The following is a 144,179-nucleotide window of genomic DNA, read 5'->3' as shown; positions in this document are numbered from 1 at the left end:
TTTGGATGCTTGATATGTTGCTTGAATAGGAAAACTGATGCTTTTATTTCTTTGACTTTTGCAGTGGCATGTTCTTGGAAATATCAGCAGGTGACCAAGAGCAGCATGAAACTATTAATTACATATGAGAAATAATAAAATTACATGAAATTTACAAATAATATACCAATGCTCTGTTTTCACCTCAAACTGGTTTTGAGGTGAAAAATTTATTAAGTTTACAAATTAAGAGATTAAAACTTTTCTGATGATTATTGTCATCCTCATGTGTCTGCTAACCATTATTAATCAATAGTTACTGAAAATTTGACCATGGTAAAACCCTAATACCTAATGAGACTGAAACCCTAAGACCTAAGACCAAATTGATGAAATGAACTGAAAATAAACATGAACCATTGACTGAACAGTATGAAAGGAGGTCAGCAGATATGTGTCATGAGGGAGAAAACTGAAATGTACCCTACCATCAATTGATCCATGAACTAAAGGAATGCAACTCATCAGAATGGGACACCTAGTATGAAATGCAAAAGAGTGAATTTTGATCACTGATGGCAGTGTGGAGACACTGACACTAACATGTCCGATGTAAAGACTCCGCGAAGTATGGGCGTGGAGCACGATGTTGTAATTGAGTCACAGGATTGTCTGCCCTTACTTTTTGTAATGTAATGTCAGCTTGAGAGTTCTACCCATGGTCTACGGACCATGGGATTGTATAAATAGAGCGAAGCTCTTACATGTAAAGATAGAGATCCAGGAAGATCTAATGATGATGAATTGAGTCTTGGTGGAAGAGTAAAGTCATGTTTTGGGTCATAGAATAGGAGAAGGCTCTGCAATTGAGTGCATAGAGGCCTAGTAGTCTGCAACTAAGTGCATGGACCCTTGCAGCTAAGTGCGCAGGGTGAGTCGAGTCTATAACCATGGAGAAATTAATAAAGAGAAGTTTCTTATCATTCTATGTGTCTTTTTCCTGTTTTATGCATTGAAGTATATTGGGTATGAATTACAAGTTTACTGTTTATATGCTGCGCGAACTTATATGAATATGTTGAATAAGCAAATATAAGATAAGTATCTATTTCCGTGAAGTTAATTAACAGTTATAAGAAGATAAGTAAGATCCGCAGTGTAACTTAGGAAAAGAGCACAGATCGTTGCCTTAGCAGCACGAAATCACCTCAACCCCTGATTATGGCTGCGAGAAGGCAAATATAACAGAGTGCGAAGGCCTTGCAGGCCAAGAAAGTGCACGAAGTAACTTGCACGAAGGTATTCACAGTTGTACTAAACCGAACCCCCAGACATCTCAAGGGTGCGGAAACTTGGTTCCAGCATCCCCCCATACTACTTCGGGTGAGACCTCAGTCCACGCTCCGCAGGCTGTTGTCGAAAGAGCCAGTAGTACAAGGATTTTTTTGGCTAATTAACTCCGAACCTGGGTCAGGCCCCATCAAGCCAACAAATGGTTTTGTTTCTGGGACCGGAATCTGCATAGAGATGTCTGATGTTGCATCATTGGAATCTAACTAAGAAGGAGATTGAAGGGTGGTTGGATAGAAAAATTCACGAATTCACGGCACAAGAGAACAAGAATCCATGACTATCGAAGGAAGAGTGGTTATATTGTTACTTGTACATATATATCCATGAAATTTTCTTCACATCTTTCCCTACTGAGTTGTACGAGTGGATCACGAAGCTAGCAGATAGCCAAGGAAGATGGAAGCTCGACGGACCTATTGTGTGGACCCCAAAGTTGGTGTGCATATTGGAAGCATTGGAGGATAAGATTACGTGCACTATTGATTACTGGCTTGATCGGATTATAGGAGGATTCATTACTAAGTTCGCAGTAGATACTTCAATCAACTATGTAGAATTCCTGCAGACATTCCGATAGATACAGAATTCTAGTTAATATAAACACAAGTAATTTACTAATATTCAAGAGAGAAGAGAAAGAATTTGCTCCATAAAATCAATGTATTAAATTAATGAAAAATATTAAAACATGAGCAGCCAAACCTCTAATCCCAAAGGGAGGTGGTCATATAGAAATTGCTGAATCTAGAAAACTAGGAAAAAACTAGTAAAAAACTAGAAAAGGCTAAGAAAAGCTAAAGGGAGGCCTAAATTAGCAAAAATGACTCAAGACAACCTATGCCAACTATCAGCCATGAGGAAATCATGAGGAGGGGCGCATTTCCCAAGGAAGGCAACTTTAAAACATGCTAAAATGGTCCGGGGGACCAAATCCCTTGATTTAAGGGGGAATCTTCATGTGGGGAACCAATCCTCAAATAACTCAAGTGGATGAGGTGTTGTTAGGTGTGAACATGCACTTAGATGTCTAAATGGTTTATGAAAGTGGTTGGACCAATATTTCCATAATATTAAGCCTCTAAAGCCAAAATACAAGGGAAAGTTGGTCCACCGAGCTAGTTTACCAAAAACCAAGTGTGAACATGATTTTTAGTGCATGTGGCTAAGTCAAGGACACTTAGGCTAAAAAATAAATGTAGATGTTAGGATTATATTCCAACACCCCTCCTTCATCCTAACTCACTTATCTAAGCTGAGTCCCAGCCAAGATGCCATGTTAGGTACTCAAGTACAATAGATAAAAGATCCTCATAAAATGAAGAAAGAGGGAAAACCTTGTGGGAAACCCCCCCCCCCCCCCCAAAAGATGAAAAAAGGGCTCCATGGACAAAAGGACCTACTCAGCTGTCTCCACCACTCCAAGCATAGCTCTCAGTTCTGAAAATTTCTTTTCAGTGAAAGACTTGGTGAAGATGTCTGCAACCTGCTACTCAATGGGCCAGTATTGCAGTGATATGACTCGGTCACGGATCAACTTGCAGATGTAATGCATGTAAATCTCGATGTGCTTGGTCCTATGACTCTAAACTGGATCAATCAATATCTGAATGGAACCCTAATTGTCACAAAATATGACAGTCGGAAGTGGATACTGAATACCAAACTCAAAGAGAAGCCCCTGCAACCAAACAGCCTATGTAGCTACATTCACTGCACCTCTATACTCTACCTCGGCTGTAGATAAAGCAATCGTGGATTGATTCTTGCTAGACTAGCAAAAAGGCCCTGAACCAAAGCTAAAAACATAACCAAAGGTGGACTTGCGGTCTGTACCATCGCCAGCCCAATCAGAATCTATGTACCCAATCAGTGAAAGTGGGCAATCTATAGCATAAAAGATACCAAAACTGGAAGTACCTTTCACATATCTAAGGATTCTCTTTGCAGCTTTCCAGTGAAGCTCATGGGGCTCCTGCATATATCTGGAACAAACTCCTACTGCAAAAGATATATCAGGTTGGGTGTGAGTAAGATACAACAAACTCCCAACCAACTGTCAATACAGTGTACTGTCCACCAAAGGTGTAGTACCCGCATCCTCAAATCTGATCCCCGAAAGAAAGGGAGATGCTGCTGGCTTGCATTTTTTCATATGAAAGTGGACAAGTATATCTGATGCATACTTAGACTATTCCATCTTGATCCCTGAAGTATATTGAGAAACTTCAAGACCAAGAAAGTAGTGCAACAGTCCCAAATCTGTCATGGAAAATCGATCGTGCAATGTTGATTTTTCTGAATCAATAGATGAGGTAAGGTTTCATGTCATCAGTAAATCATCTACATAAAGTACTATCAGAAAAAGGGAATCATCATGTTGCAGCAAATAAACATTTAGATCATATTTTCATCGAATGAATCCAATGGAAAGCAGGAAAGAATCCATCTTTGCATACCAGGCTCTGGGAGCCTGTTTTAGGCCATACAAAGATTTCTTTAATCTGCAAACGAGGGAACAGTCCTGAATGTATCCCTATGGCTGCTCCATATATATCTCTTCCTTGAGATCTCCATAAATAAATTCACTCTTCACATCCATGTGATGAACTTCCCATCTACGAGAAGCAACAATGGCTAAAACTAGTTGAATGGAGTCCATTTTTGCAACAGGTGCAAATGTCTCTGTGTAGTCTATGCCATGTACCTATGAGTATCCTTTTGCAACAAGTCGAGCTTTGTACTTTTTGATCTCACCATCTGCAGCAATCTTTGTTCGATAGATCCATCGGCATCGAACAAGCTTTCTTCCTTTCAGAAGTGGAACCAAGTCCCATGTGTTGTTTTCCATGAGAGCAGAGTACTCTTCATCCATGGAAGCCTCCCAAAGCAGGTTTCCAGCAGCCTCAGAGTGTGACTATGGATCTGAACCAAGTTTCATATAGCAATTTATGGGAAGCAATGGTTTGGTGGCAACCAGGGCTTGAGGAGCCCCAAAAAACTGTGATCTAGTCCTTCTCGCATTCACAAGATCACCGACTAGTTCACCCGCATCTTGCAGGGTTTTCTCTGCCCAAGTTGGCAGCTGAGTTGGAGCAGCCATGACCTGCTCCTCATCCTCTAAATCAAACCCAAGAGGCTTCTCTGATGTCTTCTCTGAAGTGCTCGAAGAATTTTCAGACTCCTCATCAGTGGCAACAAGCGGTTCCTCGGCAGGGTCTATTGAAAAATCATGCAATGATTCTTCTTCAAACTTCACACTTCGAGCTACAAGGAAATTTTCAGTGTGAGAGTCCAGCAATATATATCCTTTGACATTGTCAAGATATCCAACAAATATACATTCAACACTTTGAGGCTCCAAAGCCTTCCTCTTATCTGTCAGAATGTGAGCCCATGCTTGTGAACCAAAAATGCGAAAGTGTGACACTTTCGGTTTCTTACCGGTCCAACATTCAAATGGAGTGGTGCCTTTGAGTGCTTTTTGAGGAATGTGGTTCTGAATGTATGCTGCACAATTAATAGCTTCAGCCCATAGCTTAGGAGCTAATGATTGGACTGTAGCATACAATTGGCCACCTCTTTTAACGACCAGTTTTTCCTCTCTGTGACACCATTCTGTTGTGGTGTATATGGAACTGTGTGTTGTAGCTGTATACTTGCATCAATACAAATTTCCTCACATATTTGTTGACACACTCCCCCCCATTATCAGTATGGAATATCTTAATCTTACACCCAGACTCATTCTCATCAAGTGCTTTAAATTCTATAAGGCATTCAAATACTTCCGATTTTAATTTCAGAAAAAATACCCAAGTAAAGCGAGAGAAATCATCTATGAAGGTGAGTAAATATCGAGCCTTACTGATTGAATCAGCCCAAGAGGTGAAGAAGCTCTCTGTGCCTTCCCTTTGTCAAAATGTTTCTCCAGATGCTTGCCAAGAATGCATCCTTGACATACACCGCTTGTGAATTTAATAGCGGGCAATCCTTCTACAATGTTTTCCTTGCTGAGTTGATGCAAGTACTTATAGTTTAGATGGCCAAATATTTCATGCCATAACCTACTGATATCATTATATTGTGATAGAAATACAGTGCTAATAGATTTAGGAACAAAGTGGGAGAAGAAATAAAAACGAGAACCGTGATCTGCAATTCCATGTGTAAGCTTTGAGCCTGTGGAAATGTCGGTAATCACTGCGGAGTCCGGAGTGAACTCCACCTTCCTTTCAAATCTGGAATGAGTGATCTGATATATCGAGAGAAGATTTTCAGACAATAAGGGAACATGAAGCACATTTGTGAAGCAGCCCCCATCAAGGTCTACAATTCCTTCTCTGCATACCTTTGCGGTTGAGGCTTCTCCCAAGTAAATTGGGGATCTGGTGGTTTCTTCAATGGAGGAAAATTCATCTTTTGATATAGCCATATGGTTCATGCAATTGAATCAAGGATCCAAGCTGATGGAGTGGATGTGGCAGCCATTAAAGCATGACCATATCATGCTCTCCCTCTCCCATCTCCCGTTCTATTATCATCCTTCTTCTTTGCATTCTCGGGCACAGTGAGATTGTGCTGCTGCAATTGCTTAGCCATCTCATCAATTGTTTTCCTCATGCAATTTTCTTCAGGATGAAAGCCTTTGGAACAGTAGCTGCAAAGTGTTATTTCCTTGTTCTTCTTACCCTTAGGCAAAGAAGAGCTCTCTGAAGATTGTACAGGTCTCTCCTTCTTCGATTCATTAAATTTACCCTTCCCTTTTTGCTTGTCTCTTCCATTTCTCTTTGGAGCATCAGTAGCCACAAGTGCTTGGTTCTTTGAACACTTGATGGCACCCATTTGGAATAACTTAGCTTACTCTTGAGTCAATTCTGCAATGAATTCATTCAATGGAGGCATTTTCCATTTTTCCTGAGTCAATTTAGATGCTTGAAATGATGATACAAATACGGAATATTCAAGGCCTAATTTCATGAGAATCGAAAGGATGAGTTGATATTCCTCTTTCTTGACTCCACATGCATCAAGTTCAATGAGGAGGAATTTAAACTTGGTGAAGTATTCTTGCAGGTTGCTGAAATGAGTTGGACTGAGGGATATGAGTTCATTCTCTAGTTGATGCACTCTCATTTCATCCTACTTGCCAAATAGTCCTTCCAATGTGGTCTAGACCACATCGGGAGTAGTGGCTCCACTGACATGAAAGAGGATTTCTATGGAAATTGATAGGCATATCATCCCAATTGCTTCATCTAATTTATTGAAATACTTTATCTTCTCCGCTGCAAAAGTCGGTTCAGTCTCCGTTCCCATTGTTACCCTGTAAAGCCCTTTGCTTCGGAGGAGCAGAGTGATCTCTGTCTTCCATTCGAAGTAATTGAAAGGATTTAGAACGAGTTTTGTGGGATGAGAGAGATGATCCATTGCTGCTTGCTACACCTCCTGATGATCTATACCTGCAAATAAAACTGTGTACAATCCACTAGATTCGAACTAGCTCTGATACCATGTAGAATTCCTGTAGAAACTCCGATAGATCTAGAATTCTAGTTAAATTAAACACAAGTAATTTGCTGATATTCAAGAGAGGTGATCCGAATTGGATCCTCAAACACTCTTAAAAGTTTCTTGAACTTTGTAAAACTCATACCAAAGTTTCAAAGTGCTATGGATGTCGAGCTTATCAGAAATAACCTCTGGACAATGGCAATTTGTGGTCAGCACAGAGCAACGAGGACCCTCGGTCAAAGCGCGCAGACCGTTGGCCCATGGTAACTGTGTGCTGGCACAAATTGGCAAAACGGGAAGTCAAATCCAGAAACAGAGGCAGTTTCTGATACGTGATTAGGGCGTCCCCTCAGTGAAGGAAAGCCCCAAGTGCTTGGTAACGAGGAAAAGCATAGAACCGCATGGAAATCGCCAATTCCGTCAGAAGGTGGGCCCCGCGCTAAAACCAACAGGATATCGGAAGGCCCTCAAGTGGTAAGCGGATTCGGCCCAGTCCCGCGTGATTCCATACAATGGGTGACATGTGTCCAGTGGATGAGAGAGAAAACCGCTCTCATCGCGCGGGTAAAGGGCATGCTACTTACCCGCGCGATATGGACGGAGACCGTAGGATCTGGAGGCCCCAGATCAACAGTGGAGAAGCAATCCAATGGATGACCAGATTCGACAGGGAAATAGGCTGAGGCGGATAAGATTTGAGATCCGGCATGACCGATGAGTTGGCAGAGGGAACGGTTTCGCGGGTGATCTTGGAGCAACGGAAATAACGATCGTTCAAAGAGAACTGACACTCAGTTCGCGAGGGAAATAGGTGGCCACCTCTCTATGAAGCATTACAGAGATGATGACACAGAGCAGGGGAATTCCAGCAGACAGAGGTAGGAGATCCAGAGAGCCGGGAAGCAGAAATGAACAGTCAGGGAGTAGATTGGCTTTAAGCCACGAACAGACAAAGAAAGCAAAGAGGAGAAAGAAGCAGGAAAAGAGAGCAAAGAGAGGGAGAAGCAAAAATTGTAGAGAATAGAGAAGCCGAGCTGACCTGCAGAGCAAAGGCAGCATCGAGCAGACAAAGACAGAGAGAGTCTGAGAGTCTGTGAACTCTAGAGAAGGCTTGAGAGGTTCAAGCAACTCCTCTGTGTATACCTGTCAGGTATTGAGTACCAAATTGGACTCATACCACTGAGACCAGTTGAGGTCGAGATTCAGTAAGGGGAGTCTGTGTACTCTAGAGACTTGGGGAATCCAAGTACAGTCCTACTGATCATTATCTGTTAAGTGAGACTCAATTTGAGCTCACTGTTGTAAAAATCTGCTTTTTAAGACACAATAGAAAGGCCACCACTGAAGGCTAGACTAGGAGACGTAGCCCAGGAGGATTGGGTGAACTCCTTATTAAATTTGTTGTGTTTATGTGTTTGCTTACTGTGTTCTCTTACTGTTTCAGTGTTTGTGTATTTCGCAATCTTATCGATCTGTTGCATAAGATAACATAGGCACACCCCAGCACTTGAGTCTGTAATACCTTCATTAATTAACTGAGATCATTCACGAGTGATTTCAGATCAAGTGGTATCAAAGCTCCTAGGTTGTTAAGGTTAGACAAGCTTGTGTTGGATTTTGTTGTTGAATGCTAACTAGATCAAAGCTTAAATTAGGAGAAGGCGAGTTGGTCGAAACTAACCCGGAAATTGGAAGAGTCTGTCCTAAGAAGAAAATGTCAAAAGAAAGTCCCTTGGGACCAGACCCCCAATTCATAGATAGTTTCCTAGCCATGAGGTCCATGGTAGAGGAAATGTACAAGGAGTTTAAGAAAGGTAAAGATGAAGATTCATCACGCTCCAAAGAAAAAGGAGAAGAAGAATCTCTCCTCCATGACCACTCAAAAGGAAAAGGGAAAGAAGAAAAATTTCTCACACCTCCTAATAGCCCTAAACATAAAAAGAAGACATCTTTGATTAAATTATATGTTAAATTTGATTTACCAATATATGATGGAGAGTTGAATGCAGAGAAGCTGGATAATTGGATAAGACAAATTGATGTTTATTGCAGAGTGCAGAGTATCAACTCTGAAAATAGTAAGATTCAGCTGTCCAGCTTATGCCTCAGAGGCATTGCCTTGGTATGGTGGGAAGGCAAGACACAAGCTGACATGAAGAAACATGGTAAGATTCTTTCTGTCTAGAGTGAATTTGTTTCTGCAATCAAAAAGTAGTTATATCCACTAGCTTTCATGCAGCAAGCCATGATGAGCTGGAAAACTCTTTGCCAATTGAAAGGGCAAAGTGTACAAGGTTACACCCAAGAATTTAGGAAAAGAGCTTTGATTTTAGGAATTTCATTAGACTCACCTGAGACTCTGCTGAAGTACATAGGTGGTCTACACAACTATATGAGGCACACTGTTGAAAAGTGTGCAACAAGAAATGCTTGTTGAGAATGCAACAAGATGATGGAACTTAGTGGAAAGGAGTCGCCTTCACTAAGTGGGCTCGCAGGAAAATTATGGCGCAAGTTCTATTTTTGATCCCAGCAGGGATGATCACAGTGTGGGTGATCACAGTGTGGGTGACCACAGTGTGAGTGATCAAAGTCTATTTTTAGACTGGCTGTCAAAAATAGAAAAGTCAATATTATTGTCTCATAATAATATTTGGACTATAAACTTGATCTTATTCTCTTGGAGCACTTCAGGATGAGCTACGGATGTGGTACATGCAGATCCCAGAGGGAAATACGTGGTTACCTATGGGATGACTAATATTTGCATGCAGGACTTCAGTTAGAACTCAAGTGAGTTGAGTTTAGTGGACTGGAGGTGCAGTTGATGGAGTTGTGTTCAATTTAGCCTTGTTAAACTAGTTGTATTTAGTCTAACTGATCAATAGACTAAAGATGAGTTGGGTGAATTAGTTATTAATTAATTCAAAAGTTATTAACTCATAATGCAACTGTAGAATACATTAGTTAACTTAGTTGCATGTCAGTGCATGTTCAGTTCAGCAGGGACAGGTGTTAGAGGATCAGATTGCTATCAGTTGTGACTATAGTTGTGCATGATGATTTGCACAATCAGAGGGATTGAGTATGCCAATGAATTGGCCAATACCAAGAATTGTAGCTTGTGCTCACGTCCAACAGAGTGTGAGTGATTATTTGCAGGTCAAATACGAGTTTGGTAAGCCATTCTCATCAGTTCTTGAGCATGTATTGAGCTGTGGAGGCAGGCAAGCAGCGGGGGAGATTTGGAGATTATATCTTAGCTGTATTGTGTGTAACAGGTGGAGCTGGTATTGGATTGCTTGTGATAAGCATTGTACTTTGTAATGTTACATGATTCAATCAATATAATATACAGATAGTCTGGGGTTTTTAGCGAGATGCTTTCCCCGTGATACATACTGTGTTAATGAGTTTGATTGATGCTTCTATGTGTGCCTGTGAATGTTTCTGCTTCTGTAAATTGATGATCAATGTAGAGGAGGTTATGTATTATGCATGTTCCTCTTATAAGTGTATAATCATGATAATCTCTGTGAATATGTGTCATATTATTCAAAATTTATACACACACTATCCTCATGTTTAATCCCACTAGTATAGATGAGGTATCTGTTCAAGATACGCATCTAGAAGCTAGAGGAAAGAATGGGAACCCAGAAGTTGGAGGATCATCCAAGCCCATTGCAAGAAAGAATAAGAAGAATAGAAAATAGAAATGGAAAGAGAGGAAGGCCAACACTGCACAAAAAAGCAAGTCTTCATGCACTCACTGTAAGAAGGATGGGCATGATGATGAACACTATTGGATTCTGCATCTGGAGCTGAGACCTAAGAAGTTCGAGGGCAAGAAGAAGAAGATTGCTGCAGCTATTCAGAAAGATTTGGGGTCGGACTCAGGAGATGAAACAACCATTGCAGCCACAAGTATAAAAGGTAAAAATTCTGAAGCATCTACTAGTAATTCTGCACAATCCACTAATAATGAAGAAAATGAGAGAAAAAGACATGAGCTTTTCCATAATCGAGTTACTTCCAAACATCAACAGATTGATACTTTGTTTGATAGTGGCTCACCAGTAAATTTAATTTCTGAAGCAATTGTAAAGAAGTTGGGATTACTGACTACACCTCATAAGAAACCATACCCATTAGGTCGGTTAAGTGATAAAGCACAACTACAAGTGACTAGACAATGTAAACAAAAGTTTTCTTTTGGGTCAGCATTTGTAGATGAGATTGAGTTAGATATAGTTCCTCTGGATATATGTGGAATTGTTTTAGGAAGTCCTTACTTGTATGATAGAAAAACTATTTTCTATAGAGCTGAGAACAAGTATCTACTCGTTAAAGATGGAATCGAATACTTTGTAAGGGCTCATAAGCTCAAGAATAACTACACTCTCATAAACTTAGGGCAGATGAAACAAATTGTAAATTCATGCAAATAATTTTTACTGATGGTTGTAAAGAAAAAGAAACCTGATAAAACCAATGTATTTGAGGGCTGTGATGCTAAACAACAAGCTAATTTAGAAAAAGGTTGTTTCAGCATATGATATCTTGTTTCAAGAACCTAAAGGTCTGCCACCCAAAAAGGAAATAGTGCATGATATTAATTTGCAGCAAGATGCTCCATTGCCTAACATCAAAATGTACAGGTTTTCCGCTTTAGAGAATGCACAAATCAAGAAGCAGGTGCAAGAGTTGCTTGAGAAGGGGTTCATCAGACCTAGCACATCACCATGTTGGTCTCCAATCGTTTTGGTGAAGAAGAAAGATGGCTCATGGAGAATGTACATTGATTACCAAGCACTGAATAAGATAACAATAAAAAATCGTTATTCCCTCCCTCACATAGATGATCTATTAGATCAGTTAAAGGAAGCTGTTTATTTTTCCAAGTTAGACTTGCATAGTGGATATCATCAGGTCAGAGTTGCAGAACAAGATGCATGGAAGACTGCTTTCAAAACAAAGCAGGGATTGTATGAGTAGCTGGTTATGCCTTTTGGCTTAACTACTGCTCCTACTACTTTCATGAGAATAGTGAATGATGTACTCAGACCTTTTCTTAATGATTTTGTTATTGTATATCTGGATGACATTCTTATATTTAGCAAAATGTGGCAAGAACATTTAAAGCATGTTAAGAAGACACTAGATGTTTTGAAAAGAGAAAAACTTTATGTTAAACTCTCAAAATGTGAATTCGGCAAAACATCTTTGAATTATTTGGGACATATAGTAGGGGGTGGTGAATTGAAGATAGATCCTTCTAAGATGGCAGTCATTGTAAACTGGCCTAAACCCAAATCTGCTACAGAAGTTAGAAGCTTCTTAGGAGTAGCACAATATTGGAGAAAGATCATTTCTAACATTTCCTTAATTGCAGCTATCTTACATGCTTTAACAGGATTGAACAAGGTGTTTCAGTCGGGAGGCAAATAGCAGAAAGCCTTCGACACCTTGAAAGAAAATATTAGTACAACACCAGTACTAGCACTGCCTGATCTTCAAAGACGATTTAAGATCCAAACGAATGCCAGTGACTATGTCATGGGAGCAGTGCTGATATTGTTGAGTGATAAAAGGTGTCTTTTTAACTCCTAATTATCTTCACATTAATTGACAACCCAAGGACGATTTTTTATTTCAAGAGTGTACTCAGTCTGAGGCGGTCACTTGCTCAAGAGTAATGTTTTGCAATATAATGCTTTCAATGCAAAAGTAAATGAATGCTTGAATTAAAATCTAATCAAAACAGCAAGAAACTGAAATTTTCTATAACTAAATCATTCACTCAAAAAACCATCAATTGAGGACTCAGTAATGATAACTCTCTCCCCTGTAAACTGATGCAAATGAAAATCAATCATAGGCAAGATCTCCAATCTGAGAACTTAGACAGCTATAGTCAATGTTCTTTACAGTTGTTGATCTTTCAATCCACACTAAAGCAATTAATTGGAAATGATAAATCAATAATGTTGCTAATAGAAATGGAATAAACACGCTCACTGCAATAATACTTAAAAGCAAAACCAAATACTTGCAGGAAAGAAATGAACAGCAAAGCTTATTTAGTAGGAATGAACAACAAAGCTATTTCAATAGAAATGAACAACAATATGTAGTGAACATCAAAGTATGAATATGAACAGCGTAGCTTTATATTTGAAATGAACAGCATAACAATATAAGTTGAAAAGGATAATAATCTCTGTTATGATGGAAAGGAATGACCACGTGATTCAATCACAGCTTATGCAATAAAACAATTTCATAAAATATTAGAACAACATGCTGTAAAAACATGAAACTGTAAAGCAATACGATTCAAAGAAATAAGAATTAAATCAAACCATCACACGACTGGAACTGTAAAGATATAATACAGAGTAGCAGCTTAATCGACCAGAGGCTGGGCCCTTAGCCGCCAGTGAATGCTGTTGGGCTACTTCAGATAAGGTGAATGAACAACAACCCTTTTACTTATTAATCATCAAGCTGTGAAATCATTACAACAGCAAAAGCCTTGAGAATTACAATGGCAATGCAATAATCCCCATTTCCTCCTATCCTATCCTATCTCTAATAATCCCTGACTTAATCTGTCATAATTTATTCCATCATGAATAATCAATCATTCTGAATCCCCTTCTCTGATCTCTGTTTTCGTTTAAATAGAGAGAGCAGAGAGCAGTTACAACAGAGATGATTACAATATGATTCTCATTACAAAATTGGATTGCTCATAACAAATTGATAAGCAAGATCTTATCTAGAATATCTCTTCATCAATCATTCAACAGGAATAGGTCGAATTTGACATTGCAACTGGGATAATTTGGAAAATGGCCACACAACGAATCTGAGAAAAACGTCTTCAGAGAACCTTCCGTTTCTCTTAATACAGACCAAATTTGGGAAAACGGCTCATTGCAAAACTAATTTGGTCCGGTCTGGAAAAAACCCATGTTTCGGATTTTCCAGATTCTTCTCTATTAACCAAAACGTTCAATACAAAATCGTCACTTCTTATTCCAACAAATTTCTGAGTTGGCACATTTAATGATCAAATCTTCAATTTGGAAAATATCTTGGAGGCTAAAATGGTGAGTGATGTTATAACCAATTTATTAATAAACCATCATTGGTAAAAACATGCATAATAATCAATTTATTAAAAATAAAGGAGAATAAATAATATTTATCCATAAGAGCATAAATCATTATAAGATGGAAATATATGATAAACCATGATAAATGACATAATAAAGAAGAGTAGAAATGGGTGGAATAAACGTTTAAAAGTGATAATAATAATGACATATTAACAACCCAACATACCCCCAAACTGAATATATTGCATATCCTCATGCAACAAAAAACTAAATATATTGCATGTCCTCATGCAACCCAAAGACAAAACCCATGTGTTAACCAAGCAATAAAGAATTGTCAATCCTAGCTCATGAAATGGATGTAACAAATGAATTCTTCCTCAAATAATGAATATTCAATTTTATCAATCTTGATGTAGGCATAACAATTTTTACATTAACATTTAACTTATGTGTATATGAAGTTGCAGCAAAATATGATATAAGTAACAACAAACTTCATTAACCATTTTCTCAAAAACTATAAACTAGATTTTGTTGAAATTTTGCAAGTAGATTTCTACTATATTAATGCTTCTATGATCCAAAAATCAGATCATTTTGATGCACGGATCATGAGATATAAACAAAATGGCTGTAGGTGAGAGTGCATGATTTCCGAAATATTACGAACTAATTTAACTTGAAATTTTCTGGGTTTGTATATTTTAATGATACGTCTGTGTTTTTCAGAGATCACAAGAATTGAGTTCATAGTTTTAAAAATATTATGGAAATCAATTTCTGCACTGTATAAAAATGAAATTGTATGCCTTAAATGAGAAAGAAAGTAGAAAACATCCATCATGCGTAGCAATTCCTCCCCCACTCTGAAGAATTAGCATGCCCTCATGCGATGCTAGAAAACAAATTGAGGTGGTCGCTACCATCGGTGGAATGCTATGCTTGGTGTAAAACAACATGGAATAAGGGAGGTGTTGGGAATGAATAAGAATATCAATGGATGATAAAAAATATAAATGACATGGTCATAAGAAAGAAATGAATGAAAGCAACACTCCCCCAAACTTAAAGATGATATGTCTCTAAAAAATGGGAAGTGGTAAAGATGTGGAATGAAGGATGATAAATAATGCTCAAAATGGATTTTCATGAAATTCTCCTAAATTCGTAATAAATCAGAAAATTATGCTATTTTACCTCAAGTTTTACCTCCAAAAAGAAAAATGTGGAATGACATATATGGACCGGCATTTGTTAAAGCTGATGTAGGCAGAGTTGGTGTTGAAAATGATGTAAAAGGTGGAATCCAGGCAAGCACATCATGTATGAACAATTGTTCGCGTTCACGAGTTGCTTGAGCCTCTTTTGTTTATTGCAATAGTGTGGTCATGCTGTGAATAAAGTTTCCTTCCCATACTTGTTGTTCTCCTGTAAACAAATCACTATTTTGCATACAATGTTCTTGAATCCACAGTGTTAGTTTTGAATAGCAACAGATAAGATGCATGCAAAAATTTCAATCAGAAAAACTTTTGTATACATGCAATACTAATATTTTGTCAAATCAACAAGTTATGGCAGAGTTCAATAATTATATCACATGCTATCTCATAATGCATACATTCCCCCCTCTAATTGGAAAAGGGATTCCATGACCATAAAGCCTATGAAAGGTGTTATGTTGACGGCAAGGCAAGGGAATGAACAATACAACAGTAAATGAAGCAGAGTACACATATCAATGATAGGACGGCAAGAGTTATGGTTATAATGAGAGCAGAGTGTGTAAAGATAGTTATGAATAAGAGATAGGACGCTTTGGATTGATGATAAGTTATGCGAAAAAGAAAAATGACAACAATATGCCAAAAAGATGCTTTGCTGACGGTATTCTAGCTGAAAATGATGCGATTGATCTGAAAACAATTTCTCATGCGTAAAGGTTCAAAACAGGGAAAAAATTAAGGAAATAACTTCTCCGATAAAAAGAGAGAATAAGAAAAGGGTATTATAGTAATAATTGATGATAAGATATAACTTCAATACCATAAGCAGAGCCTCTGCTACCAGTAGGCGTCCATAGCCTCGGCAGGGTTGCTTTTTAACCCATATGAGCCAGGATCCTCAATTTATAACTAGAGAGTTCTAGTGTTGTTCTACAGAAGAGATTAGTGTGCTGGCGTGGTAACCAGATAACCACACTGCCATTCACTGGAATGTAGCAAAAGTGATTAGGTCGGCTCGTGATGAGACCTCCTGTTCCAAGGATAATTTGGCTATCCAATGGATCATAAGCCTGGTGTGGTGGCCATAATGGGAATGTCACTTTGTTACAACCTTATGAACATAGTAAGCTGGCTCGTAATGAGACCCCCTATCCTCCATCTATGAACAAAATTTTGTTGTTATTACACATTTTTATGATAAAAAGAGGGAGGCTCAGTACTCCTTAAGAGCATGGATGGTGGAAGAAGTTGAACATGTCAATAGAAAAAATTATACCCATAATCTCATTTATTACAGACAGAGAAGATTATAACCAGGAAGGGAGGAACCAACATGGTATTAAGATGATCAATCAGTATCATGTACAGTATAAAACAATGCAGTAAAGTAGTATATAAATAATTGTGTCCCTTTTAAAAATAATCTATCATCAAGGAGTTGTCTTGTTAAAGATCATAACGTGAATGATATTAACTCGCTTCAATAGAATCTATAATTCTTATCCTCATAAAAGTAGTGTACTTCATGCCATGAAAAGGAATCAGTAAAATGTGGTTGAGATGAACTAGGAATAATCCCACAAGAGGAAGGAAGGGTTGTTCTTGAAAATACTCCCAAAGTGTTGTTCCTTTGAAGAAACAACAAAAACACTCAAAAAGGTGTTGTTCCTTGTAGGGAACAGCAAAGGAAATGCACGCCAAAAAGCAAAAATACACATGAAAAAGTGTTGTTCCCTGTAGGGAACAACAAAAAATGCACATGAAAAAGTGTTGTTCCCTGTAGGGAACAACAAAAAAATACACCAAAAAAGGGTGATGTTCCTTAAAAGGAACAACAACAACAACAACAAAAAATGCGAAAAAGTGTTGTTCTTTAAGAGGAACAACAAAAAATGTGAAAATGTTGTTCCTTTGAAAGGAACAGCAGAAATGTGAAAGTGTTGTTCCTTTGAAAGGGACAGCAAAAATGCGAAAATTTTGTTCCTTTGAAAGGAATAGCAAAAATGCGAAAATGTTGTTCCTTCGGAAATGAATAGCAAAAATGCAGAAGTGTTGTTCTTTCGGAAAGGAACAACAAAAATGCGAAAGTGCAGAAGTGCTATTCCTTCGGAAAGGAACAACAAAAATGCAGAAGTGCAGAAGTGTTGTTCCTTCAGAAAGGAACAACAAAAATGCAGAAGTGTAAAAGTGTTGTTCCTTTCGAAAATGAACAACAAAAATGCGAAAGTGCAGAAGCGTTGTTCCTTCGGAAAGGAATAGAAAAAATGCAGAAGTGCAGAAGTGTTGTTCCTTCGGAAAGGAACAACAAAAATGCAAAAGTGCAGAAGTGTTGTTCCTTCGAAAAGGAACATCAAAAATGCAGAAGTGATGTTCCTTCGGAAAGGAACAGCAAAAATGCAGAAGTGTTCTTCCTTCGGAAAGGAACAACAAAAATGCGAAAGTGTTGTTCCTTCGGAAAGGAACAACAAAAATGCACAATCATAAAATGCAAGCACGCAAGAAAACGAATTAGTTGTTCACGACATTAATGCTGAGGATGGGTTACAATTTGAAGGAAGCAACACCTGAAACACAAAATATAAGAGAAATAAAAAAAGAAACAACATTTTATTTAAAAACGGTATGTAGATAAGTAAATTAAGTTACAATAGCTATGATGTTATGTAAAAAAATGATCTCTTTGAAAAATGTGTTGGCAGCGGTGACAAGAAATGAATCTTCAAATGGAAATCAATTCTTCATTTCTTCTATTATGAATCCGTTGGGTAATGAGTTGGATGAAATTTCCTTGTTTCATTAAAATTTCTTTCAAGAACCACTCGTCCATAAATTGACCTTCTTTATTCTCCTAGGACCTGCAAAAAACGAGTGTCTACCTGCAATAAAATATTAAATTGTGAAGAAAGAGAGGTGATTGAGCTCCCATAATCCAAGAATTATGCAAAAAAAACAACAAGTAGTTACTCTGTATAACAAATCCACTGAGAAAATAACAAAGTAAAATTTATTTGTCACCTGCGGGAGAGCAGTGGTCGACCATACTAACCAGCAGTGTTTTAATCACAACTTCTTTGTTTTTCGTCCAAATTGAGTGATTCCAAATCCAGATGAGAGATAATTAAAAGGTATATCTTCAATAGAAACATGTTTTAAAAATTCAATGATATGATATGTCAATTTTACTTAGAACAACCTGCATAACGAAGTCATTTTCGATTACCCCACTTAGAACAACAATGGATATTTTAAGCATAGATTCTTCATTTGATATCGGATTCGAATGATTCAAATTGGAAATGAAAGTAGATTCATTTATTTATCTCCAATAGAAATAGGTTTTGAAGACAAGAAGAATTGATAGGTCAAATACTCTAAGGAACAGCCGGAAAGACAGAGTTTTAAGAGTGTTGATTTACGATAGACAGTCAGTATTTTGATCATAACTTCCTCATACGATATCAAAAATGAGTGATTCCAATTGCCTTGTAAACTATATTCATAGGGGAATATAACATATAAACAGGGCTTAAAAATATGGTCATTTAGGCCTCCAAAACTGACTGTCCCAACTCTGTTCCTGAGCTGCCCGCTAGACACCCTGTCAATGTTTTGATTCTAACTTTTTCGTTTCAAATCCAAATTGAGTGATTCAAATTGGGTTGGAAAGTAGACATCAATGGATACTTAGTATAGAAACAGGTTTTAAAAATATTCCCTTTTGACCCCTCAAAACATGACTGTCCCCGCTGTGTTTTCAGAAATTTCATCAAGCCCACAAGCCAAAAAATATGATATTTAAGCATTTTTTCCAAATTGGTGATAAAAATGAAAACGAGTGTTTGTAGAACTATTATTTCCATTATAATTCATCTACATACACAAATGAATTAAAAAATTTACCACCAATGTTGATTTCCACAGCGTGTTGCAACAAAAACAACTATTTTTACATCAAACAAAATGTATTTATTTATATCCTTATTTATTTTATTTTTTACACTACCCTAATCTGATTTTAAAAAATGAATATGATTACGTATAAGAGTATTTTCAGTGGAACCATTTTTGAAATAAGGCTTCAAATATGCACATACCCAAATTTGAAAATTGCATGTTAATAAATATTAGGGTATGAGAAGCCAACTTCCCTTGAAAAGATGGTGTCAAAAATTGTTGAAGTATGGAGTGATGCTGCAAACAAATGATGGAGTGAAACTAATCTTCAATATAGCCTTGTCTTTCTTGATTTCCCATAGTCATCATATAACGAAGTTCTTGAGCTTTTGAAATGGCTTGTTGATGCAAACTAAAAGAAACTTCATTTTCTTCCATAACTTCTACAATTTTTGAATTTGAAACATTGTAAGTTTTTTCAAATGGCGCATGTGAGATAGAATGGGTGGGAACAGTGGGTAAATTTTGCAATTCAACACTGTAAGCATGTTGTATTGGTTTATTATGGTGAGAGTGTGGAATGAGTTGAGTAGGAAATTTTATACGGAATGGAGCATTTTGATGATGTAGATGATTGGGTTGAGTGGATGATTTTGATAGGCAAGCAAGATGTTGTGGAAGAGTTGGTGAAGAATATGGAGAATGTGTTTGTGCTACAAGATGAGGGAGAGTAGTCATGCAATCATAAGGTGAACCATGCCAAACTTGTAGACAAGATTGGTGGTAGTTATATTGAGATTGACATGGCTGTCCTAACACATTAGTATTCCATAATGGATTACGCAAGTAAGAGAATGAAGAAGAAGTGTTTTGAACCATACCTGTAGGCCATGATTTCCATGGTCTTGACCTTTTTGCAGCTTCCTCATCTCTTTGATATGATACTTCCATCCTAGATAAGGAAGAACAACTATCTATGGGATGCTCCTTTCGGTCATGAGGGAAAAACACTTCATCAAATTCTTGATTTTTATGAACCTGCAAAACATCCAATTTTGCATTTAGAGAGCTAATAAAATCAACTTTAAAATTTTCAAATAAAGCATTGATTTCAGCTCTTATGTCTCTTGTTCTTGTAGCAAATTCGGAAAAGAAATAACAAACATCTCTAGAATTCTTACCAGCCTTGGAGATTCCTCTTGAATACCTTATGCACAATTCACAAACATCATCATATGATAACTGAAAAACATCACCTTTTCCTACCAGATTTAAGAATTCTAAAAATTCATCTTTGATTCCTTTAAGAAGGAGTGTTTTTAAGATCTCTTTTTCCAAATACTTATGCTTTGATTTTTGAAGGTTATATTGAAATCGATCTACATAGTCCTCCAAGCTTTCATCTTCCCCTTGTATCATATTGAAAATATCTTCATCGGCCTTGCAATAGTCTTGGTACTTCTTCAAGAATATGTTCTTCATGTCCTCCCATGTTTGGATGCAGTTCCCGCCAAGGCTCATGAACCATCGGAGGGTTGCTCCTTTTAGAGTAAGAGGAAACACTTTCAACCTTTGATCATTAGTACAATAATCAAACCCTCTACAAAGTATTTCGAACTCAAATAAGAATGTATCTGGATCTTCATTTGTCAAACCATGAAAATTTGGTAGAGAAGATGGAGGAATTATGTGCATTTGTGTCACTCCTAGATCATTGATAGGAAATTCAAAAGTAGAAATGTGAGCCATTTCTTACCATAATAGAAGATGTTCTTCATGTGTTTATTTGAGGCTTCTTCTTCAAATGTTCCTGTCAATTGGTTAGTGAAATGGGTGGTGCCTACATCACCACTTGAGTGAAATCATGTGATTCGTTTTTCAAAATTTCTATTTTTTTCTTAGTCATTCACATAGAAATTCAAACATTTATTTCTACCCTAAGTTCTTTAACAATCCTATTGGAAAGTGGGTGGGAGAGCAGGGCTTTTACATGCTCCATACGCAGGTTCTTACCTTTTGTTTTTAATACCCAACTCTTTCCTAACAGGCACCCATCAGATGCACACTACTCTTTAGAAATGGCTACACTCTCCCCGGCAACGGCGCCAAAATGTTGAGTGATAAAAGGTGTCTTTTTAACTCCTAATTATCTTCACATTAATTGTCAACCCAGGGACGATTTTTTATTTCAAGAGTGTACTCAGTCTGAGGCGGTCACTTGCTCAAGAATAATGTTTTGTAGTATAGTGATTTAAATACAAAAGTAAATGAATGTTTGAATTAAAATCTAATCGGAACAACAAGAAACTGAAATGTTCTGTAACTAAATCATTCACTCAAAAAACCATCAGTCAAGGACCCAGTAATGATAACTCTCTCCCCTGTAAACTGATGCAAATGAAAATCAATCATAGGCAAGATCTCCAATCTGAGAACTTAGACAGCTATAGTCAATGTTCTTTACAGTTGTTGATCTTTCAATCCACACTAAAGCAATTAACTGGAAATGATAAATCAATAATGCTGCTAACAGAAATGGAATAAACATGCTCACTGCAATAATACTTAAAAGAAAAACCAAATACTTGCAGGAAAGAAATGAACAACAAAGCTTATTTAGTAGGAATGAACAACAAAGCTATTTCAATAGAAATGAACCGCAATATGTAGTGAACATCAAAGTCTGAATATGAACAGCGCAGCTTTATATTTGAAATGAACAGCATAACAATATAAGTTGAAAAGGATAATAATCTCTGTTATGATGGAAAGGAATGACCACGTGATTCAATCACAGCTTATGCAATAAAACAATTTCATAAAATATTAGAACAGCATGTTGTAAAAACATGAAATTGTAAAGCAATACGATTCAAAGAAATAAGAATTAAATCAAACCATCACATGACTGGAACTGTAAAGATATAATACAGAGCAGCAGCTTAATCCACCAGAGGCTGGGCCCTTAGCCACCAGCGAATGCTGCTGGGCTACTTCAGATAAGGCGAATGAACAACAACCCTTTTACTTATTAATCATCAAACTGTGAAATCATTACAACAACAAAAGCCTTGAGAATTACAATGGTAATGCAAAAATCCCCCTTTCCTCCTATCCTATCCTATCTCTAATAATCCCTGACTTAATCTCTCATAATCTATTCCATCATGAATAATCAATCATTTTGAATCCCCTTCTCTGATCTCTGTTTTCATTTAAATAGAGAGAGAGCAAAGAGCAGTTACAACAGAGATGATTACAATATGATTCTCATTACAAAATTGGATTGCTCACAACAAATTGATAAACAAGATCCTATCTAGAATATCTCTTCATCAATTATTCAATAGGAACAGGTCGAATTTAACATTGCAACTGAGATAATTTGGAAAACGGCCACACAACGAATCTAAGAAAAACGTCTTCATAGAACCTTCTGTTTCTCTTAATACGGACCGAATTTTGGAAAACGGCTCATTGGAATATTAATTTGGTCCGTTCTAGACAAAACCCATGTTTCATATTTTCTAGATTCTTCTCCATTTGCCCAAAACGTTCAATACAAAATCATCGCTTCTTATTCCAGCGAATTTCTGAGTTGGCACATTTAATGATCAAATCTTCAATCTGAAAAATATCTTCGAGGCTAAAATGGTGAGTGATGTTATAAATAATTTATTAATAAACCATCATTCATAAAAATATGCATAATAATCAATTTATTAAAAATAAAGGAGAAAAATAATATTTATCCATAAGAGCATAAATCATTATAAGATGGAATTATATGATAAACCATGATAAATGACATGATAAAGAAGAGTAGAAATGGGTGGAATAGGCGTTCAAAAGTGATAATAATAATGAAATATTAACGGCCCAACAGATACAGCACGGTAAACCCATATGTTATCATTCTGAGACATTTAATTATGCAGTAGTTAACTATCCCACATATGATAAAGAATTGTATGCATTAGTACAGAGTGTGAAAAAGTGGAAACATTACTTAATGGGCAAAGAGATAGTTATACATATTGATCATCAACCACTTCAATATCTACACTCCCAAACTAAGTTGCAGCAATCAAGACACTATAGATGGATGGGTTTTCTACAACAGTTTCATTTAGTCATCAGATATAAAAAGGGCATACACAATAAAGTTGCAGATATGTTATCTAGACCTATTATAAATGCATCCACTATACTTAAGCATAATTCAGTACTACATGAGAGCTACATTGAACAATATGCTCAAGATATAGATTTTAGAGATGTATATGCAACTTTAAGTCAAGGCAAACGAGTAGAAGAATTGGATTATCACATTAAGGACCAACTCTTGCATCATTGTGGGAAGCTATGCATTCCACAAACTGAAAGAGTAAAGATAATTTGAGAAGCACACAATTCTTTAATATCAGGTCACTTTGGTGTAAGTAAAACGGTTGCACAGCTGCAAAGATTTTGTTATTGGCCAAAAATGAATGAGACAGTTTATAGATATGTAAGAGGGTGTACCATGTGTGCTAAAAGCAAGCCCAATAATAGAAAACTAGGCTTGTACACTCCACTGCCAGTTCCTTTTCATCCTTGGGAAAGTGTTTCCATTGACTTTGTTGGAGGACTGCCTAAATCTAGGAAAGGTTATGACTATTTGTATGTTGTTGTGGATAGGTTTAGCAAAATGTGTATTTTGGTACCTTGTAATAAACAGATTACAGCTAAACAAACTACAAAGTTGTTCTTTCAGAATGTATGGTTTCATTTTGGATTACCCACTTCCATTGTATCTGATCGAAACACCCAATTTGTTGGGAAGTTTTGGTTGAGTCTGTGGGAAATGATGGAGACCAAACTGAAGAAAAGAACAACCTTTCATCCACAGACAGATGGCTAGACAGAAGTAGTCAACAGGATAGTGATCCAGTTGCTCAGAGGCTATTGCAGCAAGCATCCCAAACTTTGGGATGAACATTTGTGTTATGTGCAACATGCTTACAACCGAGCAAAACATTCTTCTACACAGAGATCTCCTTTTGAGACCTGTTTTGGTTTCACACCAAGGTCTCCCTTGGATTTTGTCTTTGGTAAAGACATAACAGTTGATGGACATAGTGATGTGGACAAGGAAACCAAGTTCATTGAACAAATCCAAGAGATTCACCAGGCAGTACAGGAACAGCTGGAAAAGAGCCAAGCCAAATACAAGGCAAGGCATGACAAGCATCAGATGGAGCATAGTTTCCAAGTTGGTGATCAAGTCTGGCTATATATCAGCAAAGACAGAATGCAAGGTGAAGGTAAAAAGCTAAAGCCAATAAGGTATGGACCTTTCAAGATACTTGAGAAAATTGGTGAGAATGCTTTTCACCTTAATTTACCAGCTTACATGCACATCTACTTAGTCGTTAATGCAGACAGCTTGAGACTATTTGAACCTTTATTAATTGAAGGTCCCGAAGAGTAGAGTCAATTACCTTCTATTGAAGATCTGTTACCTAAATATCTCAATGAATTGCAGGAAGATACAGTTTTGGATAGGAAGGTGGGGACGACGCGCAGTGGAGATGTTGAGTACCTCAGGATTGGACTCAAGGGTTCAAAGCCAAGCAGCGCAAAATGGTTAGAGATTGGACAAGTGAAACAACAATACCCTTACTTCGTCGATGCTTGAAAACCAACTTTTGGTGGTCCAAAAGCTTTTTTTAGTAGGAAGGCCGTGATCCGAATTGGATCCTCAAACACTCTTAAAAGTTTCCTGAACTCTGTAAAACTCATACCAAAGTTTCAAAGTGCTATGGATGTCAAGCTTATCAGAAATAACCTCTAGACAATGGCAATTTGTGGTCAACACGGAGCAACGAGGACCCTCAATCAAAGCGTGTAGACCGTTGGCCCATGGTAACCGCGTGCTGGCACAAACTGGAAAAATGGGAAGTCAGATCCAGAAACAGAGGCAGTTTCTGATATGCGATTAGGGCGTCCCCCTCAGTGAAGGAAAGCCCCGAGTGCTTGGTCATGGGGAAAAGCATAGAACCGCAAGGAAATCACCGATTTCATTAGAAAGCGAGCTCCGTGCTAAAACCGGCAGGATATTGGAAGGCCCTTAAGCGGTAAGCGGATTCGGCCTAGTCCCACACGATTCCACACAACGGGTGACACTCGTCCAGTGGATGAGAGAGAAAATCGCTCTCATCGCGCAGCTAAAGGGCATGCTATTTACCCGCGCGATATGGATGGAGACCATAGGATCTGGAGGCCCCAGGTCAACGACGGAGAAGCAATCTGATGGATGACCAGATTCGACAGGGAAATAGGCTGAGGCGGATAATATTTGAGATCCAGCATGACCGATGAGTTGGCAGAGGGAACTGTTTCGCAGGCGATCTTGGAGCAACAGAAATAACAACCGTTCAAAGAGAACTGACACTCAGTTCACGAGGGAAACATGTGGCCACCTCTCTGTGAAGCGTTATCGAGATGATGACGCAAATCAGGGGAATTCTAGTAGACGGAGGTAGGAGATCCAAAGAGTCGACAAGAAGAAACGAACAATCAGGGAGAAAATTGGCTTTAAGCCACAAACAGACAGAGAAAGAAAAGAGGAGAAAGAATCAAGAAAAGAGAGCAATGAGAGGGAGAAGCAAAAATTGCAGAGAACAAATAAGCCAAGTTGACCTGCAGAGCAAAGGCAGCATCAAGTAGATAGAGACAGGGGGAGTCAGAAAGTCTGTGAACTCTAGAGAAGGCTTGAGAGGTTCAAGCAGCTCCTCTGTGTATACCTGTTAGGTATTGAGTACCAAATTGGACTCATACCAGTGAGACCAGTTGAGGTCGAGATTTAGTAATGGGAGTCTATGTACTCTAGAGACTTGGGGAATCCAAGTACAATCCTACTAATCATTATCTGTTAAGTGAGACTCAATTTGAGCTCACTGTTGTAAAACTCTGCTTTTTAAGACACAATAGAAAGGCCACCACTAAAGGCTGGACCAGAACACATAGCCCAGGAGGATTGGGTGAACTACTTATTAAATTTTTTGTTTTTATGTGTTTGCTTACTGTTTCAGTGTCTGTGTATTTCATAATCTTATCGATCCGTTGCATAAGATAACATAGGCACACCCCAACACTTGAGTCTGTAATACCTTCATTAATTAACTAAAATCATTCACGAGTGATTTCAGATCAAGAGGAGAGAAAGAATTTGCTCCATAAAATAAATTTATTAAATTAATGAACAATAGTAATACATGATCAACCAAACCTCTAATCCCAAAGGGAGGTGGTTATATAGAAATTGTCGAATCTAGAAAACTAGTAAAAAACTAGAAAAGGCTAAGAAAAGCTAAAGGGAGGCCTAAAATAGAAACAATGACTCAAGACAACCTATGCCAACTATCAGCCATGAGGAAAGCATGAGGAGGGGTGCATTTCCCAAGGAAGGCAACTTTAAAACATGCTAAAATGGTCTGGGGGACCAAATCCCTTGATTTAAGGGGGAATCTTCATGTGGGGCACCAATCCTCAAATAACTCAAGTGGATGAGGTGTGGTTAGGTGTGAACATGCACTTAGATGTCTAAATGGTTTAGGAAAGTGGTTGGACCAATATTTCCATAATATTAAGCCTTTAAAGGCAAAAAACAAGGGAAATTTGGTCCACCGAGCTAGTTTACCAAAAACCAAGTGTGAACATGATTTTTAGTGCATGTGGCTAAGTCAAGGATACTTAGGCTAAAAAACAAATGTAGATGTTAGGATTATATTCCAACAAGCTACAGCGAGGCAGAGCGATGCTTTCTCAAGGGACCGCGAGGTAAGTACATAAAGTCTCTAAACACTTCGATTAAAATGATATTGTGCGAAAAGAGGATTATGCAGCTACATTGATGTTCGGGGCTACGCGAAGTGGGAGAATTTACAGAAATGAAGGAAGTGCAGGACTAGAGACTAGCCCCTTGATTTCACCTCTGCGAGGGGACGAGGAAGAGCTCGCAAAGGTATCTCCGCGAAGTGCGATCCATTTGATAAGGCAGAGGATTCCACGCATACCACCTCCACCCACACCACCGCCAGTTTCACCGTCATCACCTCCATCTTCACCTATACCACCTCCGCCACCACTGCATTTTAAGATGGCAAGCTCGATAAAGTTGCTTGTGTTCAAGGGAGTAGGAAATGAAGATCCGGACTAGTTTTGGTTTGTTGTAAAAGCCATATGGGAAGCGCAGGGAGTTACAGATGATAATATCAAGAAAGCAACATTGGTTAGTGCTCTGTAGGATTGCACGCTGACCTGGTACATCAAGCACTCAAGTGATAATCTGAATGTGGGAATCACGGTTATCCAAGCTGCGCTAACTAGGGAATTTAGCAGGTCGAAGTCAGAAGCATAGTCAATCATTGGGTTCAAAGAGATCATGATGCTACCAGGCGAGACTCCTTAGGAGTTGGATCAGAGGCTGAAGTGCATGATTCGCGAAGCTAACATGACTCTGACGGATGGATAGCACCGCGAATGGTTTGTAGCATCATTATCGCCACATTTGAGGAATTCGTTGTCACAGCAAAGGTTAACAACTCAGGTAGAGGCTTTAGATATTGCGATGAGGCTGCATGAGTGATCTGGAATTTATCCAGGATAAAGAATGAAAGGTAGTACAGACTCCTGTGCATGGATGTGCCTATGTTACTTTATCCAATGGATCGATAAGATTGCGAAATACATAGACACTGAGGCAATCAAAGAAAACATAATAGTGAAACATGTAAACAAAACAAGTTTAATAAGGAGTTCACCCAATGCTCCTGGGCTACGTCTCCTGGTCCAGCCTTTTAGTGGTGGCCTCTCTATTATGTTTCAAGCAGAGTTTTACAACAGTGAGCTCGATTCAAGTCTCACTAACATAATGGAGTCAGTAGGAATGGAGTGCACAGACTCTCCTTACTAAAACTCGACCTTTGAGGGTCACAGTAGTATGACAGGCCTATACCAAGGAGCTTTCTTGAACCTCTCAAGCCTTCAATGGAGTACACAGACTCTCTGACTCTCTCTGGCTCTGTCTGGCTTGATGCTACCTTTAGGTTAGCTCGGCTTCTACTCTCTGTTCTCTGCTATTAGCTTTCTGCGTCTCTGTGTGTTGCCTCTCTGTATGCTGCCTCCTTCTCTGCTTCTGTCAGTTCATGGCTTTAAAGCCAGTCTGCTCTTTGACTACTCATTTCCACTTCCTAGCCTTCTAGTTTCCTTTCCTCTATCCGTTCGAATTCCTCTGCTCTACATCATCATCACTGGGTAACGCCTTGCAGGGAGGTGGCCACCTGTTTGCTAATGAACTGGGTGTCAGATTCCTTGAATCATATTCGAATGGCCGTTAAATCTGTTTGCTTCAAGATCACCAACGAACACGAATCGTTTGCCAACTCATCATCCACGTCAGACGTCAAATCCCTGTCATCTTGCTTTTTGACCTGTCAAATCCGATCAGTCATCGGGACGCATCTCTGCCGTTGATCTGGAACCCCCCAGATCCCACGATCATCCTTCATATCGGGCAGACAATTCACACGATGTTTACCCATCTGATGTGGGTGATTTTATCTCTCTTCCATTGGACGCATGTCACTCGAAGTGTGGCATCGGGCGGGACTCAGTCAAAACTGCTTACTGCCTCGAAGCCTTCCAATATCCTGCCGGTTTTGGGGAATACCGCGCTATAGAACCGAAACAGTTACTTTTCCAAGTTTTATAGCATTTTTGGGTTTGAGCGTTTTGGGGCTTTCCTTCACTAAGGGGGATGCCCTACGATACGCGATTAGTGTTAGCGCTAATCACGTATCAGAATCCACTTCTATTTCCCGAATTAGCCTTTGGTTTTTCCAGTGTTGTGCTTTTGCACTTTACCATGGACCAACGGTCTGCACGCTTGACCGAGGGTCGTTGCTCTGCTCTGGTCACAACTGCAATTGTTATGAGGATTCCTTCTGATAGCTTCGATCTTTTCTAGGACTTGAATATTTTAGCATAATTTGAAATAGTCATGAAAACTTAGAGAGTTTTAGGATCCAATTTGGATCACGACCTTCCCAATGAAAAATCTTTTGGACCACCAAAAGTTGGTTTTCTTTCAAGCATCAATCAAGTGAGGGTATTGCTTCCTCGCTTGCTCAATTTATATCCATTTCACGCTGCTTGGCTTTGACCCTTTGACTCCGATCCTGAGGTACTCGATGTCACCTCTGCGTGTAGTTGTTACCTTCTTGTCCAGAACTGCATTTTCCTGCAACTCATTAAGATATTCAGGTAACAGATCATCAATAGAAGGCAATTGACTTTTCTCTTCGGGATCTTCATTTAATGAAGGTTCAAATAGTCTCAAGCTGTCTGCATTAACAACTAAGTATATGTGCATGTAAGCTGGTAGATTAAGGCAAAAAGCATTCTCACCAATTTTCTCAAGTATCTTGAAAGGTCCATATCTTATTGGCTTCAGCTTCTTACCTTCACCTTGCATCCTGTCTTTGCTGATATACAGCCAGAATTGGTCACCAACTTGGAAACTGTGCTCCATCCGATGCTTGTCATGCCTTGCCTTGTACTTGGCTTGGCTCTTTTCTAGCTGTTCCTGTACTGCCTGGTGAATCTCTTGGATTTGTTCAATGAACTTGGTTGCTTTGTCCACATCACTATGTCCATCAATTTTTATGTCTTTACCAAAGACAAAATCCAAGGGAGACCTTGGTGTGAAACCAAAACAGGTCTTAAAAGGAGATCTCTGTGTAGAAGAATGTTTAGCTCGGTTGTAAGCATGTTGCACATAGCATAAATGTTCATCCCAAAGTTTGAGATGCTTGCTACAATAGCCTCTGAGCAACTCGATCACTGTCCTGTTGACCACTTCTATTTGACCATATGTTTGCGGATGAAAAGTTGTGCTTTTCTTCAACCTGGTGTCCATCAATTCCCACAAGCTTGAAAAAAATTTCCCAACAAATCGGGTATCTTGATCAGATATTATGGAAGTGGGTAATCCAAAATGAATCCATACATGCTGAAAGAACAACTTCGTAGTTTTTTCAGCTGTTATCTGTTTGTTACAAGGTATTAAAATACACATTTTGCTAAACCTATCTACAACAACATATAAATAGTCATGACCTTTCCTAGAGTTAGGCAGCCCTCCAACAAAGTCCATGGAAACACTTTCCCAAGGATGAGAAGGAACTGGTAGTGGAGTGTACAAGCCTAGTTTTCTATTACTGGGCTTGATTTTAGCACACATGGTACACCCCCTTACATATCTAGAAATTGTCTCATTCATTTTCGGCCAATAACAAAATATTTGCAGCTGTGCAATCGTTTTACTTACACCAAAGTGACCTGATATTAGAGAAGTGTGTGCTTCTCGAATTATCTTTACTCTTTCAGTTTGTGGAATGCATAGCTTCCCACAATGATACAAGAGTTGGTCCTTAATATGATAATCCAATTCTTCTACTCGTTTGCCTTGACTCAAAGTTGCATATACATCTTTAAAATCTATATCTTGAGCATATTGTTCAATGTAGCTTTCATGCAATACTGAATTATGCTTAAGTATAGTAGATGCATTTATAATTGGTCTAGATAACATATCTGCAACTTTATTGTGTATGCCCTTTTTATATCTGATGACTAAATGAAACTGTTGTAGAAAACCCATCCATCTATAGTGTCTTGATTGTTGCAACTTAGTTTGGGAGTGTAGATATTGAAGTGGTTGATGATCAGTATGTATAACTGTCTCTTTGCCCATTAAGTAATGTTTCCACTTTTTCACACTCTGTACTAATGCATACAATTCTTTATCGTATGTGGGATAGTTAACTACTGCAGAATTAAATGTCTCAGAATGATAACATATGGGTTTACCGTGCTGCATCAACACTGCTCCCATGGCATAGTCACTGGCATCTGTTTCAATCTCAAATGGTCTTTGAAGATTGGGCAGTGCTAGTACTGGTGTTGTACTAATCTTTTCTTTCAAGGTGTTGAAGGCTTTCTGCTGTTTTCCTCCCCACTGAAACACCTTGTTCAATCCTGTTAAAGCATGTAAGGGAGTTGCAATTAAGGAAAAGTTAGAAATAAACTTTCTCCAATATTGTGCTGCTCCTAAGAAGCTTCTAACTTCTATAACATATTTGGGTTTAGGCCAGTTTACAATGACTGCAACCTTAGAGGGATCTATCTTCAATTCACCACCCCCTACTATATGTCCCAAATAATTCAAAGATGTTTTTCCAAATTCACATTTTGAGAGTTTAACATAGAGTTTATCTATTTTCAAAACATCAATGTCTGCTTAACATGCTTTAAATGTTCTTCCCACGTTTTGCTAAATATAAGAATGTCATCCACATATACAATAACAAAATCATCAAGAAAAGGTTTGAGTACATCATTCATTACTCTCATGAAAGTAGCAGGAGCATTACTTAAGCCAAAAGGTATAACCAGCCACTCATACAATCCCTGCTTTGTTTTGAAAGCAGTTTTCCATGCATCTTGTTATGCAACTCTGACTTGATGATAGCCACTATGCAAGTCTAACTTGGAAAAATAAACAGCTTCTTTTAACTGATCTAATAGATCATCTATGCGAGGAAGGGGATAACGATTTTTTATCATTATCTTATTCAGTGCTCAGTAATCAATGCACATTCTCCACGAGCCATTTTCTTTTTCACCAAAACGATTGGAGACCCACATGGTGATGTGCTATATCTGATGAACCCCTTCTCGACCAAGTCCTGTACCTGCTTCTTGATTTATGCATTCTCTAAAGCGGACAACCTGTACATTCCGATGTTAGGCAATGGAGCATCTTGCTGCAAATTAATATCATGCACTATTTCCTTTTTGGGTGGCAGACCTTTAGGTTCTTGAAACAATACATCATATTCTGAAACAACTTTTTCTAAATCAGCTTGTTGTTTAGCATCACAACCCTCAAATACATTGGTTTTATCAGGTTTCTTTTCCTTTACAACCATCAGTAAAAATTGTTTGCATGAATTTACAATTCGTTTCATCTGCCCTAAGTTTATGAGAGTATAATTATTCTTGAGCTTATGAGCTCTTACAATATATTTGATTCCATCTTTAACGAGTAGATACTTGTTCTTAGCTCTATAGAAAATAGCTTTTCTATCATACAAGTAAGGACTTCCTAAAACAATTCCACATATATCCAAAGGAACTATATCTAACTCAACCTCATCTACAAATGCAAACCCAAAAGAAAACTCAAGTTTACATTGTCTAGTCACTTATAGCTTTGCTTTATCACATAGCCAACCTAATGGATATGGTTTCTTGTGAGGTGTGGTTAGTAATCCCAACTTCTTTACAATTGCTTCAAAAATTAAATTTACTTGTGAGCCACTATCAAACAAAGTATCAATCTTTTGATGATTGGAAATGACTCGAATATCAAAAATCTCACGTCTTTTTCTCTCATTTTCTTCATTATCAGTAGATTGTGCAGAATTACTAGTAGATGCTTCAGAATTTTTACCTTTTATACATGTGGATACGATTGTTGCTTCACCTCCTAAGTCTGACCCCAAATATTTTTTAATAGATGCAGCAGTCTTCTTCTTCTTGCCTTTGAACTTCTTAGGTTTCAGCTCCGAATGCAGAATCCAGCAGTGTTCATCATCATGCCCATCGTTCTTACAGTGAGTGCTTGAGGACTTGCTCTTCTGTACAATGTTTTTATTCCTCTCTTTCCATTTCTGTTTTCTTTTCTCCTTATTTTTTCTTGCAGTGGGTTGGGATGATCCCCCAACTTCTGGGTTCCCATTCTTACCTCTAGCTTCGAGATGCATAGCCTGAATGAATACTTCATCTATACTAGTGGGATTAAACATGAGGATAGTGTGCCTCATGTAGCTGTGTAGATCACCTATATACTTCAACAGAGTCTCAGGTGAGTCTAGAGAAACTCCTAGAATCAAAGATCTTTTCCTAAATTCTTGGGTGTAACCTTATACACTTTGCCCTTTTATTTGTCGAAGAGTTTGCCAGCTCATCATGGCTTGCTGCATGTAGGCTAGTGGATAGAATTGCTTTTTAATTGCAGAAACAAATTCACTCTAGACAGAAAGAATCTTACCATGTTTCTTTATGTCAGCTTGTGTCCTACCTTCCCACCATACCAAGGCAGTGCCTCCAAGGCGTAGGTTGGCCAGCTAAATCTTACTCTTGTCTGAGTCAATACTCTACACTCAGCAATAAACATCAATATGTCTGATCCAATTATCCAGCTTCTCTGCATTAAACTCTCCATCATATATTGGTAAATCAAATTTAACGTCTAATTTAATCAAAGATGTCTTCTTTTTATTTTAACGTCTAATTTAATCAAAGATGTCTTCTTCTACTCCTTTGTCTTGTTTGGAGCTTGATGAATCTTCATCCCTATGTTTCTTATAGTCCCTATACATTTCCTCCACCATGGATTTCAGGGTCATAAAACTATCCATGAACTGGGGGTCTGATTCCAAGGGATTTTCTCCTGACATTTTCCTCTTAGAATAGACTCTTCCAATTTTTGGGTTAGTTTCAGCCAATTCTCCTTCTCCCAATTTAAGCTTTGATCTAGTTAGCATTCAACAACAAAATCCAGCACAAGCTTGTCTAACCTTAATAAACTTGAGCTCTGATACCACTTGATCTGGAATTTATCCAGGATAAAGAATGAAAGGTATTACAGACTCATGTGCATGGATGTGCCTATGTTACTTTATGCAATGGATCGATAAGATTGCGAAATACATAGACACTAAGGCAATCAGAGAAAACATAACAGTCAAACATGTAAACAAAACAAGTTTAATAAGGAGTTCACCCAATGCTCCTGGGCTACATCTCCTGGCCCAACCTTTCAGTGGTGGCCTCTCTATTATGTTTCACGGAGAGTTTTACAACAATAAGCTTGATTCGAGTCTCACTATATTAATGGAGTTAGTAGGAATGGAGTGCACAGACTCTCCTTACTAAAACTCGACCTCTGAGGGTCACAGTAGTATGACAGGCCTATACCGAGGAGCTTGCTTGAAACTCTCAAGCCTACAATGGAGTACACAGTATCTCTGACTCTCTCTGGCTCTGTTTGGCTCAATGCTACCTTCAAGTCAGCTCAACTTCTACTCTCTATTCTCTACTATTAGCTTTCTGCGTCTCTGTGTGTTGCCTCTCTGTATGCTGCCTCCTTCTCTGCTTCTATCAGTTCATGGATTTAAAACCAGTCTACTCTTTGACTACTCATTTCCGCTTCCCGACCTTCTGGTTTCCTTTCCTCTGTCTATTCGAATTCCTCTACTTTGTGTCACCATCACTGGGTAACGCCTTGTAGGGAGGTGGCCACCTGTTTGCTAACAAAAAGGGTGTCAGATTCCCTGAATCATATTCAAATTGCCGTTAAATATGTTTGCTTCAAGATCACCTGCGAACATGAATCGTTTTCCAACTCATCATCCACGTCGGACGTCAAATCCCTGTCATCTTGCTTTTTGACTTGTCAAATCTGGTCGGTCATTAGGACGCATCTCCGCCATTGATCTGGACCCCCCAGATCCTATGGTCATCCTTCATATCGGGCGGACAAGTCGCACGACATTTACCCATCCGATGCGGGCAATTTTCTCTCTCTTCCACCGGACACGTGTCACTCGATGTGTGGCATCGGGCAGGACTCAGTGAAAACTACTTACCGCCTCGAAGCCTTCCGATATCCTACCGGTTTTGGGGAATCCCGCGCTACGGAATCGAAACAGTTACTTTTCCGAGTTTTATAGCGCTTTTGGGTTCGAGCGTTTCGGAGTTTTCCTTCACTAAGGGGGATACCCTACAATATGCGATTCAGAATCCACCTCTGTTTCCCGAATTAGCCTCTGGTTTTGCCAGTTTTGTGCCTTTGCGCTTTACCATGGGCCAACGGTCTACGCACTTGACCGAGGGTCCTCGTTACTCCGCTCTGGCCACAACTATAATTGTTATGAGGATTCCTTCTGATAGCTTCGATCTTTTCTAGGACTTGAATCTTTTAGCATAATTTGAAACAATCATGAAAAATTAGAGAGTTTAGGATCCAATTCAGATCAATGAGACCCCAATATAGGATCCTAACTTGGGAGTCCAACAGATCCACGCGCAGTTGAAAAAGTTATGCCTCGAGATGCAGAGTCTAAAATAGGACAGAACAGTCCGACTAGAAGCGCGTGAAGAAGTGTGGTGTGGGAAATGCAAAGGTTAGGGCGATGATAAAGCCCACTGCCTGGTATTCATGAATTACCTCGCGTGAGGGAGATCGATGCCGTTAAGACCAGAAGCACAAGCAGGACTGAGCGTGGCACCTTCTTTGTGGTGCGCGATTTGTCAAATAGGAGGAAAGAATGCTACAAACAACTGGCATTTGTTGCAAAAGTACATGTAGAACTTGCAACAATTGTTTTGTAATTTTTGTAGATCGGTGGGACATGATGAGCACACATGTATAAGTTATGAGCTAATGATGGATAGAACTCCCACCTATATGGTTTAGGCCAAAACGTGGCTCCTAGACCAAGGAGCAGGGATGTCGTGAACTGGATTCCAAGGGCGCGGACGAGGCTGAGTTGGAGGAGGACCTGGGAGAGGTCGGGGACAACTGATATCCTACAATTGCGGAGGGCCGGGACATTACGCCCGCGATTATACGAATTCGATGTGTCCATCATGTCTGTACTGTACCTTGTTTGATCATGAGATGGAGGATTGTCCTACGCTGATAGCTAGGCTACGCGACAAGGGAGTGCTACCACCTCCCCCAACTCAGAACCTACAAATGATGAGGTCTGAGCCGCGCGAGGATGATCCAAATGTAAATATTGTGCTCTGAAGTGGAATTATGATGGGAGATGATAAAGGCAAACAACCCGAAGAAAGTACTTGGGTTCGCAAAGCTCCGGCGAAAGAAGTGGAGTTTGATTTGGAGCATGCTCGAGAAACCTTTATGGAAGCTAAGAAGAGCTTCACTGATGCCTCCACTTCAAGAAGCAAAGATAGACCGGAGCCAGAAATGGACCTGTCGATGCTCACAATGTTCTTGGAAACATGCATGAAGCTACTGCGCGATAGTAAGGCTGTAAAAGGATTGCAGGAACTCATTAACAGATGCGTTCGGACTATGCCAAGAGAACCGCACGTAGTCTGGAAGATTGGAAAGCATAAAAGAAGGGCGGGGAGTGAGATGAGGCTAACCACACAGAATGGAGAATATGAGATGGACCAAGTAATTTTGGATTTAGGGTCGGATGCAAGTGTTCTATCGAAGCAGACATGGGAGTGCATGGGGAGGCCTACACTGCAGTGGTCTCCTATTCAGCTGCGCATGGTGAACCAATAGAAGATAATACCCTTGGGGAAATTGCAGGGAATCATTGTGGATATTAAGGAAGCGAGCGCACTAGCAGACTTTGAAGTGATAGAGATTGTTGATGAAAACAATCCCTACCCCGCACTCTTAGGAATCAATTGGGCCACTAACATGAATGGGGTGATTAATCTGAAAAAATGCAAGATGATTTTAGAAAAGAAATCTATATGTGTAGTAATACCGTTGGACCCTACTGAGGGATTGCGCTACACTGAGCCAGTGTGCGACTATGAAAGTGACAATGATTTGGACTTCATCTACAAGATAACCGCACGAGAGAAAGACTAGGTAAATCCCACTGTAGATGGACAAATTTCATGGGAGCGCGAAAGCTCTTGTACTTTAGATTCGGATGAGGAGATAGAGTGATGGCAGAACCGGTTACACGAGGTAACCACGTTGAACTGTAACATGATGACAAGATCGCTATGATGCGTATCAACGGAAATGAGAGATTTACCTACTTACGATGGATTAGGAGAGGTAGATGCTTTCCTGGACCAATTTGAGAGGGAGGTGCCGGAAAAACAACGATTCGAAGCCTTGAATTGGATAGTATGTGGTGGGCTCCAGTATTGTAGCAATAATGCTACAACTCCTGGTGTTAGTGTCGGTCTTGAAGCCCTCCATCAGTGATCAAAGCTCTTTGCATTTGCATAGGTAGGTGTCTCATCAGTGTCAAATTTTGCATCCCCTTAGGCATGCCATAACCCTGATGGAGGAGCTGGTTTATTTATACCCCTCTTGGTTTTGCTGGATCAGGTCATATCAGTCATTAAGCTCTTTCAAGCTTGTCTTGTTTTGTCTTGGGGTCAAAGGTCCTAGGTCTAGGGTTTTGGTCATTTATCTCTGCAAGGTCATGTCTTTGAAAGTCCTTGAGTGCCCAGCAAGCCAGAGGGAGGATTGTAAACATGTTTATTTGATATTTTCATCATGTACAGTTCGTTTTTAAACTTGGATTTAAAAACTCTGTTTTTAAAGCCAAGGTCATGTTAAATTTTTGTAAAAAGAATGAAATTCCAAAAAGTCTTCAAAAGGGCAGCAGTAACCCTGGTCCCCTTGCCAAAGTCCCTCAGACGATCTACCTGCAAAAAGAATCAAGTCAAAGCACTCAATGAGTCAAATTCAGGATAAAGGAAACCAAAAATCAATGTTATAAAGTGTCAAAAGAAAAACATTAGAAAGTGGGTTTGTAAATGAAATTTTTTCAAATGAGACTTATAAAAGCCCAAATTCCCTCCTTTCACTCTCATTGTGCATTCTAACGCTTGCAAGAGAGATAGAGAGAGTGATTGAGAGAAAGGAGCGAAAGAGGAACAATTTCAGGCAGTAGAGAGGGGCGCGACCCGTCGAACTAAGTGCGCGACCCGTTGGGTGGTGCGCGACCCGTTGAGAGCTCTTCCGCAGTTCAGAAAAGCAACGTGCGCGACCCGTTGGGAGGGGCGCGACCCGTTGGGCGGCCTGCGCGACCCGTTGAACCGCCTTGCTGCAAACTTCAAACCAATTACCTCAAACTCTTTCCAAACTATCAATTTGCTCGAGGTAGGTGCTCTAAACATGGATTAATTGCTGGTTATGATGGTGGGTGTCATGAACATGTTAAAATGATTAGAATTTTGCAAGTGGAACTCCTTATATGGCTGCAATGTTAATGAGAAAATGGTGCTAGGGTTTATGTTGTTTCAAGCTATTTTTCCCTTTGGTCCTCCTTTCCCTTTCACTCACCCTTATATGTTCATCTCCTTTCCCATATTATTGTACAAATGAAATGCAAATCTTTCCCCATCCCTAATGACTAAAAATGTAAACCCTACTGCTTTCCCAAAGCATACAAAACCCTAATTTCCCTCTACCATATACATGTGTAAACAAAGGAAAAATTCATGTGAAAACAAAAGAAAATGTTGATGAATATATTAGCAGGTTTTGTGTATGGTTTCCCTATTTCCTCTGTTAATACATGTATGCATATTCCCATGTTCCCTTTCATACATGTTTTTTCCCATATGTAATGATCTTTGCAAATGATTTCCCAATTATAAATATGTATTCCTATATGCATAATGATTTGCAACATTTCCCTTAAAAATTCCCTGTTATATTTATATATTCCCATTCCTTGTTAAAGAATCCCTCCCCTAAGATTTCCCTCATGTCTTTTTCCCCTTGAAACAGCATAGATTTCAGCACTTTTTGCAGGCAAAGACAGCAGTTCAGTTTATCCACTTTTCTCCTAAACCATGTCAGAAAACGAAACTTATGAGCAAAGTGATGACCATTCATCATCTACAGAGGTTGAGGTAGAGAGGAGGCCTCGTAGGGGAGGTAAGGGTGGACATCATAAGCAAGAGGAGCCCACCTCTTTGGCAGAATTACAGGCTTGTCCCATGGCAGTGACTTGTTTTCAGTACATGTCTTGTTATGAGTTCTGTGAGAGGATTTCTCAGATTCAGCACCATAGAGAGTTGGCCCGCTTGTTTGTTTTACACCTCCATGATGGACATGTCACTCTGGCAGGGGTGAACTTTACATTGACACCCGAGGTGATCTCACAGGCTACAGGGATACCGAATGTGGGTGAGGTGTGGCCTAAGCACAGGTTGCTAGATTTTGTTCACTTTGAGCCCTATGTCTGGCCACCATTCGTGAGACATTTGGCGGGTGTTTTTCCATTCAGATTTCTCTGGAGCAAGTATGCTCCCATCATGAGGCTTATTATGCATTATTTTACCTGTGAGGGCAGATTTTCACAAGTGTACTCATATCACATTCGCCTTTTGATGCATTTCACCCGAGTGAGGATGATGAACATCCCAGTCTTCTTCTTTCATAACATTCAGAGGATGGTGCCCATGTTGCAGAAGAAGACCCCGGCCCAGCAATACAGGAGCTTATGTCATTATGGTTTGATTCAGCTCATAGTCTCACATCAGTTGACTCAGCAGGGCATCTCATGGGAGGAGTTCATCTCCCGTGAGTTTTTCACAGCACCACCCCAGCCACATCCCGAGGTCATTCATGAGGAGGGTGGACCGTCTCAGCAGCCTGATATTCCGGTCACTAGACATGTTGTTTCTTCACCTCAACTCACATATCAGAAAGGCCCGAGGGCCTTATTTGCAGCAGCTAGGCGAGTACTATCTCCACAGCAGGTGGAAGGGGTCTCGCCTTCATCTTCAGCTCAGCGAGTGTTATCTCCACATCAGGTGGAAGGGGCCTCGCTTTCTTCACCAGCACAGGTACTACAGAGGGGCAAAGAGCCCATGATTCATGAGGGTCCGGTGATTGATCTTGAGGCCAGTTCTCCTAGCCAAGAGGTGAAGGAGATCATTCAGCATCTCAGGGCTGAAAATGATGTTTTGCAGAGGAGACTTGAGGGTGCCCAATGGACTATCACTTACCTGGAGCAGCGGAACAAACAATTGGAGGAGGAGAAAGCACTTGATGAGCTATGGAGGATTCGTAGTGACCGAGTCTTGAACCGTAGAAGACCCAGTGATCCATTGCCTGCTGACCGAGAGTCTATGCTCATTCAGGAGAATTCCCACTTGGAGAGGCTGTTGGCTAAGGCCAACCAAGAGAAAAAGCTGCTGAGAAACATGAAGAATCACTATTGGGCAAGGATGCATGTATGCAAGGCCAAAATGAAAATGTTCCAAAGGAGGTTGTCCGAGGCTCTTAGGCGGAGGAAGAAGACCAATCCACTCCGTATCTTGGCTGAGGCATCCCTCAAAGATCATGGCACTCACTAGCTCAGCCACAGCACAAATCCCAAAAAATTTTGAGAATTTTGGGTAATTTTGGCATTTTTTGGAAATTTACAGGTTTTGGCTCCTCAACAGGTCTCACCCCCGGTGAGACCCTTTGTCGTGGCAGCTCCTTTTTGCAAAAACTCAACATTTCTAGATTTTTCATGCAAAATTACATATTCCCATGGATGGACTTGAGTTTTTATGGGGTTTTGGGCCTCCAGAAGGTCAAAATACATGCAAAATTTGACTTTCTGCCCCTTTTTTGAGTTGCAGAAAGCAGTCTTGGGAGAATTGAGTTTTGACTAGGCAAATGACCTCCAAATTCAAAAATTCTAGTTGGTTTGGAAAGTAGACTCACAGACCTTTCCAACGCGCTATCTTGCACCCAATTCTGACACCTGCAAGTGCCTCAAACAGAGCTCCCAATGTGCGCGACCCGTTGAGAAGATGTGCGCGACCCGTTGAGCAAACTTTGCCAGATTTCACTGTACAGCTCGGAAAAGCACAGTTTGACTTGGTTTGACTTTTTGGGGTTGAAGATGATTATATTTGATGTAATTTTGGTAACTCTAAGACACTTTTACTCTTGTTTAACACTTCTAGAAGATTCATTTATGTAAAGGGTAAAAATTGAATGTATGAACTGGTTTCCAAGTTTATAGAGGCAAGTTGCTTTGACTGCCTATTTTGTAGTGCTTAGTTTAGAAGTGGTTCAAATAGCTCCTAGGATAGTGAGCTCGACCCATGGAGGCAGGGAAAGAGGTTAGATCATCTATATTATGTACTTTCTTGCTCATTTTCATGGTTGGACTCTTGAGGGAGAAGCTATCATTGTATATTTTCACTGTATCTCTGTAATTTTTGGCTAAGGAAGACCAGGGTTTTGCAGTCATCTTTGGGATTCTTGTGGACTCATGTGTTGATGGTGTGTTTCTCAATGTTCTTGTAAGCTTTTTTATGTGATTCATTTCCTTTCTTTACTGCTGCACATTAAACAAATGAAGTGTTAAAGTATGAATTCATGCTAGCCATGCTCTGCTTTTAAATTTGTTTAATTTCAATGTTTTCTACTATCTAAAGGGAATTCAAAGTCATTGTTTTCTCTCTTTAGCTCCTCATCTTTCATTCCTGATCATCCATCTCAAGTTAAGGCATCAATACTGTTTCCTACCTCGCCCCAAGGAACCCCCTGCAGAAACTGTGTCAAATCCCCGCACCCAAAATTGCAATTCCTCAAATTGCCACCAAAAACCCAAAAAACCCCAAATCAACCTTTTTAATCAGTTTACTAGCCTAATATCAGTGTTACCTTGTTGGTCATCTCATCCCATTGAAGATTTACCGAGATTGACCGGAGAGAGCCTTCTCCTGCCCCGCAGGGCTAGCTACGAGGCTAAATGGTTTGATGTAGCCTTGAGGTTTACCTTTCTCAGCCTGAGGTGAAATTTCAAGCGCTAACACCTGGAACTCCCTTCTTTAATTTTATCAACCCGGTAGTTCGTAACAAACTTGGAAGCGACGGTGCTGTATGCACAAGTACTAGCTCTTGCCGCAGCTGTCACTTGGTCAGCTGGCACAAGTCCGCTAGGGGCTCAAGCCAACTTCTATGAGCTCTTAGAAGAAGCTTTTTAACTGATGGACGAAAGCTAACTCAAAGGAAGCTAATCTACTTGCGGAAAGAAACTGAAAGCCAAAAAGAAACGCAAACCCTAGAAAACCCTAAATCTACCAACTAGTCCTACTAATGCAAAGGAAAGAATGCAAACTATGAAAAGAGATGCCATTACTTCTAGGAAGGTAAAATGCATGTGTCTAAGTTATCACTATCTGAAGAAAACATCTTTTTGTATTTTTGCTTGAGTTGTTGAAATTATCATGCATGTGCTTCTAACTAGTTTTCCACTATGCAGGGATGGATCAAGGGATGAAATGCTTTGGGAAAGGTTGGGATGGTACAGAGAGGGTCTAAGGGATCTCTAACATTCTTTCTGAGAGTTTCACAAAGTCTGGATGCCATGCAACCGTGTTTATGAACTTCTACAGGAAGTCTGCAGGGGTTTCTACAGGAAGTTCTGTAATTCTTCTACAGGATGTTTCGTGATTGGGTTTTTGACTGATAGGTGAGTGGGAGAGAATGCATGAATGGGTAGGGAGGTAGGGTAGGGGCCTGGAATGACCCAATGACTGAGGGATGAGGTGATGAGAGGGTGTGGAAGTCTAGCTTGCATCAAAGAAAGTTTAGGCAATGGAAAGGCAAGAAGGTAGGGTTACGTGGCAAAAGAGCAGATGGGAGATGAGGAAACAGACTTGGTGATGGAGGAGCTGATCTGGACGAGGCTCAGATGAACGAGGAGGTGATGAAGGTGCCCTGCATAGTGTTTACCTGATCAAACCAACTACGTCTTGCATACAATCAAAATATTAGATGATCTATCTAACAGTTTAATGAGATCAGTGAACAACAACCTTATTCATGACAAGAATCACGTACAGCATGTGAACAAAACATTATCAAAGAGATATAAACGCATGACTAACTCCTACCAATCCATCCTAAACATAAAAAGCTACTTCAACCATCAAAAGCAACCTAAGTAACAAAGCACGAATTAAATCTAAAGAGCAGACTTTATTTTGAGAATGCAGCGAACACACATAAAGATAAACAAGGGAGGTACTGGGCGCTTGAGATGGGCCCAACCCCAAGAGCTACAACCTCCCAAGAGAGATTTAGAGCTGGTGCAAAGCTGGATTCATCTTTATTAATCAAGAATGAAGAGTTACATCAAAACTGTCCACAAGGAGAGCTTGAGAATGAGCTGAAAGAAAAGCTAATCTATTGCATAAAAATCGAACTACAAACTAACTAATGGCTGCAAAATGACTAACCACTAGCTACTATCTACTGGCTAACTAGCTAACATCCACTGGCTAACAAAATGACTATCTGGCTAACCAAAATGAGGCCCTAAGCCTTCTTATTTATATAATTTGAGGACCCAACAGTCCTCCTAAAATCTAGGGACTCGGCTGCCCAAAACTTGGAGTTAACAGCAGTCCTACTTGACTTGCTTGGCTGCCCTTGTGTTGATTGATTCGGTGGCCCTTGAACTCCGAGCTAATGGTGGAGAATTCGAGGCAAGGGCCCATAAATGAAGGGGACACCTTCCTACAAATCCTCTAGCTTGTCTTCCCACGAATTTGGCTGCCAAGTGCTCATTAAGACCTTCAATTTTGTCTCCAAATTGACCAAAAAGACTACACAAAGCACCCATTAGACTTGTTGGCATAAAGACTAACGAAATTCACTCTACTAGCATAAAAATAATCAAAAACATGCAATAAACCAATGAGAATGGTGGATTAAGTCAAATTAGGAGGTTGAATGAGCCCAAATAATTGTACATTTTTGGGGCTCATCATCAGAGCTTCCTGTAGAAGGCACAAGAAAAATTCCTTTAACCTTGATTTGAGTGCTCCTCCTGTCATGAAACATCCTTCTTGCAACCTGCAATGTCATTGCTGCAACATGAAATTATTCAATGGAGATTAGCTTTATTTTTCTTTTTCTTTTTCTCTTTTTTTTTTGAAAAACAACTAGGGCGCCTCATGGAGGTTTTCACCCTAATTGCCTGCCTTGGGCGCCTCCAAGGGAGGTTTTCACCCAAAGATCTTATTCTCTTTTCTCTTTTTTTTTTTCAACCCATTGACCGCCTCATGGAGGTTTTCAATCAATGAGCCAATCTAAGGCACCTCCGAAGAGGTTTTCACCTTAGATTTCTATTTTCCGTTTTTTTCGTTTTTTTTCTTTCTTTTTTTTCTTTTTTTTTTTTTTCTACCCTACCCTACTTGAAAAACAAAATCGTTCTCAAGTATAAGAATACTTCCAATGGAGCCATGTGCACATCAAGATTAGAGACAAAATGATGTGGAGGCTCGAAATGCATGCTTGGATAGGTATCCAGATCTTAGAGACCAAATGATCTGACCTTGAAGGGATCAAACATAGCTGAGGAAGAGAGTACTGCTGCAACTTAGTGACTGTCTGGAACCATGTCTCAATATAGCTTTGATATCCTTGGTCCTTTTGCTGATTTGGATCATTTTTCATGTCACTTTCTATCATGACTTTCTCATCTTCCTCTTTTTGCTGATCTTTCTCTTGAGTACATGGAGGATTTGATGGTAACCATGAAGGATCTTTCTTTATCTCTGATTCTGATGTCTTCTCTTCATCAAGAGCAGCCCATGGTTCTTGGATCTCCTCTTTGGAATCTTCTTTTGCCGGATGTGGTCCTTCAATGCTTTCAAGATAGTCTCTTTTTTCCAATGCTTTTCCTGAGCTATTGAGCTCAAAAGGAGTCATTTGGATATGTTGTGCCTCAACATTGTAATTGGGTTGAGCTACTCCATTGTATGGCTTTGGGAATGGTACAAGTAGTTGAATGGAGGTGTGAAATTGAGATGGAGATGGATGGAATTGTGGTTGGGTAGGCATTTGGGGTTGCCTTGGTGGAGGAGGAGGCGATGGTTGTGGATGAGCAGGTGGTGGAGGACAATGAGCGGGATGAGAGTTGTACTGGGGCCTCCACTCCTGATAAGGTGCATTCCACTGAGGCTGTGGCTGAGCATAAGAGTGAAATGAATGAGCAACTGGTTGGGCATAATATGGATCTGTGAAGGAACAAGGAGAATATGACCAAGGAGGAGGTGTAGACCAGGAAGGATGAGCAGGGGGACCCCAAGAAGGCATGAAAGTGGTTTGATAGGGGTCATAATAGGTCTGGGATGTACCTTGCATTCCCTGCTGGTAGGGTATGGGTCCATGTGGCCTCCTTTGGTTCATGTAACAGAGTGATTCAGTGGCTCCTTTGGCTCTCTGATATGCAGCTTTGATTCTGGGTAAGTAAGGGCACTGATCTGTGGGATGGTATTCTTCACATACAAAACACACTTCTATGGAGTACAATGGACATTCATTCCTAGGATGCTTTCTAGTGCACCTAGGACAAAAAATGGCCAAAGCCCTCTTGGCTTCTTCTTGCTTCTTTTGGATCCGCAAGGTATCCAGTTGCATGGCAAGAAACTGCCTCATATCACTCTTGAAATCTTCCAGCTGATTTGCAAATTCGTGTTGGGACAAGGTACTGCTCCCAACATTCCTGCTTGTAGCCATTTGCTCCAGAGGAATGGTTTCTTCTTCTTCTTCCCTAGAGGTTCTTTAAATATGCCTTGATGTCCACCCAGGGGTTCTTTAATCACATCCATCGAAGAAGAGAGAATGTTGGCCGTGTGAAGCAGTGGGGGTGTTGTGCAATCATTTTTATAACTTATCTCTACTCCTACAAGGCATGAAATTAAATATTTTTGGTTGTTTTTTTTCTTTTTTCTACTTCTACCTGCAAAACTGAAATAGATTGAACTACAACTAACTACCTTGCTAAAATGAAAATGCGGAATTGAAATGAAAGCAGGAAAGGACTAATCTATTTTGCTCAAATGAAATTGCAGGAATGAAATGCTAGTCTACGCTTGTGGAATTGAAATGCTAATCTACGCTTGCAGAAATGAAATTGCGGAATTGAAATGCTAATCTATGAAAGCGGGAAATTCTAATCTACTTTTGCATAAACGAAATTGCATAATGGAAATGAAATAAACTACTTAGCAGAAGATTGTAGTGGAAAATAGAAGAAAAGCGGCAATCACCAATACTCTGACGCTTCCCCAGCAACAGCGCCAAAAAGATGGTGGGCTCCAGTATTGTAGCAATAATACTACAACTCCTGGAACTCCCTTCTTTAATTTTATCAACCCGGTAGTTCGTAACAAACTTGGAAGCGACGATGCTGTATGCACAAGTACTAGCTCTTGCTGCAGCTGTCACTTGGTCAGCTGGCACAAGTCCGCTAGGGGCTCAAGCCAACTTCTATGAGCTCTTAAAAGAAGCTTTTTAACTGATGGACGAAAGCTAACTCAAAGGAAGCTAATCTACTTGCGGAAAGAAACTGAAAGCCAAAAAGAAACGCAAACCCTAGAAAACCCTAATTCTACCAACTAGTCCTACTGATGCAAAGGAAAGAATGCAAACTACGAAAAGAGATGCCATTACTTCTAGGAAGGTAAAATGCATGTGTCTAAGTTATCACTATCTGAAGAAAACATCTTTTTGTATTTTTGCTTAAGTTGTTGAAATTATCATGCATGTGCTTCTAACTAGTTTTCCACTATGCAGGGATGGATCAAGGGATGAAATGCTTTGGGAAAGGTTGGGATGGTACAGAGAGGGTCTAAGGGATCCCTAACATTCTTTCTGAGAGTTTCACAAAGTCTGGATGCCATGCAACCGTGTTTATGAACTTCTACAGGAAGTCTGCAGGGGTTTCTACAGGAAGTTCTGTAATTCTTCTACAGGATGTTTCGTGATTGGGTTTTTGACTGATAGGTGAGTGGGAGAGAATGCATGAATGGGTAGGGAGGTAGGGTAGGGGCCTGGAATGACCCAATGACTGAGGGATGAGGTGATGAGAGGGTGTGGAAGTCTAGCTTGCATCAAAGAAGGTTTAGGCAATGGAAAGGCAAGAAGGTAGGGTTACGTGGCAAAAGAGCAGATGGGAGATGAGGAAACAGACTTGGTGATGGAGGAGCTGATCTAGACGAGGCTCAGATGAACGAGGAGGTGATGAAGGTGCCCTGCATAATGTTTACCTAATCAAACCAACTACGTCTTGCATACAATCAAAATATTAGATGATCTATCTAACAGTTTAATGAGATCAGTGAACAACAACCTTATTCATGACAAGAATCACGTACATCATGTGAACAAAACATTATCAAAGAGATATAAACGCATGACTAACTCCTACCAATCCATCCTAAACATAAAAAGCTACTTCAACCATCAAAAGCAACCTAAGTAACAAAGCACGAATTAAATCTAAAGAGCAGACTTTATTTTGAGAATGCAGCGAACACACATAAAGATAAACAAGGGAGGTACTGGGCGCTTGAGATGGGCCCAACCCCAAGAGCTACAGCCTCCCAAGAGAGATTTAGAGCTAGTGCAAAGCTGGATTCATCTTTATTAATCAAGAATGAAGAGTTACATCAAAACTGTCCACAAGGAGAGCTTGAGAATGAGCTGAAAGCAAAGCTAATCTATTGCATAAAAATCGAACTACAAACTAACTAACTAATGGCTGCAAAATGACTAACCACTAGCTACTATCTACTGGCTAACTAGCTAACATCCACTGGCTAACAAAATGACTAACTGGCTAACCAAAATGAGGCCCTAAGCCTTCTTATTTATACAATTTGAGGACCCAACAGTCCTCCTAAAATCTAGGGACTTGGCTGCCCAAAACTTGGAGTTAACAGCAGTCCTACTTGACTTGCTTGGCTGCCCTTGTGTTGATTGATTCGGTGGCCCTTGAACTCCGAGCTAATGGTGGAGAATTCGAGGCAAGGGCCCATAAATGAAGGGGACACCTTCCTACAAATCCTCTAGCTTGTCTTCCCACGAATTTGGCTGCCAAGTGCTCATTAAGACCTTCAATGTTTTCTCCAAATTGACCAAAAAGGCTACACAAAGCACCCATTAGACTTGTTGGCATAATGACTAACCAAATTCACTCTATTAGCATAAAAATAATCAAAAACATGCAATAAACCAATGAGAATGGTGGATTAAGTCAAATTAGGAGGTTGAATGAGCCCAAATAATTGTACATTTTTGGGGCTCATCAGTATGCACACGCATTAGTCTAGGTGGGCACATGCATATGATAAACAACCTGCGCAGATGCACAAAAACTTCACAATGGGAGGTATGATCAATAAGCATGTGTTGGAGGGGAAAATGCACAACTGACTCCTCAAATTGGAACGACAAAATGTGGAAAGAACGAGCATGCAGACGGTTATCCACGTGGAATCCTTTAATAAGGTGTGCGAAGCACTGAACAAGGTATGTAATGCACAACGAAGTGATTGGGACCCGCGCGTACTAGCAGTCCTATGGGCTTATAGGGAAATGTGCAAGAAACTGACAAGACAGATGCCTTCTAGGCTGGGTTATGAAGAAAGCGCTGAAATACCGATGAAGTATATCATGCCTAGTCCGCGCATAGCAGCACCCGCATATACGACAGATTGCGAAGCCCTAAAAGAAGGGATCGTGCAGCTGGAAGAAGACGGATTCTTGGGACTTGATGAACAGATCCAGCGGGGTAATCTTAGGCTCCAAGAACTCTTGAATGAAAATGCTCGTTTGAGGGTGCTATGGGGTAAAATGAACGGTGTATGGAGAATGAAAACTACCCTCAAAGGCCTTCCCGGGACCTTCGACAGACTGTAAGATTATCTGCCGATGCTATCAAGTTATACACATGTTCATCTATCAATATCAATTAGCAAAGTATGGAAAGAGGATTACCTCAAGTCTCCTTCTAGATTTGTTTGGAGATCTCAATGCAGCCAAGAACAACTCCTTCAAAGCCGGCTCCAAATCAATTCCTGCACAAAGGAAAGGCAAACACAATCATCGCATACAACCTTGAAAACCAATATATGAATGCATAATGAACATATATTTGCATACAACTAAACTACTCATCTAAATAAGTATCGAATGAACAAGGTTACCGACACCATGGAGTAGGGAACACAACTGCAGTTCTGTATTAATAACGGAAGAGTGATTACAACCATCTGTTGTATCAGTCTTCCTTTGCCCCTTCCGCTTCTCTCTCTCTCTCTCTCTTCTAGCTCACTTCTTCAAGTATGTGACAGTTCACAACAGCTTAGTAGGCTATCCTTTCAAATGCTCTGACCCCTTTCACAATGACCCTCTCATTGCTTATATAGCAATCAGTTTAGGGTTTCCAAGTTCCTCATAGAGTTCACTAGGGAAAAAGTAATGAACTTGCCCTTCTTTTCAACTCTTTCCCATTTGCCTCCTTTTTCAGATTGGAATTTCCCCAAATAGTTTGATTTTTGGATGTTTCCTTGCTTTTCTTGAGCAAATTTAGGGATAAATATCTAGATATTTGTGAGTCAATTCATTGGTTTGACCCTTGGAACTTCCCTTAGTTTCACTAACGCTGCCCCTGGTCTAACAACTTGAGTTAGTAGGGTCACTAACGCACCCTTAGGCTTGGTAACAAGCTTTATAAAATAGGGTTTCAGTGTGTAACCAACGTTAGTGTGGAATCAAGGCTTGCAATTGTGGTCTTTGCTTCAGTCATCATGTCTTTCACCTCTGAGTTGATGAGGAGGTCATTTTGTTGTATAACAGATGCCCCTAAAGTATGAGATCAGAGGCAGAGATGATGGCCAAAATACTTTACTAAAACTATAATTTTTCCTGCCAAAATATAAAGAGAGAGAAGCTTCGGCGGCAAGGGAAACCTGATACAACACATATATATAAAACTGCTAAAATCATGTCCTGAGTCGGGAATTCCCATGCTCAGTAGCTATGTCAGAGTAATCTTCTCAAAAGAGATATGACGATACTGGCCGCTAATAATCACAATGCGGATCCAGTGTCATAATAGAATCATCCTGAAACAACTGTCTCCAAAAAACAATATTCGTAGCTTGGGAGAGGAAACAAGGCTGAATGATGCAAGCCTCTACCCAAGGTCTTGATTTCCACTTCACTGAACAACATAGATCGATACATGCGAATATATGCGTTGACGTCGAACATGCATGAAATCATCTGATTACCAGTCAATAATGGAGATTGTTAACGGATGCGAGGAAGGCCATCGATAATGATGATGGTCTCCAAGATGCACAGTGCAATCTACCGAGTGTGAAAGATGTCTTTATCGTTGAACACCCGTAGAATCGCTTAATCAAGAGCCAATAATGAGAACCCCTGACCAAGCACAAGGCAACCTGCCACTAATGTCTGCAAGTACCAAGGCACTGAATGTGTTTCTGGGTTATCTTCCTAGATAGAGTGTTGAAGTCAATAGGAAGAAACCTATCGAAAGGTAGGAAATGATGTGTCCTACATCAGTCGACACAAAATGGGACAAGAATGATTTTGTTTTTTGAGGAATCTTTTGAGCATTTGGGTCTAAACAACGAAGGGCATGATGAAAGGATATGTTTGATTGGTTGATGGAGGAAACAAATGGGTAACCCTTGAACAATAGAAGGCACGACAATGGTTTTAACCAGACAACACTAGACTCATGAACACTACAGAGTGTTTAGGATACAGAGATGCAATTACATCAGGGTATATAGGCTAAAACTCATAGGATGGTAGGGTTCATATTGAGAGGCCATCAAAAGGAGGTTTATCTGAGGGAGTTCCATGTTCAAGGGAACAACTGCTGCCAAACCACACTTTCAAATATGGAATACAGTTGTATTGTCCACTTTCCCTGTCTGATTAATTTTATGAGTCCAGACGGGTAAACTCATCGATCTTTTCATATTTAAAGAGTCTGAAAAGGACCACAAAAAGAGTGACTCTTTGCCCTATCTGATTAGTTTAATGAGTCCAGACAGGCAAACTCGTCGATTTTTTCATGTTTTAAGAGTCTGAAAAGTATCGTAAAAAGAACGACTCTATATCTTGTCTGTGTAATTTAAAGAGTCCAGACTAGACAACTCAGTGGTCTTTTCATATTTAGAGAGTCTGAAAAGATCGTAAAGAGAGACTCCATGGTGGTCCCTTTGTCATAGTTGTTAACTGGGTGCAACAAAAGGTTAATAGTATACCCAGATCAGTTACTTTTCTGTTAGTTAATCTATTGAACCCAGATAAAGAGAAACCTATTTTCAATAGATGTCGACCTCATTTTGTTACGAGTATGAGGCGATGGACTAAACTCATTTTTTGTCATGAATTTTTAATGAGTCACGCGATGAAAAACTCAATACCTTCATCAAAATTTTTAATGAGTCAAATGAAGAAAACTCAGGGTATATTTTTCAGTTTAGTGAGCGAGAAAAAGAGGGAAAAGAACGGCTCATCCCTTCTTCATAGTTTTAACAAGCTCGAAGGAGGGGAAAACTCAGGGATTTTTCGATTTAAGAGCGAGAAACGGTCCCAAAAAATAAAGTGCTCTTGCTGCTGCTGTATATTTTTAACGAGCCTAGTAACAAAAACTAGGGAATTTTCAATTTAACGAGCGAGAAAAGTACCTAAAAGAATGCCCGGGTCTTGGTATAAAGTTTAACGAGCCTAAAGCCAAAGCTCGGGATTTTTTCAGTTTAAAGAGTGAGAAAAAAGCACCTAAAAAGAATGCTCCCTTGGTCTTTTTTAGTTTAATGAGCTGGAAAAAGATCAAAAAAGAGTTGCTCAGAGCATCGTTGTATAGATTTAACGAGCGCAACGATGAAAACTCGGAGATGTTTCTTATTTTTTAAAGAGAAATAAAATATCACAAAAAGTGCTCTAACCATCGTCGCATAGATTTAATGAGCTCAATGATGAAAACTCGGAGATGTTTATATTTTTTAAAGAGCAATAAAATATCTCAAAAAGTGCTCTATTCTTCATTGTAGTAGTTTAACGAGCCCAAAGAAGGAGACTCGAGGTTTTTCGGATTAATGAGCAAGAAAAATACCATAAAAAGAACGCTCAATCTTCTTCATGGTAGTTTAACGAGCTTGAATAAGGAGACTCGAGGATTTTTCGAATTAACGATCAAGAAAAATACCATAAAAAGAATGCTCGATCTTTCTTGATCTCATGCTTGACATTAGAAGGGTCTATGCCATGCATTTCCTCATAAGACCAAGGAAAAACATCGCGGAAGTCCCTAAACGGGTAGGTGAAGCTCACAATTTCCTCAGGATTGTGATTGGCTCCAATCTTTATGTTTTCCATGATGTCTGTCATGACAGAATATCAAGGAGAAATGTTTTTGAAATGTTGCCCCTGTTTCCTTCCGAGTCTAAAGGTTGGATAGTCATATACGGTGAGGAAACGATTTCTGGTATGCCAGGGGATAGGATTTGAGGAGGCATCATGTCCGAATCAAATATCAAAACATGATGGTGCGAATCCTCCCAAGGTCGCTCTTCTAAACTCGTGATCTCTCTAATAGCTTTGTCCATAGGTAGGACTTGATTGAGTGGATCGAAAGAAGGAGTAGTTATGGGAGGGGCAGTGGTACTGTTGGCCAAAACCAAAGTGACCGGAGATTCAGATGCAAATTGAATGGCTTGGTAGGCCAATTCAGCTGGTGACAACGAAATTTTCTCTCTGTATGTGTCAATGTCTGAAGGAGCCAGTAGGATCCATGGATCGATCTGTTCACGAGGAATAGATGAGAGCATGTTGACTGATTGTGGAACCTTGGGCGATTGAAGAGGGAAACAACCCATGAGGGAAGAAGCCTTCAATAGAACGGTACCAATACTAACGTAAGAGTCAGGCACACCACCTACTAGGGGTACGGAGCTGCTTGGTAGTGGCGAATAATCAGGGTTGCAGAAAGACAACTGATCTACTGTAACTACCTTTCCATCCAATGGGAATTGGTTGATGCGAAAGACAGTAGATACTATGGCTATCATGGCATATGTCCAATTGCGACCCAATAAGAGATTATAGTTGAGTTTTTTTGTCTACAACTTCTATGTCCACCATTACAGTTTTCCCATAAAAAGTGATGGGAAAACTGGCTAGGTATCCTTTTGAGGTAAAGGTGTGGCCATCGAAAGCTTTAAGGGAGCTCAACGGCAGGGATAGGGTTGGAGAACCTAGGGCGAGCCAACATGAAGCTGACATGATGCAGGTAGAAGCACCTTCGTCGATGACAGTTTTGTGTATACCTTTACCTTTCGAAGTGATATGCACTTGGAATGCAAGCTGGTGAGAAAGGGGAGGTTTACACTTGTCCATGTCAAAAATAGCAAGCATGGAATCCATTGGGTCAATACCTCCAATAGCTAAAAGCAAATCTTTCCGTTGTGTTGGGCATGTTTGTAATACTTCGAGCATCGACATAGCCGACGGCGCTTGCACCAAATCCTCTACAATGTTGTAGTGTTGGGCGGCACGTGCAGATGTATTGTGCATTGTACATCAAAGTGCCCTTTTGGGGGTCAAATTACAAGGTCCTCAACTGGCCTTTCGATATGCAAATCATTAGGCAGTGGCGGGTTTTGACTTGAGGATGGTTCTGCTGCAGGAGTGACAGGAGCTCCATATGATTTGGCTCTTGTGGCGAGTTCTACTGTTTCAAATGTGTAAACGGTAGAAGATCCTTCACCAGCCAAAGGATGTTGCAAACCATCGTTGCCCCCTTGTGGGGGTTGCGGTTGGTTTGCAATAAGATTTTGTTGTTGTTGAGTGGGAAAAGGATTTCTAAGGACAGCGGGGGCCTTACCAAAATCCCTTTTAGCAAGGTATTCTATGCATTCCTGAAGCTGCAGACAACACCAAGTCGTGTGGTCTTCAGCACAGAGTTTGCATGGATATCTGGTGGGTTTATCCTTTTCCTCGTCAGTAGGTGCAGCGGCCTTCTGTTTTAGGTTGGGCTACTTTGGTGACTGCTCTTCAGAAGGAGTGGTCTTTTTCTTATTCTTCTTGTTCTTGCCAACAGATTTTTGCGTAGACTGCATAGAGTTTATCGCAGTGGCAGGAAGAGAAGTCGTATTGGTAGAGGGGTCCACTACCAGCTTGGAAATGTGACCACTGAGTTGTTTTACAGTAGCCCCAGAGGTTGTGCCGACAATCCCATCGGCGTGCACTCCGGGGTGCTGAGTGGCGGAAGCATTAGGGTTACCAGGAGCATTGGGGATTATGTCGTAAAGAGTGCTAGACTGTGAATATATCAAATCTAAGTGTTGGGAACAACGTATGGATTGGTCTTCTGTGACTGCACCACCTAGAGCGACATCTCTAGCGATTTGAGGAAGTAAGGACCTGCAGAACCAGTCCGTTAAGAGAAAGTCTGGGAGGGGAGCTTTGACTAACCTCTGCCTACATCTCCATTCATGTATATGATCGGAGATGTGGGTGGTGGTATCCTAACGAAATGAAGTGAGGAGCTCTGTCCTAGTCTCATAGTGGATAGGTAACTGGAAGTTCTTTAGGAATTCCATCGCTAAAGTGTCAAAGGTGTTTACTGACGCACGTGGTAACTCAATATACCATTTCACTGCGTTTCCAATGAGGGTGTGGGGAAAAAGATATAACCGGACACTATCATCCACCATAGAGTTTGAAACACACCAGAGATGGTAGGTGGTGATATGGGTGCCCGGATCCTCCCCTTGTTTTCCATCGAACTTTGGGATGTCCGTTGGTATTTTATGCGGGATCGACGGCCATTGTAAGTTGTGATAGATGGGGTCATTTGTCAACTTGTATAATTCGGGTATATCCAACGTTGCCAAGAAAGATAGAGAGTTAGGTGCCCCCGACTCGGACCATGGTGATGACGGATGACTTGAGGAGCTTTGCACTCCTCCCATTGTTTGGTTCCCCATAGTGTACATGGGTTGCGTGGTGTAGCAATTGCTTTGAGGTATGGTGTTGTAGAGTGGATTTCCATGAGGATTTTGATAATAGGGTATGAAATTGCCCCCAATATAAGTGATGCTCCCTTGACTCATTTGAAGATGTGAGTAGGGTGCCCCCATGGACTGGTTGGGAACCCCTTGAGGATTCCCGCCCGACACAAAACTAACCATTTGTCCTTGATTGATAGAGGGAACACTCATGTCAATTAGCAACTGACCATGCATGCTTGAGAATGGAGGGGGAACTGTTACATTCCCTACCGACATGTGCATATTGGGAACCCCCCAGGTATATGAATCTGGGGGTTTGAATTATACATTAGCGGTCGACCATGTTGTTGGTAAATGGGAACCACGCCCATAGTGCTGCATTGAGTGTTATAGGGAGCACTGTATGTGGCACTTGTCGAAGGTATGCAGTTTGGCACCATAGGGGTGGAACCTGGCATCTGCTGGGTTCCACTCATAGAGGGTGTTATGTGAGTGGTTGTACCTGGGACAAACGGGATAGTGGGATTCGCCATTACCGGTGTTGTGATGACTGTCAACTGGGGGAGTGGTGAAGGACCAAAAGTGTCCCTAAAGTTCCACAACCCATTAGTCATCGACTAGATAGATGGAAATGTTCCAACTACCGAAGCAGGAAGTACAGGTACCACGAGAGCCAAGACAGGTTCCAACGGATTCGTGAGCGGAGGGTTAAAGGGGGGAAGAAATCCCTCGGTAAATAAATCCTCCGAAAAACTTGAATCGTCGGTTGTCCAAACAGATCCCGTGTGAGATCTAGGAGACTAATCCCCTGAAGATGGGGAATCCAGTTCAGTGGAACTTGGCGGATCTTCCACAATGAGTGGAGGAAGTCCTAACAATCGTTTGGAGTGACGACGAGGGCCAAATGTAGCCACGGTGACCATTAATTTTTATCAATAAATTTTATCATGATATTCTTTAAAGTCTCAAATGATAGCACTCAAGTACCTAAAAAATATAAAAAATACACTAAATGGATCAATCAGCAAACAGAGGGAAATTACCTCGTCTGATAAGCACTGATCACCGGAGATGAAACCCAGTATCTCAATGAATAACAGAGAAGGATGGCCAAATGTATGGTTACAGTTACTCTAGAGCTTCACCCGAACCTCAGATTGAGGGGCCAAGTACTCTTGTGAAGATGAGCACCCTCCCAAAAACTGAAGACAGATTATTTCCATCCATGTTAGGTACGAGGACATCCCATCCCAGTCACCTTGTGTAAGTCCCTATAAGTTTGGCCACTAGAGATACCTCAGATCATAGACACCACTGGGGGGGACATAGTCATAGATAGCACACTGTGTGGGCAGGATACTTGAGTCCCCGAATCAGTTTTGAAATCCCCGAAGGGACCCCCAATACACAGAATGCCCAAAGGATTTGTAAGATAAGGTGGGCTACCTTCAATTATAGTCCGATGTTGTCTCGTATTTCACTCTGCTTTTACTGGAGTGGTCCCAGTAGTATGAGTGCAGAAGGAATTTTTCGCTCGTTAATGACACTAGTTTGGTTTTCGACCTTGGGCAGTTCACTCACATGCTTATCCCAAGATCCTAGCCTAGCTAATGTTGGTTTGCTCAAAAGAGTAACTGATTGATTTTAATGTAAATTTTATGTGTACTTGATTATTGTCTTCGGTAGGGGTGTTGACGTATGAAATATGGTGAGACTCTTGACTCAATAAATCATGCAAAAACAATGCTCTGAATTTTTTTTCAATTTGATGCATACAAGCTGTATTCTACATATTCATATTTTTCACATATTCATAGTTTCGTCTGTGCATCTATAGTCTTTCAACACATGCATAACCAAAAGATTCTTTTCCAATATTTCCTAACAACTACTTGAAACCAAAATGAAGCAACTCACAACTATTTAAATAGAAGGATGAATACAAATTGTCAGTCTTTCTTTCAGAAAAAATGTTTTTAAGAGAGAAAAACCAAAACTTTTTTCCTAAAAATAAATTTCTAGGACACCAATTTTGTTGACATAATACAGTTACAGATCTTATTTCAGCCCATGAGAAGATTTTCCATCCCTTTTGGTCCACAGATACTACTGAAAATCAAGGCAATGGGAGACTAACACTCTGTAACAGTGGCTACAGAGAGTTAGTAGGCCCACTAACGCTCCCTGTACACAGGCACAGTGCTTTATAAAGCTCTGTGTAGCCTGCTAACCTGCATTAGTGTGGGAAATCTATCAAAAAGAGGGTTTCCAAGATCAGTTTCTGAGATGAATGTATACTAGTAGGATGCAACAAGATATTTGGTGGATCAGAAAAAGGATTGCTGAAGAATAGGGAGCTCTCGGAAGGAAGATAGAACAGTCAAGGGTCTGGGTAAATCGGGAACTAGATGTATAGTCCCCAGCGGAGTCGCCAATTGTGTTATGGGGTAAAATGCATGGTGTATGGAGAATGAAAACTACCCTCAAAGGCCTTCCGGGACCTTTGACAGACTGTAAGATTATCTGCAGATGCTACCAAGTTATACACATGTTCATCTATCAATATCAATTAACAAAGTATGGAAAGAGGATTACCTCAAGTCTCCTTCTAGATTTGTTTGGAGATCTCAATGCAGCCAAGAAGAACTCCTTCAAAGCCGACTCCAAATCAATTCCTGCACAAAGGAAAGGCAAACACAATCACCGCATACAACCTTGAAAACCAATATATGAATGCACAATGAACATCTATTTGCATACAACTAAACTACTCATCTAAACAAGTATCGAATGAACAACTTAATGAACAAGGTTACCGACACCATGGAGTAGGGAACACAACTGCAGTTCTGTATTAATAACGGAAGAGTGATTACAACCATCTGTTGTATCAGTCTTCCTTTGCCCCTTCCACTTCTCTCTCTCTCTCTCTTCTAGCTCACTTCTTCAAGTATGTGACAGTTCACAACAGCTTAGTAGGCTATCCTTTCAAATGCTCTAACCCCTTTCACAATGACCCTCTCATTACTTATATAGAAATCAGTTTAGGGTTGCCAAGTTCCTCATAGAGTTCACTAGGGCAAAAGCAATGAACTTGCCCTGTTTTTCAGCTCTTTCCCATTTGCCTCCTCTTTCAGATTGGAATTTCCCCAAATAGTTTTATTTTTGGATGTTTCCTTGCCTTTCTTGAGCAAATTTAGGGATAAATATCTAGATATTTGTGAGTCAATTCATTGGTTTGACCCTTGGAACTTCCCTTAGTTTCACTAACGCCGCCCCTGGTCTAACAACTTGAGTTAGTAGGGTCACTAATGCACCCTTAGGCTTGTTAACAAGCTTTATAAAGCAGGTTTTTAGTGTGTAACCAACGTTAGTGTGGAATAAAGGCTTGCAATTGTGGTCTTTGCTTCAGTCATCATGTCTTTCACCTCTGAGTTGATGAGGAGGTCATTTTGTTGTATAACAGAGGGAGAAAAGCACCATGGCAGAAGAAGAAGTCAAGAAGTTGGAGGAAGGAATGAAAAGGGATTTTCTGCATAAAAGGACTGTGGTGATAAAATGGGATGCACACGATTGCATTGATAAATTTGAAGACTATTGTCGAGATTTGATCAGTTTGATGCCTTGGATTGGACCGCATATTAATAAAAGGATCCCAGATGGTGGCACGACGCAAATGGTAAAATGCGTGACGACAATAGTAAGGTTAAAAGGCGAACTATTCCAAGAAGAAGTAAATGATGATTGGGTAAAGCCGCATATAGGTGGCGTGACCACCTGACTAGTCGTGGGAAGCACAATCTTAGCACTCCAGGTAGTTGAAAGGAGGTGTGGGACTATAAGTTAATATGCTTGAGAGCTGCGCGATGTCAGGACTTCGCGAATAAGCGAAGCGTCACAGGGTCCGCGATAGCGCAAGGGTAGCTACACTGCCACGCAGGTTGGCTGGAAAGTGACCGTTATAGTCACTATTCACGATGTGATGCTTGGTTTGAGACTAAATGAAGTGGGCGACAGGCATTTAAGGTGAGATTTCTGGGCAAGATTTGGGAAAATCTACCACTAAGGGAGCATTAATGGACCGGATTTGTGGGGAACGGTCGAATTTGAATCCAACAGGCGTTATAAATTACAAAGGGTTGCCCAGCAAAAAACACTTGGTCATTTGAGAATTGAGCTGTCGTGTGCCCAGAGTAGACTTTAGCCTTTTGCAAGCGTTATTTGAGCACCCGGTTGAATAGTTGACAGATTTCTGGACGAAAAAAATGGCAACGTCTGAAGAAGCCAGGGAAATCGGAGAAATGATCACCGAAGAGGCCGCGCAGGCCTTGATAGTAGAAGATGTCCCTGACAGCGCCGGGATAGTTGCAAAAATCCCCAAATCACCACGCACGCTGAGAACCAAGAAAGATAAGATTCCCATGATTCTGGTGCACATGTCCCCTCGAAACCCGCTACGAACTAAGTTAACAATGGAAGAAAAGGGGAAAGCAGTTAATTTGGAAACCGATGAGGAGGAGGAAGACCTGGAGGACATCCTGATAGAAGAAGATGAGGACGAAGACATGGAGAAAGAAACCGAGGGCGCAGACCCTCTAACCAAGCCGCTCGCGAAGGTGCCCAAGGATATTGATGAGAGTAAAAGCTCTCTACAGACTCCGCTGCTACCCGACGATATCTTTTTTGAAGGACCGCACATGGGATGGGTGTCGAGTTTGAAGTTCGAAGATTGGATCTCACTCACCACGAGAAATTCCTTCACTTGGCGACCGCTCAACTCATGAAACCGAAGAAAAACATCACGATAGGAGTCCTAGAGTTGGAGCTATGCAAGTGGTTGCGCGGCGTCGAAAAGGCAGGGTTGTTGAACCTGCTCTGGGTGCCACATTAATATCATGCCCCAGTGACTATCTTCTTCATCAGGTAGCTGCTCTGCCTTATGCATGATGGGTGTTTGTGGCTGGAGGAGCCCGTCCCCATCACGGACCACCTGATCCATCAAATTACCCGACTCCCTTGTAAAGGAGAAGACCTAGCAGACATTTCGGAAGGAAAATGTAGTGATTTGGCCATCGCGAAGGCCATCAAAAAGAAATATAAGTTGGAGAAGAAAAAGAGGGGCTATGCAATCTCCAGTATCAATGACAAGGCAGTCAGAGTCGCGACTCAAATACTGGTGGGTAAGGTCATGCAGAAGTGTTGCGTGGATGAGGTGCCCACGCCGATGGTTGCACTTGCCAGGCGGTCTGCAGAGGGGGTCTAGTTTAACTAGTCTGAATATTTGTGCCAGGAGTTCCTGGAGAATTTCCGCGAGGCACAGGATAGGGGAAAACCTTCCACTATGCATGGCTTCTGTTGTCCATAGTGCTAGTGGCTGGGGAATTGCCTGAGGACAGCCAGTTCCCCACAATTTCAAGGGATCTCCTAGAGGCCACGAAGTACGCTTTGCTGTGGGGCAGTAAAGACGTGCGCAAGATCCGAGAGAGTAAAATATTATGGGTGTTCATGGAGATGAACATTAGAATGGGGATTAACCGCAAGCCACGGTTATCGCCCGTTGTCTATAAAAACTTACAAAGCTTTGCAAAGTTTAAGGTGGACTTCCATGACGTCTACATTAGGGCATGCAAGGACCCTACAAAGAAGTGGAATGAACTACCATGCATGGCCATGAATGACATTACCTTCGACATCCTTGAGGTGTGGCCGCCGGAGTGGCATGCTCCAGCCATCTCCGTGGCGGAGGTAGAAAGTCTGCTGCACAAAGAAAGAAGGAGGAGGCAAAATTGTGGGTAGTGCAGTTGGCAAAGAAGAGATGAAAAGAGGCCGCAGTAGCAAAGGCGCAGGAGGTGCGGGAAGCTTCGAAGGCCCCAGCAGAAGCACAGACAGCAGTTGAGAAGGAACGCGAGGGCTGGAAGTCGCCTTCGCCTGAGTAAGAACAAGAAATGGAGACAGAGATAGAGGAGGGTGGTGTGGACCTACAAACAACATTAGCACAGTTAAAGCATGAGTGCTCGAGAGACCAAGTGGGGCTGTGAAAGAAGTCAAAAGCATCTAAGACTTCTTTCAACCTAATCACCCTCATAGAGGGAGATATGCACGATATAGGGGAGACGGTGTGTGACGTCACTGCAGAGGCCCTCTAGTAGATTGCAGAGGAGAAGCAGACTGTGCTGGGGGCCCTCTGGGCATAGATTCAGGAATTGAAGGTGCGCACTACTCAGGCTGGTACTCTCTCGACCAGCCTCGCAGTAGGAACGACCGCGGCTGAAGAAATGCTAAGCGCCCGCATGACCAACACAATAATGCTAGCAGAGGGGGCATTGGTTACATAAAACAAGGCCAACAGGCCTATGGTCAGTGCGCTGAAGGGAGTAGGGATCAACATGGTTGTGCTCCCTCGGGAGACACTCTATGTCCTGTAGGATGGAGTGACTGCAGAACTGCGGGCCAGGGAGGGCTGCGCACTACAGGTATTAAGCGAAAAAAGAATCAACATGGAGCAGTTGAGCTTGCAACGCAATGAGGTCGTGTCCCAGAATAGGCAGATAGCATAGGTACTTGAAGAAGCCTGCTAGAAGGTCCCTGAGTTGGCCATCCCAGTAGAGGCACTGGTAGAGGCGCACATTCAGAGGTTAGTAGCAGGGGTGCGCGAGGCGCAAGAAGAGATGGCCAAGGTTCAGATGGAGCTGAACCTTAAGATAGCAAAGCTGCGGTTGAAGTCACAGCCTTCAACTCCTCTAGACATGAGGGAACAGCGCACCAGTGCCATTTCCACGGGCATAGAAGAATCAATAGTGTAGTGAGGGACTACACCAAAATGTTTGAAGAATCGTTCGAGGTTCTCACCGCTATGCAGGAGGACTCCAACATTCAGCGCTTGGAGACAAAGGCGCATGAGCTGCAGCAACAATATGATGACATAAAAGTGACCGTGCAGATGGTGGCCCTTACACATAGGCTCACACAGATGCAACAGGCCAAGGCAGTTAAGGAGCAGGTAGACGCGGTGCGGCACAAAGAAGTGGTTCTAAAGGCGCGCGTCCAACCATAGATCGACGAGGCCTTCGTAATCACAACAACAATTGAAGGCAAGCTCACACATATGTCGGGGACATAGGAGAAAATATAGGGAAGCAGTTCAGACACCGCAGTCTCTGAACAACACATCTAGGAGATACAGCAGGCAGCCGCTCAGTGCGCTGCTGACCTTGCACCGATCCGAGCAGAGTTGGGAGGTCTCCGCGCGAAGATCTCTACACCGACAGAGTGACTCGAGGGCAAGTCATGATGTTTGTGTTGGGCGGCTGTTGGGCGCGGGATACCCCAAGGCAAGTTTTTGGGCTTAAAGCCAAAGTTTTGACTATGTCTGATGTAAAGACTCAGCGAAGTATGGGTGCAGAGCGCGATGTTGTAATTGAGTCACAGGGTTGTCTACCCTTACTTTTTGTAATGTAATGTCAGCTTGAGAGTTCTACCCATGGTCCGCAGACCATGGCATTGTATGAATAGAGCGAGGCTCTAAGTGTAAAGATAGAGATCCAGGTAAGATCTAATGATGATGAATTGAGTCTTGGTGGAAGAGTAAAGTCGTGTTTTGGGTCATAGAATAGGAGAAGGCTCTGCAGCTGAGTGCATAGAGGCCTAGTAGTCCTCAGCTGAGTGTGCAGACCCCTGCAAATGAGTACGCAGGGTGAGTCAAGTCTGTAACCATGGGGAAATTAATAACGAGAAGTTTCTTATCATTCAATGTGTCTTTTTCCTATTTTATGAATTGAAGTATATTGGGTATGAATTACAAGTTTACTATTTATATGCTGTGAACTTATATGAATACGTTGAATAAACGAATGTAATATAAGTATCTGTTTCCGCAAAGTTAATTAACAGTTATAAGAAGATAATTAAGATCCACAGTGTAACTTAGGAAAAGAGCACAGATCGTTGCTTTAGTAGCATGAAATCACCTCATCCCCTGATTAGAGCTACGCGATGGTGAATATAACAGAGCGTGAAGGCCTCGCAGGCCAGGAAAGTTTGTGAAGTAACCTGCGCGAAGTTATTCACAGTTGTGCTAAACCAACCCCCCAGACATCTCAAGGGTGCAGAAACTTGGTTCCAGAATCCCCCCATACTGCTTTGGGTGAGACCTCAGTCCATACTCCATAGGTTGTTGTCAAAAGGTCCAGTAGTAAAGGGATTTGTTTGGCTAATTAACTCCGAACCTGGGTCAGGCCCCATCAAGCCAACACCTCTCCTTCAAAAAAGTGTTTTCCTCAACACTTAAGTAGTTATGGACGCTTCTGAATAAAATATTCATCCTCCCATGTGGAGTCTTCAACAAGTAAATTCTTCCACTTAATGAGATACTCTAAAATTGATTTATTTCATACCTGCCAGATTCTTGTTTCTATGATTGCTTCAGGTTCCAATATGATTTTTCCTTCCTCGTCAATTTTTAGCAATATAGTTTGAACTAGGATCTTGTCACCTATAACCTTCTTTAAGCATGAAACATGGAAAACTAGGTATACTCATGAACATGCAGTTGGCTATAATTTGTATGCCATAGTACCAGTATTTTGCAACACCTTGTAAGGGCCATAGTAGTTGGGTGATAATTACTATCCTTCTTAGCTTTCTTGAGGGACATTTGTTTGTATGGTTGTAGTAGTAAAAATACCCAATTTCCCACATCAAAACTTCTTTCACTGTGATGTTGATCTTCCTGTTGTTTCATTCAATTTTGTGCTAGAGCCAAGTTATCCTTTAAGAGGTGGAGAACTTGTTGTTGATTCTTGATGTGATCTTCCAATCTGTTGGGTTGTGTTATATTCTTTCCACGACTAGCCCACGTAGTTAACTGGGGGGTTAAAAGAGGGGCGGAGACCCCCCTTTGTTGTGCCAATTGTGTAGTGGGGGGAGTCACAAGGGGTTTGAGGGGTGCAAGTAACACCACTCTATGGGGTCCGGGGTAGTACCCTATAAAATTTTGTTTTTGGACCCTATATTAGGTTGGGCGGACCTACCTATGGTTTTGTGCATGATTTTTCTCACATGGTTTTGGACGCGATGGTTTTCGGTCCATGGTATTGGATGCTTTGGCATGTATAAATATGTATTGTAACATTGAAAAGAACATAATGAAAAATCAAGCTGGTAGTCCCAGTTTTGGGATCCAGGGGAAAATCTTTGTGCATATGTGTTTTATGTGTTATTCTCTCGCATTGTTTATTTTCTGTGTTTTAGAATTTGTATGCAGGTAATTTCTATACAGGGTTAAAACCTACATTTGGTATCAGAGATTTTTTGGCTTCAAGGGGATGCCTTTGTTGCTGAGGGGTTTCGTTCAGGCCTATGGTAGACCCTGTTCAGTGGGAGATCTGCGGGATCGATTCTAGTAGTGAAAGAAGATGGTGAGCAGTGGAAAGATAGAGATCAAGAAATTTAATGGTCAGAGTTTTGAGTTGTGGAAATTCAATATGGAGGATCTGTTGGTGGATAAAGATCAGTGGATCACGGTAGATCCGGGTACTAAACCAATAGGAGTGTCTGATGAAGAATGGAAGAAGTTGGATCAGAAGGCGAAGAGCACAATACGATTGTGTGTCTCAGATTCAGTATTACTGAATGTATCAGGGGAAGCTATGGCAAAGGCTTTGTGGGACAAGTTAGGGACTTTGTACCAATCTAAGTCTCTGGTGAATAAACTGTTCCTACGGAAAAAGTTGCATAACCTGAGGATGAAAGATGGAGACTCGGTGACAGAGCATCTGAATGCGTTTAATATTGTGTTAAGTCAGTTATCGTCTATTGATATCAAAATTTTAGATGAAGATAAGTGTATTAGTTTGTTGTGTTCTCTACCAGATTCGTGGGATAGTCTGGTTATTGAAATAGGTAGCAATGCAACTGCCTTGCAGTTTGATGAAATAGTCTCATCCTTGCTGACGGAGGAGATGAGATAGAAAAATATGGAGAGCCAGAATGGTGATGCCTTGTCTGTACAAGGACTGTCCCAGAACAGAAACAAAAATAAGTCATCAAGTGGGAGATCTAAATCTAGAGGGAGATCTAAATCTCCAGGAAAACATGTAAAGGTGGTGTGCTGGAAATGCGAAAAGGAAGGGCACTACAAAAGGGACTATAAATTTAAAGCTCCTGACAAAGGAAAGGGATCTGATGATGTTCCTTCTGCAGATGTGAAAACCACCTCAGATGAAGGTGGGGATGTGTACTTGGCTTCTTCAAGTACACATGTAGATCATGAGGCATGGTTGATTTGCTCAAGTGCATCCTTTCACTTCACTCCCCATAGAGAGTGGTTTTGTGAGTATGAGAAATACGATGGTGGTGATGTCTTCTTAGGGGATGATAGGAAGGCTAGAATCGTTGGTTGCAGAAAAGTAAAGTTGAAGTTTCAAGATGGAAGGGTTAGAACACTTCCGAGTGTTCTACATATTCTTGCATTGGCTAGAAATCTAATTTATGTAAGCAAGATGGATGATGCAAGTGTAAAAGTAGTGTTCGAGAAGGATGCCTACAAGATGGTTCGGGGAGCACTGGTATTGATGCGGGAAGTTTGGATTGGAACTCTGTACAAGCTGCAAGGTAGCACTATTATTGATGGGTGCAACAGTTCTGTGGTTCCTGAAAGTGGAGAAGAAAATATAGTGGTCTCTAGAGAGAAGACCATGTTGTGGCATCAAAGGCTTGGACATATTGGAGAGAAGGGCCTTCAAATACTTCATGGTAAAGGTATGGTAGAAGGTATGAGTAATAGCTCTCTGGATTTTGATTTCTGTGAAAATTGTGTATATGGGAAGCAGAATCGGGTGAATTTCCCCTCTGGTGGTAAGAGGGCAAAACAAATATTAGAGCTTGTGCAAAGTGATGTGTTTGGACCTGTGAAAGTTCCATCACTGGGTAAGTCTATGTACTATGTATCATTTATAGATGACTTCTCAAGGAATACATGGATATATTCCCTTAAGAAGAAATATGAAGTCTTTGACAGGTTTAAAGAATTTAAGGCTCTGGTGGAAAACCAAACAGAGAAGAAGATAAAGGTGTTGAGGATATATAATGGTGGAGAGTTTTGCAGTAAGGAATTTGAAGGATTCTGTAAGAAGTGTGGTATAGAACGACAGAAGAGTACTCCATATACACCTCAACAAAATGGAGTTGCAGAAAGAATGAACAAGACATTGATGGAAAGGGCAAGAAGCATGCTCAGTGGTGCCAAGTTAGGACATGAATTCTGGGCAGAGATGGTGGAGACAACATGTTACCTGGTCAATAGATCACCTTCATCAGCATTGGAGGATAAGACTCCACAAGAGGTATGGACTAGTAATAAACCCTCTCTTTCACATCTGAGGGTATTTGGATGTGATGCATATGTACATGTTCCAAAGGAGAAACGAACCAAGTTGGATAGTAGATATGAAAAGTGCATCTTTATTGGGTATAAGGATGGTTTAAAGGGTTATAAGCTTTGGAACCCAATAACAAAGAAGGTTGTGTACAGTCGAGATGTGGTGTTCAAAGAGGCGAAGTATGTTATTAAACATGAAGTCCAACCAAAGGAACCTAAGAAGATAGAGTTTGAGCTAAAGGAGGAATAATTAGACTCTACAGCAAAGGAGGAATCAGAATATGAAGAGCCACAAACTCCGGGTGTGAGAAGATCAGTTTGAGAAAGAAGGCAACCAGAAAGGTATAGTCCATCTGCTTTCTGTTCAAATTTTGCTTTATCTATTACTGATGATGATCCCAGAACTGTGAAGGAAGCAGTAGATTGAGAGGATGGAAAACTCTAGAAAGAGGCCATGGTCGATGAAATGGAACCTTTTCACAAAAATGAGGCTTGGGATCTGGTGGAGTTGTCGGCTAGAAGGAAACCCATTGGCAGTAAATGGGTGTTCAAGAAGAAGACAAATGCAAAAGGAAAGGTGGAGAAATACAAATCTCGGTTGGTAGCAAAAGTTTATTCCGAGGTGTCAGGAATTGATTTTGGTGATATTTTTTCCCCTGTTGCCAAGGTAACTTCTATTAGATTACTTTTATCTGTTGTTGCTGCTTTTGATTTTGAGGTAGAATAGATGGATGTGAAGACAACATTTCTTCACGGGGATCTGGAAGAGGAGATATACATGAAGCAACCTGAAGGGTTTGTGGTGAAGCATAATAAAGAACTGGTATGCAAGTTAAAGAAGTCTCTCTATGGGTTAAAATAATCACCAAGGATGTGGTATCAGAAATTTGATACATTTATACGGGGACTTGGCTTCACCAAAAGCAAAGCAGATCACTATGTGTATTTTAAATTAATTGGTGACCGTGTTATTTATCTGATCTTGTATGTGGATGAAATGTTGCTGGTTGGAAATGACAAAGAAATTATCCAGGATTTGAAGACCCATTTGTCATCCAAATTCGACATGAAAGATCTTGGTGCTGCAAACTATATTTTGGGCATGGAAATTAAAAGAGATAGGACAAAGAGAAAGCTCTGGTTAAACCAGAGGAAGTATGTCGTGACAATATTGCAGAGGTATAATATGCAGGATAGTAAATCGGCAAAGGTTCCTATTCGTAGGTGTAAAGTTATCTGGTGAACAGTGTCCCAAGGCACAAGAAGAGGAAGAGGACACGTCCCATTTTCCATATGTAAGTGTGGTCGGTAGCCTGATGTATGCAATGGTCTGTACTAGACCATACATTGCACATGCAGTGGCAGTATTGAGAAGGTTTATGTCAAAACTAGGGAAGGAGCACTAGACAACAGTGAAGTGGGTTTTCAAGTATTTGCGTGGCACTAGTGATTATGGTTTGTGTTACCAAGGAAGACCAGGATTGGACAAAGTGTTGGATATTCATGGCTTTGTTGATGCAGGCTGAGCTGGAGATCTGGATCAGAGAAGATCTACAAGTGGGTATGTGTTTAACCTATTTAGAGGTGCAGTCAGTTGGATGAGTAAGAAACAATATGTAGTGGCACTATCAACTACAGAGGCAGAATACATGGTAGCCACTCATGTAAGCAAGGAAGCAGTTTGGTTGTAGAGATTGTGTTCAAGTATGGGGTTAGTACAAGGAGCTATAAGGACAGGCTCTGATAGCCAAAGTGCAATTTTCTTGGCAAAGAGCCCTGCATATCATTCAAATACAAATCACATTGATGTTCAGTATCACTTTGTGAGGGATATGATAGAAGACAAAAATGTGTTGCTGGTAAAGGTGGACACGTTGAAGAATACTACAGATGCATTGACAAAATTTGTGAGCTTTGAGAAGTTCTCTTGGTGTAGAGAAACAATGGGCATTGCAGGGTTGGATAAATGACTAAGCTCTCTTGTGGCCCCCTGTGGAAAGAAAACAACAAGTGGGAGAATGTTGGGTTGTGTTATATTCTTTCCAAGACTAGCCCATGTAGTTAAACGAGGGGTTAGAAGAGGGGTGGAGCACCTCCTTCGTTGTGCCGATTGCGTAGTGGGGGGAGTCACAGGGGGTTTTAGGGGTGCAGGTAACCCCACTCTATGGGGTCCGGGGCAGCACCCCGGAAAATTTTGTTTTTGGACCCTATATTAGGTTGGGCGGACGTACCTATGGTTTTGTGCATGATTTTTCACACATGGTTTTGGATGCGATGGTTTCCGATCCATGGTTTTGAACACAATGGTTTTCGGTCCATGGTATTGGATGCTTCGGCATGTATAAATATGTATTGTAACATTGAAAAGAACACAATGAAAAATCAAGCTGGTAGTCCCAGTTTTGGGATCCAGGGGAAAATCTCTGTGTATATGTGTTTTATGTGTTATGCTCTCGCATTGTTTATTTTCTGTGTTTTAAAATTCGTATGCAAGTAGTTTCTGTATGGGGTTAAAACCTACACAATCCTTGAACCTTAGAATTGTCTCTTAAATATGATGTGATGGATGTTGGATGATATCCATAAAGCACCATAAATGGGGTCTTTTTTTTGCAGTACGGAAGGAGGTGTTATACCACCATTCTGCCAAGGATAACCACCTTTTCCATTGTGTTTGTTTATCAAATACAAAGCAATGAATATACCCTTCCAAAAATTTTCTCACTATCTTAGTTTGCCCATCCGATTAAGGATGATAAGATGAGATATGAGCTAATTGAGTATTGAGACATGAAATAATTCTATCCAAAAATTTCTAGTGAAAATGATATCTCTATCACTTACAATAATCTTTGGGTTTCCATGTAGCTTTTGAACTTTTCCACAAATGCAGTAGTGACTATACTGGATTTGAAAGGATGAGATATTGCACAAAAGTGTGTGTAATTGGTAAGTATGTCAACTACCACGACAATGACATTATTTCCTTCAAACATGGGTAAACCTATGATAAAATCCATTGATACCTCTTCCCAATGCTAACTTGGAATGGATAATGGTTGTAAATGTTAGAAAATTATATATTACAAAGCAATGGAAAACATAAAAATATTGCATAAATATAAAAACAGAAAAAAAAAAAAAAAAAAAAAAAAAAAAAAAAAAAAAAACAAGAGAGACACAGATATACGTGGTTCACCCAATTTGGCCTACGTCCATGGAGAAACAGCCAGTCCTTCCTTTTATATTATCTAGCAAAATGAAGAGATACAACCTACAACAGATCCGCTGTAATTCCCTCTTCTCTCTCATACAATCTCCTCTCTCTTTCTCGCTCAGAATACACATATAAATAGCCACAATACAAATCCCTCATATATAGTGAGGGCTTGCCTTCTAGGGAAAAAGAACCTAAATTAAACATAACTCATACCGTCAAATTTCTTCCTAATGAATGACCCATATTGACCACAAAATTACAACATTTTACAAGGCAATTTTACATCTATTTTTACCTTCGGGGGTGCTGCCCCCAATCCCCCTCCAAGGGGGGGGGCTCTAAAGAATCGTCGTCACCTTCCTTGGACCCCCGTGGCGGCACACATCAATGAGCGGCATTGCACCACATTATGAAATGGGGTCCAATGTGGCGATACCTCTGAATAAAGAAGATAATCAGGCTCTACACCCAACAATAAAATACCTAGGGACTTAATTGTCTCAACTTCATTTTGTTGGAAAAGTAAACATTCTGCCACAAACTTTTCAATATCATATTTAAGGTCATCCCTGAAAATCTCCTTCTTGACCCTGTGGTAATTTTTTAAAAATTCTGAGTGCCCTCCTATAGGAGAGGTGTATAATTCCACAAGAACCTCTTGTTTAAGTTGGGAGTTCTTACCTAGATATAAGTGATCTTTGTACCACAGTGGATCATTTTTCCAAATAAATGAGTCAGATGCACTGGGATCTTGCTAGAACTTTTGAATGAATGTCCATACCTCTTCATCAATATTCCATTCCTCCCTTGCTTTAGTTATCCAATTAGGCTTGATAATAGAAATGGCATAGAGAAATTCTTCCACATCCTCATTCCTTCTTGAGAGTGCATCCGCAACAACATTTTGCTTCCCTTTTTTGTAGATGATTTCAAAGTCATAACTCAACATTTTTACGACCTATTTTTTATACTCTTCTAAAGATAATATTTGTTCCAAAAAGTATTTAAGACTACCATGATATGTTTTTACCTTGAAATGCCTTCCCATTAAGTAAGGGCACCATTTTTCAGTGCACGTAGGATTGCAAAAATTTCCTTCTCATAATAACTTTCTATCAATACATTCCATTGATTGTAAGGCTTTCAAAATCAATGGGGCTTCCTTCATGCATTAAAATAACACCAATACCATTTCCCGAGGCATCTCATTCCACAATAAAGGTTTTTGTGAAGTCTAGTGTAACTAATACCAAAGCTCAAAACATTTCCTCTTTAATATGTTTAAAGGTAATAGTTTCTACTCAAAAAATATAGTGGACCAAGATCTAAAATTTTTACACAAATTTCAACAAGATTTCAGCTCCACGTGGTCGAAATTTAAGCTTCTGAAGCTTCTTGGAAACAAAATTATAGCGAAAATGCCAAGATGGCATGTTTGAAGCAACAAAACCTAGGATCCAGAGCTTTGCTACCAATTTCTATGTAGTCATATCACAAAAAAAAAAAAAATATATATATATATATATATATATATATATATATATATATATATATATATATATATATATATATATATATATATATATATATATAGATATATAGATCAACGACTTGAAAATAATCCTCTTCGAGTGGGAAGCCTCCTTTTACATCAGATAAATGAATTATTCTTGGATGATTCAAATGAAAATACCTCCTTGGTATATATAGGATTCTAAGGGGTCACAATATAATTAGGGCCTACATAAAAATAATAAGGTAAGGGCACAACAATAACAATAGTGGGTTTCTATGGGGCACAACAATAACAATATGGGAGGTACACTATTATTATAGGGACCTAACACCTACAATGTACACAAAGCCTTTGCATACTAATATGGCCTTATTTCTCACAACTTGTCCATTCCAATTTAATTTGTTCCTAAAGACCCATTTTGTGCCAATGACATTTTTATTTAATGGTCTTGGAACTAATTCCTAAGTCTATTTTTTCTTGATCTCATTTAACTCCTCATCTATGGCTTTATCTAATGCTTATCTTAACTTTCTTGAGAAAAATATTTGGGCCTAATCATGGACAACAAAGAAAGATGTGCTTGATTGGAGGTATTTATTAGTTTTCTTTTAGTTTGAGCTCCTACCTACTTATTACCAACAATCTAATTTCCATGGTGATTCTTTTATACATACCTTGAAGGCGTTTTTGGATGAGTGCACGTTACCTCTTCTTCTTCCTTTTCTCTTGATTCTTCAAGTTGTTAAACTTCATCTTCACTATTGGTTTGATAAATCTTGGTTGCTTGCTTTTGAGAAGTAACTCCTCATCCACCTTCATATCAATGTTGCCACTATTTTGCATAATATTTTATAGTAGCATCTACAACCTTTTCTCTTAGTTTAATATACTAAAAATATCCATTCATCAACTCTAGCATCAAACTTACCAATATTTTCATTATTATTTTTGATGTAGCACTTGCTACCAAAGAATTTTAAGTGCTTGTTAAGGCAGGTTTTCCATACCATAGTTCATAGGAAGTCTTATCACTTTTTGGCCTAAGATGTTAAGTTTATTTAAAATATCGATTATTGTATGAATAGATTCAACCCAAAAAGTATTTGTCATATTTCTTTCATCCAACATTTCTCTTTCCATTTGTTGCACTGATCTATTTTTCCTTTCAACCACACCATTTTGTTGTGGGGTGTTTGTAATTGTGAATTGTCTTCTTATTCCATGTTCTTCATAGAAATTATCAAACTCATTTGTAGTAAACTCTCCATCCATGTTTGACCTTAGACACTTTAATTTACAATCAGATTGGTTTTCAACTAGATATTTTAAGATAGTGAACTTTTCAAATCCTTCAGACTTCTCCATCAAAAATGGAACCCAAGTCAACTTGGTATAATTATCAATAATTAGCATAAAATATCACTCATCACTAGGGGTTTTAGTTCTTGAAGGTCCACATAAGTATATTTGAACTAGTTGTAGAGGCATGGTGGAAGAGTTTGCTTTGGTCTTAAAGGGTACTCTAACTTGCTTTCCAATTTGGCATAATTTACAAATTTTGTTGCTTGGTTTTGAAATCCTTGACAATTCCCTTACAGCTTTCTTTATCTTGGATAATGCCTTGAACATCATGGTTCAAAAGAAAATAATCTTTGTGACAATAAGATAGTTGAAGATAAAAAACAATATGTTAGAGTGACCTAGGTATGTCCATATTAAATAACAATCTCAAATTATTTGTTGCAATATTGACCTTCCTAAAATTTCAACTCGTAAAAATTATAGTGATTAAGGAATGCTTCTCTTAAGTCTTTTTAAATGTAGAAATAAAAATTTAAACCAAACCCGATCCCAAGAATTCAATATCTTTTTGAAATTATGCGAACCAAATTTGATCTTGATGAATGTTAAAGATCATATGTGTGTGTGTGTGTGTGTGAATCTCTCTCTCTCTCTCTCTCTCTCTCTCTCTCTCTCTCTCTACACACACAGAGTAAAAAAAATCTCATTATGATCTAACCATGTCATATGTAGTAACTGAAAATGGGTCGGAGGATAACAACATTTCTCCTAACCACACAAGATAAACCCTATGTGTGTGTGTGTGTGCAGAATCAAAATAGTCATAGACCATATTCGATGAGGATGATAACAAGAATTATTCCCAACCATCCAAGATAAACCCAATTGAAATATTAGATCCATGTTTATTTACTAATTTAACTTATATATTATTATAATTAAATAAAAAAGCTAAAATCTCTCTATCTCTCTCTCTCTCTCTCTCTCTCTCACACACTTAAATTGGAATTGGGAAATATTATATTAAAAATAATGTAGCATAGCTAATAGAAAGCATACAAACACCATTGATATAATTTTTCATGTAAAAATGGAAAATCCCATCAATTACTTAAGAGATATTGTTAATATCTACAATTATTACATCCCAATCATTCTTGCAAGTAAACTTCTTAATAAAACTCCTAGTAATCTAATTACTTAAAAAAAACATAAATATTAGTGGAACACATGATGGCTATTAGAATCCTCCTAATTAATTCTAAAAGTAAGGAGGGTCATACTTAGTTAAATAAGCTTAGAACTTGAATGCAAGGCACAACTCTCTTGAAGAGGATAAGATCAAAAAACATATTTGAAACCTAGTAATATGAAATGAAAAATCTACACTTCCTTGGTTATTAGCTAGAATAAAGGTGTTGACATGGGACAAAATACAAAGAAAAATATTTGAGGGACCATCCATATGTTGAACGTGTAACCACAAAGTCAAAAAAATGGAGCACATATTTAATCAATGAACTTAAGCTGAGACAATGAGGGAAATAGGTTTTATTACCTTTAATCAGGCTAATCAAAGGAGGGATGATATTTTAGAAACCATAAAATAATGGAGATGCTTCCATTTCCAAAACCTAGCCTTAGACAAAGCTTAGCATCTATTTCTATAATTATTCCTCTAGTGACTTTAGAAGTAGAGGAATTGCCACATATTCAAAAATATAAAACAAGGTATGGATGATCTATGGAAGGAAGTATGCCAACACATAAAATAAATGTCCAATCCTCCTCTTGGTGAGAAGACAACAAAAATTGTAATCTTTAGGAGTAGATAATTATTTCCATGTGGGACATAGATATAAAATTAACTGGAGAGAACAACCTAATATCCATTCCCTCAACCCTATTATCTAGAAGCTTGATATCTATGTCTCTTAGACTTTATCAAACTTAATTTTGATGAAACCTCAATCGGTATCTTGAGGGAAACTCAAGGAGGAGGAGTATTTAGGGATTAATTAACTAACACTCTAAAGTTGAAGGTGATATGAATTGGAATTGACAAAAACAATGTACATGAGTTGACAAGGAGGAGGAGTATTTAGGGATTCCTCAAATAACATTCTAAAGGTGTACGTGATATGAATTGGAACTGAAAAAGAAAATGTACATGAGTTGACAAATTTGGAAAGTGGAATACACATTGCCATAGTTGAAAGATATGGGAGGTGACTCACTCATATTAGTGAATTCCATGAAGCTGATTTGAAAGGGACTAGAATAGAGAAATTGAAAAGAAATTAGAGGTCAAACTATAGTTGGGAGTCAATTCTTCATAGCCATTAGTTAAATCCTAGCTCTCATACCCCTTAATGTCAAGTGTAAAGAAAATCATCTATTTATCACATTATCTAATGAAGGAGTGACTTGCAAGGACTAAGATTTGGAGGTCACCTCAGAGGATATGAATCATGGTATCCTAAAGGAGATTCTTTTATTAGTCAAAGATAAGATATTTCACCCCCATGTAAGGTGATAGGGTAGAAATACATTAGTTAACCTCATACTCCACCATGTTTTTAAGTATATGAAATGTTTTCAATTGAAGGAAAGGATGACTACCACACCATAGTACTTGTGGAAACATGCTTACACAAATGAATGGATTGAAATCACAATGGAGGAAAGGATTTAATTTATAGTGGTTTACTTCCCTCCATTGTGGATATATTCATCACTTGATTTGAAAATTCAATATACCCTTGTCATAATTAATGATTAAAATGCATGGGATTCCCTTGAACTTTTATGTAGCTCACTTAAAATGCCAAAGGTAGATGCAACAACTCTCTAAAATTACACAAAATGTCAATAACATTGGAATTTTTCCTATTTTATTTTGTTTTCTTTGTGTTTTTTGGGGTAGAGATAGGATTTCCTTCATCATTTTCAAGTAGAAGTTTTATCTTTTATGAAACAAATGAGGTAGATAATTGTGTTTGTTGGAATAGAGAAGTAGGGCTTGTTCTTTGTTGGGTAGTCATGAAGCATTATTGTCTTTATTTAAACCTTACACCGGGAATGTATTTGAATTTGGATATTTCTCTTACCTCAAGGGAAAGTTTGAACAACCATCACGTATCATTTAATAGTTTACCAATGCATGATGTAGTAGTTGGGATGGGATTACAATATAGAAAGAAGTGACTTACAACCTAATATGGGGTTGGATGTTAAAGGGAAGATGGATACTAGGAGGGGTTGATTGAAAGAACATATAATCATTGTTGAGAAGATGAAACACTCGATAATAACTAAAGCCAAAGGGGAAGCTACGGAGTAACTTGATTTCTATGACAAATGGTTTCTAGAATTTGTTAAGGATGGATGAAGTTGAGGAAATTGAGAAGAAAGTTCAAGAAAATATGGGTATTACATCAACAAATGAGGTAGATGAGGAGATTTTAAATTGATTCATGATACAATATTATTTAGAAGTTGAGACAATAAATTACTTAATATCATTGAAATAAACTAGAACAATAAATATTTTATTGCCCATGTAGTAGAGGAGAAAGGGATGCAACAATAAGCAATTATAGACAAGTTGGAATTCATTGACAGAACATATGAAACCTTGGTAAAATAAGTTTGGGGAATAGAGGTTGTATTTAAAGAGTGGGAGTTAGAGGATAAAATCCATGTATTAGCCTCTGATCCTCACAAAAATATTGTTTAAATTTATGTGGCATCTAATATAAAAGAGGAGAATAATTTCTCTTTGCTAACGTTGGGCCTTTACTTTTTGGATTGTATTTGTAGTTTATCCTTTATATGGCTTATCATTTGCTCCATACCATATATTTTCCGGTCTTGTAATGGTCATAATTATTACAACTAAAATTTATTTTTTGTATAAAGCTATATTCAAATTGTTGAGTAATAATGCTAGTTGTAAGCATCTCAACTACTATAACAAGTCATGCTATGGTATTCTTTCATATGCAAACTTTTTATAATCTTCGAAAAACTATAGGGAATGGTAAAAGGATATATTTTTTTAATGTTTTTCTAAAGTAAATGATGAATTCTTTTTTCTCCCCTTTGGTGTGAAAGTTCCCCCACATTTCTAGGGTATAGGACTAGTCTCACCCAACATACCTTGAAATAAATGCAAAACATGCTCACACATGTGTCACACTACAAGTTCAACATTAACCAAGAAGTGAAGGTTTTTCAATACACTCAATGGGTTTTGACCATGAGACATTCAAGGGTGCCTCACTATATTCCCACTTAAGAGGAAAGAAAACTTACTAACCTACATAATTATATCCAAAAGCTAATGGTTTATACAACTTAGCATTATTTCGATCAAATTTTTAGAATCATTTTGTAAATTTTGTGAGGATATTTTGATATATGTTCTTACTAAAAACAATATGTGATGAGTAATGTTTATTTAATGAAACATATTCATTCAAATTCATTCTCATAGTCTCATAAAACATGCTATGAAACATGTTAGCAAAGCTTAGTTAAATTGATCATTTTTGGCATGGAGGAGAAATTCTAAGTCCTAGGATAATATACTATGACTAGTCTGTGTAAAAAATATTTATTGGGTTGGTTAAGGAAAAACATCTCTTTATTGTTTTTAATATTAGAGGCCATATGGTTCTAAATACTTTTTATTTTGGTTTTTTGTGACTTTAACTTTGATATGTCAGTATAACTTTTTATTTGGGCTTACTGATTTTGTTAGATATTTTACTAATCATTAAAAAAAAAGTATTCATCATTTATATATTATTTTTCATATTAATAGAAACTTGATCATTTTCTTAAGAAAAAATAGAAAAGGATAGGTGTCATGGACCTATTTTTTTGTTTGAATCTTTCTTGCCAATTTTTAGCTCACCAAGGTTTATTTTGGCACTAGTTATTGTACAACAATAACTTGCCATAGTCACAAGGTTTTGGTTATCATGTGGCTAGTAAAATATGTGAAAATTCCTTAAACCAGAATCCCTACTACAACAATTGAGGCTATTTCTCCTACTTATTAGATCTACATGAAGTTATTTGCATTTTCCTGCGACAAACATCGAAATACATACACGACAACCTACAACATTTAAAATTAATATGTCGAAAATAGAAATTGAACAAGAGAAAGATACAACACAAATGACACAGTTGTTTTTGGACAAACATCCCCAGAAAAACCCAATGTGGGAAAATCGGTGCAACAGATCTAAGGGTCTTTATTATTAAGCAAAAGTATTTATGAATACAAACTATGGATGCCTTGTTGGCAACCTGTTACAGAGACAGAGGAAATTAGTGAGATTACCTCACTCTACACTATAAGTCTCGACTGATTTGGCAACTGAACTGCGAGTTTTTCAACTACTTCTGCGCTACCCCTTCGTGGACCTTGCGTCAACCTCTAACTTACTGCATCATCTCAATTGAGAATCGATCTGCGTTCAGAAGCATTTTATAGCCCCCCCCGACTTAGAAACATTAGCTCCCTCAGCGAATTCAGACCTTTGCAGGGGAATCTCCTACACTACTCTGTGTGGGGCCTCTTTTCCCTCTGCGCTGCCTCCTCTGTGTGTCTCTCTACCTCTCTGCTGAGTATTCTTGGCTCTCCAGAAGATCCTCCAACCAAAACTCCCTCTTCCCCTCTCTACAACAACTCACTATAAAAATTCTCCCGGTAGCTACTCTGCTTCAGAAAATTGAACTTCTAAACTCTCTATGTGTCTTCCAAATGACCCTCAAGCCACCTTAAATAATCTCCTCATTGAAATTCAACGGCCCAAAATAGAAGCTAATAAATGGCTAAGATCATTTCTTCTTGATATTCGTCTTCTTCTAGAAGTTACACCCACAGTTAGATTAATACCCATTAATTATTTTAATTTCATAAGTTTAGACTTAGGGTATCATTAAAAATAATTAATTATTTTAATAAACCCGTTTCTGGGTGGAATTTCTGAAAACGCTTTTTGGGTTCTTTGGAATACATGTGCCCAAGCCTCCCTACAAAGTTTGAGACTTAGAGCACATCTGATGCTATCAGAAATCAACAAAATATACTATGCATCTTAACCTAAGCTCTTCTTGTAACTTCACCTTAAGTTATAAATATGTTAAAAGAAAAAAAGTCCCACTTAACTAGGTTCATCCAATGATGTGGCACACATCTAACCATGGCCTTCAAAGCATCCCAACAATGCATATACCTAACCAATACTTCAATACTTATCCAACAAAAAACAAATAAAGGAACATAATATTCACTTGAATAAAGAAACCACATGAATAGATATGGGTGGTGACCTGCTAGGAACCTTAAGTATTTATTATGAATAATGTTGCAAGTTTGAAGATACACAAGGTAGAACATCCTTTTGATTGTGATTTCTTTACAAAAGAGTAAAACAAACTCTTCACAACATTTCCTAAATGGACCCAAGGAAAGATTGCTTAACTACCACTACTACTTGAAAATTCCAACCCTTAAAGCATCTATGAGATTTCCTCTTATAGGGTAAAACTTCTTCACTATTTACTTAACAAATCATCCCAACTGTCTAAGTTCCAAAACCATTGAGATGCACACTGACACTTAGTGTATGAACTTCCATGCCTTTGATTCCTTAGCACCTTGGTCTCTTCCTCTTTATATAGGAGTTGATCCTCATCCATTTTATTTATGTAAGGTGTCTTCCATATCGCTCCATTTCTAAAGTGGATCTAAGCATGCCACTACCCCAAATTCAGTTACTTGTGCTCAAAATTCGATGTTACCATTGGTTTCTTGTGTCTAAAGTAAGTCATGCCCCTCAATTACTTCTTCCTACAAAAAAACTCATTTCAAATACCACCATTATAATTATTTTTCAAGTATATTAGGTTTGGATCATTCAACCACTTGGGTTCAAATAGTGGGCTATCCACCCAAGGCACTCCAAGTTTATACAATCCAATTGTAACTTTTCCAAACAATCCACCACTTCATTTAACTTTGAAAACTTTTCACTAAAATTTCCATCCAACGTCTAACATTGTTGCCTTTTTGCAATATCTTGTGCATGCTAAACTTATCTTGTTAGGGTTCCTATGGCTACTTTAACATCTACCCGATTAGATTCTCTATATATTTAGTGAACCTTACCTTCTTGCAAGTTGACCTATTCTATGTGCAATGTGCCCCACTTCCATATAAGAGTTCCCCATACCATTTTTTCATGTCTTATCATCGTGCAAGAGTGGCCAAGCCATCTCATCCAACTAAATTATTATTTGATACTAGTCCATACACTAGGAGGATTTCTCATTCTTCTATGTTAATAAATCTTAATGATCCCTAGTCTCTAGGGAAGAATTTTCCACATACCCATGGTTGAAACACACTGCAAAAATAATAATATATTAATATTACAATGTTTGTCTCCATCTACAATTTATGTTATCCAACATTATTTTCTTCTTATAACCTAAAAGGCTCTCATCCTGAAGATATGCCACACTAATATGCCTAAAAATGTTAACATAAACATAATGAATGTAGAATACGTGAAAGATACATCTAAAAATAGAATAAAATGCAAGAGATTAATAAATAAAAATATACTCTTATGGAACGACCTTCACTCACATAAATGCAAATGCATGGTTGGTTGTGTGTAACATATCTTTTATTTTTGGACCTAGGATAATAATATTAACCAAAGCATTACCAATGGTTGTAAGACACATAATTCACCAATATGTAAATTAAAGGTTTGGTAACATTTACTAAAATAGAGAAATTATTAATAATAACCGAAAATCCTAATTAAAACAAGACACGCATAGCTTCATATGTTGGCATTCAAGTGTTTCCATTGATTTCAACCAATTTTTAGCACTATCTCCCTTGTAATCATTATTTAGCACTATCTCCCTTGTAATCATTATTTCTATGTCTTGTACTAGTCTAATGTATGATCCTCTATGATTGTTACAGTGTCTCAAGGTTGAATATTATTGTCCTAAACCTGAGCTGCAAATCTAGTGTAAGAAGGCTAAGAACATCAGGTGTTAAGTCATGGTAACGTAGTTGAATAAGTTGACAAAGAGAATTATAATGCACCTTAGAGAGCCTATTACCTGTGTTATAATGCAGTTTTCGAGAATATAAGGTGTGTTATAGTTTGTAAGTGGATTTCCCGACTTGTGTGTGCACTCATATTAATTCCATGGGAAATTTATATAGTATTTGCTCCAATAGTTTGAGGAAGGTTTCTCTCCATCTAGAAAGTGGTTAAAGTTGAAAATATCTCTCATTCAATGAAGATGATGGTGGATCGATTCAAGAAGGAAAATTATATAAACCAAACCAAATCTATAATGTATGAACATAGATGATTAGCTGTCCATTACTCTGGTTGCAATTATTTTTTTAATCACTTCAACAAATTATTTATAGGATGATGCTTTGAGGAGTTGAGGTTCGATGTATTGTGAGGTTGAGAAAATGTTTGAGAAGAGAAGAGTGTGCAAGCTATGAGGAACATTATGTAGAAAATATGAAGTGGTTTGTAGAAGTTGTAGAAGGTAGCAGAAGCATGTTTCATCCAACATCTTGAGTAGAGAGCGAGGAGATGGAGTAAGGAATGATTGAAGATCATTTATTGTATGGTTGTTTCTAGTGCATTCATCATAATATTATTTTGTATGCAGAGTTTTTTCTTGGACAAATTTATTATATTGCAGAGAGGACTGACATGTTGTTGTTGAACTGTGAAATTCTCCTTGGAGCTTAGTTTGAAAATGAATGAAATCATGGCTCTGAGAGTTTGAGGAGGTTGGGGCCTCCATTTAGTAGTGGCTAGACAAGAAAGGGGTAGTTTCTCCTTGTTGGTGGTGGCCAGCAAAATAGTATTTTGGGAGTGGTATCTCCATCCAATGGTGGATGGATAGTCTAGTAGAGGTTGGGTGCTTATGGGGAGTGGTGGCTTCTAGTAGGTGGTACCCTACAAATTCACATGAGGAGATACTTCCTAGCTGGTGGTGGCTAGAAATATGGTTAAAGGGGTAGTGGCTTCTAGCTGGTTGAGGCAAAAAAAATATGTAAATGATTTTAGTGATATAATAATAAGATAATGAGAAGAAGCACAATAGAAATACATGGTTTTTTTCCCTTTGGGGTTTCCACCATAAAACAATGGTGTCTTATGTATGTTATTCCTTTTATGGTTATGTATTATGTTATGATGCTCTGATCTCTCTTTATGTGTTTAATATTGTAAATGTTTAAAGGATTAATCAATTGGTAAAAATATTATAAGTTCCATCACTACTGATTCACCCCCCCTCTTAGTAGTGATCTACATTTCCAACAAGTGGCATCATAGCAGGTTCTCTCCAAGTGAAGCTTAACCACTTGAGAGTAGATCATGGGATATCAAGCTCCTACTTTGCTAAATGTTGCAAATTTTCCAGAATGGAGAGAGAAGGTGAAATAAAAAATATCTACTTATGGATCTGAAGTTAGGAAAATTTAAATAAATGGTTATGATAATAAATCCCCTTCAAAACAATATAGGAAATGGGATGCATAGGCCTGATATGAAATTTATGATAATATTCATAATCGAGACATTGAGAAAATTATGGATCTCAAAACTACAAAGGAGATCTAAGAGAGGTTGCATGCACTATATGAAAAAGAATTCAGTACCAATGGTGGAGAAAAGAAAGGATCAACAGAAGATCAAGCCAAGCTTAGCTCAACATTGAACAACATAGAAAATATCTCTTTAGAAAACAAAGATCTAAAAAAGTTGCTTCAAATACTTGAATAAAGAGAACAAATTTCAAGAAAGAAAATTTTTATTTGAAAATCCAAAGAGAGGAGGAAAGGAGAAATGAAGAGGAAGTGAGCAATTAGATGAAGGATATTATGGAAGGATGTGAAGCACTAAGAGCTGAAGAAACTTTCGCAAGAGAAGAATTAGAAAGGATTAGATCTAGTGCTCAAGCAACTAGAAGGAAATTTAAAAATATTGGAATAGATAGTAGTAGTGTGAAAAAGGAGAGTCATCAACAAGACCAACAACCAAGAATGGAGCCAAAGAGTGAGCCAAGAAAGGTGCATTCACCAAGAAAATATATTTCTCCCATAATGAGAAATGTCAAGATTTTTAGTGGTCAAAAACTTGGACATATAGCAACAAATTGCAGAAGTGAAGAGATCAAGTCCACTTAGTAAAAGAAACAACAAATTGAGAACAACCCATAATCAAGCATCCAAGGAATATTTCCCTCATCACGAAGATCATCTATAGTCAGGTATAATAGTTACTTTTACGACCAATATTTCTCACCCAATGATTTTGGCCAAAGGCTATTGACTATAGTACCTATGTGAAGAAGAGGAGATTTGAGTATTATCCTTTGTTTCTTGGTCACATAAGGTGTTATGTGTGTGACAACATTGGGAATAAGGTCAAATATTACAAAATTCCCATGTGCTATGGGCGATCTAATCAAAGAGAGAAGAGTGTGCAAGGTAATCCACACAAGAAGAAAGAAGGTGTTGCACATGTCAAAGTTCAACCCTTCAAAGTTTCGAGGATAAAGGAGTAGAAAGAGACTCCCACCAAAAGATAAGGCTTTCATGGTTTCAAGTGGAGTATATGGCCACATCTTGAGTTACATTTAGACCATTGAAGATGAAACCATATCGAAGAGATTTTATGAAGACAAATTTTCATGTTAGGAAGGATATGCATGAGCTCAAGGGGAATTACATGAGGTTTGAATTATTTTTTATTTTATTTTATTTCAAATTTTATCCTTGTTTCAGTTTGTTATCATTTCGTTCAACCACATGTTAATTTGGTAACCGAGGGACAAATCCCTCCATTTGAAAATCTTCCTCATCCAGAGAAGCCTCAAATTTCCCTTCGAAGAATTTAATTTGGTGAAGGAAATTTTAATTTTTAAAGTGAAAACCCGCTATGGCACAAAAGTTAAGGTTGACCTAAAAGATAAATTAGCCCTCCTCCAATGCCTATAAATATAAAAATTGCAGGTCTCTTCACACGTGCGAAGGAGGAAGTCTTCTTTTTGTATTGACTGGATTTTACTCCTGTTTAGGTGACTTTGACCTATGTTGACTAGCCTTGTTTTGGGACATTTTGAATTACTTTGACCAAAATTTGACCTATTTTGGAAGGCCACATTTATTAGCACAATAATCAAGGTTTTTTGGGCATGTTGACTACAGTTGACCACAGGCTTTGACTGCAAACCTTCTCTCTATGTTGACCAAGTTTGACTATGATTTTTGGAGTTGTTTTGAGTGAGGTTTAACTAGCATTGATGGCCAATTTTATTGACTATTGAACGAGCTCTTGGAGGGTAGTTTGACCATTGAATTTTGGACTAGTTAGGGCACATTTGACTACTATTGAATTTGATATATTTGTAGACTTTGACTTTGACCAAATTTGACTTGGGGAAGATTTGACTATTGGCTTATCATTTGAGATTGGTTGGTTGACTTTGCTTGATAGTCAAAGGATTGAATTTGACTCATTAATGATTGGATCATAGTACTCTCATTGTTGAACATTTTATGACAATCTAATAAGAAGAATTTGAAAGGGTTTTCTCTGTTGTGGGTTTGTCTCTTGTCTTTGACGAAATCCTTGTGTCTCTTATTTCTCTTCATTTTCTATTACTATCATTGCATTAACTGTTAAGAATTTGGCTAAAGTGATTGTGATAACATAGAAAAGTGGAAATTTAACATGGTTTTAGAGCTAAGGTGAAGAAAAGGGCCCAAGGAGACAAGAGACAAGAGTAATCACCTTTGAAAGAAGTTGAAGGAGCCTATTTGATTTGGTCAATATGTCTACCTCTCTCTTCAACAACAATATGAAGTTGCGTGATTCATCAAACTATGTTGCTTAGAATATCAAGTTGGAAGTTATACTAGATGACAATGATGTCTTTGAGTATGTGCAAGGAAAGGTACCTGAGCCTCCAGAGAATGCTTCTGCTACTATCAATTCCAAGTACAAGTAAGGTGACCTCAAAGATAAGAAAATTCTCAATGATGGTTTGCAAGATCCTTTACTTGCTTATGTTGGTAACTTTAAGAATTCTAAGGACATTTATGATATTTTTTTTGGGATGTATCAAGTCAACAATTTGAATCATATCCTCTCCTTAAAGAATAAATTCAAGGAATTGAAGATGAACAAGGGAGAATCTATGCAATCCCATATCATGAAGGTATCCCAACTAAGGGATCAATTGTAGACTGCTGATGAGACTATATATGATAGAGAGTTGGTGATGATCTCTCTTCAAGGTATTCCTCCTATTTGGAAAACCTTCATTACCACCATAAACAACAACAATAGATTCCTGACATTTCATGAACTTGTTGGACAATGCACTCAAGAGGAAACTAGAATGATTTCCCGAGGAAGGATTCAAAAGCATGAAGAAGGAGAGCCCTCTGCATTTGTTGCACAAGATAAGAAGAAGAAAGGTAAAGGGATACCATCCAATCAAAGAAATTATTCTCCCAAATCCAAGGACTCCAAGAGAAGGTTTAGAAAATATAGGCCTCAAGTTAAATGCTTCAATTGCCACAAGTATGGTCACTATGCCCAAGATTGTCTGAGAAAGAGAGATGCTCCAAGATCCAACCAAGGATATAAAAAAATAGGTACAATGATAGGAAAATAAGTGATGATAGAGGAAGAGGTAATGATATAAGAAGGCGAGATGATATATGAAGAAGATATTCCCCCAATGTTTGAGAAGAAAGCTATCTTCCTAAAAAGAGAATGAGAAACTAAGGTATGAAAATAATGCAACCGCTAGCCAATTTGAATATATTATTATTTCCGCTCTTTCTATTTCTTATCCTTTGGGTTGATATGATATTTGGTTGGTAGATGGCGGGGCTTCTAATCACTTCTCCAGGTACAAGGAATTCCTCTCAAATCTTGGTAAGAGGGAGACAACTTTGAAGATCATTCTTGGGGACATCTCTACATATCAAGTGAAGAGCTTTGGATTTGTGAAATTTTATTTGGGATCTAGGGAATCCATTCTTCTTCATGAAGTAATGTGCGTTCTAGGACTAAAGAAGAACTTGGTTTCCATATCTTCTTTGGAATACAAATGGATTAGATTAGCTTTCATAAGAGGAAAATTTCTCACATGGCCTATGGAATCCCGTATGAGGGATGCATTCACATTGTGATCTAGAATTGAAATACTCTATAGAGTCAATGGGAGACCTATGCTAGCAATAGTCCATGACACCAATAATCAAAGTGAGCTATGACACCACATGTTGGCACATCCACATTATGAATCCCTACCGAAATTGAAAAATATAATCTCTAGCATGCTTGATGTATAAGATAGAATTGATGGAGTATGTCCAGGATATGCTAGTTGAAAGAAGATAAGGGGACCATTCCCCTCTAGAAAGAATAAGATTGATGGGATTAGTCAACTCATTCATTCTAATCTTTTTGGACCCATGCCAGTGCACTCTCTTGGTGGCCATCTCTATTATATCATATTCATTGATGACTTATTTAGAAAAACATGGATTTACTATTTGAATCATAAGTATGATTATTTTGATATGTTCAAAAAATTCAAGGTGTCGATAGAGAATAAAATAGGGAAGAAAATTAAGGTCTTAAGTCCGACAATGGTGGAGAGTACACTTCAAATGAGTTCATTGACTTCTGCAGGAAGGAAGGTATCAAGAAGGAAACTATTGTACCTTAAAATTCTGAGAAAAATGGAGTAGATAAAAGAAAGAATATGTCCATTGTGGAAGCTTCCTGAGCCATGCTGCATGATCAAAAGTAATCAAAGTTGCTTTGGGGAGAAGAAAAAAATACAATAGTATACATTGAAAACATGGTTCCTCATCAAGCCTTGGATAACAACACTCCTAAAGAAATGTTCACAAGTGTGAAGCCCGACATTGAACATATCAGGATATTTGGCTTCCCTATTTACTTTCATGTGCCGAAGGATAAGAGGAACAAGCTAGAATCCATTGGAAAGAAAGGTACATTTTTTGGATAATGTGAAAATTCTAAAGCATTTAGAATATATATATCTAGTCAAAGGAAGATTGATTTTAGCAGGTATGTAACTTTCAATGAAGATGATGCCCTTGGGAAAGCAAGGGACCTTCCTCCACGTCCTCCTACTGAGAAGAATGATGATGAAATGGATTTACTAGAAGGACCCTATGTTCCAAAATCAGAGAAGGACATTTTTATTGATTCCATGGAGCCTATGGATTCCTTGAACCCTTCTCCAAGTGATTTCCCTGCTAGAAAGAGACCATTGTAGCTCCATGATGCATTACAAAATGTTGAGAGACATATTCTAGCCAAAGCGACCTTTAGAGAAAGAAAGAAGCCTTGTAGGTACCAAGGGCACATCATAGCTATGAACAACATCATTCAGGATGAACCTCCCACATTTGAAGAAGCAGTGAAAGAACAAGTTTGGTGTAGATTTTAACCCTGTAAAAAAATTACTTGCAAATGAATTCTTAAAACAAACAGAAAATATACAATGGGGGAACTTAAAATATACACAAATATTTTCTCTCGGAACCCAAACTGGGAAAACCATATTTATTTTTCATTATAATCCTTTTACTGTTAGAATACATTATATACGTGTTGTAGCATTCATAAACCCCAATCCATTAACCCTGGATTAGAACATAACCACAGTTCCCTTCACCATATCTACAAAATACCAGAGGAAAAAAATCACCATGCCCAAAACTATGCAAAAACCATGCATAAAACCATGGGTAGGTCTGTCCACCATCTTTGGGTATGCCCCCCATCCTTGGGTCCACCCAACTATTATTGGTTGTTCCCCCACTGCAACCCCCCACTATTCCCATCGCAACATAACAATACATGGACCTAGTCATGGAAAGAATATAACACACCTAACATTCTCCCACTTGTTGTTTTCTTTCCACATAGGGGTCTGTTGAAGTGCATAATTGGTCAAAGCCTACAATGCCCGTTGTTTCTTTACACCAATAAAACTTCTTGGTGCTCACAAACTTCATTAATGCATCTACGACAGTTTTCAAAGTGTTCACATTTACTAGAAACACCTTTTTGTCTTCAAACATATCCCTCACAAAGTGATACTGAACATCAATGTCCTTTGTCCTCAAATGATAAGCAGGGTTCTTTGCCAAGAAAATTACATGTTATATGTCACAGTCTATCCTTATAGCTTGTTGTACCAACCCCATACTTGAACACAATATCTGCAACCAAACTTCTTTCTTGCTTGCATGAATGACTGCAATGTATTCAACCTCTATAGTTGAAAGTTCCACCCCAGAGTGTCTCTTGTTCATCCAACTGACTACTCCTCCAAATAGGTTAAATATATACCCACTTGTAGATCTTCTTCGATCCAGATATCCAACCCAGTCTGCATCAGTAAATCCATGTGTTTCCAAAACTCTATCCAATCCTAGTCTTCGTTGGTAGCATAGACCATAATCAATAGTGCCACACAAATACCATAAAACCTACTTCATTGTTGTCCAATGCTCCTTCCTTGGTTTTAGCATAAACCTTCTCAATACTCCCATTGCATGTGCAATGTTTGGTTTGGTGCAAACCATTGCATACATCAGGCTACCAATTGCACTCACATATGGAACACCGGACATGTCCTCTTTATCTTCTTGTGTCTTGGGACATTATTCAGCAGATATCTTTACACCTACAAGAATAAGAACCTTCATCGATTTACTATCATTCATATTAAACCTCTATTATATTTTTTGTATTCAAGCTTCTGTGATCCATAATGAATTAAACAAAGTCTTTCGATAGAAATCACATGAGAGAATTTTTTGGCTGACGCGTTTCGAACCAACAAGTGTGGTTCATCATCAGGACCAGATAAAGAGGTAGACCATGGCAAAGGCTTAAATAGAGAGCAATGTAGAGACATAATTTCAAGTAACGTCTATATTTGAACAATAATGTTTAAATTATAATATTAATTTATTAATATATTAAAGCAAATATTATTAAGCAACGACTATATTAAACGACTAGTTTTTGAAAAAAATATTTAAATAATGATATTATTTCATTAATTTATTAAAACTATTAATAGGTAACGGCTATATTAAATGACTAGTTTTTGAAAAATAATATTTAAATAATGATATTAGTTTATTAATTTATTAAAATATTAATATGTAACGGCTATATTAAACGGCTAGTTTTTGAAAAAATATTTAAATAATGATATTATTTCATTAATTTATTAAAAATATTAATAGGTAGCAACTATATTAAACGGCTAGTTTTTGAAAAATAATAGTTAAATTAATTTATTAAAGCCAAATATTACTAGTTCTTGAAAAAAATATTTAAATAATGATATTAGTTTATTAATTTATTAAAATATTAATATGTAACAATTAAAAATATTAATAGGTAACAACTATATTAAACGGCCAGTTTTTGAAAAATAATATTTAAATTAATTTATTAAAACCAAATATTACTAGTTCTTGAAAAAAATATTTAAATAATGATATTAGTTTATTAATTTATTAATTTATTAAAATATTAATATGTAACGGCTATATTATTTTTAAAAAACTAGCCGTTTAATATAGCCGTTACATAATAATATTTTAATAAATTAATAAAGTAATATCATCATTTAAATATTATTTTTCAAGAACTAGTAATATTTGGTTTTAATAAATTAATTTAAATATTATTTTTCAAAAAGTAGCCGTTTAATATAGCTGCTACCTATTAATATTTTTAATAAATTAATGAAATAATATCATTATTTAAAAAAAAATTAAAAAACTAGCCGTTTAATCTAGTCGTTACCTATTAATATTTTTAATAAATTAATGGAATAATATCATTATTTAAATATTTTTTTCAAAAACTAGCCGTTTAATATAGCCGTTACTTAATAATATTTGTTTTTAATATATTAATAAATTAATATTATAATTTAAACATTATTGTTCAAATATAGCTATTACTTGAAATTATGTCTCTACATTGCTCTCTATTTAAGCCTTTGCCATGGTCTGCCTCTTCATCTGGTCCTAATGATGAACAACACTTGTTGGTTCAAAACGCGTTGGCCAAAAAATTCTCTCATGTGATTTCTACCGAAAGACTTTCTTTAACTCTATTATATTGTCTTGACATACTTCCTCTAGTTTAACCAAAACTTCCTTTTTGCCCAATCTTGTTTAATTTCCATGCCTAAAATATAGTTTGTAGCACTGAGATCCTTCATGTCAAATTTAGAGGACAATTAGGCCTTCAAATCCTGGATAATTTTTTTGTCATTTCCAATAAACAACATATCATCCACATACAAGACAAAATAAATAACATGGTCACCAATTAATTTAAAATACACATAATGATCCACTTTTCTCCTTGTGAAGCTAAGTCCCCGTATATATGTATCAAATTTTTGATACCACGTCCTTGGTGACTACTTTAACCCACACAAAGACTTTTTTAACTTGCATACCAGTTATTTCTTACCCTTCACCGCAAAACCTTCACGATTTCTTGTAGTTCCATGTGAAGAAATGTTGTCTTCACATCCATCTATTTTACCTAAAAATCAAAAGCAACAATAATAGATCAAAATAATCTAATAGAGGATAACTTGGCAACACGAGAAAAAATATCACCAAAATCAATTCCCAACACCAACCAAGCTTTGTATTTCTCCACCTTTCCTTTTACATTCATCTTCTTCTTAAACACCCATTTTCTACCAATGGGTTTATTTCCAACCAACACCCCAAGCCTTATTTTTGTCCAAGGCATCCATTTCTTTAACAATGGTCTTTTTCCAAAGTTTTCCATCCTCTGAATCCACTTCTTCCCTAATAGTTTTGGGATCATCATCAGTGACAGAAAAATAAAAATTTAAACAAAAAGCAGATGGACTATACATCTCCGGTTTCCTTCTCTCTCGAATTAATCTCCTTAAAAATGGAGTTTGTTGCTCTTCATCTTATGACTCCTTTTTTTGTAGAATTTGATTCTTCCTCCTTTATTTAAAACTCTATCTTTTATGGTTCCTTTTCCTTTGGCAGGACTTTTTGTTTAATAATATCTTTCACTTCTCTAAACACCACATCTTAGTTGTACACAATCTTCCTTGTTTCTGGGTTCAAAATCTTATAACCTTTAAAACCATCCTTATACCCAATAAATATGCACCTTTCATTATCAAGCCTCAACACCTTAATCTTCTTCTCTGTCTGATTTGCCACCAGAGCCTTAAATTCTTTAAACTTGTCAAAGAATCCAGATTTCTTCCTGAGGAAATATATCCATGTATTCCTTGAGAAGTCATCTATAAATAAGGCATAATAAACAAACTTACCAAGCGATGGAACCAGCATAGGTCCAAACACATCATTGTGCTCAAGTTGTAATATCCCATTCACCCTCGAGTGAAAGAATGAAGACGGGTTACACTTTTGAGCCAAATGTGGTGTTGCAATTTCAATTTTTTCCTCTTTTATTGAATTGCACCCCCAAAAATTCATATAAGAATTGTGAATTTTTATTCGGAGTAAAAATACAATATGTGGAGAATTATGTTGTTGTCCTAATGATATCTTTTGCAAAAAAGATTAGTGTCATATAATCTCTCAATTTTCCATTAAATTCAATATATGTCCTTGCAAATTTTCGCAAAACTTAAGAGGTATGTGTGTGTTCACATAGAATAACTTAGTCTAAAATGTGTAATTTAAATATATATATATGAGCATGATCTACATGGAGAGAACTAAGTTTTTCATATCAAGTTTTTTTTATGCAAAATTATATTTTTATTATTTTTCGAAGTTGGCGAAGTAATATTTCAATTGCATTTTGGAGACACATGTGTTCACGTAAGATTTTTCAACTCTTTATATAAATTAAAAAACCAAGAGTACCCTTTTGAAGAGGACTCATCAACAAAGATAGTTGTATTTTTTTTTGAAAATAAATGTTGTGTATATTTTATGTTATTAATTTTTTATTCAACCCCTTTGAAATTGGCCAAAAAAATGTCAAGTGTTATGTTTAAAAGAAATTAGATGAAAAATATCATATGAATTCAAAAGTGTCAAATTCATATGCCATTGGATAGAGGATTCTTTCACGAAACCAACATGATCAACTCCGCCACTTAAGGACATTTTTTTCCCTAAGTTCAATAGGGTAGAAAATGGGGTTGTAGAGAAATCTACAGAAGAGGTGTTGAAACTGTAATTTTTAGGACTTCAAGAGATTGATCGAGTGCTTTAAACACTTGATCGAGCGCTTACATTCAAAATTCAAATTGCTCGATCTAGCATTATAACCCTCGATCGGGCCATTAAAAGGTGTAACCTGCCAATGACCTGGCCAACTTTTATTAATGGTATCAATGGTAAACCATACGGCTCAAGGGCTTGATTGAGCCTCTGTTGTCAACAAATAGTTTAGTGTCAAAATTTGATTGTAGAAAACAAACAACAAACATTATTTACTAGAGAAATATCAAAGCATAGAAATTACACAAAGATTCACAAAAAACATGGGAAATTGTAGATTTGGATCTAGAAAAGGAAAGAAATTGTCTTCCAAAGAGGAAATACGAGAGAAATCTAGAGAAAGGATGAGAAAAAAACATCAGACATTGAGAAAACAAGAAGTTCATGAAAATACAGGTAATTCAATTTGTCTCACTTCTCATATTACTTGTTCCATATTGTATGCATTAAGAAATATGAATGATAACCAACAAAAAATGGAGAATGAAACAATAAAACTAAGATCAAATTAGCATTGAAAGTAATACCATGTAGTTAAAAAACGAGATGTAACAACAACTAAATAAAACCACTTGAAACCATACAAATTATTGAAAACCACTTGAAACCATGCAAATTATTGAAAACTACTTGAAACCATGGTTTATTGGAATTTTTTGAAACCACTTGAATTCATGCAAATTATGAACCACCTTTGAATTGTAATCATTTAATATAACACACAAAAACTAAGGATGTGATTTAACTAAAGAAAATTATTGGAACATAATTTCCATATATTATTTACATGAATTACAATTTATGGCAATTTATTTACAAGAGGGATTAACAAAAATGGTTGTCACATAGGTGCTCCAAAACCTATAAACAATAGTTTGATTAATGCTTCATATCCAAAGTAGGGGTTAAAAGAGAGAAAATGTGGCAAGATCTACAAGGAGCAAGAATATCCCTACTTCCAATGTGCATGAACTGAGAAGACATTAAGTTTGTTAAACATATACTTAACAACATTAAATTTTCTTAACATTCATCATTATATATAACATTTAATGGTTCTTTGAATCCTAAGTGATTATTCCTACCTTTTAAAACCTCACAAGTTTCTTCTTTAAATTTTCACATGAAGGTTATGAGATTTTTTTTAAAAGAGAAAGTTTTTTAAAGACATACAAAGTGTAGTGTAGATCCGTGCTTGCACAAAAAGGAGTGTATTATTGCATATAACTATAATTCTCCATGAAAGTCTCATGTGATTAATCAATATTAAATTCACAAATAATAAATGCAAAGAAAATAAATTAGCATGCATGTATTGATGATATGCTAGAAATGTTTACAATGTTAATCTTCTTAGACTATAGCAATCTAATGTCGATTAAATTCATCTAGTTGTTTCTCAACATATGTAATCGTTAAATATATTGAAAAATATGGTTCAAAAGTAAAAAAGATTTCTTTATTTTAAAATTTGTCAAGATTTGATGAAAATAATTGAAAACAATAAAGACATTGGGTATCCATCTTTGCATGTGCATAAAAAGAAAGTTCCTTGTAGAAACATATAGTTTTTAAATCCTCTTACCCCTCCTTGATCCCTACTTGATTGTTGTGCTAAAATTTCCATGTACATTCTCTCAAAAAAAAACTCAAACCATTTGTGCCCTTATTCATCACAAATGATAATAATGTACATTAATTGTTGATAAGGCCTTGAAGCATCTTCCTTATTCTCTAAATACAGTAAAACCTTGTTGACTTGAGGGGGCTTAGACCCAGGTTCAGAGTTAGCTACGCTAACCAACAAAACCATACACTACCGACCCTTTTGGCAACAACCCACGTAGCGTAGGTTGCAATCTCACCCGAGGTAGTATTGGGGGATGCTAGAACCATGTTTTTGCATCCAAAGGACTATGTGATGTGTTTTTGTTACTCTTAGGGATTTATTGTGACCTTCGTGAACCCTAACCCTTAAAACTAGGAAATTACAATAACTAACAGATAATTGATCCAAACTCTTCGCCGATTGTTGTAAACATTCCTAACATCATGTAATTAAACAAATCTACCCCTTTCGCGCATCTATTAAGCATTTTTCATGATAAATTGCAGTAAACAAAGCGAATATACAATAAATTTAGAAGTAAACAATAACACATAGATACACAGATAATGCTCCAAAACAACCTTTATTACGCCTAAATATTCAATTACAGACTCTTCCAACCCTGCACACACAACAGCAGGGGCCCGCACACTCAGTTGCGGACTTACCAAGGTCTCCGTGCACATAGCTGCAGGAGCCTTCCCCTTCGCCCAAGTACAGAATAGACAATACAGACCCAAAAATTTCCTATCTATGCTCTTTGCTATCTTGACTGACTTTTCTATAACCCTATATGAATCCTTTTATATCTTTCTTCATTACAATAAAATGGTCTGCGAACCATGGCCAGGTCACAAAAACAACTTAACTCCTAACCAACTAAGGGGCTTTGAACTTCCTAAAACCCCTTTGACTCCTATCAACCTACGTGCTCCTCTCCTCAAAAGGCGGATACTTTACAATACGTTTTTACAAAATTGACCCCATGGGATCTTGTCCTAATAGGACCCCAACACAAATTCGTGACTTGTCCCGAGTCACTCTACCGGTGTTGCCTCGATATTTTCTTGCAGACCACTAAATTTTATCTTCAACGCTTAAAGATCTATCATTTCGTGCGCAGCGGACTAACAAACTTCTTCAACTAGTTTCTTGGTAGTTGGACCTTCAACTGTAAGGCCCATGGTTCTCTGTGTCTACTGCATAGCCTTTAGCTTTCTCTGCACTATCTATGAGAGCTGGCTTGACTCATCTACCAAGGGCTATGCCCTTGAGGATATGATGGATGCCTTCCGATGCAGCTCATCAATTTTGATTTGGATGAAATTTCCCTCCTGTAATTTGGTGAACCTTTATATTGGTGTTAAGGTCCGCGTTGTAGCTTTGATCTCGTCGAAATGCCTTTGTTTTTCTCGGATGTCTGTTTCAATCTTCTGCAAGTGTGGATCCTCCTGCAGTGAGGTCCACATCTCCATGCTCTGTTCAAACAACTGACTGCAGCTTCTAGGAAAGTCATGTCTTCTTTAATAGCAACCTCACGCTGCTCTCTGATTTTTGAAGGGGTATTTGGATTGAGATTAATTTGAAGCTCAGATATCTGCAACTACATCTCAAAACAAACCTTGCCAATCTCCTCCTTTGATTCTTTTACCGCGACAACTAGCTTCTGGATTTTCTTTGTGGAGGCCGCTTTTTCTGGAATCTGGAGCACAGGAAGCTCACTACAGGCCTACGTGATTGCTGCTTCCAGCTGTTGACTACGTGCAATGAATAATTCCCATTCCTTGAGTGCATACGCCTTTTCCTTGAACATCTGTTGGTTTTTTGTCTTTACTTCGCTAATAACCAGTAATGCTTGGTGTTCCCAAATTCTGATCTCATCTGATACTCCTTGCTGCATCTCATGCAGTGTCTGAATAGGGAGCGTCGCAAGGTTCAAACTCAAATTATTCAAGTGAAATAGGCACAACATGTCTTCTAAAGTCTCAACGTGCAGTGATCCCTCGAGTAACTACACTGTGCAAAGGTCTGTGGTGATCTATGTTTCTAAGGTAGACCTGCTCGCTTACTTCACCTCGCTTGCTTCAAGCTCGCCTGTCCAACGCTCACTTTAATAACCCCTATCTAGACCTACAATTCCCTCAGGCCCTGCTGCACTTTCTCCAGCGTCTGATGGTACTGCTCCTCGATGTGGCTCTAAATTGTTTCGTGGTGTTACAAACCACATCATTGATATTTTCCAGGTCCCCCTCCGTGAGGACCATTGGTGTCGCGTTCGCAAACTTATCCTACTTCTACTTTTTGTGACGTCTCGTAGAACTCCGCTTCTGCCTCTTTCTAACAATGAAGGGGGACTTCAAGTCTACACCCCCTTCCTCTTCACCCTTTGTCTCTACCTCTATGTTGGTGCGCTCTGTTTCAGATTCGCCAAGGTCAATAGTGTCCTGCGACATGGTGGAAACTTTCTCCTTTTGTGCTTCTGTCTCTTTGGCAAAGACCTTTTCTTTCAGTGCTTCCCTCTCCTTTGTAGAAGCCTCTTTCTACTGCACAATCTTTTCTTTTGTCGCAACCTTGTCTTTTGCAGAAGCCTTTTGTGCTTCCTTCTTCTTATCCTTTGTTGTTATTGTCATAGCTGTGGTTTTCTCTGCTTCACCTTCGAGAGCCTTAATGGTTCCTCCGCCTGCATCAAATGGGGTGAGCCAGTCACTTGGACATTTATTGATAATCCCCATAATATCATCTTCGGTGACCAAGTATGACAACTTATGCCATGTGCCCATGGCATATTTCTTCGTGCGGATAGATAGATTATGAAAATATGCCTTGAAATCAGCAACGTTAGCATATTGTGCATGCAAGCTAGGTGATAATTGTGGCCACTGGTTAATCACCATCCTCAACTTTGATTCAAACAGGACCCAAAATATCTTTGTCTCCATAATGCACTCAGGGTCCTTCGTCGCCCACAACGAGGCAAATTCCGTGGCCTCGCATAGGTTTGGATCATGCTATGGGAACTGGCTTTCCTTCGACGTCCTCCATGCCACCAACATGATCAACAAGAGTAGCCATGCGTAGTGGAATTCTTTGCCATCGTCCTGGGCCTCTCAGCAATCCTCCAGGAATTCATGACACAGATACTAAGCCCAATTATATTGGACTCATTTGGTGCACTTGCAGCTAGATATACTACTGGCGTCAACACTTCATTAGTGCAATACTTCCTCATGATATTTCTAGCCAATATTTGTGTAGCAAACTACACCGCACCATGTGATATGGAGCTAATTTCATAGTTGCGTGACTTATTCACCAACCTGAAGTTGCTCTTCATCTGGTTTGCCAACTTCTTCTCCTGCAATTTCCCACAAAAGCATCTGCAGGGTCTATTCCTTGATAAGGCAGCAATGTTATATGGTGAATCAACATATCAGTAATTGGAATGGGCCCTCCCAAAGGCACCCTTCATGAAATAGCATCAATAATTGATGCACATAGAAAGTGTTGATGGTGTTGCGGCTAAAATGTTGCACCCACAACATATTGAGCAACCCCGCGTGCTCAACTCTGGCTGCCCACTTCATTGGCTCGAGCCGTGTAACATCTGACTCCTCATAGTATACTTTCTTCAAGTATTTACTCAGTTCCAACTATGGGAACTTCGTGTGATCCCCCAGGTCCCAGTCCTCCATATTCAAATATGGTATTCAGGCCAGCAGATGCCCTCAAAAGGTACATTCTCCGACAGCAATGGTGTGGAGACCTGGAATTTTTCTGAATCTGGGTCTTTAGTAACCTTGGATGTGGATTTCCTAGGGGGAATATAAGGTGGTAGCTGCGTAATCAGAACGACTTCATCTACATTAATCTCTTCAATCCCCATAGTTAGCTCTTCCTCCTCTAAGTACAAGGGTTCCGTTGGCTTCTTGGTTTTATCCATCTTACCCTTTTGTCTGATCTCCATTGGATTCTTGTGCGATGATTGCCACACCAGCGCTTGTTGGGGCTTCTTTTGCTTCTTTTCTCTTATCGCGGAGGCAGATGGTTTAGGCCTCGATGACCTAGGCGCCGTGGTAGGCAAGGTTGTAGGCATGAGTTGGGTTGGATTGGGTTAGGTTGCAGTCACTCTCTCCAAGAATATTTCGCACTTCCACTCAATTAAATTCCCAAACCCTTGCTGCGAAAGATGCTCTCGAAGATCTTTCCAATCCCCTCCAAACATGTAGCAATTATCTTAGTGCAAACTAAAGCGTAAAAACTCAAGGAAATTTCTCAGGAAGTAAAGTGTTTGAATGTGGAGCAGAAAGTTGTATTTATAGCCTAATTTGAATTCAAATCCATCCATTCCCTCCAGATCCCTGTCATTAATGCACTTTTGGTGGCATATTTCCAAAGATATACTATTTAAATGCTCTCCCCCCCACTCCCTTTAACGGTAAAATTTCCATCCAATCATTTACAGTGCTTCCAATGGTCACTTTTTGACCAAGCTTCATGGACCCACCATGCTAGCACATCTCCTTCATCGCAGCTCTCCTGTGTGCCTTCCCTCGATTCGTCACGCATCCCATTCACTTCGCTAAACTATCCTTCTAGTAGCATAGTTTATAGTCTATACTTCCTTGCAACTGCCTAGATTACTAAGACTATCCTAAATTCATATAGTTATTACGCAGGGGTGGGATCACCCCTGTACAACTTTAACCAACTCCCATTGACCTTTCCTGGAAACAGTTCCCCGTTCAGCTTTGTGAGCTGAACTACACCTCCATCTGTAATCTCCTTGACAATATATGGCCCCATCCAATGCATCTAGAAATTTCCTGGAAACTTCATAAATTTGCTATCATATAGTAGCACTAAATCCCCAATTTTAAAGGTGTGGTGTTTAGTGTGGCGGTCATGCCATGCCTTTTCATGAGCCTTATGCACCTGCTGATGAAAACTATCCAAGGAGCGATCTTCTTCCAACTCAACTATCTGTGCAAGGCATTCTTCCATGGTATCTTGATCAACTATACCTGTGACTGCAATAATCCGCAAACTTAGCATGATGTACTCCATCAGCATCATGACTTCTTGTCGATAAACTAGTCTAAATGGTGTTTGTCTAGTCAACTTTTTACAGGTAGTTATATACACCCACAAAACAGCCGGTATATGCACATCCCAATCATTCTGATTTTCATTACAAATCTTTGTTAAGGCAGTCTCCAGGATTTTATTGAAGGCTTCCACTATTCCGTTCCCTTAAGGATGATACGGTGTACTTTTCTAATTATACATTTGGAACTCTTCAAGCAAGGCAATAATTGTTTCATTCAAGAAGTGTGAACCCCTATCGCTCATCAAAATTTTAGGGCAGCCAAACCGAGAAAAAATGTATTCAAAAATAAACTTCACAGCTATATCCGTGCTACATTCCTTCATGGGTTGTGCCTCAGCCCACCTAGTCAACTATTCAGTCACTGTGATGATGTATCTTGCTCCCGTCTTCTTTCCCAGTGGCTGAATCGGTCCTACAAAGTCTATTGCCCAATTATCGAATGCCTGTAATGACACTTGCAGGTTCAGAGGAAATTCATCCCTTCATGATGACCTCCACATTCTCTAACAAACATCGCACACCCTACAATAATCCTTGGAATCCTTGCGCACAGTTGGACACCATAACCCAGCTCGTTGGATCTTCTGCGCAGTCTCCCTTCCCACATAATGTCCTCCAGCAACTCCTCCATGTGCTTCAGCGAGGATAATTTGTCGTTCATAATATGGGACATACCTACGCAGTACTTCATCCGATCCAATTTTATATAAGTTCCCTGCAATGATAGAAAAATCTGCAACCCTAACCACCAATTATTTCTTCTATTGTGTTGTATACCCTGAAGGAGTTGTACCCGTAGACAAGAATTGGATTGTGTCTGCAAAATGTTCATCTGCAACGTGCAAAACAAAGAGTTGTGCATCAAGAAATAATTCATCCAGATTTGTAGGCTTTTCGCTATTGTATCTCTGAGATAATAATGGTCAGCTATTATTCCAAAGCATCTAAGATAAAAATTTTGGGGGTTTTGTTTTAATTTGGGAGACCAATGGATGAAACAGATATAGAACTGATGTGCCTAACCTCTTAAATAATATCAATATCTCAGCAGAGGGTTGCTATAAATATTTACACAATGAAATATCTTTTAAGATAATGAGCATAAACAAAAAATTAATATGATTGCCACAATTTTCAAATTGAAAGCTAAATAATCATAAGTATGAAAACCTTTAAACTATGTTTAAAGGTTTGAGAAAATACACATGAGCTTACAAAAGATGTTGATGATTTATTGATTTTGAGGGAATTAATTAAACAAATAGTCCATTAATTCATTCTCTTTATAGATTATCACTTCAGAGAGCTTATAGGAATAAATTGAAATACAATTATTCCTACCTAGTTATCTCTGCAAGACACAAGTATATGAAGAAAAACATAATGAATGACACTGGAAAAAGTTACAGGAAACAAAAATTGTGTAAAACAGAATTCAGAATCCTTTTCTTTGTATTAATGATCCAGAAAGATTGATTACGTCATATGTCTAGAAATTCTTCTTCAAGGGTGCAACCCTGAATAACTCGTGAAGAGAGTTATTTATACAATAGTAGGACAAAAAATATCCTAAACTGTTTTTACAAAAGTAGATTATTTACACAATAAAAAATGAAACTGTCTAATGATCTGGCACTACTTTGGTGCTGCACTGTTTGATGACTATTACTGAAAATGTTGAAGAGTGGTTGAAGCTGGCTGACTATTCCCTAAAAAACTAAATGTTGTTCAATTATCCTTAATCAAGTAAATCTGTTAATTCTTCCCAACGTTTCTTATCTAGGATAGAAATATTTGTTACCCTCCTGTAGATTTCATCCATCTCAGTATATTTAGTAAAAGTGGGTTTTACCAAAAATATATGCTTGATTTCATCCAGGATGAAGAAAGAATCCCTGAGTGTTTTTACTATGAGAGCTGGTGTTGTTGATCCTTTGATATTGGCGACTGAAGCTGCATGGGTGCCCACCTCTATTAATTTCTTGACATAATCCTCAATTGGCATCAATTTATCATTAATAACCATCATAGAAGGTAAACCTTTGCTGACCAAAGGTTCAATCTTGTTGAAAAATCTTTGAACTATGTTGTTAACATTGTTGCACTTTTCTTGTAGCTGAAGGGTGAGATTTTTCTTAGTGATAATCTTCTTTACCTCTAATATTGTTGCAGTTTTGTCACTTATTCTTAACTCCTCAAGCTCATAGTCATCCTTGGAATTCATAAATTTGATTATATCAGAGGCAATCTCTGGCATATCCTCCAGCTGCCTAGTTATGGATTCCACTGCTTCCTGAGATTTTTCCAAGAGATCTTTCTGATTGAATATTATCTTAATGGAGGGCCAAATCTCCTTGATTTCCTCTGTGATTTCTTCCCACAAAATTTCTTTTGCTAAACCCAACTTGTTTCCTATGAAGGAATCTATGAGTTCTTTCTTCAACACTTCCACTTGGCCTTTGAGTCTATTTGTTTTAGTTGTGTGTGAAATGTCTGATATAGACTTCATAAGCTGTAATTCTTTGAGTTCATGCTTTAGTTTATTTATTTCTCCTGTCTGAATAGACAGGTTCTGAACAGCTTCAGTAAGTTGTTCAGCTCCTTCTGCTATACCTGTTGCTGATGTAGTGGCTATAATAGAAACTCTAGTGATGGGAACTGTTGCAAGAGAAACTAAACCTGTTGAAGTTTGAATGTTCTTGATAGCTTCCTCCTTCTCATTAACCAATTTCTCCATCTGCTCCTTGATTTCTTTGGCCATTGGATCCTCAGATGCTGGTAGTTTCAGCTGTTTCTTTAATGCTGCAACCTTAGTGTTCTTTTTCTTAATGAGCTCCTCTACAACATTTATGTTTGAGGGATCATATCCCATCCTTAGCACTAGATTTTCCAAAGACTGAATCTTGGTATCCTTTGCTAATGAGGAGACCTTCTCCAACTTTAATTGTGACTGAATGTTGGCTAATGTAACCTACATTTTTGACAAACTCATAGCAGTGTTTGTCAAGGTTGAAGCAATCATCTGTCCAATTTGTTTGTGCATCTCAATTTGATCAATTGGATGCACATCCTTGACATTAAACTCAAAAGAAGTGTGTTTCTGGTATTGTGCTATAGTCCTGGGCTGAGGAACTTGGGCTTGCAAGAAATCCATTTGCATCTTCCCCTTCTCATAGTCGAAGACTAAAAGAAGCCTGGCTTAAGAGCTGGAAGAATGCTTCCAGAACTGGGTGTAAGTATTCAACTTCAATTCTTCATTCTTTCTTTTGATTTCACTAATGACATGGAGGATGTCTTCCTCCTTATTCTCTGGAATGCCTCCAACAATTTGGACTATCTGTTATTCATGAGAAGTGATAGATTGAATTGGAGATTGTATAGACTGTTCACCATACTGTGAATCAATATTCATAGTGACCCTTTGTTTCTTTTGTTGGAAATAATATTGAGAGGGGGGGTGAATCAGTATTAGCAACTTAACAATATTTCATTTTCATAAACAGATTTATATACGCTACTTCTGTTAATGAAACTTGCGTATATACACAATTGTGTTTAGAGCAACCAACGTATACCTTGTAAACTTAATTTTTTTAGTCTGTTGATCTTTGATCTGTGTATCAGAACTATATAAGTAGTAATAGGTACAGTAAAAAGCAGAGCAGACAATCACACACAAGAACACAAGATATAAGGTGGAAACCCAATGTGGGTGAAAACCACCTACTGCAATTCATCTCTATCTTCTTTTAATAAGAAACTTCTTTTTACAATATTTTTGTACTAGTGCAGTCTTATACCAGTATGCAGGCTTCTACCTGCAGAAGCTACAACCTTCTCTCGTTCTCCAGCTTCTCCTGGAAGGGAGCTACAACCCCCTTAGCTCTTGTACTAGATGATGTACTAGTACGTAGGTACTGACCTACAGAAGGCTACAACCTTCTCTTTTCTCCCAGGGACCACGTTTCATAAATTTTCAGACTGGATCAATCAATAGCATCAATCAAAGATCAAAATATATCTGCATCAATCAATCTCCCTTGCACTAACCAAATTTGAACCAAACAATCACTTCTTTGAAAGCTGTAACCAGAATACAGTAACAGTGCCAGAACCCATAACACTGCAATAGTAAACAGAAGTAGCTAAAACATATTTAATGAGACATATGCTACTTCAAAGTGTCAAACCTGTGTGTATACGTTGCTATATGAAGGAAAACCTGCATTTACGCTATTTTGTCTTACCGAACCAGCAGATCTGTAAAAGATAATTTACCCTTTTCAACTATTCAGACATTAGTTATACCCAGATCATCAGATTTATAGATCAATACATGTGCTAATTATAAAAGATCAAAACCACACAAAGATACTTCTCTTCAAGCCTTAAGATCTTGACCCATCAATAGAACTTATCCTTCTTCAAGCGCTCAGGTTCCTCCTTGATTCAGATCCAGCTATGCACCATAACCCAATGACTAGTATTCTAGATTTTCCCTTTCATAAGATCTTCAATTCTTGAGTGCCTTTGCTTAATGATCTCCTCCTCCTTTTATAGTCTTAGGCCTTACTCAATACCATGGTCCAAAACCACTTAGAAGCAATACCTTGGACCAAATACCTGGGGTCAATACTTCGGTCAAGATACCTTGGATCAATACCACGAGTCAAAATACCAGGGACCAAATACCACGGCCCAAAACCAAGTTTTCAACATGTACTCGCCTTTCCTTGTGTGAAAGTGCATGTATACGCATATGCGCCTTTTGGTCAACTAACCCACGTGTATACGCGGCTTGGTCAAGGGGAACCTGCGTATATCTCTTTTTCCTTCATTCTGAGAGCCTGAACTGTGATCTGTCATCTGAGTGAGTTGCCATCAAGGACAACACCTGTGTCATAGCGCCAAACCTATGTCATAATGCCAACAATATCCCCCTTTGGACTTGATGGCAACCCCAAGTCACTCTCCCCCTTTGTCATCAAGGGCAAAGGGTTATGCTCCCCCTGAGTACATGCTAAATTCTCTAATATGTTGAAGTGTGTTGTTCATGCTCCCCCTGACTGTAAGCAAGGTCTGCAACAAGAGTTTTTACAAGAAGAATAGGACTCTATACATCATAAATGATCGTCCTATCCCCAAGGACTCATACATACATCCATCTCCCAACCAAGTGGGGGTATACCAAGATTGACTCATGCACCCAACCAAGTTTATACTTGATAAAACAAGAACATTACATCATCCATCTCAGGCATAGTGGGGAAACAAAATAGGTCATTACATGACCTTGATAATAAAAGATATACATGACATAGAGACAAAATATCTAAAACAAGATAGTTATCAGCAACTATCATCAGCAACATCTGTCAATCACCATTAGCAACCATGATCTCCCTCTACACCTGTTCCACCTGAAACAAAAATAGCTGTGAAATTGTACCAAGATCTTCTAAGATAATGCCAACAATGCATTATTAGAAGTATATGCTCCCCCTGAACCTGTGCCAGATGATCACTGTCAGACCCATATCAGACTCTTTTCATCCTGAGTCTGTCCCACTGATATTCTTCAAACCAACATATACACGACTATATCCACAGCAACCAACGTATGTACACGGATACGCTTCATGAAACTCGCGTACACCCACTTTTCTCTAAAACAGATAAGAATCAATGGCAAGAAGATGCATCAACTACTCCCAGCTTCTGTCTAAGGTATTCAAATGTCTCTCTGGGCAGTGGTTTGGTGAATATATCAGCAACACGTTCCTTGGAGGGAACATACTCCAATTTGACCTTTTGTTCAAGCACTTGTTCCCAGAGAAAGTGATATTTGATAGGTATGTTCTTGGTCTTGGAATGCATGACAGGATTCTTTGAAATACTAATTGCACTTGTATTATCACATAGAATTGAGATGGGTAGAGTAAATGTGATTTGAATGTCTTGCAATGTTTGCATCATCCAAAGAAATTGTGTGCAACAAGATGCAGCAGCCACATATTCTGCTTTAGCTATAGATAATGCAATTGAACTTTGTTTCTTGCTGAACCAAGACACTAATCTGGAACCCATGAAGAATGCACCACCACTAGTGCTTTTTCTATCATCCACGCTTCCTACCCAATCTGCATCTGTATATGCATGAAGTGTAAGATCTGTATCTCTGGGATACCATAAACCAAATTTTTGGGTCCCTTGAAGATATTTAAAAATTCTTTTGACTACTTGAAGGTGTGCTTCCTTTGGATTTGCTTGGAATCCTCCAACTATTCCCACTGCATGCATGATGTCTGGTCGAGTACCTGTTAGATAGAGCAGACTACCAATCATAGATCTGTAGGTTGGTTGATGCACTGTTGTTGATTCATCATTTGCACTGAGGCTGCATACTGTTACCATAGGAGTACATACTGGTTTAGCATCTTTCATTCCATATTTCTTCAAGATCTGCTTGAGGTACTTGGTTTGTGATAGAAAAATACCATCTTTATTTTGTTGAACTTGTAAACCAAGAAAATATGTGAGCTCACCAAGAAGAGACATTTCAACTTCTTTTTGCATTACCAAAGCAAAGTTTTGACGCATGGCTTCTTCATTACTCCCAAAGATGATATCATCAACATACACAACAAGTATTAGCAATTTATCATTGTCAATTTTTATATATAGATTGCCATCAATTGATCCTTCTGAAAAACCTTGTTGATGAAGGTATTTGTCAAGACGATAATACCAGGCCCTTGGAGCTTGTTTTAGACCATAGATCACCTTTCTGAGTCTGCAAACAAGTTTTGGATCATTTCCAAGGATGAATCTGTCTGGTTGCTCAATATATACCTCCTCTTCTAGATCTCCATTAAGAAAGGCAGATTTCACATCCATTTGATATACTTTGAACTTCTGAAAGCTAGAAAGAGCAAGGAACATTCTTATGGCTTCAATTCTAGCAACAGGTGCAAAAGTTTCTTCAAAGTCTATACCTTCTTGTTGAGCATATCCTTTACAAACAAGTCTAGCCTTGTTTCTAACAACTTCCCCATTTTCATTCAACTTGTTTTTGAATATCCATTTGGTTCCAATGATATTCTTATCATGAGGTCTAGGAACTAATTCCCAAGTATTATTCTTTTCAATTTTCTCAAGTTCTTTATTCATGGCCTTGACCCAACATTCATCTTTGCATGCTTCATGTACATTTTGCATTTCAATGGAGGAAAGAAATGCTAGATAGCTTGAAGCTTCTATAATAGTTCTTCTTGTTTGTACACCTGCCTCTTTTTGTTCCAAAATTTGAGTCTCTGGATGATTTTTCTGAACATATTTGGGTGGATTCTTTTCTTCTATCGTTATCTGCTCTTCTGGTGCTTCATTGGTTTCTTCTTCTTCAGCATTAGTCTGATTTGATGTGGAAGGATAATCCCCATCTTCTTCCCATTCTTTAGTTTTCACCTGCTTTGGATTTTTGCCTACTTCATCAACTACAACATCAATACTTTCAACAATTTTCCCTAGTCTTTTATTATAACACTTGTATCCTTTACTTCGGGAAGAGTAACCAAGGAGAATGCCTTCATCTGCTCTAGTTTCAAACTTGCCAAGTTTTTCATCAGTCCTTTTGATGTAACATTTACTTCCAAAAACTTTGAAGTATTTTACAGTAGGAGTCTTACCATACCAAAGTTCATGAGGAGTTTGAGTGTTGTTTACCCGAACATTCATTTTGTTGAGAATAGTGACAACAGCAAATGCAGCTTCACCCCAAAAGGTGGCAGGAGTTCCAGACTCATCTAGCATAGCATGAGCCATTTGTTGAACAGCTCTGTTCATACTTTCTACAACTCCATTTTGCTGAGGAGTCCTTGTGGTAGATAATTCCCTTCTTATTCCATGTTCTTCACAGAATTCGAAGAATTCATCCGAGGTAAATTCCCCTCCTCGATCAGACCTGAGGCATTTGATTTTGCGATCTGATTCATTTTCAACCAATGCTTTGAAAGCTTTGAAATTTTCAAATGCTTCGTCTTTATGCTTCAGAAGTCCTATCCAACACATTCTGGAAAAGTCATCAATGAACAATATAAAGTATTCTTCTCCATGAGGTGAATTTTTTCTTGATGGACCACATAAATCAGTATGGACAAGTTCAAGCGGCTTACTAGTTGATCCTTCCTTCTCAGGGAAATGTGTTCTGGTTTGCTTACCAAATTGACATGATTTGCATATTGTATTTTCTGGAATTCTGATGTCAGGAAGATCGCGAACAGCCTAGTATTTGCATGCTTTCCTTATCTAAGGGAAGCTTAGATTCCCCAATCTTCTATGCCATAGCCAGTGTTCATCATTTTTGCTTAGATAACATTGTTGTTGTCCTCCCTTGAGTATGTATAAATTATTTGGAGTTCTTATGCCTTTGATCACTATTTCTCTTGTATCAAGCTCACGAACAACACATCCATTTGATCGAAATACTACCTCATTTCCTTGATCACACATTTGACTAACACTCAATAGATTATGCTTTAAGCCATCAACATACATAACATTCCCAACTTTGACCTTTTCTTTTAAGAGAACAGAACCTTTACCTTTTATGACTGCAGGGGTGTCATTTCCAAATGAGACCTTCCTTTCCTTTTCTAAGGCACTATATGACTGAAGTTTTTCTTTATCACCTGTCATGTGTTTGGAGCGTCCACTGTCGATGTACCATTAATTTCTTGTCCTTCTGCATATAAGGCTATACCACATCTTTCTGTTTGCGGTTCTTTCTTTTTCCATGTTTTGGGACCCAATGAAGCTTGCTCCTTCTAAGATGTTTGCCGAAATTTACTCCTGCATTCAGAGTCTTCATGACCGAAGTTGTTACAGATAGAGCATTCTATTTCATTTTCAAGAGAAGAAAAGTTATTGTAGGTCCTTTTCATGATCCCAGTCACATTCCTTTGATTTCGTGCTTCTCTAGTCATGATGGTCTTGTAAGCAACACATTGAGCAGCTTTGTGTCCAAAGTTATGACATGAAAAACATTGGCCATTAAAGAAATTCCTGCGATTATCGAATCTACTGACCTGATGATTGTAGTTTCCATTGACATTCATTCTTGAAGAAAATTGAGAATGATTTACCTATGGTTGGTTATAGCTTCTGTTCATCCTTGAAGTAGATTGAACTCGATTTACTTGGTGATTTGCTTTAAGCCTCTGCTGATGATTGTCAACCTATTCACTTCTCCTTGCTGCATCAAGATAGCTTTTGGAGGTTGATGGCTTCTGTGCTTGAGATGGTTCTTCAGTATATCCAAGACCTGTCTTTATCAGAGGAGAACGCTGCACTTTGATGATTTCATCTAAATTTTCTGATCCTTTAGCAAACCTAAGATTGAGAGCTTTTGTTTTCTCAATTTCTTTTCTTAGACCCACAATTTCACATTCTAACTTTTCATTGTGTTTTTCCCTTTCAGCAAGTTGGAATGTCAGAGTATCTATAATCAATCTCTTTTCTTCTAAACAAGTTTTAAGTTTAGAAATTTCTTCATAGAGACCATCTTCATCTAAAGCATCCAATAAATCATCATCTTCAAAAGCCATCAGAAGTCTATAATCATTACTATTTTCACCTTCATCACTATTTGATAAACCATCACTATCTTCATGCGTATAGTGGCTCTTTTTATTTACACTTTGTTTTCTATTCTATTTTGCTGATTCCTTACCTCTATCAAGCTTATCTTTGTGAGGACATTTGGCAGCATAATGACCTACTCTTCCACAAGAAAAACATTTGAAAGGTAGTTTACCTCTGAATCTTCCAGAACCCCATTGAAGGTTTTTGACAAAGTTTGATTCTTCCTCTCGTTCTGACGTATGTCCAGACTCATTGAGTTCTCCTTTTCCTAAAGCTTTGAATGCGGCTTCTCTCATGTCTAATGGACCCCCTTTTCTCATTTCGAAAGCAGTTAGGATTTCGTGCAGCTGTGACATAGTAATACTCTAAAGATCTTGCTTTTCTTCTATGGCAAAAACTTTTGATTCAAACTTAGGATACAAGGATCTTAGAACCTTTTCAACTGAAGTAACTTCTTTTATCTCTTCACCTAAGTTTTTCATGTGATTAACAATCTCATCTATACGTAAGAAATAATTAGCTACACTTTCATCATTTTGCATTCTGAGAGTTTCATATTGAATTTTGAGAGATTGTAGTTTTACACATTTTACCTGATCATCTCCTTCATAGCTTAGAATGATCTTGTCCCATATTTCTTTGGCGGTTTTGAGCTGCATAACCTTGACGAATTCTGATTGTGATAGACTCCCCAATAGAGTATTGACAGCCTTTGCATTTGTTTCATACTTCTTTTTACCTACCGTATCTATAGGAGTTGCTGATGGAAATGTGTATCCTCCTTCCACAATATCCCAAACTTCTGTTCCAAGAGATTGAAGATAGGTTGTGGTTCTTACCATCCAATAAATGAAGTTGCTCCCATCAAATATTGGTGGCCTGATGGATGCCTCTTTTTCGTAGTTGCTCGTGATGATAGATCTTCCTTCAAGCGATCAATCTTCTTCTGACGGACCTGCTCTGATACCAATTGTTGGAATAATACTAAGAGGGGGGGGGGGGGGTGATCAGTATTAGCAACTTAACAATATTTCATTTTCATAAACAGATTTATATACGCTACTTCTGTTAATGAAACTTGCGTATATACGCAACTGTGTTTAGAGCAACCAGCGTATACCTTGTAAACTTAATTTTTTTAGTCTGTTGATCTTTGATCTGTGTATCAGAACCATATAAGCAGTAATAGGTACAGTAAAAAGTAGAGCAGACAATCACACACAAGAACACAAGATATAAGGTGGAAACCCAATGTGGATGAAAACCACCTGCTGTAATTCATCTCTATCTTCTTTTAATAAGAAACTTCTTTTTACAATATTTCTATACTGGTGTAGTCTTATACCAGTACGCATGCTTCTACCTGCAAAAGGCTACAACCTTCTCTTGTTCTCCAGCTTCTCCTGGAAGGGAGCTACAACCCCCTTAGCTCTTGTACTGGCCGATGTACTAGTACGTAGGTACTGACCTACAGAAGGCTACAACCTTCTCTTTTCTCCCAGGGACCACATTTCATAAATTTTCAGACTGGATCCATCAATAGCATCAATCAAACATCAAAATATATCTGCATCAATCAATCTCCCTTCCACTAACCAAATCTGAACCAAACAATCACTTCTTTGAAAGATGTAACCAGAATACAGTAATAGTACCAGAACCCAACCAGAACCCAGAACGATGCAACAGTAAACAAAATTAGCTAAAACATATTTTATGAGACATACGCTACTTCAAAGTGTCAAACTTGCGTGCATACGCTGCTATATGAAGGAAAACCTGCGTATACGCTGTTTTGTCTTGCCGAACCAACGTGTATACACGCTTTTGCTATACTGAACCTACGTACAGATCTGTAAAAGATAATTTACCCTTTTCAACTATTCAAACATTATTTATACCCAGATCATCAGATTTACAGATCAAGACATGCACCAATTATAAAAGATCAAAACCACACAATGATACTTCTCTTCAAGCCTTAAGATCTTGACCCATCAATAGAACTTATCCTTCTTCAAGCACTCAGGTTCCTCCTTGATTCAAATCCAGCTATACACCATAACCCAATGACCAGTATTCTAGATTTTCCCTTTCATAAGATCTTCAATGCTTGAGTGCCTTTGCTTAATGATCTCCTCCTCCTTTTATAGTCTTAGGCCTTACTCAATACCATGGTCCAAAACCACTTAGAAGCAATACCTTGGACCAAATACCTGGGGTCAATACTTTGGTCAAGATACCTTGGATCAATACCACGGGTCAAAATACCACGACCCAAAACCAAGTTTTCAACATGTACGCGCCTTTCCTTGTGTAAAAGTGCGTGTATATGCATACACACCATTTGGTCGGCTCACCCGCGTGTATACGCGTCTTGGTCAAGGGGAACCTGCATATATCTCTTTTTCCTTCATTCTGCGAGCCTGAACTATAATCTGTCATCTGAGTGAGTTGCCATCAAGGACAACACCTGTGCCATAGCACCAAACCTGTGTCATAATGCCAACATCTTTTTCCTGTGAAATACTTTGAGGCCTTGGCTTGTTGCCTCTATTGCAAGTGAAGATTGTTCTTCCCTCCCTCTCTTGGCTGTCTTTTCCTGTGCAATTGGAGTTTGCATATTTGATGTAGAGACTTCCTGCTCCTCAGCTTCTTGGAGGGTATTCTCTGTCCATTCCAACTGATTCTTGAACTTTTCTATCTCAGGCCTAGCTGTATGATGATATGGTGTGAACTTATTTTCCACCCTGAGTTTGGAGATGACTCCCAATGGGTCATATGACCAAGAGAAACTGAGATCAAATTTCATTTCTTTTAATAGCTTATCAGCTTCCTCCCCTGTTGTCCTGGTGTTACAAATGAAGGGAGAAACTTCAGCTTTAAGCTTAAATTGTGATTTCTTTTGGTAGCTACAAAATGTACTTCATCTGCATTCAATCTTTGCCTCAAGTAATCCAGTCCAAAGATTCTAACAGGGAGGTACTTTGGCAGTTTGTAGGGTGGAAGATCACAGCCAAAAACCTTTATTTCTGTGTAGTTTTGGTAGCAATACCAATCTCCTTATTCATCTTGATCTATGAACTGAAGTTCTTTGACAATCTCCTCACTGATCCTTGGTAATGGAGTGTTTCTCATAAGGCTGAGGGTTGTATGAATAAATAGTTCTATGAATTTCTTGTATGTGAATTCTTCTTTCTCCTTCATCCCCATTGAAGCCCAGAAAATCATTGACTCTTGTTATCCTTCTTCATCAAGTTTTTGCGAAGGAAATGGGAGTTTGTCTCCCTGAAAATATATAAAAAGATACACAAGTACTAAAGCATACTTGAATACTTCTTCAGTGTTAAATTTGACAAACTTCTCATGTATGGTTTCAACTATGAAATGACTGAAATCATAAATAACAGTAGGCTTAGAATCAGAGGAAAACATGGATAAGAAACCAAGGATGGCTTCATTGATAGACTGATCAGAGTGATAACCAAGAAAATAGGACAGGATAGTAGTAATATGCCTGGTTCTATCAGGAAACATAGATGAATCATAAGGGGGATTTCTCTTTGGTAGAGGACTACCAATTGCTAAAAACAGTTCTAGGGTTTGGGATCTCTTGGTAAAGTCCAGTTTGTTATAAGCTTCTATCAGGTTTTCATGGGAAAAAGGATGAGTTGGTATAGTGGCAGGGGCTTGCAACATTTTCTCAATTGAATCAGCATTAATGGGACAGAGGATTTCTCCAGTAGGTGAGATAATTTCTCTCTAGCTGGGATCATAGGATTCATGGAATTTTCTCACAAACTCTAGAGCTCTATGTACTTGTGGAAAAATACAGTGGGGTAATTGGGGTTCCCGGAGCCCAATTTCATCACTCTAGCCAATTAGCTACTCTTCCCACCAGCAATAAATTTCAAATAAATCAAATTGAGAAGAAGTCTCAATGATTTTGCAATCCTGTCAACTAATGGAGTATGGTGGAAATCAATCTATGGGTGAATTAGAGGATTTGAAACCTCTGCGGTTGTTTTTCCCTTAGGAGGCATTTTGTCAAACGAAACTGCGGACTGTAAATGACAGAATGATAAAAGGAGTTACCAGAGTAGAGATAGGTAACTGACAAGTGGACCTGGAAGATGTGCTTGCGAACAAGACAAGTCGCTGCTTGAATGTCGGACAGTGGCTGAGCTGTTGAGCAGGCAGGCTTGAAGAATAATCTTGGTCACAGAAGTTAACTGTGTAACCTTTGAAATGTATGGCACAGTGTTTATAAAGAGAAAAATGGAGTTGTAGGGTGGCATCGAGTGTTTGAAAGTTCATTAATTATCCAACAGGATAATTAATGGACATCTGGTTACAAATGTGCGGGAGTGGAAATGAATGGGTAACGGATAGGCAGCAGATGATTAGACGGGAGATATGAAGTGAAACGCGACGTGGAGGTGAAATGGGGTGGCGGTAAATGGCTATGAATGATACCGTGTTCGGGGGTAAGATGGAGTGGTTTGTGTTTTTGGTATTTCTAGTCCCAAAAGACTGAAAGGTGAGTTTTGTGGTTTATGTAGGTGGTATTAAAGACTTCCCATTTTGGCCCCCCCTGTCGATAAACTTCGGACGACGAATGAGGGCCGAAAGGGAGTATGGGCCATATGATTGTGGAGGAGTGTGTGAGATGAGAGGTGAGGTGGAGGGAGTTTAACATGTGAGTGGGGAATGAATGGTGGGGTCGCGATATGATAGGCGAATGCGGCGGCTGTGGTTCTGGGTGATTTAATGAATGAAGTGAAAGGACATGAATGAAATAACATAAGGTTAAAACTTTGGTTATTCGAACTCCCGTCATCAATATGTTTCCTAATGTTTTTATCTTTAGGAAATAACCATTTCATCATCTCAAACTTTCACATTTCTACCTACCCTTCTATTCCTAACATTTTTACTTATCCTTTCAGAGTGCATTTGAACTAGCAACCCAATATTTTCTTTTTATGAACAATATATCTCTATACCTTATTCCCTCCATTAGCTCATATTAAATTTTTGAGCCAATTTATTTTCTACCTATGAGAATTAATTTAAAACAAATCCAATTATGATACAATTGTATAATTGGATAAAATAACCTAGTGTGGCATCTAAACAAGCTTCACACAACTTATATTTTTCAAACTAAATTTGGAACAAAGTAGTGGCATTTAGATTTGTAACACTTTCAGAGTTGATTTCTTTTTCTTTTCTGTCTAACCTAACATTTTATTTTGCCTTCATGTTTTAGGGCATCTACCCTAACATTTTCTTTGATATGGACATATTTATCAAAATATTTTCCTAATATATTTTATTCAATATTCTTTTTCTCCACGTCCTATCTTAACATTTTGTAAATATATTTTCATTTTTTTTTCCTAATTTCTTCTAACTTATCAAAACCAAAAAATGCTACAACATTGGCTCCAACTGGGGACTGCTTTCTCCTGTAGAATGCAGAGAACCTGCAGATCCATGTGCCTTCTCCTTGGGCTATGGAGTCCTTTGCTGTAAAAAATCTCACTAACAGCTTGAAAAGTAAAAGAAACCGGAGTTTTTACAATGAAATGTATTCCAACTTCTTAGTATTGAATGAAATGTTTGAGAAACCTTCCATTTACAAGATAAGTGGAATATAGTCCCTCAAGATTTTGTAGCACAAAAGTGTTGTTGCCCTTCACTTCAGCAATTGCTAAAGGAATAAACCATAGGTTATAAAACTTGCCATGCTTTCCCTTTTCCTCCCTCTTGGAGTCCCATCTTAGAACTAGGTCACCTTCCCTGAAGTCCCTTTCCCTGGCTCTTCTGTCAAACAGGCTTTTCATCTTATTATGATATTTCTTCAATTTGTATTGAACTTCATCCCTGTTTTCATTTAGTTCAATAATCTAATTTATCCTTCTTGAAAAATCATTAGGTTCATCTGTTGAGTCCTACAATAATTTTAAAACTGGGAAAGCCAAATTAGTCGGAAAAATTGCATCTTTCCCATAGACTAACTAAAAAGGAGATTTCCTAGTGGATCTTTTTGGAGTTATTCTATTTTTCCATACTGCATAAATTAAATGAGTCCCAACTCTTTTTGTGATTTGCTAGGGTCTTTTTGATTACCTTCACCAGACTTTTATTTGAGGACTCTGCGAGGCCATTACCTTGAGGGTATTATGGAGTTGAATTATGTAACAGAATCTAATATTTCTGGCAAAACTCAATCATTTTAACACTAGAGAATACTATTGCATTATTTGTGACAATTTGAGTTGGGCAACCAAACCTAGATAAGATATTTTCTTCAATGAATTTAATTACTACTGAATCGGTAGCATTTCTTACTGGAATTGCTTCTACCCATTTAGTGAAGTAGTCTGTTGCTATGAGGATCCATTTGTGTTGATTACTTGAAGTGGGATGGATTTCTCCAACAAAATCTAATCCCCATTGAAGGAAAAGTGTTGAGATTACTGATGGTACTAGTAGAAGAGCTGCTAGTTTTTGCTTACCAGCAAACATTTGACAAGGAACACGACCTTTGACCTTTGCTCCTACTTGCAAGAACAATGTTGGCCAATAAAAGCCTCCCCTTAAAATCTTGTCTGTTGTTGCTCTCCAAGCATAATGTCCTCCACAAAATCTTGTATGGAACTGATCAATTACTCCTTCAGATTCTGATTCTATTAAACATAATAACAAAATATTCAGTGGATCTTTCCAGTACAAATTTGCATTTATGATGCAGTACTTGATTGCTTTCAATTTAAGAGTTTTACACTGGGCTTTGGAGAATGATGCTGGGCATTCAAAAAGGAGCAGAAAATTTACAATGTCTTGATACCAATCTGACAATAGAAATTTGTCATTAATATGTAAAGGGATGGTCTGATCTAAAGGTAAAGGTTCTCGTCGATTCTTTTCTTCAGGCTGAAGAGAAGGTTCTTCTAGATTCTCCCCTTCTACAAGGATAGAAGGTTCTTGTGGATTCTTCCCTTGTGAAATTAGGAAAGGTTCTTATGGATTCTTCCCTTGTGCAAGGATAGAAGGTTCTTGTGGATTGCTCCCTTGTACTTCTAAAATAGAACTGATTCCAAGCACTTTGTGATTGGATTCTGCTAGAAGCTTGGCTAATCCTTGGCCTTTTACTAGATTTGTAATTTTGATAGTTAGATCAAGCTCAAGTATTTGAGTGATCCACCTACCTCTTTTCCCATCAGTGTCAAGTTGAGTTAAAATGATCTTTACAGCACCATTAGGAACATAGGCAGTAATAGGTGAATGTAGGACATACATCCTAAAAGATTTCAGGGCTTGAATGAGGACATAGGCTTTCTTCTCGATTATGTCATACTTAAGCTCAACATCTCTCATAACCTTACTGAAAAAGGCTATGGGCTAGTCATGGGAATCTTCATTCTTTTGTAATAGAACATCAGCAAGGGTTGTTTCTAAGGCAAAAGAAAAGATACTGAATGGTTTAGTATAATCAGGGCTAGCCAAGGTGGGAGCTTCAGAGATAGCTTTCTTGATCTAATCAAATGCATGCCTGGAAGAGACAATCCATTTAAATTTGTGATCCTTTCGGAGCATGTCATTTATATCTTTTACAAGCTCTACATAATTTGGGATGAATCTCCTTAAAAAAAAAAAATTGCCCAGAAAAGCTTGAATTTCTTTCTTGTTTCTAGGTAAGGTCTGTTACGCAGTAATTTGTCACTGTCTCCCTGTCAGTCTCCCTACTGTATCATGAATTCAAAATAACCATGCTCATGCTCTCTAAACTGGCCAAATGACCCACTTTGCCAAAGTTTATTTCATCAGCGCGACTGTTATTAAAATAACCGCGCTGACTGGCGGCTGATAGTGCAACTGATGCGCTGCCAGCGCGGAAGCACACGGGTTTTCTGCGGTGGTCAAATTTCATGAGCCAGCGCATCCTATGTTTGTATTAAGTCGCGCTGACACAGCCTGCTCCATTATTAAGATGTGACGTCAGCGCTCCAGTCCAGTTATGCACCCGCGCTGATCCTGTTTGGGCGAGTTTGTTCTAACAGCCAGCCTTCCAGATGACTCCAGACCTGGTTGTTGGCCTTGTGAATGTCGCCCTACCTTCTATGGCATGTCTGTTCGTCATTTGAGCCACCTTCCTTGGAGATAAGCTCATCCTCCCACCATTCATGGAGACTCCTTCTCCTATTTAAACCTCCACCATTGCCATGAGCAGCTAGTTTGGATAGTGTGGAATTCATAGTGCTTAGAGTGCTGCTGCTAGTAGGTAGTTGGTGTGACAAGTGTGGATTTGCTAGAGGAAGCTCAAGGAAGGTTGTGAGTATTGCTTGTGTGAGAGAGGGCTTTTGTCTTGGGAGATCTACCTCCAAGGGTGAATGCTTAAGAGACTTGCTGGCTGGACCCTCTAGAGAAGGACTCAGCGTCAGAACTTTGGTTGTACCTTTCTCTGTTGTTGATTAATAATAGATGACTACTATTATGGTTCCATTCTCATTTATCTTTGTAACGGTTAATGTGAATTACATCCTTTCTGACTGATGTATAATTGCATTTATTAGATTTCACGCTTGTGTTTGTGTTTCTCTTCGTGTGTGCAGGTATCTATCTACGGGGATCGCGGAAGATTGTGACCGGACAAAGCGAAGGAGCGGGAACGACATCTCTTGATCAAACAATAGCGTTGGAATCCAAGTAGGTGTTCATTGCCTATCTCTTATTTGCAATTATGAACTTGCACAGTAGCATTGATTGATTGTTTCTAGACCCATTCTGGGCTAGTAGGGATCGCCTCTATCCGTAGATGGGATTTACCTCTCCAACAATTTGGCGACTCCGCTGGGGAGCTGGCCTTTGTCTTTTTTTGTTCATTCTTGTTTTGAGTTTGATTGTTACTCTCTTTTCAAAATTGGGGATTAGTTCTCTGCTTTTAGACTTCCTGGTTCAGTCTGGGAGGTGTCTTAATTGTTTAAAGAGTTCTTGCCTTGGTTTGGGAGTTTTTGGCTTGATTCTGCCTGTTTTTTAGCCTCAGCGCGGTTTATATCAAAATAGTTGCGCTGACAGCGCATAGCTGTTTCTTTGACTTCGTGGTCATCACGCTTGTACGTAAAACAGTCGCGACGGTTCTGAAATCGAACCAGTGCGCTTAAGTCGTGTGCTTCCGCGCTGACAGCGCTTTGTTGCTACGCGTGACTTCCGGTCAGCGCATTTTTGCTGAGTATTACCCACGCTGATCCTGTAGAATTGAATTCGTTTCAATTTTGCCTCCTTAGCCTGTTGGTTTGACTATCTCCTACTCTTTCTACCTGGTTTATGACTTGATTTTTATTGTTTGAATTGTGAAGCACTTGCTTGCAAAGTCTTGTCGGACGAATCTTGTTTTGTGTCCTGTGACCTAGTGCCATCATCCCGTTTTCACTGGATTGGCCATGTTTTATCACTCGTTCACGAAGATTCGTTGCTGCTTTCCTTTGCTATCGTGGAAACCTTCCTCTTTTTGCTTTCTTTGCTTGGTTGTTTAGGTGATTGTCATTGAACCAGTCCTCGGATTGTTTCACTACCCAGACACAGATCACAGTTGCTTGGGTTCAATCGGCTCTTTTCATGCTTGTTTTGTTTTTCATTGAGTGATTTTATTTCTCTTTACTCGGTGTTGTTGTCTCTCAAAATTCATTTTAAGTGCACAGTGCCATAGAAAAAGAAATCAAACTAATGTCTTTTGCATTCAATAGTTAATGAAAAGAAGAGCATTTCATTGATTTGTGTTCTCAAAAGAAAATTTCATTTCTTTGTCATTAGCTGCATTAGATTGTTTGATTGATTGAGTTCGTTTTGTTTGATTGAAAACTCTTAACCCTCTCATAGTTAGAATTCATCGAACGAAATGGTATTCTTTGGCATGTAGTTTGCATCTAGGTAATTGTGAGAGATCACACGATAAGGCCTGAAACCGAAACTTAATTCAAGATCAACCATAAAATAAACTGAATAAACCTAAAAACGCATTGGAACTTAACGCAAACATCTAGAGGTCTAGGCTAGAGACGTGTTCCGGCATCTTTAAACATAGTCACTATTGTTTCACATTACGGTTGGGTGATTCCTCCTTCTGTGACTCAATAGTGGTCTAACACGGACTGTGCTCCCACGTACCGTCGCGTATATAGGGAGAGCCCACTAGGCTTTTATCCTTGATCCATAGGAAGCCGAGTCTGCCGCCCTGTGAGCCGTAACGCACCGAACACAGCATTCGGGAAGATTGACTGCAGTACAGAAAGTCCTTGGTTCTCATACGATTGCCAAGGTGTATAAGTAGTTTTACGGATTGCTTGGTAAACCCTTTGCCTAGAATCTCCAGAGCAGTCACTTTTGATCCTTTTCGGACTCCCTAAAAGAAAAGGTGCCAGTGAGCGTCTTGTCACTTCGTGCTCATTAAACATTCGAAGGAGACTAGAGTCATCTTTTCGTCCTTTTCTCGACTCTTGAAACATGAAAAGGTCAAGTTTAGTTCCTGTGTCTTAAAAATTTATTCGGCCACAATAACATTACCTGGTTAGTTCTTGCGTGCGTTAGCTTGAGTAGGGTCTTTATCGTTAGTTTCCTTTAGGTTTTGTGTGGGGTTTGTCATCCTGGCTGACCCGTCAACTCCTGGTCCAAGTGATCAAGGTTCTCCATCTTCTGTTACTCCTGAGGTACCAGTTGTAAGCGATACTCTTCCTGTTATCCCGAGTATCCAGCCTATCAATGTACGTGCCCCGGGCGACGAAGATTACGAAGAAGATTGGAACCCTATCTGGGAGCCTGACGAGGACGATATTCCTGTTACCCCTCCTAGTTTTTCGTCTCTAATGTCTACTTCCCATATGGATGAGACATCTCCCAGCGCAAGTGAGACACCCGTGGTGTCAAATATTGAAACTCCCATTCCAGCTACTTCTCCACTCCCCCCACGATATCAGTCGATGAGGGATAGAATAGCTGCCAGGATGCCTACTACGACTATGTGGGATCCTCAGATCACTCCCACCACGGGACCCTTTGTTTCACAACCCCATATTGCACCTGTTACCTCAGTTCCCACGATTCCAACTGTTTGTGTAGCATACTCGACTCCGGTCGTCAGTGCCGTGACAGCGTCTTCATCTACAAACCCTGGTGCTGGTCCCTCTCACGGTCAAGTGAGTAATGGCCAGCCGGAACTTTCATCTGGAGTCGTCGACCCTGCACAAAGTGCTCAACCCTCTTCTGGTCCTGTTCCAGGAGGGGGGCCGTATGATGCCCATGGGCAACCCATTGTGGACCCAAATACGCAAAGTCCACTCTTTTATTATGATTCTACCGGCCAGTACCTCCAGTTTACTCAAACCACGCCTCTTCAACCTTTCGTTGAAGTCTCGGTACCCTTATCCATCACTTGGGACGCCGGTACTCATTCGTTTCATGGGGGCCAGGCAATTCCTGGACAACCTCAAGGACCACCTAATCTAGGCCAGCCACCTTATGTGCAATCCCCCCAAGGGCAACCACTTTATGGCCAGTCTTACCCAGGACAATCTGGGGGCCCACAAGCACAACCCTACCCAGGACAACCTTCGGCCATTGGTGGTCCGTCTTTTTCCTATCATAGTCAACCTTCTGGTTATCCAGGGAAACCTGGTACCCAGCAAGGTTACCCGTCTGGACAGCCTTACATCCAACAAGGCCAACCTGGTTTCCAGCAGGGTTATCCCGCTGGACCAGCTGGGCAAAATTATATTCCTCAAGGACAACCAGCAGTCCAACAGGGGTATCCTTCTGGGCAAGGGGGGCAACCCTACGTGCAGCAGGGCCAACCCACTGCTCAGTCCACGCATCCTCTCGGGCAAGGGGGCAACCCTACGTACAGCAGGGCCAACCCACTGCTCAGCCAGTACAACCTTCCAGACAAACGGGCCAGCCTTCCATGCAGCAAGGCCAACCCACTGTCCGCCCTAATCATCCATCTGGACAGGCTGGCCAACCGCAAGGTCAACAAGCCGTCCAGCCTGCTCGGCCATCTATTCCGCAAGGACAACCCTTGGTTGCTCAAGGACAACCTGGCACCCAGCAAGTACGTCCTTCTGGGCAAACAGGTCTATCCCAAACTCAACCAGGCCAACCTTCCGGCCAGATGATCCAAGCCCAGCCAGTTCAAGGACATTATTCTGGGCCCCAAACTCAAACGGGTTATCAAATGCAAGGCGGGCCACGGCCCCAACCTTCCTACCAAGCGCAGCCTTCTTATCAGGCTCAGTATGGAGCCCAGCAAATGTATGGCTACCAGCAACCCCAGGGGCAAACTCAGTTTACCCCTTATCAAAATTATCAACAGATGCAGGTCACTCCTTACCAAAATTATCAGTATGCTGCACCTGCGGGTCAAGTTGCTAATACATGGGGTGCTGGGGGGCAGACCCAGGGACAACTGTCTACATATGGACAGAATCCGTATGGACAGAACCCCTACGGGCAAGGTCCCTATGGGCCAGGCCCTTTTGGGCCGGGTCCATCTGGACAGAGTCCATGGGGGCAACCACCACCTGGTTGGAACCCTGGTACCGCCCCGCTTCCACAAATGTCCTTTAACCCTCAGTTGCCATTCTTAGCGACGTTGGAACTTCCAGATGTGTCCAAGTTGACGAATGATCCCATTCTGCATAATCCGTATTGGCCACCAGTTCCAACTAAAATACCCGGTGATTGTCCAAAATTTGATGGCAAAGCTGGTGAAGATCCTCAAGCCCATGTCATGACCTATCACCTCTGGTGTTCATCGAACTCATGGCTTGATGACTCTATCCGGCTCCGCCTCTTTCAAAGAACTCTCACCGGCTCAGCCGCTAAGTGGTACATTGAGCTGAATCGCGGCACGTTTCAAGATTTCAACTCGCTGGCTATGGCGTTCTTAACTCATTTTCAGTTACCCATTCGGTACGAGACGGGGACACATCTCCTCACGTCTCTCAAACAGGACACGGCGACCCATATATCTGATCATATACATGAATGGAGGAGGCGTCATCTCTTGATCAAATTCTGGATTCCTGATCAACTCCTGATCGATTGGTTCACAACTTCCTTTGTCCCTGCAATTGCGCGAGACATCGCCATGGGAGCTTGTGTAACTGAAGAGCAAGCGATCGCGCGAGCTCAGTACCTAGACTTAGTATACTCTCAGTCGGGTACTCTATATGATTATTTGCCAAACTCCCCGAGGCCTGGACAGCCCAAGGCTCTGCCCAAACCATCTGTTGATGGAGTCATTGGCTCTGTAAATTCGTCATCGAAGAAATCGGCCGCGAACCCTGGGAAGCAAAAACAGAACGCTTCTAATGGAAATGCTCCTCAGGGCCAATCTAATCTTGGAAGTACCTCCGAGGTAAACGTCGTTTAGTCCACCGTGGCGGATAAATCCTCAAAAGGGAAAAAGAAAGGGAAAGCTAAAGATAAATCTGGACAGCCCAAGCAGGATTCCCCTAAGCCTCCACCCGAGGAAGGAGCTAAACGAAAACCTAAGTATCCTTGTCTCATTTGTGATGAGGATCACTACACTAAGGACTGCCCAAGGCGGTCCGAAGTTAGTCGGTTATTGAAAGGTGCTCCTAGGACTCCTGCTGTGCTTAAAGAGCCTTTCCCTTCCCAGCAGACTCAAATGGTGGCAGACCCGTCTCAACCCTCTTCCTCGTTCGGTTCTCAAGTGTTCATGGTTGGAACGATTCCCATCCATGTTTCAACTCGAGCGAAAGACTATCCATCTCATGTCGGGAAAGAGCCGGAGGTTCCCTCCAGCGCTCCTCCATCTAGTCCTGGTCCTCTCCACATCGAAAGGCCCAGCGCTGAGACGATCCCCCGACCCCCTCCAAAAGGTGTACTCAGGAAGTCGTCTTACAACCCTAATGCTCGTGCTGTCCAGCATTATAGCATTGTTGAGGACTTAGCTCAAGCTCCGTCTACTATGTCCGCTCTAGAAGTCCTCCAGAGCTGCCCCTCCCAGAGGAAGTCCTTGCTATCAGCTATTGGTGGCATCGACCCGGCGGATTCAGATTTGATTTCTTTTGATCTCGAGGGTTTTACACAGAGACTGCCTCATCAAGTCGCTTTTCTTATACAGGTCATCATCAATAGCAAAACGATTCATCGTACAGTTATTGATGAAGGTGCCTCAACCTGCATCATGTCTGTTGCTTGCTTGAAGGCTATTGGTTCCCCTACTTTGAGTCAGTCTCCTACGACGTTAGAAGCTTTCGATGGAAGAGAGTCTCGTCCTTACGGTATCCTCCAACGCTTGCCCATCTCTTTGGAAGGGAAAACCGTAGAAGTGGAGGTCGAAGTTTTTGACGCCAATCTTACTTACAACCTCCTCCTCGGACGGAGCTGGACATACGCCATGCAAGCCGTGGCTTCCTCCCTGTTCCGTGTCATTCGTTTCCCTCACCAGGGGAAGATTGTCACGGTGGACCAGCTCTCCTTCTTCGCCTCTTCTTCTGAAGGTAATGTGCCATTTGTGGAGCATACCTCTAAGTCACTCGAGAGCATGGGTGCCGGACTTTTCAAAGATCCCACTTTAATGGGAGTCTTTCACCTCCCACCTCCGAATCTTTCCCCTATTAACATGATCTCTGTACGCTCTGATCCGTGGGTTCTTCCTCCCGCCAATCAGGAAGACTCTTGGGGTGATATAATGCCGTTGAGTCCTGCCGAACTCAACTACATCGAGATTGTAGCTGCATCGGCTCCCCCTGATGAACCTGCTCTTCTGAGTAGTGTTCCCGATTCATATGTTCATTTCCCTTGGCTAGGAGATGAGGCTACTTCGGATCCATTGAAGGAAATATTTCCTTCCGATGAAGCCATCATAGAGACAATGTCTCTCGAAGAGCTCCCTTGGTCAGATCACCACCACCGCTCTTCGTTTCTCCCTCCCCTTCCGGAAATGACCGCATGTCTCGAGCAGTTTGCTTCGTGTGTCCCATCCCCGCCCCTCCAAACACCCATTCAGCTTTATCAAGTGTCTTCAGAGGGAAATATGGGAAATATCACGCAAACACAACAGATTGACATCTCTGTCAAACCAGGAATTATCGAGCACATTCATATCGGAGTCACTTGCACTCCAGAGGAAGTTCAGCTCTACACTGCTCTATTTCGCGAATTTCGTGATGCTTTCGCATGGTCCTATGAAGAAATGCCCGGCATCGACCCTAGTATAGTGGTGCACGAAATACCTACATATCCAGGTGCTAAGCCTGTTCGTCAGCGCTTACGCCCTGTGCACCCCCGAAAGGCTGCAGCCATCAAGGCCGAAGTCGAAAAGCTTCCTAAAGCTGGTTTCATTTACCCCATTCCCCTTACGGATTGGGTGTCTAATATATTCCCTGTGAATAAAAAGCAGGGCACTATCCGAGTCTGTGTTGACTACTGTGATATCAATCGTGCCTGTCCAAAGGATAACTTTCCTACGCCCTTCATCGATCAGCTTATTGACGAGTGCGCAGGAAGTGAAATTTACTCGTTTATGGACGGCTTCTCTGGCTATAACCAGATCAACATTGCACCCACGGACCAGCATAAGACGGCTTTTATTTGTCCTTGGGGCACCTTCGCCTATAAGAAGCTTCCTTTCGGTCTAAAGAATGTCGGCGCTACATTTCAACGTGCAATGTCTTATGCCTTTCATGATATTCGTCACATTGTACAACCTTATCTGGATGACCTCCCAGCTCATTCAGCTAAGCGTCAGGATCATCCCTCTCATCTTCGCGAGATTTTTCTCCGCTGTCGACACTACCGCATTAGGCTTAATCCTCATAAGTGTGTCTTCTGCGTAGAATCAGGCCAACTGCTCGGGTTCATCGTCTCCCGAGAAGGCATCCACCTGGATCCCCTCAAAGTTGAGGCCATCTTGAATCTTCCTCCCCCTGCCTCCTTGCAGCAATTGCAGAGCTTGCAGGGCAAAGTGAATTTCCTTAGACGATTCATTCCGAATTATGCCGAGGTGGCTAAGGGTTTCACACGGTTATTAAAGCGAGACACAACCTTTCGTTGGGATGCCATCGCTCAGGAGTCTTTTGAGCGACTCAAGGACCTCCTTGTCTCGGCTCCACTCTTAAGACCTCCGAACTACCACCGTGATTATACTCTCTATCTAGCTACCGCTGACACCACCATCGGCATGGTTCTGGCGCAGGATGATGATGATGGCAATGAGCACGTTATCTATTACCTTAGTCGCAATCTCTTGGATACGGAAACTCACTACGCTTATGTCGAGAAGTTGCCATTGGCAGCTGTCTGTGCCGTCCAACGTTTCCGGCATTATATCCTATTGCGCACCACGACCGTGATCTCTGACTGCAACCCAATGACGTACATCTTGTCGTGTTAGCTGCTGGGGGGCAAGTACTCGAAATGGATCATAATCCTACAAGAGTTTGACTTGGAATTTACTGCTGCCAAGTCTAAGAAGTCTCTGGTCTTTGCAGAACTGCTCTGTTCTTTGCCATCCCCTTCTACACCATCTCGTTCGGAAGAGCATATCCCGGATGAAACATTGTTTCTAATCAGCACCCTCGACCCTTGGTATGGGGACATCATAGTATATTTGCAGACGTCTTCCTTCCGTCCCAATGTATCGAAAGATGCTCGACGGAGGATTCGTCACCAATCTCAACCCTATCGCATTATTGGCGATACCCTGTACCGCCTAGGCGTTGATTCTGTTCTTCGCCGATGTTTGACTCTCGAGGAGGCTGAGTGGGTATTGAATGACTGCCACTCCGGTGCTTGTGGCGGCCACATGTCCGGATATGCCACCGCCCAGACAATCCTCCGTGCTGGTTATTTCTGGCCTTCTATCTTCAAAGATTGCATCCTTGCCGTCCGTGCATGCCATGAATGCCAGATCTACCACCGGAAAATGCATGCACCTCCTGCACCACTGCACCCTGTTGTTACCGTAGGTCCATTTGCCAAATGGGGGATCGATTATATGTCCTATAACCCTCGTTCGGCTGGGGGGCATGGGTATATCATCGTTGCCGTGGATTATTTCACCAAATGGGTCGAAGCGATGCCTACATTGAACGAAGACGGTTACACAGCAGCGCAGTTTTTGTTTAATCATGTCATTACTCGGTTCGGAGTCCCCCAGGCTATCGTCACGGATCACGGAAAACATTTCCGTAATCACATGATGACAGAACTAACGACCCAGCTAGGCTTGCGTCAAGATAGTTCGACGCCGTATTACCCTCAATCCAACGACCAAGTTGAAGCTGTGAACAAATTTTTGATCACAATGCTCCAACGTACCGTGGGTACACACAAGTCTAATTGGCATCTGATGCTGTTCCCCGCCTTGTGGGCCTATCGAACCTCTGTGAAGGACGCCACCGGTTTCACCCCTTTTCAGCTTGTTTATGGACTGGAGGCCACCCTTCCTATTGAGTGTGAGATTCCTTCGTTAAAGTTAGCTGTCGAATTACTTCCCAACACCACTCCGGTGGAGGAACGGCTTCTTTATTTAGAACGGCTAAACGAGACCCGTCGCTTAGCTTCTCTAGCTATTGAAGCGCAGAAGAAGAGGGTTAAGGCTCACTTCGACAATACCATTCAACCTCGTTCCTTTGTTGAGGGAGATCTAGTACTGCTCTATGATCAAGCTAAAGATAAGCTGGGGGCAGGTAAACTCGAATCCATGTGGCTAGGCCCCTATATCGTGAAGAAAGTTCTGCAAAAGGGGCCATATGAGCTGATCGACTACGAAGGAAATCCTCTCGACAAGCCCCCCAACGGGCTCTATTTGAAAAAATACTATGCATGATTTCGTGCACCTAGTTTGTACATACGTGTGTTTTAGCAAGTGTGTTATGTGTGCATGATTTCTTGTTTTGCTTTGGTGTGAAGGCGTGTTTGCCTCTTATTGTGTTTTCTGCTTCTTGTGCAGATGTCTAGTGCACCTTATGTTGGTTTCGCTGATGGCGCCTGCCGTAGCACTTGCAATTTGTCTTCTGCGGCGTGGGCGATCTATGATCCTCACGGCGAGTTGCTAGATCTTCAAGGCGTGTGCTTGGGTCGTACCACTAACAATGTCGCCGAATACAGTGCTGTAATTGAATTACTAGCCGAAGCAGTTGATCTCGGCATTCGTGCGTTGGTGGTAAACCTGGACTCTCAACTTGTCGTCCATCAACTCAACAGGCAATATTCCGTCAGAGACCAACGCATTCTAAGGATGTATTTACGTGTAAGATTGTTAGAAAGGAATTTTGATTACATCACATATCAACATATTCCAAGATGATTAAACACGTTGACTGATGCATTAGCAAACCATGTATTAGACAGACATTTGCGTAATAGATAAACATCATACAAGAAGACATAGAAAGCATAATAAGACCATAGAATAAGCATATGTAAATAAATTCTTTTCCAAGCATAGTTTGCATGTGTGTTTGCATGTGTGCTTTTAACCTTGCATAAAAAATGAAAATGTGTGGATCGCATGTTGTGCAACTGATACATTAGATCACATTTGTGTTAGACATTTGCATAGCATATAAAACATCATCATATGTAAAAGATCCATCCAAAATCGGTATATATATATATCGTGTGGCGCACTAAGGCGCTCAAAAATAAGTGTATATGTCTGAAATAAGGCCGATGTCCTCAGTACATCTGAGACACGTGTCTCTCAAAAAAACATCAGTGGAAATAAAACCTAGATGTCTACTGTGGTGGGTTGTGCTCTCTGTAGCACACGACTGCCCGTGCCACCCGCCTCAAAAGGCGGTGCATCCTGGGTTCCACCCCCACTGTGTGGATCTGAGATGCTATGGGGACCTCCTCGATCCCCTGGTAATCTGGCACTCCAGCCAGTAAACCCTCAAGGTTCTGTAGCACAATCTCCGGTGTGTTGACTCCTGGAGGAGCCAAGGCCAGGGCTCCAGCGCCCTGTCCCTCTCTCCGTGCCTCTGGGGCTAGACCAAGGGGTCTCGTGGGTCCCATATCTGCACATCATAGCATTCATCAAGACATGTACATGAAAAAATTAAAAAAAACATTAAAAAGATAAAAAATTAAAAAGAGATCAAGTGTCACACCTCCATCGTCCCAATGCTCTCCCGCGGGCAGTGGCATGTCGGGATCACCGCGGAAGTCGATACCGGCATATGGCCAGTCCTCTATGAAAATGACCTGTCGATCCAGCCACTCTCGAAAATAAACACCCCACGCCACTGGGCGGCCGCCACCTCCACGCGGCATGACATGGCCCCATCGGCTAGCCCTCGTCTCCAGGGGGCCTCTGGGTGGATCCACGACCATGTCCTGTAGCTGTAAGGCTGGCACCCGCTCTAGCATGAGCGGACGTAAGAGCGACCCATAACCGAACTACTTCGACTCTCCGCGTCGACAGTTACTCAGTTGTCTCTTCATGCTGATCGTTATTGCTGCTGCCCAGTTGAATACGGTGGGCTGTAAACACTCGAGAGCTAATAGTAAATGGGTCTTTGAGGCCTCATGGTTGGCCAAGCAACCCGCTGCCCGTGTCACCATGAAGAGTATGGTGCGAAGAATGATTTCATCCACCGTCGGAATACCCACCTTCCCACTCCGTGTTTTAACGGCCCGTGGGCACACTCGAGCCATGAGCTGGTCAAGGGTCTCACCGCTGGGCCATTGCCCCTCCAGAATGGGCATCTCGCCCCGGCGTGACAACCCAGTCAAAAAATAAATATCCGTGTAATCGAACTCGATATCACGGCCTCGGATTGTGAATTTTCCATCAACTGGGTTCCAAGCTCTGATTAAGAGCTCGAGGAGATCAGGTTGTGCTCTCAGGCGCGGAGTGAGGAAAAATTTTAGGAATCCGCATGCCCGCATTGCATTTCGGCAATCCGCATTGGCATAAGCTGCTATATCTTCGTTATCGTGAGCTCTCTCTTGCCAAACAAATGCCATTGTGTCCTGCATAACCATGAAAAAATATTAGAGCCCTGACCGTTGAAGTTTGTACGTTCAAATTCTTAAAAATAAAATTTCACGGCGTCAGCGCGGCTGTTTTTAAAACAGTCGCGCTGATCATGGCGCCCTTTTGTTTTTTCCTTGGGTCAACGCGGAAGCACACGTGTTTTCCGCGCTGATCTGAGAGGTGGTGTGTGTAAATTTAATCGATCAGCGCGGACCCGATGGGGAAATCCGCGCTGACCGAGAGCGCATCAAAGCTCAAAAAATTCGCCCAAATGGCCAAATCCCACCGTGGAAATGCTGCAAAAAAGGCTCAAAATGAAGCGCAGGGAGAGGAGAACCTACCTGGAACAAGCTGCCGGATGGATGGTGTCCGCATGGGATGGAAATCGCTCCGTCAACCTCGCAGCTCCACAACGTTCTCCACAACTCAAAATGGTAACAATGGTAAAAAATGGCTTTTACCCCCCTATTTATGGTAAAAATTTATAATTGACTATGGTTTTTTATAAATGTGGGTTTTTGTCATGTTTTTACCATGGATTTCGTGCTAATGTCACTATATTATGCTTTTATGCATGTTTTACTATGTTTTTTAACATGTCGAACAGGTTTACGCAGGTGGTGTTCTTGTGCAGATTCTAGTAACCGGCGTGGTCACAACGATTCTATGTACACTTGGTCCCAAAAAACGTCGTCTTCAAGCTCTTTTCCGACGTAAAGCAAGAAAAGATGGCCGGGTTCCCTCTCGACTCGTTAAACGGAACGAGAGGCGGTCGCTTTTAAAGCTCTTTTTTCGACCGTTTAACTTAAAAAGATTGTCGGGTGTTTGTCGTTTCGCACTCGTTATTGGCTCCAAAACGATGTACTTCCGACCGCTTTTTTACTTTTTCGGGTCGAAGTCACTACTTACGAAAAGTACTCCTCGATCACACTGGTCGGGCGGTTCTTTCGAGCATTGTTTTATACTTTTTCGGGCTCGAGAGACACAACTTTACGAAAAAGGACCCCCCTGGAGTTTTCTTTTCCACTATCTTTTCAGACTCTCTAAACAGGAAAAGACGCCGAGTTTTTCCTTTGTTAGGCTCGTTAAAACTTAATGACATCGGACATCGTCGAGATGACGCCTCCCAAGCATATGCTATCCCCGTCAAGCTTGTCCTCCAAAAATAATCGGGGTACCTGCCAGAAATGGTGGGGAAAATGAAACTGTAATAATGGTCGTGTCGGCAGTATGTCGCTCTTGAACAGGGCACTCGTCTGCATTCATGTCTGGGTGGGGTTTTCTCATCTTGTTTTACACTAGCCTCCGTGGGTTTGGGTTATCCTATTTGACCTCTCATCTGCTCATTGCCTTGTCACCATGACCTCTGCTCATTTGATGTCAGATACTGCCAAATCCGCTGTCATGCCGCCGATATGTTCAAGAGAAGTTGGCCTCTGCAAGCTTACCACCTCCCTCTGATGTCTCGCACAAATATTTTATCCTTCTCTGTCTCGTGTCGATGATGTGGGAAACATTATGGCCCACCTTCGATCGAGGTTACTTCCTGTCGACTTCAGCTCATTATCCAGGAAAGTGACCTAGAGACTCCCTTCAGGTGCCTTAGAGCTTGCATGCCTCAATGGCGGGTTCTTCGTGTTCGACGTGAGGTTTTCATCATTTGCCTCTGATCGGATGATTCTACGGGTGTTCGACACCAGCTCATTGATTCACACGCTGTGGATTGTACCTATAAGTACCTTGAGGACCATTGTCATTATTGGTGGTACCTCTCGCGTCTGTTAACAGTTTTCATGACTGGCTGGTAATCAGACGATGTTCATGCATGTTCGACTTCAGCTCATGTATTCACATGCTTGGACTTGTACTTTGTTCGGGTTGGGATGGAGCGCAAGACCCTGGTTTTTGTCTATTACGAACCAGGCTACGATTTTGTGGATTGTTATTACATGACTCATTGATGGATGGCTGTGCCCATACCTGAGTCTTTGGGATGGCTGCGACCATACCTTCTTATCATCATGGTCTCTTCAGCTGGGTGGCTGCGTCCATACCACAAACCTTCTTTGTATGTCTTTTGGATGGCTGCGCCCATGCCTAGACTACATGTAATCGAGATATCAGTTGTACATACGTGCAAGTCCTTCCTGGTGGTGTTCTAGTTCAGCAGTTTTGTAAAGCATTTCACCCCTCCCACTCTCTCGGGCTTCATGCTTTAGGGGGCATCTGTTACGCAGTAATTTGTCACTGTCTCCCTGTCAGTCTCCCTACTGTATCATGAATTCAAAATAACCATGCTCATGCTCTCTAAACTGGCCAAATGACCCACTTTGCCAAAGTTTATTTCATCAGCGCGACTGTTATTAAAATAACCGCGCTGACTGGTGGCTGATAGTGCAACTGATGCGCTGCCAGCGCAGAAGCACACGGGTTTTCCGCGCTGGTCAAATTTCATGAGCCAGCGCATCCTATGTTTGTATTAAGTCGCGCTGACACAGCCTGCTCCGTTATTAAGATGCGACGTCAGTGCTCCAGTCTAGTTATGCACCCGCGCTGATCCTGTTTGGGCGAGTTTGTTCTAACAACCAGCCTTCCAGATGACTCCAGACCTGGTTGTTGGCCTTGTGAATGTTGCCCTACCTTCTATGGCATGTCTGTTCGTCATTTGAGCCACCTTCCTTGGAGATAAGCGCATCCTCCCACCATTCATGGAGACTCCTTCTCCTATTTAAACCTCCACCATTGCCATGAGCAGCTAGTTTGGATAGTGTGGAATTCATAGTGCTTAGAGTGTTGCTGCTAGTAGGTAGTTGGTGTGACAAGTGTGGATTTGCTAGAGGAAGCTCAAGGAAGGTTGTGAGTATTGCTTGTGTGAGAGAGGGCTTTTGTCTTGGGAGATCTACCTCCAAGGGTGAATGCTTAAGAGACTTGCTGGCTGGACCCTCTAGAGAAGGACTCAGCGTCAGAACTTTGGTTGTACCTTTCTCTGTTGTTGATTAATAATAGATGACTATTGTTATGGTTCCATTCTCATTTGTCTTTGTAACGGTTAATGTGAATTACATCCTTTCTGACTGATGTATAATTGCATTTATTAGATTTCACACTTGTGTTTGTGTTTCTCTTCGTGTGTGCAGGTATCTATCTACGGGGATCGCGGAAGATTGTGACCGGCCAAAGAGAAGGAGTGGGAACGACATCTCTTCATCAAACAATAGCGTTGGAATCCAAGTAGGTGTTCATTGCCTATCTCTTATTTGCAATTAGGAACTTGCACAGTAGCATTGATTGATTGTTGCTAGACCCATTCTGGGCTAGTAGGGATCACCTCTATCCATAGAGGGGATTTACCTCTCCAACAAGGTCAACGTTTCAATGGTAGACACATGCTTGGGATCAATTACCACTCCTTCCTTTGAGATTATATGGCCCGACAGTTTTCATTCTTTGATAGCAAACAAATACTTTTTAGGGTTCAATGATATCCCAAATTTCCTACACCTGTCAAAAAACTTGATCAAGTGCTTTAGATGCTTCTGATCAGATTAAAAAAAAACAGTAATGTCATCAAGATAAATAACCACAAATTTTTTTAACTGGCCCATGAAAGCTACATCCATAGCTCTCTGAAATGTTGCTCCAACATTTGATAAACCAAATGGCATTCTAGCGTACATAAATGTACCCCAGGGTGTAGTGAAGGTTGTCTTTTCCCTGTCTGCTAGATCAACATTTACCTTATTATAACTTGAAAAATCGTCAAGCACAGAAAGTCTTTGTGCTCCTGAAACCATTTGAAGTAACTGATCCATTTTAGGCAAAGGGTAATTATTCTTTAATGATGCTTTGTTCAAATTTCTAAAGTCCACACAAAGTCTGATTTCTCCATTCTTTTTCCTAACAAGAACTAAATTTTCAACCCAATTAGAATATCTAAGAGGGAGAATGATCTGGGCATCTAACATTTTCTTAATTTCCTTTTCTATAGTTGGTTGAAGGGCTGGATTAATCCTCTTAAGTTTTTGTTCATAAGGTATTGCTTCTGGCTTCAAAGGGATCTTATGCTGTATTGTCAATCGGAAAGAGTCGATTGTGCGGACACAACCAACCTCCCTAGGAGCCTAAGACTCTCTAGTGACAAACAAGACAAACAAGAGCAATCCTTCTCTAAACATGCATTTACTATATAAGAAATCAAGTGTTTAGATCCTACCTGTAGTCCAACGCTGTTGTAGCAGTCCAGCTCCGCTGATCCGGATGAGCTCCTCCTTCACTTTGAAACCTGCATACACTAACAATCAAACGATTAAATAGCACTTGATAATCTCATAGAATAAAACATATTTAACACATAGACCAAGGAGTACATGAAACAACTCATAAATAACAAGTTATTGAGAAGAATGGACTCATTTGCATTAATAGGTAACAAAAGGAACAAATACAACCTGAGCCTTGGTGTTGTGCAAGTCCCTCCCAGGGTCCATCAAGAGTTCTCCTTTACTTTGACAAAGCTCACCCACTTCCAAATAGAACAAGCAAAGATGGCAATCTCTCCTCACAAGCTTCTAAATGGGAGTCCTAATTCCAGCAGCATCTACCCTTAGAAATGTATAGCTTCCAACCTCCCCTCCTTCTGGCCCAATGCCTGTATTTATAGTGCTCAAGAGGAAGTTATTCAGGTCCACCATCAATGGGATAATCCCCTCTTTGGATGGGATAGCTCCCTTATTGATGGGATAAATTCCTCTTTGGTAGGGGTACATGAACCATCTGGAGGCACTCAATACACGTCGAACAACCTTCTAGAATGCTCTAGAAATGACCACAAGTAACTTTTTAAAGATGAAACTTGTGCATTTTGACCTTTACAGGGGGACGCACCTGCCCCTTTACATACAGAGCGTCCAAAGACGCAGCTTTTGTGAAAATTGGGTGCGTACCCGCAGGTAAGGTTGAGAGAACCTGCGTACCCAGAGATAAATACATTTATAAAGACTTTCTCTCTTTTTGGAGTTTGACATGGAGAGCAGAGGCATAAGACTTGCCTAAGAGGATAGCATGACTGTTGATAGAGCCATACTAACTGTAAATAGTCATGGTGACATTTTTTAGTGTAACATGTATTAATGAAGTATCATAGGTTTTTAGATCAGCATAGGTCCAAGCAAAAACATCCTTATAATTTTGAAGTAACTTAAGATATTGAGTTTTAATCTAAGGGTCTAGATATGCACAGATTTTGATGCTTTTGACATCATCATTTGTTCCAATGTTAATTTCTTCTATGTCTTCTTCCGAAGAAATGGACTAAGGATTTCGGAGGACATCATTTTGATCAAACAATTTTTATAAAGGTATCAAGCCTTTGGGAATAAAATTGTTAGACAATTGAATAATATCATGATCAACAATTTTTGAACTGAAATCTGAAGTATCATTCCCACTTGTATTTTCATTTATTTCAGATCTATCTTCATCAATTTGTAGAACATAAAATTGATCTACAACTTGCAGAAAAGATTTCAAATGTTCATCATCTTCAAATATCTACCAGTGTTTTAGATTGTCTGGGATAGATGGTCTATACTTGACTTGTATTTGGTAGAGTAAATTAGTCTGATCAGGAATTTTAAATGAACTAGTAGAAATAGATAATGCATCTACATGAATATTTTTATCTCTTGGAATATAAGTCAAATTAAAAGCATCAAAGAATTTTTCAACTGAATCCCATACTTCATTTCGGTAAGACCTAAGTCTGGGGTGTTTAGTCTGGAAAATATTTCTCACTTGCTTGACAATAAGTTCTGAATCAACAAAAACACTTAAGTTTTGAACCTTTAAGCTTTTGGCTAATTGCAGTCCCAAAAGGAAAGCTTCACATTCAGCCACATTATTTGTAACTTCGAAGTCGAGCTTACATGATTGGATAATGTTTTCTTTTTCTAGTGAAATTAAAACTACTCCAGATCCTGCTCCATCTTTTGTACAGGAGCCATCAAAAAATAGTTTCCATATATCAATTTGATTTGGTGCTAGACTTTAAATTACATCTTCAATTTTAACTTGAGTATCATGCACTTGATTTGAAGAGAGTTGAAAGCAACCAATATCTTGTTCAATTGCATAAATGGGATGGTTCCTTGGTTGGTCTGTTTTGCAAACAGTGTGCACAAATCTCACCTATCTATATAATCTTAGTTGTTCTCCCCCATAAACTGAAATAGTAGCATAAGACATATCCATTTAAAGAGTTCCCCCTAATTTGGCACAACAAGACCTAGAAAGGAGCATTCCAAATTTGGGAGGGATATCTGTGACAACTATATCAAGTACTACACTTTTCACTGGGATTTGGGCAAGGGTGACTACTAAATCCTTAATCAATCCTAAGAAAGGAACCCTTTTAGAATCAAAGGTGTACAAGTCATGATAGGATCTAGTTATGTCGAGTTTCAAATGATCAATGATAGTTTTTGGCATGAGGTTATGTGATGCTCCAAAATCAAGCATACAATTATACAACATGGAATAATTTGTCTTGAGAGTTACATAGAAAGGAGGCACTATTTCATCTATCATATCTGAGCTAGGGCCAAAAGCAACTGCTGGTTTTTCATCTTGCAGACTGGCGATATCACCTTCAGCATCAACCGAGGTATTTTGTATCCATTTGCAGACCTAATTTTTATACCCAGGGTTTTTAGAAAGTTCTGAAAGAGGAATTGGGATTTTAAATCTTTCTAACTCTTTTTCAACATTAAATGTAGTCAAAGCATTTTTGTCATTTTGAGGAGTATCAATTAATTGTTCTAATGGTCGAATAAAAGTCGTTTGAGTTTGAGAAGTTTTGGCACGAGGTTTAATTACTGGAGTTTCCTTGGGAGGTCTTCCAGGGCCAAGCCTAGGCCTAAGGTCATATCTTTTGTTCAACTCTGCAATTAAAAATTCAGAGAAGGCATGGTATTTAGAAACTTGTGAAGATTATTGATCTTCTTGAACCTGATTTTGTTGTGTAAGAGGAATAATAATTGTTTGATCAGAGGAAGTATCCATATTATTTATATCTTCAATGATGGTCATAGTATTATCATCAGGTTGTTGATCATCTATCAACAAAGGAGTGGGAATCTGTTGATCATTACTAGGTCTCTGAAGAATTTGTAATTGTGGATTTCTTTTATACTAGCCTTGATTTTGATTTTGGGGTCTGGTAACTATTTGTTGAATTTTCCTAGGTTGAGTCTCAATCTTGGAAATTCTATTAGATAGATTTATAAGAAGAGAAGTTATTTCATCTATTTTAGAATATTCAGTTTTAGTCTTAGAGGAACTAGAAGCCTTTGGTGTCGATTTGAGTTTTCTTTGGGCCTTTTCTTCTTTAGCTTTCAAAGAAGTTGAAGCAGCCCTGTTTGCTTCTACCTCAATAACATTTGTTTGCATATCTTCAAGAGTTCTTGAAGTTCTCTCTCTCAGCATAACAGCAAAATCATCATCAAAGGCTTTAGAAAATCTAGACTTTGCTGCTACTACAGGGGGTTTACAATCAGGGGGCATTTTATGATAAAGCTTATTGAATCTTTTGATAAAGTATGATACAGGTTCACCAAAATTTCTTTTAAGTTCATCAAACTCAGTGAGAAAGTAAAGAGGATCTTTTTTCACACCCCACTAGTTTTTAAATATGTTTGTAAGTTCTTCCCAATTTCTAATGGAATTTGCAGGTAACTGCCTAAACCAAATTCTTACATTTCCTTCAAGTGATTGTACAAACAACCTCATGTAAACATTTTCTTGTTCAATATTCATGTTATCTGCAAAGTCTAAAAAGGCTTGAAGATGGTCTTCAGCAGAGGGACCGATTTCTCCATTATACCTGGGAAGGTATTTCAAGTATCCAGCTGGGAGTGCATCAAGATTAGGAGGTAAGACTAAAGTTGCATATCTATCCTATACAATAGGTTGGAAAGCCATAGTGAGAGGTGGTGTATGAGGTGTTTGTGTGGATGAAGAAGTTGAAGAAGATGAAGAAGGGGTTGAAAAAGGTGATTGAGGGGGTGAAGAACTAGTTGGAGGTGAAGAAGGGGGGCATCTCCTGAATGATTTCAAAGGAGTCTTAAGAACTATCTTCTAGACCTATGGATGAATACCCTCCTTTGTTTCAAAGAGTGGATTTGAATACACAGAGAGGGTCTCTTCAAGTTGTTCAAAAGTAGAAGCTTCAGGTTGTCCAAAAGTGGGAGGAAATGAATAAGTGGTAGGGGATATGAAATCTGTTGGTTTATATTATGGTAAATTAACACCCAAGTCAGGCTCAGTTTTAGGTGATCCTAGTGGTAGTGAGGGTTCTGGATGAGATTCAATTGAATGAATAAGGAATGTTTATTTAAAATCAACTCCCTTGTCTAAGAGTTCAGTAACCCTAGGTGATAGGTGGGAATAATCTGGATTAGGTGGAATGTTACTATAAGGATCAAATGATGCTAAATCTTTAGACTGCAAAGACTGAAGAGGATGAAGAAGATGGTTGATGTCCCCTTTTAGAACTAGCTTTTCTCAGAATTTTTTCAGGGTTTGACAAAGGATCAACTAAGTCAGCCTTTGAACGAGATCTGGTGTGCTTAAAAGGTGCCAGTTTGGAAGAGTGGAGTCGCCAGGTGAAGGATTTTAACCTTTCTGGACCTTTAATCACCTTAAAGGAATAGAATACATATCATTGCCCCAAGAAAACTTAATGAAATTCGAATCCCCGACAACGGCGCCAGTTTGATGTTGTATCTTTGAGATAATAATGGTCAGCTATTATGCCAGAGCATCTAAGATAAATGTTTTGGGGGTTTTGTTTTAATTTGGGAGACCAATGGATGAAACAGATATAGAACTGATGTGCCTAACCTCTTGAATAATATCAATATCTCAGCAGAGGGCTACTATAAATATTTACACAGTGAAATAGATTTTAAGATGATGAGCAGAAACAGAAAAGTAATATGATTGCCACAATTTTCAAATTGAAAGCTAAATAATCATAAGTATGAAAACCTTTAAACTATGTTTAAAGGTTTGAGAAAATACACATGAGCTTACAAAAGATGTTGATGATTTATTGATTTTGAGGGAATTAATTAAACAAACAGTCCATTAATTCATTCTCTTTATAGATTATCACTTCAGAAAGCTTATAGGAATAAATTGAAATACAATTATTCCTACCTAGTTATCTCTGCAAGACACAAGTATATGAAGAAAAAACATAATGAATGACACTGGAAAAACTTACAGGAAACACAAACTGTGTAAAACAGAATTCAGAATCCTTTGCTTTGTATTAATGATCTAGAAAGATTAATTACATCAGATGTCTAGAAATGCTTCTTCAAGGGTGCAACCCTGAATAACTCGTGAAGAGAGTTATTTATACAACAGTAGGACGAAAAATATCCTAAATTGCTTTTACAAAAATAGATTATTTACACAATCAAAAATGAAATTGTCTAATGATCTGGCACTACTTTGGTGCTACGCATTACTGAAAAAGTTGAAGAGTGGTTGAAGCTGGTTGACTGTTCCCTCAAAAACTGAATGTTGTTCAATTATCCTTAATCAAGTAAATCTGTTAATTCTTCCTAGCATTTCTTATCTGGGATAGAAATCTTTGTTACCCTCCTGTAGATTTCATCCATCTTGGTATATTTAGTAAAAGTGGGTTTTACCAAAAATATATGCTTGATTTCATCCAGGATGAAGAAACAATCCCTGAGTGTTTTTACTATGAGAGCTGGTGTTGCTGATCCTTTGATATTGGCGACTGAAGCTGCATGGGTGCCCACCTCTGTTAATTTCTTGACATAATCCTCAATTGGCATCAATTTATCATTAATAACCATCATAGAAGGTAAACCTTTGCTGACCAAAGGTTCAATCTTGTTGAAAAATCTCTGAACTATGTTGTTAACATTGCTGCACTTTTCTTGTAGTTGAAGGGTGAGATTTTTCTTAGTGATAATCTTCTTTACCTCTAATATTTTTGCAGTTCTGTCACTTATTCTTAACTCCTCAAGCTCATAGTCATCCTTGGAATTCAAAAATTTGATTATATCAGAGGCAGTCTCTGGCATATCCTCCAGCTACCTAGTTATGGATTCCACTGCTTCCTGAGCTTTTTCCAAGAGATCTTTCTGATTGAATATTATCTTAATGGAGGGCCAAATCTCCTTGATTGCTTCTATGATTTCTTCCCACAGAATTTCTTTTGCTAAACCCAACTTGTTTCCTATGAAGGAATCTGTGAGTTCTTTCTTCAACACTTCCACTTGGCCTTTGAGTCTGTTTGTTTCAGTTGTGTGTGAACTGTCTGATATAGACTTCATAAGCTGTAATTCTTTGAGTTCATCCTTTAGTTTATTGATTTCTCCTGTCTGAATAGACAGGTTCTGAACAGCTTCAGTAAGTTGTTCAACTCCTTCTGTTGTACCTATTGTTGATGTAGTGGCTGTAGTAGAAACTCTGGTGATGGGAACTGTTGCAAGAGAAACTACATCTGTTGAAGTTTGAATGTTCTTGATAGCTTCCTCCTTCTCCTTAACCAATTTCTCCATCTGCTCCTCCATTTTTTTTATTTGCAAATTATGTTCTATGATGAGATTCATCATATCTAACTTTTGAGTCTTTGTCTCCTCGATTTCTTTGACCATTGGATCCTCATATGCTAGTAGTTTCAGTTGTTCCTTTAATGCTGCAACCTCGGTGTTCTTTTTCTTAATGAGCTCCTCTACAACATTTATGTTTGAGGGATCATATCCCATCCTGAGTACTAGATTTTCCAAAGACTGAATCTTGGTATCCTTTGCTAATGAGGAGACCTTCTCCAAATTTAATTGTGACTGAATGTTGGCTAATGTAACCTACATTTTTGACAAACTCATAGCAATGTTTGTCAAGGTTGAAGCAATCATCTATCCAGTTTGTTTGTGCATCTCAATTTGATCGATTGGATGCACATCCTTGACATTAACCTCAAAAGAAGTGTGTTTCTGGTATTGTGTAGCAGTCCTGGGTTGAGGAACTTGGGCCTACAAGAAAGCCATTTGCATCTTCCCCTTCTCAGAGTCGAAGACTGAAAGAAGGTTGTCTTGAGAGCTGGAAGAATGCTTCCAGAACTGGGTGTAAGTATTCAACTTCAATTCTTCATTCTTTCTTTTGATTTCACTAAAGACATGGAAGATGTCTTCCTCCTTTCTTTGGAATTACTCCAACAATTTGGACTATTTGTTGTCTATGAGAAGTGGTAGATTGAGTTGGAGATTGTATAGACTGTTCACCAGACTGTGAATCAATATTCATAGAGACCCTTTGTTTCTTTTTCCTGTGAAAGACTTTGAGGCCTTGGCTTGTTTCCTCTGTTGCAGGTGAAGATTGTTCTTCCCTCCCTCTCTTGGCTGTTTTTTCCTGTGTAATTGAAGTTAGCATATTTGATGTAGAGACTGCCTGCTCCTTAGCTTCTTGGAGGGTATTCTTTGTCCATTCCAACTGATTCTTGAACTGTTCTATCTCAGGCCTAGTTGTATGATGATATGGTGTGAACTTATTTTCCACCCTGAGTTTGGAGATGACTCCCAATGGGTCATATGACTAAGAGAAATTGAGAGCAAATTTCATTTCTTTTAACAGCTTATTAGCTTCCTCCCCTGCTATCCTGGTATTACAAATGAAGGGACCAACTTTAGCTTTAAGCTTAAATTGCGATTTATTTTTGGCAACACAAAATGTACTTCATCTGCATTCAATCTTTTCCTCAAGTACTCCAGTGCAAAGATTCTAACAGGAAGCTACTTTGGAAGTTTGTAGGGTGGAATCTCACAGCCAAAAACCCTTATTTCTGTGTAGTTTTGGTAGCAATACCAATCTCCTATTGCAACTTGATTTATGAACTGAAGTTCTTTGACAATCTCCTCACTGATCCTTGGTAATGGAGTGTTTCTCATAAGGCTGAGGGATGGATGAACAAATAGTTCTATGAACTGCTTGTATGTGAATTCTTCTTTCTCCTTCATCCCCATTGAAGTCTAGAAAATCACTAACTCTTGTTGTCCTTGTTCATCAAGTTTCTGCAAAGGAAATGGGAATTTGTCTCCTTGAAAATATATGAAAAGATACACAAGTACTGAAGTGTACTTGAATACTTCCTCAGTGTTAAATTTGACAAACTGCTCATGTATGGTTTCAGCTATGAATGATGAAAACATAAATAACATTAGGCTTAGAATCAAAGGAAAACATGGATAAGAAACCAAGGATGGCTTCATTGACAGATTGATCAGAGTGATAACCAAGCAAATAGGACAGGATAGTAGTAATATGCCTGGTTCTATCAGGAAACATAGATGAATCATAAGGGGGATTTCTCTTTGGTAGAGGACTACCAATTGCTAAAAACAGTTCCAGGGTCTGGGATCTCTTGGTAAAGTCCAGTTTGTTATAATCTTCTATCAAGTTTTCATGGGAAAAAGGATGAGTTGGTATAGTGGCAGGGGCTTGTAACATTTTCTCAATTGAATCAGCGTTAATTGGACAGAGGATTTCTCCAGTAGGTGAGATAATTTCTCTCTAGTTGGGATCATAGGATTCATGGCATTTTCTCACAAACTCTGGAGCTTTGTGTATTTGTGGAAAAATATAGTGGGGTAATTGGGATTCCCAGAGCCCAATTTCATCACTCTGGTCAATTAGCTGCTCTTCCCACCAGTAATAAATTTCAAATAAATCAAATTGAGAAGAAGTCTCAATGATTTTGCAATCCTTGTCAACTAATGGAGTATGGTGGAAATCAATCTATGGGTGAATTAGAGGATTTGAAACCTCTGCGATTGTTTTTCCCTTGGGAGGCATTTTGTCAAACGAAACTGCAGACTGTAAATGACAGAATGATAAAAGGAGTTACCAGAGTGGAGACAGGTAACTGACAAGTGGACCTGGAAGATGTGCTTGCAAACAGGACAAGTGGCTACTAGAATGTTGAACAATGGTTGAGCTGTTGAGCAGGCGGGCTTGAAGAATAATCTTGGTCACAGAAGTTAACTGTGTAACCTTTGAAATGTATGGCACAGTGTTTATAAAGAGAAAAATGGAGTGGGAGGGTGGCGCCGAATGTTTGAAAGTTCATTAATTATCCAACGGGTTAATTAATGGACATCTGGTTATAAATGTGTGGGAGCAGAAATGAATGGATAACAGATAGGCAGCAGATGATTGGATGGGAGATATGAAGTGAAAGGTGACGTGGAGGTGACATGGGGTGGAGGTAAATGGCTATGAATGATACTGTGTTCGGGGGTAAGATGGAGTGGTTTGTGGTTTTGGTATTTCTAGTCCCAAAAGACTAAAAGGTGAGTTTTGTGTTTATGTAGGTGATATTAAAGACTTCCCATTTCGGGCCCCCTATCGATAAACTTCGGATGACAAATAAGGGCCGAAAGGGAGCATGGACCATATGACTGTGGAGGAGTGTGCAGGATGAGAGGTGAGGTGGAGGGAGTTTAACGTGTGAGCGGGGAATGAATGGTGGGGTTGCGATATGATAGGCAGATGCGGCGGTTGTGGTTCCGAGTGATTTAACGAATGAAGTGATAGGATATGAATGAAATAACATAAGGTTAAAACTTTGGTTATTTGAACTCCCATCATCAATATGTTTCCTAATGTTTTGATCTTTAGGAAATAACCATTTCATCATCTCAAACTTTCACATTTCTACCTAACCTTCTATTCCTAACATTTTTACTTATCCTTTCAAAGTGCATTTGAACTAGCAACCCAATATTTCCTTTTTATGAACAATCTATCTCTATACCTTATTCCCTCCATTAGCTTAGATTAAACTGTTGATCCAATTTATTTTCTACCTATGAGAATTAGTTTAAAACAAATCCAATTGTGATACAACTGTATAATTGGATAAAATAACCTAGTGTGGCATCTAAACAAATTGCATACAACTTATATTTTTCAAACTGAATTTGGAACAAAGTAGTGTCATTTAGATTTGCAACACTTTTAGAGTTGATTTCTTTTTCTTTTCTGTCTAACCTAACATTTTATTTTTCCTTCATTTTTTAGGGCATCTAGCCTAAAATTTTCTTTGATTTGGACATATTTATCAAAATATTTTCCTAATATTTTTTATTCAATATTCTTTTTGTCCACATCCTATCTTAACATTTTGTAAATATATTTTCATTTCTTTTTGTCTAGTTTATTCTAACTTATCAAAACCAAAAAATGCTATAATAGTCACCATTCTCAATCCATGAGAGGTGATCTAGTCCAACATTTAATCGCCCTAGCTTCACAACCACCTCAATGTCATATTCTTGGAAGAGCATAAACTATCTACCATCCCCCCCCCCCCAACACAGGCTTGTTGACAAGGTACTTCAAAGCGGAATGATCTGTGTACATTTTTAAGTGCGCACCCAACAAATAGTGCGCGAACGTTTTTAGCGCATACATCATTGCCAATCCTTCGCACTCCGTAGGTGAATAATTATTTTCTACCTTCGACAATTTCCTGCTCGCAAATGCTATCGGGTGGTCAATATTACCTATGCCTAGTTGGGTTAGCACAACTCCTAATGCTATGAAGAATGCATATAAATGTATGTGGAGTTCCTTCTTCCAGTCGGGGAACACTAGAATAGGTGTTGTGACCATTTTTTCCTTCAATACATCCAAACTATTTTGGAAATCATCATCCTAACAAAACGTCGCATCCTTCTTCAGTAATCTCTCCATGGGCACAATGATCTACGCATATGCTTTGATGAACTTCCTATAATATCCTGTATGTCCCAACGTTGCACGCAACTATTTGACATTCCTCGAAGGCTCCAAATTGATAGTAAATGCAGGGTCTACCATCAATCCCTTCCTACAAAAAACATGGCCCAAGAGTATCCCATATGGTACGCAAAATATTCACTTATTCAAATTAAAGGATATATGATACTTTCGACAAGTATCCAACATGAGGAAAAGACTGGAAACATGCTTCCTTACTAATCCAAACATTCTCCAATCATCAAAGTAAGCCTCCAAGAACTTATGAATAGATTCTTTGAAAGCTACGACTACCACCCTAGAAAAGATTGCAGGGGCATTCTTAAGTCTAAAGGGCATGACTGTACACTAAAAAAAAATAAAAAAAATCCCATTTTGTAGCGAAGGTAGTCTTACTCCGATCCTTCAGTGTGATTTTGATCTGATGATACCCTGAGAACCCATCAGTAAATGAATAGGCTTCCTGACCTCCAACATTCTCCAATACTTCATCTGTGAATGGCGTAGGGAATGGATCATGGACACAAGCATCATTCAACTTTCTTAAATCTACACAAATCTGAATTTTTCCCTTCATCTTCTTTTCTTGAACCACCATAGGGATAACCCAGTCTGATTCCTCGATAGGCTCAATAATCCCGGCTGCAAGCATCTTATCTAATTCTTTGCGCACATTTTCCTTGTACTTAGGATTCAATCGATATGGGCGCTGCTTCATCGGATTTGCATCTAGCTTGAGAGTGGTCTTCATGACACCCAGATCACCTACTATCCCCTTTAGATCAGAGAACTTTGTGGGAAAAAAGTCCTGATACTCTCGCAATAACTCCATGACTTTGTCCACTGTGTCCTCATCCTAATAATCACCTATGTTTGTGAAATTCGACTGTGCTTCCAACCCAATATTCACTTTATTAGTTTTTAAGGGTTTTGAGATCTCAGGAACTTCTGCCTTCAGCCCCACAACTTCACGTTGTCCTTATGACTCAAGAATATTGATGTTCTTGGGATCTTCGTCACCTTCTTTTGTGGTCACATTATAGCATTCCAGCACATAGCGCAACTGCGTACTCTAGTCTGGTTGTACCCATGTGACAGGCTCTTCGGGAATTCTAAATATTGTAGCCCTAATCTCCTGTAATGCTTCATCAATACACTCAAATCCATCTTCAAAATTGAAAGTTAACAGAAAACTTTCCTTCAGAACATCCCACTCTGTGGTTTCGTGTCGCAACTCTGTTTCTAGATACCATTTCATCGGAATAGTATCCAAAGTGTGGCAGAATATGTGAACCCATTCTGGCTGTGGTTCTTCTC

This window comes from Pinus tabuliformis, chromosome X (assembly GCF_031772625.1).
Source record: "Pinus tabuliformis cultivar Carrire ecotype Pingquan chromosome X, CPIR1, whole genome shotgun sequence".
Classification (NCBI taxonomy): domain Eukaryota; kingdom Viridiplantae; phylum Streptophyta; class Pinopsida; order Pinales; family Pinaceae; genus Pinus; species Pinus tabuliformis.
Note: the sequence above shows the minus strand (reverse complement) of the source record.